This window comes from Phodopus roborovskii, unplaced genomic scaffold (assembly GCF_943737965.1).
Source record: "Phodopus roborovskii unplaced genomic scaffold, PHOROB, whole genome shotgun sequence".
In the NCBI taxonomy this organism is placed as follows: domain Eukaryota; kingdom Metazoa; phylum Chordata; class Mammalia; order Rodentia; family Cricetidae; genus Phodopus; species Phodopus roborovskii.
This window is the reverse complement of record NW_026126480.1, coordinates 15929990-16074168: the sequence shown is the minus strand read 5'-3', so window position 1 is coordinate 16074168 and position 144179 is coordinate 15929990. Positions and strand designations below refer to the sequence as shown.

Here is a 144179-nt window from a genome sequence, read left to right as displayed (position 1 = left end):
TAGGTTGCTTCCAGGTTCATGCTATTGCAAATAATGCTGCTTTGAACATAGTTGAGCATATGTCTTTGTTGCATGGATGTGGATCATTTGGATATATGCCTAAGAGGGGGATTACCAGGTCCTCTAGTAAACTGATTCCCATTTTCCTGAGGAACCGCCATACTGATCTCCAAAATGGTTGTACAACTTTGCACTTCCACCAGCAGTGGAGGAGTGTTCCTCTTTCTCCACATCCTTTCCAGCATAAGGTGTCATTAGTGTTTCTAATTTTAGCCATTCTGGCAGGAGTAAGATGGTATCTCAGAATTATTTTGATTTGCATTTCCCTGACAGCTAAGGATGTGGAGCACTTTCTCAAGTGTCTTTCAGCCTTTTTGAGTTCCTCTATTGAGAATTCTCTCTTCAGTTCTGTACCCAGTTTTTAAATAGGATTCTTTGGTGTTTTTTTGACTAGTTTCTTGAGTTCTTTGTATATTTTGGAGATCAGTCCTTTGTCAGATGTAGGATTGGTGAAAATCTTTTCCCAGTCTGTGGGCTGCTGTTTGGTCTTGTCAACAGTGTCCTTTGCCTTCCAGAAGCTTCTAAGTTTGAGGATGAGCCATTTTTTAATTGTTGATCTCAGTGTCTGTGCTACTAGAGTTATGTTCTGGAAGCAGTCTTCTGTACCAATTTTTTTCAAGGGTACCTCCCACTTTCTCTTCTGGGAGATTCAGTGTGGCTGGATATGTTGAGGTCTTTGATCCATTTGGACTTGAGTTTTGTGCATGGCAATAGACATGGTCTATTTGCAGTATTCTACACACCATCATCCAGTTGTGCCAGCACCATTTGTTGAAGATGCTGTCCTTTCCCCATTGTATTCTTTTAGCTGTTTTGTCAAAAATCAGGTGTACGTAGGTGTGTAGGTTAATATCAGGATTTTCAATTCAGTTCCATTGGTCTACCTGTCTGTTTTTGTGCCAGTACCAACCTGTTTTTAGGACAATAGCCTTATAGTAGAGCTTGAAGTCGGGGATGGTGATACCTCCTGAACAGGGTTGTTTTGGTTATCCTGGGTCTTTTGTTTTTCCATATAAAGTTGAATTTTATTCTTTCAAGGTCAGTGAAGAATTGTGCTGGGATTTTGATGGGGATTGCACTGAATCTGTAGAATGCTTTTAACAAGAATGCCATTTTTACTATGTTTATCCTACCTATCCAAGAGAATGGGAGATCTTTCCATTATCAGGTATCTTCTTTAATTTCTTTATTTAAAGACACAAAGTTCTTGCTATATAGGTCTTTCACTTGTTTGATAAGCATTACCCCAAGGTACTTTATGTTGCTTGTGGCTATTGTAAAGGGAGATATTTTTCTGATTTCTTTCTTAACCCCTTTGTTGTCTGTATATAATAGGGCTACTGATTTTTGTTATTTGTTTATCTTGTATCCTGCTAGTTTGCTGAAGTTGTTTATCAGCTGTAGGAGTTATGTGGTAGAGTTTTTTTGTCGCTTATGTAAACTATCATATCATCTGCAAGTAGTGACAGTTTGACTTCTCCCTTTCCAATTTGGATCCCCTTGATCTCCTTTTGTTGTCTGATTGCTTTAGCTAGAACTTCAAATGCAATATTGAAGAGATATGGAGAGAGTGGGCAGCCTCATCTTGTTCCTGATTTTACAGGAATTGCCTTAAGCTTCTCTCCATTCAGTTTGATGTTGGCTGTTGTTGGTTTACTGGATATTGCTTTTATTATGTTTAGGTATGTTCCTGTTATCCCTGATCTCTCCAAGACCTATATCATGAAAGGGTGTTGAATTTTGTCAAAGGTTTTTTCAGCATTTAGTGAGATAATCATGTGGATTTTCTTTTTCATTTTGTTTATATGGTGGATCATGATGTTAGATTTTTGTATATTAAACCATCCCTGCAACCCTATGATGAAGCCTACTTGGACATGGTGGATGATTTCTCTGATGTATTCTTGGATTCGATTTGCCAGTATATTATTGAGTATTTTTTCATCAATGTTCTTGAGGGATATTGATTGGTAGTTCTCTTTCTTAGTTGTGTTTTTGTGTGGCTTGGGTACCACACAATTACCAAGGTAATTGTGGCCTTGTAAAAAGAGTTTGGTAAAGAATCTTCTGCTTCTATTGTGTGGAACAATTTGAAGAGTATTGGTATTAGCTCTTCTTTAATTTTTCTGGTAGAATTCTACACTGAAACCATCTGGCCCTGGGCTATTTTTGGTTGGGAGATTTTTTATAACTGCTTCTATTTCATTAGGTGTTGTAGGTCTATTTAAGTTACTTATCTGTTCTTGATTTAATTTTGGTAAGTGATAGTTATCCAGAAATTTGTCCATTTCCTTTGAATTTTCGAATTTTGTGGAGTATAGGTTTTCAAAGTATGACCTGAAAATTGTCTGGATTTCCTCAGTGTCTGTTGTTATGTCTCCCTTTTCATTTCTAATTTTGTTAATTTGCATGTTCTCTCTGTGCTTTTTGGTTAGTTCGGATAAAGGTTTGTCTAGTTTGTTAATTTTCTCAAAAAACCAACTTTTTGTTGCATTGATTGTTTTGTATTGTTTTACTCATTTCTACTTTATTGATTTCAGCCCTCAAATTGATTATTTCCTGTTGTCTGCTCCTCTGGGGTGAGTTTGCTCCTTTGTGTTTTAAGGCTTTCAGTTTTATGTTGATTCTTTAATGTGACTATCCTCTGTTTTGTTTATATGGCACTTAGTGCAATGAACTTCCCTCGTAGCATTGCTTTCAAGGTGTCCAAGGTGTCCCATAAGTTCATCTATGTTGTGTCCTCATTCTCGTTGAATTCTAGGAAGTCTTTAATTTCTTTCTTTCTTTATTATTTGACCTAGGTATGGTGCAAGTGCTCATTGTCCAGTTTCCATGAGTTTGTAGGGTGTCTGTGATTTGTGTTGTTGAATTCCAACTTTAAAGCATGGTGGTCGTATAAGATACACGGGACTATTCCTTTTTTATTTTTGTTTTTGTGTCTGTTGAGGTTTGTTATGTTGCCTAGTATGTGGTCGAGTTTAGAGAAGGTTCCATGTGGAGCTGAGTAGAAAGTATATCGTTTTGTGTTTGATGGAATGTTCTATAGATGTCTGTTAAACCCAATTAGGACATATGTTCTGGTAGTTCTATTGTTTCTTTGTGAAGTTTCTGTCTGGTGGTCCTGTCTAGTGGTGAGAATGGGGTGTTGAAGTCTTTTGCTATGAGTGTGTAAAGTTTTATGTGAGCTTTGAGTTTTAGTAGCGTTTCTTTTATGAATGTGAGTACCTTTGTATTTGGGTCATAGATGTTCAGAATTGAGACTTTGTGCTGCTGGATTTCTCCAGTCATGAATATGAAATGACCATATTCATCTCTTTTTATTGATTTTGGTTTGAAGTCTAACTTGTTGGATAGTAGCATAGCTATACCTGCTTGCTTCTTGGGTCCATTTGATTGGAAGATCTTTTCCCATCCCTTTACCCTGAGTTAATGTCTGTCTTTGAAGCTTAGATGTGTTTCTTGTATGCAGCAGAAGGATGGATTCTGTCTTTATATCCATTCTGTTAGCCTGTGTCTTTTTATATGTGAGTTAAGACCATTAATGTTGAGGGAAAGTAAGGGCCATTGATTGTTAATTCTTATTTGTTTTAGACTTGTTGTTGGCAGTGGTATTGTGAATATATTTGCCCTGCTTTAATCTTTGGGTTCTGGTAAAATTGGATTATCTATTGCCTATGTCTTTGTGAGTGTAGTTAACTTCCTTGTGTTGGAGTTTTCCTTCCAGAACTTTCTGTAGGCCTGGATTTGTATGTATGTATTGTGAAAATCTGGCATTGTCTCTGAATATCTTGTTTTTTCAGTCTACAATGATTGAGAGTTTTTCTGGGTATAGTAGCCTGGGCTGGCATCTGTGGACTCTTAGTATTTGTAGAACATCTATTCAGGACTTTCTAGCCTTGAGAATTTCCAAGGAGAAGTCAGGTGAAATTTGGATAGGTCTGCCTTTATATGTTACTTTGCCTTATCCCTTTGCTGCTCTTAATATTCTTTCTTTACTCTGTATGTTAGTGTTTGATTATTATGTGTCAAGGGGTCTTTGTTCTTTGGTCCAGTCTAATTGGTGTTCTGTATGCTTTTTGTACTTTTATTGGCATGTCCTTCTTCAGATTGGAAAAGTTTTCTTTAATGCTTTTGTTGAATATGTTTTCTTTGCCTTCTTCTATGCCTATTCTTCTTAGGTTTGGCCTTTTCACAGTATCTCCCATTTCCAGGAAGTTATGTCTTAAAGATTTGTTGGATTTATGATTTTCTTTGGTCAATCAATCTATTTCCTCTAGTTTATTTTCAGTTCCTGAGATTCTGTCTTCCATTTCTTGTAATCTGTTGGTTATGCTTGCATATGTAGTTCTTGATCATTTGCCCAGTTTTTCTATTTCTAGCATTCCCTCAGTTTGTGTTTTCTTTATTGTCTCTATTTCAGTTTTCAAGTCTTGAACTGTTTCCTTCACCCATTTGATTGTTTTTTCTTGGCTATCCTTACTTTCTTTAAGAAATTTGTTCATTTCTTCCAATTTTTTTGTTTGATTTTTCTTTCCTTTCTTTAAGAGATTTTCTCATATCATCATTGAGGCCCTCTATCATTTTTATGAAGTTATTTTTTAAGTTGTTCTGTTTCATTTGCTTTGGGGTGTTCAGGTCTAGTTGTCATAGCATTCCTAGATTCTGGTGGTGTCATGCTTGTCTTTCTATTGTTAGGTCTTTTCTTGTATTGCCATCTTCCCTTTGCTTTTTCCAGTGGGTCCAGGTGGAGTTTCTTTCTCTCGATGCTACTCTCCCGGTGGGCATAGTTGGGTCAGAAGACTGATGTCTGTAGCTCTGGGTGGTCCAAGCTCTTAAGCTGGCAACGGGGGCAAAAGATCAGGCAGGCAGGTACTCAGGGTGGTCCCACATGGACAGACAGGTTTCCAGCAGAGTCCCTGTGATTGGGGTCAAATATCAGGCAGGCGGAGAGTTAGGGTTGTCCTGTAGGAATAGGCTGGCCTCTGGCAGAGGCCCAGCGATGAGGGCCTTAAATATTTTATTTTTAAAATATTTTTGCTTTACTGTTTGAAGAGCTCCAAGGCAAATTATTTCAAGAATTTGTAAACTGAAAAAGTAACCCCTGTCAAACTATTATTAAAAAGTTGTCTAGAGTGACTTCTTGGAGCAGATTTAAAAATTACTGTATTTTTTGTTAGATAAGAAAATTGCTGCTGACTCCCTGGCTTTCCTCAAGAATCAAAGACCAGAGACCATGGCTACATCCATATCTTCACATTTCTAAAGATTACTCTTTAAGGTTTTGTTCTGTAATGCTATATTTGGCAAAAGACAATATAGAAATTGAACCATTTCATCTTCACAAAGAAAGAGACAAATCAGTTTTCCACAGTAATGTTTTTGTGTCTTAAATGTGAGCAATTATTAAAAAAAAAAACCTTCTGGGCTTTGTTTTTTGCTGAAGGGAAACAGAGGATCCATAGATCTGAGGGAGTGGGGAGGTAGGTGTGGGCTGGAAGGAGTGGAGGGAGGGTAGGATGCAATTGAGATGTTTATATGAGAGAATAAATAAAAATTAAAAAGAACAAACAAACAAACCTCTGGTTTCACTTCACTTTAGACTTGCCTTGAAGAATATGTTATGAGTTTGGTTTTTTGCTTTGTGAGGGTGCATGGACAGTGATAATTTCCTTGAAATTTTATTTTACTGTTTGGCAAGCTTTCTCAGTCCAAGTTTTGTCATGTGATTAGCATGGCTGTTGAACCCTCTTCAAATGCTTCCACAAAAGTATCTACCAGAGTATGTAATTGAACCTCAGTCATATGAACTGAATAGTCACACTCCTGATTGACTGCAGGATACTTGAACTGGATCACCATCTGTTCCACAGTCAAATTATAGCCATGGGAATCTTTCTCTTCTTTTTCTTCCAAAATATTTTAGATTAATTAATTTTATTATGTTTTCTATAGGAGTTTTGTTTTTGTTTGTTTGGTTTTTTTTTTTGTTTTATTTTTTATCTGTATGTATTTCTGGGTACCAAATGCATGGCCGAGGAAACCGGAAGAGAACATCAGATCTCTTGGGACTGGAGTTAAAGACAGTTGTGTGCCACTATGTGGGTGCTGGGAGTCAAGTCTGGTCCCCTACAATGTGACAAATGCTTTTAAATGCTGAATCATCTCTCCAGTTCCCATCTTCCTGTACTTGCTGGTTGTAGAGCTGCATATATACTCTATTGCCACTGTTCATCTGTGATGCTCTAAATTGAATTTTACTAAAAATGAATAGTATATAGTTTTAAATATCTTAGCCTCCTTTTTAAAAATTAGAAATGAGGTGAATGGAGAGAAAGGATTAATATCAGAGACTCTGGAGATTATCTGGGTTCAAATCTCACACTGTAACATTCTATTCTCTTTTGGTATAGTTTCTCTCTTCATTGTCCACATCTGCAGAACTTACAAAGTACTATATTTCTATCACAGGATGTCTCAGGAGGTGAGAATTAACACTACAAAAAGCTTCCAGCAGTATTTTATTTTTGTGTGTGTGTGTGTTCCAATGAGTTTTTTATTTATAGACACTCAAATCTGAATTTCATAGGACTTTCACGTATCATGAAATGTGATTTTTAAAACCACTGAGAAATACAGAGACCATTCTTAGCTCATAGGCCATACAAAACAGATGGTGGGGCTGGATCTCAAGTATAGTCACTCCATAACCTCTGTTCTAAATACTTTTTGACCTTTATTTGCCAGTATGAATATAATGTCTACTTCCTTATTATGTGAGCTCAATAATATACAATTTGCTTAAGGCTTTGTCTAAACTGTACAGCAATACTTTGTACATGCCATGTACTATCCAAAGTAAGTGAGTATGAGTTGATGCCCCTGGAAATTGGGAGAGATGGAAATTTCACAAGGTATTTTGGGCTCAAAGTCTATGCTTTCTTTTTCCTGCAATACTACATTTGGTATTCTGTCATATATAGTCAGTTTACTTCCTAGACATAAGCTCACTCAAGCCTAACACCTTCTGGAAGCCTACCCTCAGCTCTTGTGTCCTAAGAGCATATACCATGGGGTTAAGTGATGTGGGGGGATGACAATATGCAGCACATTGAGGAGAACAGGGTTGAGAGGAACCTTTCTTCCTGCTAAACGAGTGACAGATACTAAAATAATAGCTGTGTAGTAAAACAGAATGAGGATGAGGTGGGAACTGCAGGTACTGATGGCCTTAGCTATTGCTTCAATGGAATTCAGCCTCAGCCCTGTGTGAATAATCAAAGCATAGGAAGCAGAGACCAGAATCATGTCACTTCCAACCACAAGCCATGCTAAAGACAATTGTTAGAACTTGTTAACAGTGATATCATCACAAGCCAGACTAGTGACCCCCAGGTTAGAGCACAGGCGGTGATCAATTTTATTCCTGGAGCAGTATTGTCTCTGGGCAGCTAGCACAGGGATGGTTAACAGGCCATTCCTCAGAAGCATGAATAGTGTGACTTTGATTACAAAAGCTTCAGTGACTAGGGAAGGATATTGAAGGGGAAAACAAATGGCTACATATCTATCCACTGCCATGCACAGGAAAATGCCTGACTCCATGCACATAAAAGAGTGGATAGCATAGTTCTGAGCCAAATACTCAGGGAGACCGATAGTCTTGGAATTAAACCACAGGATTGCCAGGATCTTGGGCATGCTGGTGGTAGCCAACCCAATATCTACTGCAGCTAAGATACCAAGGAACTGATACATTGGCTGATACAGGCCAGCTCGCTGTAGATGGTAATCAAGATGAGATTAGCACTGAGAGCTACAAGGTAAAGCAGAGCCAAGGGCAAGGAGAACCAATGCTGCCATTCATGAATGCCTGGGAACCCCAGAAAGATGAACTCAGACACTGGGGACTCTGAGCTGTTGGTTGCATGCAGGGTGGTACCCATATCATGGGATGTCTTGTTCTTTGCATCTGCCTGTGGATTAAGGGGAGACAGAAAAAGACTGTGGTTATCTAGACTGAAGGAAACTGAATAGTTCTCACCAATAATGTGGTCTTTTGAACATAGTGAATTCTAAATAAGCCCTTTAGAAAAAAATCCAGTAGGTTCAGAAGAACCCAAATTCCCCCCAATTTCTGTTCGGAGGTTTTACATGCTGTGAAATATCCACTTAATTTACTAATATAAACTTTAAAACATTTATATTTATATTCCTTTATCCAAACAAGAAACAATCATTGAATATTATTCTTTCCTCAATTTTTTAAGTAATATTTGTTTCTGAATGGCTATTAATTTTAATGATTAACTTTTTGGTTTATAGCACAACTAATTTACATGGAATTGATTTTGCTATTAATGAGAAGTATGTAAACAAATTGATTATGACTAGTTAAGCATGGGTTCTGCTCTAATAAAGTTCAAGTGATTATTGTACATCTTTTGTTTTTTGTTTTTTTTATATTTTATTTATTTATTTATTTTATATAACCAAGTCCATTTAAATGAAAACAAACATTTATAGACAATATTTGGCAATTTGGGCGTTGTTCTTTCCAAACTACTTCCTGCTGGTAAGGGGCGCTGTCATGGGGAATTCGAAGAAGATTCAGAAATCCTGGCTGTAGTCTGTAAGGCTGTTTTGAATGTAGGATCACCTGGTACTCTGTTTCAGGCGGACTGGCTTGATCAAACCACATTAGTCTGGAAGGAATGCGCAGCTTATCATTTTCTGTGGAAACAAAAATAGAAATCCTTTTCCCAAGTAACTTGTCCTTGAACTTAAATTTTGGAGTCAAAGCATTTTTTTTATTTAATTTATTATTTTACATGTCGATCCCAGTTCCCTCTCCCTCCCTCCCTCCCCTCTAGCCCTCCCTCCCTCCTTCCCTCCCTCCATTTTACCCTCTCTGCCCTCTCACATGCACTCTAAACACCCTCCCATCCCATCCCCCCATCCCAGTTCCATATGTAGGGGAATGCCATCCAGTTGGGGTCATGTAGATCTGACAGGTCCTGTGAAGTAGGGACTAGGGCTTCTCCCCTGTCTCTAGATTAAGGCAGTTATCTCTCCATGGGGGATGTGTTCCAAAGGACCTTTTGTGCACCAGGGATACATCCTGGCTCCACTGTATGAGGTCCCTTAGACTGCTCAGTCCTTCTGGCTGAGACCCATATTCAGGGGGGCCTGAGTCAGTACCATGCTGGCTTCCCAGCTATCAGTCTGGTGGCCCGTTATCTCCTCCTTGTTCAGGTAAGCTGTCTCTATGTGTTTTTGCCGCCTGGTCTTGTCCTCTCCATCTGCATCTGGGTTCTAGTTCGACTCAGTGTTTATGTATGGGTGTTTGCTCCTGTTTCCAACAGACATTAGTTGAGGGCTCCATGGATAAGTTAGTTGTTGATCTCACTGTCCGGGAAGGGCCTTTCCACGGATGCTCAAATTGTTAGTTGGGAGCAGTCTTGTAGTTCTCTAGACCTTTCTTTGTGTCCAATTTTATCTTCAAACCAATATTGGCTCCCTCTTTTATGTTCTCTCTCTGTCTCTGTCTCTGTCTCTCTCTCTCTCTTTCCTGTCTTCTATTCCTAACCAGGCTCAATCTTCCTGGTCGCACATGTTTTCCTTTCCTCCCCCTTGTTTTCTCCTACTTCTCTCTCCATTTGCTGCCCCCCCACACTTCCCCTGTGCCCTGTGGGACTTATCCCTTCCTGGTTCTGTGATGGACTTTATATGACTCTCTTAGAATACACCTTGTATCCTAGTTCCTCTGGTGGTGTGAATTATAGGCTGGTAATCCTTTGCTCTATGTCTAAAATCCATATATGAGTGAGTATATACCATGTTTCTCTTTTTGTGACTGGGTTACCTCATTCAGGATGGCTTCCTCAAGTGCCATCCACTTGCCTGTGAATTTCAAGATACCATTATTTTTTCTGCAGAGTAGTATTCCATTGTGTAGATGTGCCACATCTTCATTAACCATTCTTCAATTGAGGGGCATTTAGGTTGCTTTCAGGTTATTGCTATTACAAATAGTGCTGCTATGAACATAGTTGAACAGATGTCTTTGTTGCATGGATGTGGATCATTTGGGTATATGCCTAAGAGGGGGATTGCCAGGTCCTGTGGTAAACTAATTCCCATTTTCCCGAGGAACCGCCATACTGATCTCCAAAATGGCTGTATGAGTTTGCACTCCCACCAGCAGTGGAGGAGTGTTCCCCTTTCTCCACATCCTCTCCAGCATGAGTCATCACTGGTGTTTTTAATATTAGCCATTCTGGCAGGAGTAAGATGGAATCTCAAAGTTGTTTTGATTTGCATTTCCCTGATAGCTAAGGATGTGGAGCATTTTCTTAAGTGTCTTTCAGTCTTTTTTTAATTTCTTCTATTGAGAATTCTTACTTCAGTTCTGTACCCCATTTTTAATAGGGTTATTTGGTGTTTTGTTGACTAGTTTCTTGAGTTCTTTGTATATTTTGGAGATTAGCCCTTTGTCAGATAAAGGATTGGTGAAAATCTTTTCCCAGTCTGTGGGCTGCCATTTGGTCTTGTCCACTGTGTCCTTTGCCTTACAGAAGCTTCTAAGTTTGAAGAGGTCCCATTTATTAAATATTGCTCTCAGTGTCTGTGCCTCTGTAGTTATGTTTAGGAAGCGTTCTCCTATACCAATTTTTCAAGGGTACCTCCTACTTTCTCTTCTTAGAGGTTCAGTGTGCCTGGATTGATGTTGATGTCTTTAATCCATTTGCACTTGAGTTTTGTACATGGCAACAGACATGGGTCTATCTGCAGTCTTCTACACACCCTCATCCAATTGTGCCAGCACCATTTGTTGAAGATGCTGTCCTTGCCCCATTGTATAATTTTAGCTGTTTTGTCGAAAATCAGGTGTTCATAGGTGTGTGGGTTAATATCAGGATTTTCAATTCGATTCCATTGGTCTACCTGTCTATTTTTTGTGCCAGTACCAGGCTGTTTTCAGAACTATAGCTCTGTAGTAGAGCTTAAAGTCAGGAATGGTGATGCCTCCTGAGGTTCTTTTATTGTACAGGGCTGTTTTGGCTCTCCTGGGTCTTTTGTTTTTCCATATAAAGTTATTATCATTTCAAGGTCGGTGAAGAATTGTGTGGGATTTAATGGGGATTTCATTGAATCTGTAGATTGCTTTTGGCAAGATTGCCATTTTTACTATGTTTATCCTACCTATCCAAGAGCATGGGAGATCTTTCCATTTTCTGGTATCTTCTTTAATTCCTTTCTTTAGAGCCACAAAGGTCTTATTATATAGGTCTTTTACTTGTTTGGTAAGTGTTAACCAAGATACTTTTTGTTGCTTGTGGCTATTGTAAAGGGTGATGTTTTTCTGATTTCTTTCTCTGTCTCTTTGTTGTCTGAACAAAGTAGGGCTACTGATTTTTTTTTTGAGTTTATCTTGTATCCTGCTAGTTTGCTGAAGGTGTTTGTCAGCTGTAGAAGTTCCCTGGTAGAGTTTATTGGGTCGCTTGTACATCTTTTGTTATATGGTGAGTCATCAGCATATGACACTTTACTGTTACATACACAGACACTCGCACGTGCATGCATGTAAACATACAGAGTACAATTCTTTTCTTGAAATCTACTGTTTTTGGTTATTCTCTTCAATTTTATTTCCTACTGATGAATTAATTTTCTTGATTAACTTAAGGATTTCTGTGTTGACTTGTAAAATAACACTGTTATTTTGGGGCTACATGTGGATGGATTTTTGGTAAAAGAGGAACTTTTGCATTACGTCTTATCCTTCACAAACACATATCATTTTCCTTTATTTATATCTTTTAAAATTCTCATTAAAATTTTGTCCTGGGTGGCTAGAGTTCTGTGTAATATTCCTTTACACTGTGTGAATATATGTTGCTGTTACTGGTTTAATAAAGAGTAAGACTAACCTGTAGCCATGCAGGATAGGTGGGAAAGCCAAACTAGAAGAATTCTGGGATGAGGAGGGCAGAATCAGAGAGTTGCCAGCAGATTCAGAGAAACAATATGGGCACACTGGACTGAGGAAAGGGACCAAACCAAGTGGCAAAGCATAGGTAAGAAATATGGGTTAATTTAACTGAAATAGTTAGCTAATAACAAGCCTGAGACATAAACCAAGCCTTTATAATTCACATTCAGCATCTGAGTTGGTTATATGCCAACTGGCAGGCAAGAGAGAAATGTCTGTTTACTCTAGAGAGATAGCTATAACTAAGAGTTCTTGAAGCTCTTCTAAGGACTGGTGTTTAGTTCACAGCACTCATTTATATCAGAGGGCTCACAAAGACCTTTGATTCCAGATCCATGGGATTTGACAACTTTTTGTGGTCTCTGAGAGCACATGCACACACAAAGGTAATAAATGAAACAAAAAATAAAACTTTAGAATGTTGCACTATGATGTTCTTATAATTACTAATATTTTGAGATTTTTGAAATAAAATATGATGACTGTATATTATGTATTTAAATATATACATGTAAATATATAAATGAACATATTATATATTTATATATGTTTTCTCTGGCATATGATCATCTGTGGAGTTGATTTTTATTATCCTTGTTTTTGTTATTTCTTCTTGGATTCATTAACTTTAATAGGTTCATGCCATTTTTATTTTGTTTTGTTTATTCACTTTTTTGAGATAGAGTTTCATATAACCCAAGTTGGCCTCAAACTAGCTCTGTATCTAAAGATGACTTTAAACTTTTGATCTTCCTGCCTCTACCTGGGATTACAGGATTGGGCCATTGTGCCCCTTGTGCCGTTTTGGGCTCCCTTGGAAGTGCCCAACTTATTGTGTGCTCCCTTGGAAAGTTTTAATGATTAAAACAAAATTGTATTGTATCAAGTACACAATTACTGATGATTAAAAATATCTTATAATTATTATTTTACACATTGTAGTTTTATTTTGTCTTCTATATCATCCACTTTGCTAGAGTGTTGTTAATGTCTATGTTTCTCATTGACACTGTTTCTTTAAAACAGGAGGACAAAAATTGCATAAAAAATATTTTTTCTCTTCCTAAATATTTATGTTCCTTAATATTTGTTTCCTGTCTCAATGAAATGGTTAGAAGGTCCTGGATAGATTATCAGTGTAAAACAATGCCATTATGGTCACAAATAAATAAATTTTAAAATTTATGTTAGTGGGAATTCAATTTGGATTTATATTAAATGCTATATTTTAAAATTTTTGTCTTTGACATTTTATATCAAACACACACAAAAACATTCTTTGTAGTTTATTGTTATTATTCTGGGGAAAATATAGAGTATTACTTCAAGTCCCCTGGTCTATCACCACTGATCAGCTTAGATTTCAGCCTCATTTCTCTCTTCCTTCCTGATCACAGATCCCAATTTCTACCTAAGTGAAGAGCTGAAAGAAAGGAAATACTGAAGATGATCAATTTTAAAAAGAAAAGTAAACCAACCTTGGAAGCCTGAGATGAGATTTGGAGTCAGAGAGACTAGGATAGAACTACAGGATAGATACTCTAGCATCTCACCTCTCACTCAGAGATCAGGAATGTACTATAGAGCTGAGACTTGTCCTTTCACTCTGAACTTTCAGGCCCTTTCCAGGATTACTTACCCCTTCAGGAGGGTATGAAGAGGCTCCCTGTTAAAGGGTCCTGCAGCATCTTCTGCTGTCCATGCTACAGTGACCCGTGTAGAGCCTATTGTCCAGAACACATCTTTCCCTTTTCCTCACATATGGAGTCTGGGGATTTAATAGAATGCCCCTCATTGCCTGCTTCTGTTGTGCTGATACTCCACCACCATCTGCAACTCCAGTTCCAGGGGATCTAATGCCCACCATCAGCATGAGACACATACTTAAGTGGTGAACAGACATAAATGTAGGTGAAACATTCATATAAAAAGAAAAATAAATAGATCTTTAGAAATGTGCTCAATGGATTTCTTTATGTTACTAGTGGAATTAAATGACAACAATGTAACAGGTTGGAATTATACCTATGTTTGGGTCAAAGATGATGAAATAGTGATGTTGTTTGAAATGAACTTTGAATGAAAGAATAGTAAAATGAGATTCAGTGGGTCAGACTGTATTACTAGAAATCTGTATGACCTTGGGGAGGGTCATGTTGATGCCTTTGAGAACAAACACTTCTAAATTCAGAGGTGGGCCACAATCAACAAGTTAATGCTCTAACCCATTTCTTGGGGGAGTCTGTTAGGGTTCCTGAGATGAGTAATCATAGGTCTAGTCTAGTGATACTTAGTGGTAAGTAAGTATAGGTAGACAGATCTAATCTATTGACTGCTTCTGTAACGCAAAGTTGTTTTGATGATTAGCGGTGACAGTAAGAGATGTAAAGCTACTGTAGGCTACTATCCAGACTATTGTGTAGCTAGCTAGTGGGTTAAATGTGTCCCAGTGGTTACTAATATTTCCTGGCTGGGAATGGTAGATATTCTGGATTTCAGTTAGCATTTATGCCAAAGAAAAATAAGATATCAGCAGAGACCCAGAACAGAAATGTGTGTGTGTGGTGTGTGTGTGTGTGTGTGTGTGTGTGTGTGTGTGTGTGTGTGTGTGTGTGTGTGTGTGTATTGCTGGATGGTTCTTTTACTGAGATACATCTCCATCCCAGAAATTTTAAAAGTTGGATTCTTTATTTAAAAATTCTCATACCAAAGGACTCATTTTACTGTATTATACCATAGAAGCAACAGAATAAAAGAGTTCTGTTAACTAAGAGAAAGGAGGCTGTGGCTATTCAATGGAGGCAAGTGGACTTTATGGTGTGTATCCATAATAATATGTTATGTATCTCTTAGCGTTTCTGTGTCAAACAGTGAAAGTGAATGGAAGCAAAAATTTTTGTATTGAGAGAATTAAACTTTTAAAGATAAATTCTATTTTGTGAGTTATTAAGAAGGCTCACCTGGACATATAAGATATAGAAGAGGTTTGTTAAAACCCTGTAGATTGAAGACTTTGCTCTGTTAACTTCATTAACTAATATGTACCTCAGGCTTTTGTACAACCCTGGCGTGTGTGCACATAACTTCTTCCAACTTCCCAATCTGTACTCTCATTGACCTATTTATATCATTAGGGCCTTCAGCACAGTGGCCAATAGGAGTGTTAAGATTGTCAAACAATGAAGAAAGAAACAAACCCCCCAATTTTAGATTTTTCAAACTTTTACCATCATGTACCACTTTTACAGTGTTTGACATCTACAGGCTCATCTTCATGCTTGTGAAGAACCCTGCTGCTGTGTGCTGAGTTTACATGTTTGTTTCTGCATTGTTGAATAAGACATATGATTTTTCTCATGTTAATATGTGGAATTATCTTGAGTTATTTTAAATGAAAAATTATCTTGTATTTTTTAATTATTTTTTATTTTACATGTCGATCCCAGTTCCCTCTCCCTCCTTTCCTCCCTCTTACCCTCTCTCCCCATTTACATGCACCCTGACTACCCTTCCCTCCCATCTCCCCACTCCCATTCCACATGTAGGGCTATGCTATCCAGGTGGGGTCATGTAGATCTGTCAAGTCATTTGAAGTAGGGACTAGGACTTCTCTCCTGTCTCTAGGTTAAGGGAGTATCTCTCCATGGAGGATGTGTCTGCAAGGTCCTTTTGTGCACCAGGGATACATCCTGGTTTCACTGTCTGAGGTCCCTTAGACTGCTCAGGCCTTCTAGCTGAGACCCATATTCAGGGGTTCTGAGTCAGTCCCATGCTGGATTCCCAGCTATCAGTCTGGGGGCCCATTAGCTCCTCCTTGTTCAGGTAAGCTGTCTCTATGTGTTTCTGCAATCTGGTCTTGTCCTCTCTCTCTGAAACTGGATTCCAGTTCGGCTCAGTGTTTAGTTGTGAGTGTTTGCTTCTGTTTCCATCGGGTACTAGATGAGGGCTCCATGATGGTGGATAAGTTAGTTGTTGATCTCATTATCAGGGAAGGACATTTGTGGTAGCCTTTCTACTGTTGCTCAAATTGTTAGTTGGGGTTAGTCTTGTAGGTCTTTAGACCTTTCTTTAAGTTCAGTTTTCTCTTCAAACCAATAATTGCTCCCTCTTTTATGTTCTCTCTCTGTCTCTCTGTTTTCTGTCTTCTATTCCTACCCTGACTCAATCTTCCTAGTATTTTTGTTTATTGGCCTCCTTATGTATTCCTAATATATTACTCTTTTTTATCTGCTGCTAAATTTTATTGGCTCATTAATTTGTTGAGAATTTTATGTCCATTTACATGAAGGGTATTAATGAAAGCTTTCTTACTTTGCAATGTATTTATTATTATCAGATTTATAGTGATCTTATAACTTGGTCTGAGACATGTTTCCCTTTAAAACCCCATTTTCTTTTATTTTGTTGTTAGTTAAATACATTAAAAATTTAAATTAGTTGATATTAAGTGTGCAAAATAACATACTTCATTATAACATTTTTATTGATATATACAGTGTATTTCAATTATATTCAGCCCTTTAGACCTTCTCTTGTCACCTTTCTCCAATAGTCCTGTTCTACTTTCATGTATTTTTATTTTTAGATCTAGAGTCCACATATGAAGAGGTACAGTATTTGTGTTCCTGAATTTAGCTTATTTTGCTTAATATAATAATATTCAGATCATCCTCTGCCTTGTATATGATGTAATTTTATTCTATATGGCAGATGGCTGAATAACACTCTCTTGGGTAGAAAATCACATTTTATTTGTTCATGTGTTAGTATTCAGGCCTGTCCTTGTGGTTCTGACAGGATACACCCTTAGCTGTAGCCACTAAGAGCATCACCTGTGCATATTCACTGTGTTCCCTTTTAAAAGGGACCTGCCCATCTCCCATCCTTCCTTATCTCTTTCTTTCTCTCCCTTTCTCTCTCTCTCTCCCCCCCTTTCTTCTCTCCTTTCTCTTGCTGTTCCTGTTTCTGGAGGCCAGTCTTCTCCTCTCTTTCTCCTTTTTTATGATCCCCTTCCCTAATTAAAAACAAAACAAAACAAAATAAAACAAAAAACACCCTCTGCTTGAACGCTGTCTCATGGCATTTTTCTCTTGTACACTGCTTTCCTTAAATTACAACACATTCTTCTACTTATGAGCATGTAGGATGATTCCATATTTTGGCTGTTTTGAATAGTGCCACAGAAAATATGGATGTGCATCCTGCCTTTCCTCCTTCCAGTTATTTACCCATGGGTGGCACAGCAGACACATGCAGTATTAACTTCTATTTTATTTTTAAAAATCACTTTGAACATATGCTTGTGTGGGTATGTGTGTGCATAGTGAGCATAGAGAGGTTAGAGATTAACTACAGGTATTGGTCCTCTCCTTCTGCCTCATATGAGACAGGGTGTCTTTGTTGTTTTTCCTATGTGCCACACAGTCTGGGTAAGCTGGCTGTGAGCTTCAGGAATCACTCTATCTACTTCACATCACCATGTAGGAGCTTGGGAGTTAAAGATGTTCATTGAACTACATCTTCAACTTTCAACGTGGGTTCTGGGGATTTGAACTTGGATCCTCACACTTGTTACTAAGTGTTGGCAATCACCTGTGACCTCCTGCGTTGCTGAAGAGTCTGCCAGACACACTATGGCCTATGGGCTAAAGATGGAAGATTACAAAAGAACTTTGGGTGACCAGGCAGTGAGTTGTCTCTGTCATATCTAGAGTTTATATACTATCCTTCTGTGGTCTTTGAAGGAGTTGAAGACAGATAGTTATGGTTATAGTTTTCCTTAGTCAGGATTAAAGATAAGTTACATATAGAACTTTAGACTCACAAAGATGAAATAGATGATGGAATAGTTTCTTAAATCTTGATAAATGTTAATGGACTAAATAGTGTTAACTGTAATTCTTATTTGATAACTGTTATGTGATATATTTTGCTATGTTAAGGTTAAAACCCTTCTTTTTATTTAGACAGAAAAGAGGAGATGATGGGAGATGTCATTCTGTATATGTTTCTCATACTGGTTAATAATAAAGCACTGTTGGCCAATAGGAACGGAAGATAGGAGGGACTAGGAGACAAGGAGGAAATAGGAAGTAGGAAGGAGGAGTCAAGATGGAGAGTCTGAAGAAAGCAGTATGCCGCCGGCTCCCCGGTAAGAGAAATACATAGATCAGCAGAAATGGGTTAATAATTAAGGCAGAGCTAGCCGATAAGAAACAAGTAACAGGGCCAACAGCATTGTATCAAATACAGAGTCTCTGTGTATTATTTGGGACTGGCTTGGTGGCAGGACAAGACCAGGCGGCAGGCGGAAAAACCTGTACTCGTTACACTCCTCAGCTCTAATTCCTATTTCCTATAATCTTGCACAGAACCATGATGATTTTCTTTTTCATCATTTGACAAACTTTGCCTGTAAAACCTTGATCAAGGCTGATCTTTCTAAAAATCCCATTGTTCTGGATTTTTATCACTCTTCCTGAATCTTCTATGATTTCCTTCTTCCATCCAAGTACTAACGAGGCCCGACCCTGCTTAGCTTCCGAGATCAGACAAGATGTGGCATGTTCAGGGTGGTATGGCCATAGACAATTTCCTTCTTCTTATGTCCAGGATACTATGAAGGAAGTGCTGGTTTGTGTATGAATAAGATTGCTCTCCATAGATCATTTCTGTGTCAATTCAAACTCTCTCTTGAGTCCTTATTTACTGTGAAGTACTCTTTGAGGTAAACCTAAGCCCTCTCATACTGGGCCTAACCTTCCTTTTGAACAGTTACCATCTTTCCTGCTGCTCAAAATTGATGTTTGAGATGTTTATGAAGAATCTCCTAATTTCTGGCTAGGGAGATGGCTCAGTGGTTAAGAACAACAGCTGCTCTTCCAGAAGACATGGCTTTAATTCCAGCACCTACATGGCAGCTCACCATCATCTGTAATTCCAATTTCAAAGGATCTAATGCCCTTCCTCAGGTACCAGGCACACATGTGAGTAGACATGTATGGAGGCAAAAACACCCTCATGCATTAAATAAAAATAAATAACTAAAGCAAAAATAATTCCCTACTTTCTGAGATTTGGTGTCCTCTTTAATGCTAATGAGTCATCCTGTAACATTCTCTAACATTGCCTCATTTGGGAAGCTTTGCTTAATCCCTATCGGCATAATTAGACAGTCATTCTCCAAGGTGTTTTTTGTTCCAAGCTGTGACCAGGGATCTTCACTTTTCACTCCCCCCTTGCCTACAGCAGGGCTTTGCTTTACTTGGATATACACCTTCTATGTGATCCAGTTTAAAATCTCTATATTTGGTTCTATAACCTTTAAAAAAATTATTCCTCTCTCATAGAATACATCCCAACCACGGTCTCTCCTCCCTCCAAACCTCCTATTTCTATTCATATCCCCTCTCCTCAGATCCACTGCTCCTTTGTTTCCCTTCAGAAATTAGCAGGCTTCCCAGTGATATCAACAGAACATGGCATAACAGGATATAGTAAGACTAGTCACATACGCTCAGTTTAAGGCTGGACAAGGCAATCTTGTAGGAGGTAAAGGGTTCCAAGAGCAGGCAAAAGAGTCAGAGAGAACCCCTCTCCCACTGTTAGGAGTCCCACAAACACTCTAAGCTAAACAATCATAGCATATATACAGACTGCCTTACAATCTTAAGAGAAACTCATATATCATTAATCCAAGTCAAAGATCTTAGCAGTGTTTAAGTTATCCTTATTCCAGTCTCTTGATGCTTTGTACAATTTCTGACTTTATATGAAGTTTCCGAGGACTTCAGTCATTCAGTTGACACTCTCACTTTCTAATATCCCTTAACATAAACATTTATTTATTTGCTCACAACTAAATTTTCTGTTATGGTTCTCTGTCTGTCCTGGTTCCTCTTATCTTTGTATTCCTTTTGCTACTTGTCTTGCCTGCATGTTCCTCTGGGTTTCCATGCTGTTTTGGTACCTAGCCTGTTTCCTGATGTCTCAGAGTTATCATAGCATTGTCCATTTTCAAATCACTGTGACCAAGTCTCGCTTCTCAGAAAACAGGACATTTTACATTAGGTTTGTGATCTTACCTTTACCTGAAATGAGACTTGCTATATCTTCCCACTTCTTCAGGAAATGTCTTAGTGTGGGTTTCTATTGTCATGAGAAAACGCCATGGCCAAAAACAACTTGGGGAAGAAGGGTTTATTTCAGATTACAACTCTCAGGTCACTTGTAATCACTAAAGGAAAGCAGGGCGAAAACATGGAAGCAGTAGCTGATACAGAGGCTAAGGAAGAGTGTTGCTTACTAGCTTGCTCCCCATAGTTTGCTTAGCTTGCTTTCATCTAGAATCCAGGAACACCCACTAAGAAGTGGCATCTCCCCCAGTAGATGGGCCCACTCACACCAATCATTATTAAGAAAATGCACCACAGACTTTCCAGTAGGTCAATGTAGTGGGGGCATTTTCTCAATCAAGTTTCCCTCTCCCCCAAATGACTTTAGCCTGTGTCAAGTTAATATAAAACTAGCTAGCAAAATGTGTTTGCTCTCATTTCTCTTTAAGGATTCATGGAGCAAAATCAATTTTTCCTGTCAGAAAATTCTTCCTGCATTTGAAGACTCTGTGGAGACTGATGTATGCCATCATATATATCTTTTTTTCTGAAGGCTGAACACATAGTTCTCCAATTCTCCCCTATCCAATATAACATCCAAATCTTCCATAATCTTAGATAACCCCCATCTACAGTAGGTGGATCTGACATTTTTATCAAGAGTTATTTAATTCCTGAGAGGTTCATAAAGCATAGAAAGGCCAATTAAAGGCCTTGGATTGTTAAAAGACCTGGGAACAATACCTATATAACTTGGCTTAGCCTTGTACCCACCATTGCAATTCTAGGCAGAGGAGCATTGCGATTTCCTGAAACAGTATTCTCTGTCCACACTTTCCCTTCTATCAAGGCTTCTATACATTGATCTACTCTTCTCATGGTTCTTCCCGCATCTTGGGGGTGGTCTTCAGTCTCCTGAACTGCTCCTAAGATTACTTCCTTCTTCCTGCTTCCTTGATTTCTTCCTCAGCCCTCTTGAACTAGCTTCTTCTAGATCATCATCAGTCTAGGTCTCCCCAGTACCCATGACAATAAATCTTTTCTATCCCCCTTAGCAAGGTATCTTGCAGTATACAATTCAAAATATTCCCTACTTGGGTTGCTCCTGTGGGAATCAATAAAAAGAAAAGATATTGTTAGACTTTTGTTTGAAGAGGAGGCAGAAATATTAATTGGTGTCTAGGTGGTTGAAAATTCACTTTGAGTCCCTATAGACAATGTCTCAAAAGCATTCTATTAAATACTCCTTTTTGGGGGGCCTGATGGTAGTTTAACCTCTTACCCTTCTGTATGTCAACCAATGCAGTTCTTTGGTGAGTAATGGTCCAAGGTAGGGAGATAGATATATAAAGGCTATATCCATATTTTAACAGTACTATAGATGAGTTAGTCTGATGATCTCTCTGTAGTGAAATGGCATGCTCTTAATGTCATTAATTAAATTGAAAGAACAACATAGGCAATGTTATATACTATATGTTAGAAGCCTGTGTAGATCTTTGTATGGTGTTAGACAGGACAGACAAGGGAAGGAATGAGTATTTCAAAAGTCCTTGGCAGAGCAGGCAGTTCAGCCCTGGGTTAGGAGGCATTTTGGAGGCTCTGCTCCCCTTTGATGCCTAGAGAACTAGTTATAGACAAACACTTATGAAGTCAATCTGGAGTTAAGATTTCTCTGGCTCCTTACCCCTTGCCTCTTTTTATTTACTTCTTTGATAGAGGCAGAACTACTGAGTTTATTGGGTCAGATACTTACTTAAGGCACACTGATAAAATAGTAATATTTTCTGACCCAGGGTTACCAGGTGTAATAATTTCTAAGTTTTCTGAAGACAGAGGCTTAAGGATGGACTGTTTAGAGGATAGTTTGAAGCAGATGTTCAGATAATCAGAGCCACACTTCACTTCATCCTATCTTCCCCTCACAACACCATACTTTGAGGTGATTAGGGGAACAGTGTGTCACTAGGAAGGGAGAAGGGTCATGATAGGCAGGAGTGGACACAGCACTTTTGATCATGTTACTCCAGTTACTAAAACCCTGTCTCAAAATCCCAAAAATTTCTATTAATCTTAGCCAGATTGTTTCCAGTATATTATTTATTATGTACAGTCCAATTAAAAGGACATTTTCAATATCTGACAGTTATTAATCTTTATATTCTCACTCAACTTTCACTATGCCCCTGAGGAAGAGATTTCAATATAGTTATTTCACATGTTTAGAAGCATAACTGGATGTTTGGAAACGACTAGATGCCTTTCTTAGATCAACATAGGTGACAAGTCAGAAAAGATAACTTGAATCAGGACTTTGACTTTTGGTGTAGTACAATCCATGACCTGGGGACTCTTGGCCACTCTTAATTTCCTATGTTGTAGCCTTCACAACTGTTGTTATCATACTGTCTCTTTGGCAGCTATGATTGAAGGAAAAGGAAATAATTATACAGCTTCATTTAGAAAAAGAAGCAAACTTTTTTGGCCATTTAAAAACTATGCTTTCTTGAACCACTTTCCAAGATGACTTTTGTTTCTTTATCTCATATCAAAGACTCACTTTTGTCATCATTGGGGCTATATGATCAGTGACTATTCCTTTCACATCTAGCATGTGATTCACTTCTCTTACACCCAAAGCTTTTTACAGACATTGAATATAGTCATTAGAGATCGTATATTATTAGCTCATCTTGGCAGCTAAGTAAAATCTGGAAGATGGAGATGCCTTCATGTGAATTATTTTTCCAGATGTCCTTATTTTGGGCAATTTCAGATGTGTAGTAGGTTAAGGTTTTATGACCATCTGAGGTTGGTGCTGGTGAAGTCGTCATGACTTTGTGTCCCTGTGCTTATCTTTCACATGAGAAGATCAAGGGTCCTGAGGTATCAAGATGTCAGAGAGACACAATTCCCAAATCACTGCTCCTTGGTCTTTGTTTTATCATCTATATTGTTACCCTCTTTTAACCATGGTCCAAGGGGCCTGGATATTCTTTCTTGGCCTGTAAGAGCCACTCTAACAGACAGGAGAGTGAATATTTTCTAGCTGAGGGGTCAGTGGATATGACCTGTGGCTTTAGTCACTTATGCAGACCTGTGTGATAACTGGTTTATTTATTTCTTTTTAGATTTATGTTTCTCTTACAACATATGATGATGACATTTAAGAGGGAGCATCTTGGGAACACAGATAATGTTGCAAACTGTTGCTGTGATAACTTTCTGGCCTTAATATTACCTATGTGTTCAAGAGCTTCTGTTTACTCTCATGTCACCAAAATGTTATACACCAACACTCCGGCACCTTGAAGGAGAGGGAGATCCAGTGATTGAGGCAGTCAGTCACTGAGATATTGGGTCAGGAAGCAAGTGAACAGGATGGAAATAATGCAACGATGGGTCTGATCAGTGTTGGGATCTCCAGGGACTGCATATTATTCTCTAATGTTGGCAGTCAAATCAAATCTGGAAGAGCGACTTTCCTCTAATTGGAGGTTTTTCCAGATGTTAGCATTTTAGGCAGCTTCATGAGTAAGGTGGACTTAGGTTTGTTGACACTAAGGCCAATGATGACTACATCAAGTACACACACACACACACACATACACACACACACACACACACACACACACACATATATTCTTATTTTTACATATGGATCCCAGTTCCCTCTCCCTCCCATGCCCCCCCAATCCTCCTCCCATCCCGTTCCTTACCCACTCCATAGGGAGGGTGATGCCTTCTAGGAGAGATCATTAAAATCTGTCAAGTCATTTGGAGTAGGGTCTAGGCCCTCCCTCCTGTCTCTAGGCTAAGGGAGTATCCCTCCATGGGGAGGCGTAACATTTTTAAACTAATACTACTTACCAGGTATTTACTTACTGTTAAATAAATTAGTCTAGAAAATGCACAATGGATCTAAACTTAGTATCTGGTTTCTGAACTTCTCACCAATATATTTCTAACTGTCTTACCTCTTCTGGGTTGAAGATGTACAGAAATATGAATTTATTTTTAGAATTTCTTTAGACCTAACTGTGGGGTAATGGTGATATGGTGCTGGTGTTGACATCAATGAGAGTGTACACACTGATTTCCTATTAATCTTCACTCATTGGCTCTTATATCCCTGCCTTTCTTTGCAGTGACCCTTTGCTCCTTGATGTGGGATAACAACCATGATACTTTCCAATAGTTCTCATCTCCTTCCACATACTTTCTTCTTGGCTGGCATCCCAGGACTGACTGCTGCACACGTTTGGATATCCCTTCCTTTCTGCTTTATGTTTGTCCTGTCACTCACTGGGAATGCAGTCCTACTTACTCTCATCTGTACAGAACACAGGCTTCACCATCCCATGTTTCTGTTTCTTGCTATGCTCTCTTTTGTCGACCTGATCCTCTCCCTCTCCACTCTGCCTAAGATGCTGGCTATTTTCTGGTTTGGTGCTACAGCCATCAGCTCCTACTCCTGTCTGTCCCAAATGTTTGTCATCCATGCATTCTCTGCCATGGAATCAGGAGTGTTGGTGGCCATGGCCTTTGATCGCTTTGTGGCTATCTGCAACCCTATGCATTACGCAACCATCCTTACTCCTGAAGCTGTTGCCAAAATCGGAGGCCTGGTGGCAGTGCGAGGTGTGGGTTTAACCATCTTCTTTCCAAGCCTGGCTCATCGACTGTCTTATTGTGGTTCACACACAATTGCTTATACCTACTGTGAGCACATGGCAGTGGTGAAGTTGGCCTGTGGAGCCACAACACTGGACAGTCTCTATGCCTTTGCTGTGGCAATCTTTCTTGGTGTGGGGGACGTGGCCTTTATTGCCTACTCTTACGGACAGATTGTCAAGACAGTGTTGCATATTCATTCACCTGAGGCACGTGGTAAAGCAGGAAGCACATGCACAGCCCATGTCTGTGTCATCCTCTTCTTCTATGGACCAGGCTTTCTTTCTGTGGTAATGCAGCACTTTGGGCCACCTACAGCCTCTGCTGCCAAGGTCATCCTTGCCAACCTCTACTTGCTCTTTCCCCCTGCTTTGGACCCCATTGTCTATGGGGTTAAGACCAAGCAGATACGAGAGTGTTTGTTCACTATTCTACACACCAAGAAGACTGAACTCACTTGACTATCATTTTTGTCAACTGGGATTCAGGGGTCAAGGTGAAATTTCTCTATAGACTAGAAACTCTACTGCCCAGGTCATTTGCCTAGTGGTGACAGAAGGCATCTGGGATATTGTAAGAAGGGACATCTTTTCTAGGTTCTCTGAAGTTTGCACTTGGAGTCAAGACTTAGAAGTTCTGTAGAATCTCAGGTATTATCTAAGCAGTGCCTTTGGGCATCTTTTTCCTCTAAAAACTGATAGTGTGTGTTGATTATATAGACATAACAGATAGTTAAAGAAACAGGATGTTAGCTGGGCATGGAAATACAGAGGGAAACTGAGTCAGGAGAATCATGAGTTTGAGTTTAGCCTGAGTTACATGGTGAGTTGTAATCTGATGAATGCTGCATAGGAAGCCCATGTCATACAAGTACATACACGAGGATTTTTATGCACCAGGATTCCAGGAATTTAGTGAGAGTTGTAGACTGGGTGCTTATTCTTCACACTTGAGGAAATGAGGCAGCTCCTACTATATAGCATGCACACTCAGCCTCCACATGGGAGCAGATAGATCCTCTCTAGTGGAGAAAGTCTGGCTTTGGAGGAGAGCTAGCAAGTCATAGAGATGTCTTGGAGTTGAGTTTATGAGAAAACACTTGAGACTCTTCATGCCCCACTTGATTGCAGAGTTTCAGGTAAGTGTTTGTGTGTGTATGTGTGTGTGTGTGTGTGTGTGTGTGTGTGTTGGTATACTCTTTCAGTTTAATTTTGTAACACAGTGTCTTTCTAATGCTATGTATTTTTAATCTTTGAGAGTAATGTATTTTTCACTTTCTTCATTTTTAGTCTGAAGAATAGAGCATAAAACTTTACACAGTATTTTTTTCTTGATTCTCATTCTATTTACTTATTTTCTCTTTTCATTTTTAACCCTTTTCCTCATTTCCTCCCATACGCCCCCATTGCCACTCTAATGCATTTGTTGTATGTTTTTATAACTTTGCATGTCCTTGAAATAAATAGTACTGCCCTAATATCATTTATTAGGTGTATGCAAGTACCTTTATTTAAGTTCCTAAAATGTTTATGTTCCCTTCAGTCAGAATTAGCCAAGATGCCTGTTATTAATCTCACCATTTTTGTTCACCTTTATCCATTTGGAGAATTCTTCAACCACATCAAATCACTTGTTTTCCACATGAGAAAACTCGATTTACTCATTTTATCATTTATTAAAATTTACAAATATATATGTGTTTTTGAATGAAGTATTTCTTCATCCACAGCAGACAATAAGTATATACTTGTCATGGTTCCTGGCATTTGATAAGTAGTAAATATTTGCTTAATAAATATTTATTTAATGAAATTCTCTAGCAATAACACATTTCTTATTCAGCCAAATAAGTATAATATGTGTTTTGGAATAAATAAAGAAATCTTTATAACAGTGAGTACTAAGTATATTTTATTGAAATGAAATAAAACATTGTATAGGCCTTACCCTCCCTGGGGAGTGGATGTGGGAGTGGGATAGGGGAGTTGGTGGGGGTCATGGGAAGATAGGAGGGAGAGGGGACTGGGATTGCTATGAAATAATAAGATTGTTTCTAAATTAAAAAAGAAATAAACCATTCTCATCCCTATCACATCACAAATATCAGTGTCTTTACCATAATCATGACTGACATCTCCTTTCATTCTTTCCAACTGTAATTTCAAATGGCTGTGTTTCAGGCACTTTAGAGAACATTGGAAGACATGCTTGCCCTTGCATGGTATACTTACAGCTGTGTGTAATCACCAAACAGAAAACTAGCATTTGTCATCTGGTCTTCACTCATTCCTCCTTCCTTTCCTTCCTTTCTTTCATATTTGGAGTATTTCTCATAAGTTCAGCATGCTAGTAAGATGGAGATCTGGGAGAGAGATGGAATTATGATTCATTAGGTAGATGAAATGTTGAGTAAGAGTTATTTCCAAGGGACTTAGAAGTCTCTGAGGACTTTGGATAAACTACTTAGAACAAACCTCTAAATATCCTGGATTAATGAAAAAAATGTTATTAAAGGCAGATCCTGTATACTCAGCTCTTACACTGTGGTTCATTGAGATAAAAGTAGGCTTATGTTTCAATAAATGTCCTCCAAGTGCAAGCAGTTCATGCCATTAGTATTTTCATCTGGTGAATGATGGCAATGTTATACTCACTATCAAGTGGGGACTGTTTATTTACTCATATCTCTGGTTTGATAATCAGTTTTGGTGTGCTTGGTTCTAATGCATAGTCGACTAATTTCCTGCGAAAACAGCAAGCACAGGATAGTGTGTCCCTGGTGTTCATGCCATGAGGCATATCTTCCCCTGCCACTTTGAGTTGGCGGTTTCTTTTTTCATTACTCTCACTAAGTAATGACATGCTCAGCCTCTATATGCCTGATCCTGGTTATTAGTATGAATGCAGATGATGCACTGAACTCTGGCTTCTTATGTTCTTTAGAAGATGCCTGTATCTTCCAAAGGTCCCCATCTGTTCCCATATCATATCCTTGAGTATCTCTAGGGTTCCTTGCATTTGTTTTCCAACAGGTCTACCACTATCATTGTTAAACTCTTTCTATCTATTCTCCCAGGATGATAGTTTATTGATAAGGTTCTGGTAATATGCTTGTTTTTATTTAAAATTTTTTTAACATGACACAAGACTCTATACTCTTAGGTCTTTGTTTATATTACAGTATTATATTTCAAAATTCTAGGAACTCAAGTTAAAAAATAGTAATTTTTCATGTCTTTAAAAATACCAGATTTTCCTGGGCAGTCTAAGGGACCTCTGACAGGGGAATCAGGATGTATCCCTGGTGCACAAAAGGACTTTGGGAGCACATTCCCCATGGAGGGATACTCCCTTACCTAGAGGCAGGAGGAAGGGTCAAGTCCCTACTCCACATGACTTGACAGATTTTGTTGACCCCTCCTGGAAGGCACCACTCTCCCTGTGGAGTGGGGAGGGTGAGATGGGAGGGTGGTCCGGGGGCATGGGAGGGAGAGAGAGAGGGAAGAAGGGAGGAAGGGAGGAAGGGAGTGAGTGAGAGAGAACTGGGATCGATATGTAAAATAAGAAAGTAAAAATAAAAAATAAATAAAAGATTAAAAAAAAATAGCACACACACATGCAATACCAGATTTTCTTTCTTCCTGTTGATATCAGCCTGGCTACATTTAACTTTAACCAATACTTCTGATTACTGATTTGCATTAGGGAGGTATTTCTTGAGTTGCCGTACATGAGAACTATCTCCCCATTATATAACATTAAATACTTTGGTTTAAATCTGTAACATTTATGCTGGGTGTTAGTGGCACATGCCTTTAATCCCAGCACTCAGGAGGTAGAAGCAGACTGTGAGTTCAAAGACAGCCTGGTCTAGAGCTAGCTCCAGGGCAGGATCTAAAGCAACACAGAGAAACCCTGTGTTGAAAAACAACAACAAAAACTACATCTGTGACATTTATGATTATTATCAATATTTATGTTACATTACCTGTTATATATTTAACCCACAGCTCATAATGGCTGCTGTGTCACATTTAGCACACTACATGGAATTGGTAGATTAAATGGAAGTTCCTCAATCATGATTGGGTATGACACCCAATAAATACATCATAAAATGAAGATGTTGTAAATCACAAACATACATACATGTAACCTATTGAACACATGATATCAGCAGCACAGTATACCATAGATACCAGGATTTTCTGTTGTTGTTGTTGTTTTGTTTTTTTGCCTTCATGATTGCATGGCCACCTGAAAACTAGAGCTCAATGACACTGTGCAGCATTGAAAGAGAACACTACCACATATAACAAGCTTGGAAAAGATCAAAATTTAGAATTGTTTGGCTTGGACGTTTACATCATTGTAAAGCTGGACACTAGGATGTTGAGAACTATGTGCAGTTATATGATAAATGAACAGTTGCATCTTCCTACATGTGTGAATGAAATAGCTGTTGAGTAGAGGAGGGAAAGGATAATGAGCTGAAGCATTGGTGTCATAGAAACTGTAAACCCTGGGCATGGTGATGGTGATGGGATTGATGTCCTTGAGAGTCACAGTCTGAGGCAGCTGGCATTTGTTTCAGTCTGAGCACTTCAGAAACAGACTCTAAAGCACAGATTCAAATGAAAGGAATATTAAAGAGTGAGGGAAACATGATGGGCTGATGAACTTACACTGTAATCTGGATTTCTCAGCTACATTGGCAACCCAATAAGATCTCTTGAGCTGTGGCGACTCTTCAGTATTTTTGAACAAATTTGGTTTTACCCTTATATTCGTACATCATCAGTAGAGTGACTGATGGATGGAGAAGGGAAAATAGCCTGGGGCAAGAAAGCCTCTTGAACTTTTTTCCTCTATAGGAGAGTGACTCAGCTATGTGCTTCCAGCAGCTAATGCTTCTAGATCTGGGATCATAGCACCCATTCAAGATAAAGCATTTACAGGAGCCTAAGACAGGTTTATGAGAATAAGAAGTGTAAGTGCTACATCATTTACACAGTTTGAGGTTCATGACTAACACAGCATCCATTTCCTAGTACAGCTCCCAGGGTGTTCAGGCTAAGGAGTCAGGGTCAGCACTGCACAGAGCCTAGCCATAGAGTTCTGAGTTGGTGCTACCATTAACCTTGCCTCCCTGCCCACCCATTTATCCCTCTGGGAAATTCACTTACCCCATGACTCTCCTACCAGTCTGAAGGCTAACTTAGGCTTTGAACAGATGTGTCTACAAGTCCTCTGAGACCTGCCAGTGGTATTAACACCCTCTGCCAGGCATTGTTCACAGTCATTGTCCCTCCTTTGAGAGAACATCAAGAAGGGACTTCCACAACTTTCCCAAACAGTGGCAAGATGAAGCACAGGACTTGGGCTGTGGAAAATGAGGTCAGATTGGGAACTTGGTGTTCAGGGAAGCCTTCTGACAGTTGACTTTTTTATTTTTTTCCATCCCTGTGGCAAATTCTTTCTCAGCTTGCTTAACAGGGCTACAAATATGCAAATACACATGTTTAAAACATCTGGGTAATTTGTGTATGTGTGTGTATGCATGAATGCATTTGTGTGTGTGTGTGCACGCACATGGTTTTATGAGTGTGTGTACCTTTGTCAGTGGATAAACATACTCGAGGAAGCCAGAGGAAGATCAGAGGTGCCTTTCTCAGTCTCTCTCTACTTCATGTTTTCAGAGAATGGATTTCACACTGACTCTGAGATCACAGACTCAGGCTGGCCAGGGAGATGGAGCATCTGCCCCACAATACTTAGGGTTTTAACTGACAGAGCCCAGCACCTCTGAGTGGTTTTGGATTTGTTTCTTCTGAGTCAGAATGGTTGTCCTTTTCAGGCCTGGCCTAGGCACTGTCAGGGAGAATTAGGCACATAGACACAGATCACAGAGGACATGTTGCTGCAAACTCACTGTTAACCTCTTCAAGGTCAGCTGGAGACACTCAAGCCATTTTACAGGGTCTCATTTTCTCCTCCTCACAGCACACTAGCCCAGGAGGATGCAGGCACTTTCTCTGAGTCTCCCCAGAGCTACTAATTGCTATTTTGGAAATATTAGCTCCACAGGTCCTGAGTGGTGTGTTTAATTTTCTCTTCAGCATTGAGAAATTGCTATGCAGCCCTTCTGAGCACAAAGTCTCCCTCATCATCACTCCAAAGTCTGAACAGCACTGGTGCCTGGAAGCTCTGGGGATGGGATGGGGGTGGAAGCTCTGTGACTGGGTGGGTGGTAACTCTGGGGTCGGGGTGGAAACTCTGTGGTAGGGGGTGGAAGCTCGGGGGCTAGGCAGGGTCAAGCTCCTGCTGAGGGGAAAGGCTTAATAGAACCTTCCTGAGTCTGGCAACTTTCACCTTTCCTAAGTTCTCTGTTGCTGAGTATCTCTCAGCTGACACTAAGCTTCAACATACATGTCCTTGAGGACAGTCCAGAGACAAGGAAGACAGTCTCTTGCCTGTCACATTAGGTTCTCTCAGATGTCTTAGTGGGAGCTGTGCCTCTGAGTGTTTGGCTCTGCTCTCTTCCTCCTCTATCAGGGCACTAGAATTCTACATCTCTGGCTGTGTTCTTGTCTTTCTCTTTCCCTGCTTTCACACAGTCCAGGTAACTGTTACAGAGATTAAGGAAAGAGAGTCATGTCATAGCCCAGTGAGGAGACTTTCTGCTCACTAGAAGCAGTCGAGAAAGCATTGACTTCTAGTCATCTTTATTTTCTAGATGCATGTATAACTTGTCCTTGTATCTTACAGCGAGATTCAGCAGAGCCCATATTCCCATGAAGCAGCCAGAGTATGGTAGAGAACATTAAGACTCAATGATCATGTTTCAGTAGACATTTTTTATTTATTATGAACTTATCCCTGAAGTCCAGCTTCTGCTTCATCAAGTACCCACAATTCCAGGTCTTTTAAGAACTCTGCATACTTATTTATTATATAATTTCAACATTTGTATGTGTGTTTCCTTAGTCAAATGCAGGATAAATTGTATCCTATGTATGTTGTGTCTTGCTCTGAGAAGTCTCATGTAACTAAGACATCATCCTCACTCTTCAAGGACTGTGTGATCTTATGGTACAAGGAAATCAGTGCAATGACACAGCAGTTAGAGAATTATAATTGAGAAAAAAGAGAGACATGTCAGGCTGCCCTACAGCATTCAAGCACAACCTGACAAATGACAGATGGCTTGAGTTGGATTTGCATGGGTATAAGGGAAGTACAGCCCTGGTCCTTTTCTATCTTCCACTTCCTGGTCAGAGAGCTAACTACACCTTTCTATTTAGATTCCTGGGGATGAAGGCTTCTCTTCTCTATAGCAAGGCTCACAGAGGACCACTTTCTTACACAAGCAGCTCTAGGCTTTTACTCTGGACACACAAGCCACAGAGTGCAAAGAGGCAGCTGATACTGAGGAATAGCATCATTACCCCTCTTCTCTGCTAGTCTTGGTCCTATAAAAGCTACAGACATGCTTCTCAAATGCATAGTAGTACATTTGCTTCTGTACTGAATAATGCAAAGCAGGCTGAGGCTGGCATAGGAAGGGATAGCTAAGAAAGAGAATAAATTTTCTCATTGTGTGGAACACCAAGCAGCAATGGGAATTTTGTATATGGTTAGATTACCTTGGATCTCTCAACAGAACTATCACTATTTTTTAAGCTCAGAGGGGAAGAAAAGCAAAGGATGGGAGATATGTGTTTGCTAGGCATTTTGGGTTTTGTAGTTATTATAGACAAGAGTTTGGGGTCAATAGTGTAGTCATTACTGGTTTATTTTAAATAACTCAGAATGATCTATAGATGTGGGATCCCTAAGAATCAAATCAAGTCTGACTCTTATGTGTATGTGTACAAGTCTCAGAAGAGATTAATATGGTAGTGTCAGAGTGTACAATTTTCTCAAGGCAAATAGAGACACAAATATAAAATCTAATCTTTTGTTGCAGTGCTTCAGGAGTGAATCACCTGGACCAGATTAAACAGGGCACCTGTTTCATTTACTTGTACCTGTTGTTCACATTTATGGAGGCAACAACAATGTGTACTTGCAATACAGCAAGATACAGACATTTGAAGCACAGAAGGAGATTTGTGAATGCAAGGAAAAAAGGAAAGACATTTGGGATTTCATTCTTCAATAATTTATAGCAACAATATTAGTAGAAATGAAAGCCATATCTATCTAGATTTGAAATGCATACTTTGATTAATATTTATAGTAAGTCGTGTGGCTGCTCTTTATTTTACTGTCAGATAAGAAGCAAAGGCTTAGGAATTTTAAGTAGACTGCCAAAGTTTTATTACCCGAATATGAAATAGACATAGCTTAAGTTTAATTTAATTTGATGTTATGCACCATGAAAGGTCCACCGGGCTGGCTAGCGATTACTAACTTTAATGAGGTCTGATTCTGTCTTTTGAAATAAAACACTATGGCAGTGAAAAGGTTTTTATGATGCTGACAAATCAGAACATCATAGATAAACAAAGGCACATCATAAAATATAGATAATATTATCAGGGTTGGCAATGTGAACCCTTCTGGAGGAGAAGAGGACACAGGATTCTGAATACTAATGAACGACCAATTTAGATAAGGGAAGGAGAAAGGCATAGATGTTTTGTACAATACACCTGTATGATCATAAATTACAACAGCAGAGTAAGGTGACAGCAAATCACATGTGTAACAGGGAACACAACTTCTAGGAAAGTAATGCAGTAAGATAATCCTGCAAACTTGCATGCCATGCTGTGATGCATTCTATGCATGACTTCACCAAAGCATTTTACATATATATTAGAGTTAATTTTTAGAGAGATTTTGTGATTTTGGAATTGATAGTAAATTAAAAAGAAGCTCATAACAAAGTTACAGGGTCACTGACTGAGTTCACACTAGATGTTTCTCCAACATGAATTTTTCCATTATGTCTGAAAGAATTTGGGTAAGAGAATGTTGGATTATAAATTCAGAAAGTAACACTAGATGCTGAGAAAGAAGAATGGCTATGAGATGCTAAAGGTAAAGCTAATGGGGACTTTTGAAAGGATAAAAGGAACCATTTATAAGAATTAGTAAAGACAGTTTTCAATTTGAATACATAGATAAGGGTTTATTCACAGGAATGTTGGCATAGAGTAGGTAGAGGATATTTGGGAAGACTGGGCAAGCCACCGAACTTTAAATATCGAGCTTTGGGAAGAAAGCAGAGAAATAGATTTATGCATCACAGAGATATTTTTTACACCCAAGATAATCTTGGAATGAACTGAAGCATATAAACTAGGTAAACCCAGGCAGTGGATTAGTCAACATAGGCAAGAGGAAGGGAGGAGATCCTGCAATCCTGGAGCCAACCCGCAATGAGGTGGAGAACATTGTGGGATGCAGCCTATCTCAGAAACGACTACTGAGTATCTCTGTCCTGAGGCTGCAGGAGACGAGTGTCAAAGTGACAGGTGACAACCTTCAGCACTACCTACATGGTTAGTAAAGACAATGCTTTCCAGTTGACAGGTTCAGAATACAAGTCATTGAATGACAGAGTTAACATGTCTCTCAAGGCAGCTGTGTTCAGTGTTTGCTCTTTCTCACATTACAGCTACATGAAACCTAGGTCAGATGCATGGAAGGTTCATCAGAAAACAGTTGTACCCAGAAAAGGTTTTCTTCCTTGTGTCTAACTTTATTCTCTTTTGCTGCAGATTAAATCTTCTGTTGTTCTGATGAACATGGTAGCAGGATCTGCATAATGTCTTAGCATATCAAAAATGCAGAAGTCATGACTTGGGTGTCTTTTCACTCTTCTTTCTCTATGCTGTTGAACATGGCCCTTAGCAATTCCAGCTGGAGGCAACCCCAGCCCTCTTTCTTCCTAGTAGGTATTCCAGGCTTGGAGGAAAGTCAGCACTGGATAGCATTGCCCCTGGGTGTCCTTTACTTCCTAGCTCTAGTGGGCAATGTGACTATTATTTTCATCATCTGGACTGACTCATCCTTGCACCAACCCATGTACCTCTTCCTGGCCATGCTCGCTGTCATTGACCTGGTCCTGGCCTCCTCCACTGCACCCAAAGCCCTCACAGTGCTCCTGGCTTATGCTCGTGAGATTGGCTATATCGTCTGCTTGATTCAGATGTTCTTCATTCATGCCTTCTCCTCCATGGAGTCAGGCATACTTGTGGCCATGGCTCTGGACCGCTATGTTGCCATCTGCCACCCTCTGCGCCATTCCACCATCCTGCATCCAGGGATTATAGGGCGCATTGGGATGGTGGTGCTGGTGCGAGGATTGGTCCTCCTCATCCCCTTCCCCATCCTATTGCAGAACCTTATCTTCTGCAGAGCCACTGTCATAAGCCATGCCTACTGTGAGCATATGGCTGTGGTAAAACTTGCTTGTTCTGAAACCACAGTGAATCGAGCCTACGGGCTGTCAGTGGCACTGCTGGTGGTTGGGCTAGATGTCTTGGCCATTGGCATTTCCTATGCCCTCATCCTCCAGGCAGTGCTGAAGGTCCCAGGAGGTGAAGCCAGACTCAAGGCCTTCAGTACCTGTGGGTCTCATGTTTGTGTCATTCTCATCTTCTATGTCCCTGGAATGTTCTCTTTCCTCACTCACCGCTTTGGGCACCATGTTCCTCATCATGTCCATGTTCTGTTGGCCACACTCTACCTCCTTGTTCCACCTGCCCTCAATCCTCTTGTTTATGGGGTGAAGACTCGACAGATCCGCCAGCGAGTGCTCAGGGTGTTCTACATAAAAGCATCAAGTTGAGCACATCCTAATCACTGGCTGCAGAGGCCCCTACTAAGGACTCAGCCAAGAGTTTATGGTCAGCCTGGAGTGTATGGACAGAAGCCATTCTACAGTGAATACTCCTGCTCCTAGCTGTCTGTGTAAAGAATACCCTCAGGCATGTGGCTCAATTGTGTATTGAGATGTATCTGGATAAGTATGTTTATAGATATTTCTTTATCTCATTATTCTTTCCCACCCCATTAATTTTCTACTGTTTTCAGGGAACTGAGGGGTTGCGGGATAGATTTTTTTAGCCTTAATCTTATAAGGAATCATGTAACATTGTCTGGAAGGAGAGTGGCAAATCCCAATCTTTGCCTGGTTTAGGGCCCACAGTGACTTCTCAATTTCCAAGGCAATGCAATGGATGCATATCACTGTCTACAGAGTCTTTTAAAGGAGACACAATAGCTACATGATGAAATACCAGTTTTCATTGTGATGTAGACGTTATTTATTCATTTAAAACAAGCATAAGTGAAGTAGGAACTATAAGTAACTTATCCTCAGAGACACAAGATTTTCTACGGAGAATTATATTTCTACATAATGATTTTCTTTCTAAAAAGCTCGTTTTTAACATTTTATTCATATTTTTTTGTTCAGTATAAATGCAGGCAAGGTGAAGTATTGACTTCAGCTGTTTTTTAGTATTTATTTAAAGAAAGCAATTATATATTATTTGAATCTAACAAAGCTAGCACATTTCACTAAGCTCTTTCATGCATAGTTTCAGTAAATTAGGAAGTGGTTTTGTTACTCTCAGTAAGTTTCTGTTTTGGAGATGGTACATATATTGTGATGTCAATCTTCTCACCCATTTCTGAGGACAGGAACCAGGGAAAAAACTCATTGGAGGACTGCCACACTTGGTATTAGACATCCATCCAAGGTCCTTTGTATTTTAACATTTTAAGAGATTTGGCCAGCCTCAGAGAAGACACCGTCTTGCTCCATTGAGTTATGGTGTTCATGAGGGGAAGGTAATCTGTTTTGGGAATTCATTTCAGGAGTGGTGAAGAGGATGGTTACTGTTTCTGCTCTTATCATTCTTTGTAGATTTTACCATTGATGAGTGCTTTTCTTTCAGAGACACAGAACTTGTTTAGTTAGGCTCGCATCTTTTCATGAGGAAGTGAGGATGGATATTAGGTGTACTTACTCCAGGGTGAATTATATGTTTTTGTTAGGTGTCTAGAACTTAAACTCTGTAAGTTGTCCTATGGAAACCCAGACAATGTCATACTATATCCATTAGGACAAAAAAAATATTTTTGACCTTAGAGACATTTGTGTGGTCACCCTATAATGGAACAGTGTTCCCTTACTCATTACTAATATCACTTGGTGGTTCTTGTTCTCCTTCTCATTACTAATATCACTTGGTGGTTCTTAGAATGTGATTGTGGTGGGAAAGTTTTTTTTTTTCCAACCGCAAGATGGTGATGTAATGCTGGCTGAAGATGACAGAATAACAGTATGGGAGAACTTGTGTCTCTGATGCTGTCTAGGTAACAAACTGTGGCTTGAATCTGAAACAAAAATAAACTGGATTTTGGATTAAGTCACTATGTATTTGGGAAATCTTCATTGAAACAAACACACTAACCTTAGCTTAAAAAGTGTGTGTTAGAGCTGGTGAGATGGTTATTCAGTGAGTAAACTGGTTGCCACACAAAAGTGAGATCTAGACTTAATGTAAAGTTATGCATGGTGGCATGTCTAGTTCCAGTGCTATTCTATGAGACAGGAGGCAGAGGCATGTGTGCCAGACAACTTGGTATACTCCATAGTGAGTAGGAGAACCTGTCTCCAGCAGGATGAAAGGCAAGGACTTATGTCCTTGAGTGGATACGGAGTCAAACATTGATGTCAGGTGTCTTCTTCCATCACTCTCAGTTTAATTATCTTATTTTTATTTTTGAGACAGGATCTCTCTGGTTGGGTAGACGGACTGGCCAGTGAGTTCCTGGGTTCCTCCTGTCTCTACCTCCAGTGCTGGGATTACAGGAACATACTGGATTTTTTAAAAATGTGGGTGCTTGCAAGCTGACCCCGTGTCCTCAGACTGTGCAGGAAGCACTCACTGTGCTATCTTCTCTCTTATTTGAAAACTACCCTAAGGCAGAAGCCAGGGCCATGATGTTAAGCAGTCCTTAATGACTGAATCTGGTGATTAGATTTCAAAACTATTAAATTAAAGCCATTTGAAGTAGATAGAGCACTGATTTTTTTTAAACAAATACCATCATCTTTGTTCTGTGAAACATCTCTTTAAAGGAAAATTGAAAATGTCAATTAAGTATGTATTATATGGCATTATAGTCTAAAAAAGACTCAGTGAATGGTGGGGCTCAGGCACTACTGGGTTAAAGAAAAGTGATTGTAATACCTTGTAAAATAATTTCCTTGAATATTGGGAGCTTGATTATCAGTTGAATGTGTATTGAAAGGGAGAGAGAGAGAGAGAGAGAGAGAGAGAGAGAGCAATGGAGCAGGAGAATGTTACATTTCAAACTTGCATGACTAAACTTCTGTGGGTTTCATCAGTCCAGCTCTTGCTGTCCAGGGATGGATGCTTTTCTTTCTATGGCTGATATAAAAGATCCCTGGAGCTGAATGTGATTGACTTGGAGTCTAATAGCCATTCAGTTGCTCTTGCTTAACTACTTTCTCTATTCTCTGTTTTTTTTGTTTGTTTGTTTGTTTTCCTGTAATCTGGTTGCTTGCTCCATCTCTTGACCTATGGTTGATTTTATATACTCCTATTTAAAATATTTAAGCAGAAAGCTCTTGGATTAAAAGTATGTGCTAAGGCTGAACAACACTACAGCTAGAAACAGGTTTTCCAGTAATTAACTGTAGCAGGCTTTCTTTTTTTCCTTTTTAAAAAATTTTAATATTTTTCTTTTTTAATATTAATCTATGTTTTTATTTTTATTTTACATATCAATCCCAGTTTCCTCTTTCTCCCTCCCTCCCTACTTCCCTCCCTCCCTTCCTCCCTTCCTCTTTCCCTCTCTCCCACCCTCACATGCACCCCGACCACTCTCTCCTTCCATTCCCCCCCCCCACACACACACACTTCACATATAGGGCGATGCCCTTCAGGAGGGGTCATCTAAATCTGTCAAGTCATTTGAAGCAGGGACTAGGAATTCTCTCCTGTTTCTAGGTTAAGGGAGTAGCCCTCCATGGGGGATGTGCCTGCAAAGTCCTTTTGTGCACCAGGAATACATCCTGGTTCCACTGTATGAGATCCCTTAGACTGCTCAGGCCTTCTAGCTGAGACCCATATTCAGGGGGTCTGAGTCAGTCCCATGCTGGATTCCCAGCTATCAGTCTGGGGGCTCATTAGCTCCTCCTTGTTCAGGTAAGCTGTCTCTATGTGTTTCTGCAATCTGGTCTTGTCCTCTCTCTCTGCATCTGGATTCCAGTTCGGCTCAGTGTTTAGTTGTGGGTGTTTGCTTCTGTTACCATCGAGTACTAGATGAGGACTCCATGATGGTGGATAAGTTAGTTGTTGATCTCATTATCAGGGAAGGACATTTATGGTAGCCTTTCCACTGTTGCTCAAATTGTTAGTTGGGGTTAGTCTTGTAGGTCTTTGGACATTTAAGTTCAGCTTTCTCTTCAAACCTATAATGGCTCCCTCTTTTATGTTCTCTCTCTCTCTCTCTTTCTCCTCCCTCTCTCTTCTCTCTATTCCTCCCCTGACTCAATATTTTTTTCTTATTTTTACATATTGATCTCAGTTCCCTCTACCTCCCATCCTCCCATGTCCCTCACACCCCATATCCCATCCCCCATCCACTACCCAGAGAGGGTGAGGCCTTCAATGAGGGATCATCAAAGTCAGTCAAATCATTTGGGGTAGGTTCTAGGCTCTCCCCGGCATCTCTAGGCTAAGGGAGTATCCCTCTATGGGGAATAGGCTCCTGAAGTCCATTCCTGCACTAGGGATACATCCTGGTTCCACTGTCAGAGGTTCCTTAGATTGCCCAGGCCTTCTAACTGAGACTCATGTTAGGAGGTCTGAGTCGGTCCAATGCTGGTTTCCCAGCTATCAGTCTGAGGGTCCATGAGCTCCCCCTTGTTCAGGTCAGCTGTCCCTGTGGGTTTCTGTAGCCTGGTCTTGCCCCCATTTTCTTATCACTCCTCTCTCTCTGCATCTGGATTCATGATAGAATCTTATATTAAGCTGTCCTGAGATTTCCTTTGCCAACGTAATTAATCTAAAACTCTTCTCGTCAGCCTTAGGCAGACCCTTTGGGCAAGGACAAAAACCAGACACTTTCTTCCCCAAAATATCTTAAGAACTATCTCTAGACAACATACTAAAATTCTTCTCCTCTTAAACCTCTTGAGTAAGCACCCACAGTTCAAATAACTTTTAGCACTGTTTTCTGTGTGCCTACTAGTATGGCCCATTAAGCCATGCTTAAAGAATTCCACTGCTTTCCAAATCCAAAGTACTGAAGTCCAAATCCCTTCAAACAAAAGCATGGTCAGGCTTATCACAGCAATATTCCAGTCTCTGGTACCAATATCTGTCTCAGTTAGGATTTCTATTTCTGTGAAGAGACATCATGGTAACTCTTGTAAACAAAAATATTTAATTGAGGTGGCAGCTTACAGTTCAGGGCTCAGTTCATTGTCATCATGGTGGGGAGCATGGCAGCATGCAGGTAGACCTGGTTCTGGCTACATTTTGATTAGACGGCAGCATGAAGTGAACCTAAGGTCAGAGTGTTTTGAGAACTGCAAAACGTATCCAAGGAATTTAAAGGAGATATACAGGAGGTATCAGTTAGCAAAATACAAGCTAACTATATGCAAGTATCTTTTGGAAAAAGTATACCTATTTCTGTAAATATGCTTTGGTAAGTTTTGAATTCTTGAGAATGTGTGCTTATGTCTATCACCTTTTAGCTTTGTAAGGACAAGGTGTGCCTAGCTCAATATTTGGCCAAGTTAACAAAATACTGAGCATTGCTTTTGATTTAAAAGTTGGGGGAAAAACATACTTGTTTTTGCCTGAGGTTAATGCTGGCAGGTGGGAAAAACATGTGTGATTTTGAAGTATAAATGAAGACAGTTCAAGGTATTCAGGGCCAATAAAAAAAGGGAAGGACAGTGGGAGCTAGAAACTGAAACTAGAGTGAGATATGACTGAATAGGATCTTCAAGATTAAATGAAATTTTAAAGTAAAGGATCTAGCAAAACTTTGTTCTATGTTTTCAAATAAGCAGTTATGTGACCATATTTAATGTGTATTTCATGAACAAGGCCATGTAACTGTGAACATTTGTCATAGAGTTAAGTGAGAGCAACTGAATGGCTATAGGACTCCAGGTCAATCACATTCAGCTCCTGGAATCTTTCATATCAGCCATGGGAAGAGAAGCATCCTTCCCTGAGATTTCAGTTGAAACTTCAGCAACCACACAGTGCCCTGTGTGGGGTTATGCACCACAATGCCCAAGTAATAAAATAAGATTTTTTTCTATAGTCTCTTTTCTTCCCTTCCATTTCTGTTTAGGTGTCAGCCTTTTCTACCAGGTGCCTATAGCTTCTATTTTACTTTAAAACTGCTCCCTGTTGCACATTCCAATTTTCCAGGAGTTCCATAAACAGACTTCCTAAAGCCTCTGCTCTTTATCCTCTGAGACTTTGCTTTCTAAGTCTAGGTCTAGGAAAACGTAAGAATAAAAATTTCCTATGACCTTCATGGTTTATTAACCAAAAGCTGGGCTGGGTTACTATGACAGCAGACTCATCTGTGAGCTCCAGTGCCAAAGAAGGAGGGTAAGGCATACAGGATTAAGTAGGGAGTGCAGTCAGCAGATACAGCAAGCAGGGATTCTACAGGGATTTACAGGCCTCTTCTAAACAACAAATCAAGGAAGGGTGTGGAAGCTATAGGGACTGGATGAATTGGTACCTCAGGTCTAAGCTCACATGAAGACACCTGGGTGGCTTTTCAGTCATCTGCTTTTGTACAAGGATTCCATATCCTTGTGTGAATGGAAGATATCAGGTGAGTTATACTTCCTCTTGCCTACTGGGAAGCAGAAGAAACCTGCATTGGGTTAGGGTGTAGGGATGGGTTAAACCCAGATATGCCTGGTTTAGCTTGTCACAGGTCAATGGGTGCAGGATGTCAGAGAAAGCTATGACAATATGGTCCATAACTCAGTTATCCTTGGTTTCAGAAGAGAAGTTTCAGGTAGGAGAAGATACTTTGCTTAGAAAAGTCCCTGTGGGAAAGCTTTTCCACATGAACTTAATATTATTTTTTCTGTAATTTCTTTCTGGTAGTTCAAATTCTGATTTTTTTACCCAATGTAGCCAATCACATTTTTTTAGAGTTAACAGTGATATTGTTATCTTCTGCAGAATGTACACTTATAATTAGTAAAATGATCCCCTTAGCTGGGTATGGTGGTATATGACTATAATCCCAACATTTGGGAGGCTGAGGAAGGAAGAGCAAGAGTTCAAAGTCAGCCTGGCATCTATATTGAAACTCTCCAATGCTGTTCTTCAGAAAGAACAACAGCAAAAAACCAGCCAGATAGACCACCCACAAAAAACAAAAAACAAAACAAAACGAAACAAAACAAAAACAAAAAACAAAACAAAAAAAAAAAAAAACAAACAGACAAAAACCAAACAAAAAACAAAACCCAAAAACCAAAAAAACAAAAAAGACCCTACAACAAACAAGTAAACACCCAGCCAAACATAAAAACAGCTCTCCATCCCACCCTGGAGACCATACCCTGCAAGTAACTATGGCTATGTCTCAGCTTGACAAGGATACATTCATGCATAGTGTTCTGTGTTGGACAGGATACTCTGGATAGAAGAGAGCTGAGAAAAATCCAACTATGTGGTTCTTCAATGAATACTTGCCTGACACATCTTAGATGCTAGGCACACGATAGTTAGTAGACCATGTACCTATATAGTTTTAGAATTTTGCAATTAATTTTTATATTGTAAACCACAAAATCAACTTCAGAATATTTCTCCTTCTTTCTAATTTTTCCTGACTTCCACTTTCCAATGTTAAATACCACAGGAATTGGCTTTAACATAGCTAGAGCCCAAGTGATGTCACTGAGTATAATACAGTTTTTTCCATAAGTTACCAGGCAGAGTGAAGCTGCTTGAAGAGCCAGACACAGGCTCAGAAGCAAACTCACATATAAAAGATGACAAGGATAGAAAATGAAGATGTTCCTACAGTATGGTAATGATGTTCTCCTCATAGAAGCCCTTGAATACTCTGTTAGGGCTTCTAGTTGGTGAGGTATACATATTTTGTAAGTTTCTTTTTGAAATATTCATCTTATTTTTTAACTGCATGTACGTGTGTGTGTGTGTGTGTGTGTGTGTGTGTGTGTGTGTGTGTGTGTGTGTGTGTGTCACAGGTATTGGATGTCAGTGGAAGCCAGAAGAGGTTAAGGGATCCCATGGAGCTGCAGTTACAGGTGGTTTTGGGTTCTGGGACGTGAATTCTGGTCTTCTGGAAGAACAGGAAATGCTCTTAACCTCTGGTCCAGGTTCCCACATCCCATATGTTGTCTGTTAACAGGAAATCTATGAGGGACTGCTTTGCTATTACAGGCTGGCGGTGACCTCCTAGTTTGGGATGTCAAAGTTTGCACAGCCATAGAAGCTGAACAATATTAGCATTATTGCCGGGAGGGAGACTCTACATTATTGGCAAGGCAACAGTGCCTTCATGTGGCTATGAGCTGGAATAACAGCACAGGAGGCATTCCAGTTCTCCACTGTTGTTTCACGTTTGAAAGAGGGCTGTTCTCAGAAATCGCCAATTTCTAAAACTTAGTGGGTGGACCAGGGGCTTCATGAAGAGCCTGTACTTCCTGCTTATATAGCATACAGGTATCTTAGTGATTAACTTAATAAATAAAAGACACTAAAACTTCTTTTCCCTGATGACACTTAAAGTCATTATCAAGCCGTTGTTGTAAGTCAAGTGTTTATCAGGACAGGCCATATCCTTAGTATTTCACAATCTGTAACTTTATCAGTATATGTCTGGGGACTATATTTGATATACAAATTAAATATATAACAAGTTTATTTATCATTTAATTATTGCAGAAAGGTCTTCCTGTGATGCCTGGAACTCACTATGTAGCTCAGGTTGGTCTCAAATTGATATCCTCATGCTTCATCCTCCCAAGTTTTAGACCTAGATATATAGGCCACCATATGTAGCTATAATAACATTCACTTAGTTCTTCATTAGCTAAGTATTAGTTATTGGTTTTAAAGAACATGGTTAGTACAGGTCCATTCACCACCTCCCAGCATGGGTTCACCACTAATGATGAACAAATAGATGGTGGAGAGAGAAAGAGAAGAGGGACACATCTGGGTCTGTGGCCCCACTGCAGCTGGGGATCTGGGTTGATGTCCATGATCTGTGTTACCACTAAAGGCCATGAAGATGTCCATAGTATGGGCTGATGCTGTGTTGATGTCCTAGGGCTGCACTGAGCTGGTCTTACACCTTTCTGGATGCCACACAAGGCTTTTCCTTGCCTGGATAACTCACAAGAGCTGATCTCAATGGTGAAAAGATATGGGAGAGCTTTTCCTGCCCCTCCCTGGGGCTGTGTGGGAGAGCTGGTCCTTTATGAATATAGATGCAAAAATACTCAATAAAATACTTGAAAACTGAATCCAAGAACATATAAAAAAGATTAGCCACAAGGATCAGGAAGGCTTTATCCCAAAGATGTAGGGATTGTTCAATAAATGAAAATCAAAAAATGTAGTCTAGTACATAAACAAACTGAAAAGTAGGAAACGTGTTAATCTCATTAGATTCAGAAAAGGCCTTTGACAAAATCCAACACCTTTTTACAACAAAAGTCCTGGAAAGACTAGGGATATAAAGGATATAGCTCAACAAAGTCAGTGTACAGTAAGCCAATAGCCAACATAAAATTAAATGGAAACTCAAATAATTTCACTAAAATCAGGAACAAGACAAAGTTGTCCACTCTCTCCATACCTATTCAATATAGCACTTGAAGTCTTAGCCAGAACAATACGATAACTAAAGGAGATCAAGGCGGATACAAACTTGAAGGAAGAAGTCAAAGTATCACTATTTGAAGAAGATATGATAGTATACATAAATGACACTAAAAATCCCACTGAGGAACTCCTACTTTCATCAAAGTAGCTGGATAAAAATATTAACTCACAAAAATCAATGGACTGAGAAAGAAATTAGTATATTGAGACCTTTCACAATAGCCTCAAATAATATAAAATAGCTTGGGGCATAACTCTAACCAAGCAAGTGAAAAAAAAATTGTATCATTAAACTTCAAGTAACAAAGCATGGCATATCAAGTTTTTGCAGAACCGAGCTTCTCCCCCTGCATAGAGGCTGGGCTAGGCAACCCAGCATGGGGAATAGGTTCCCAAATGCCAGCTCATGCACTGGGGATAGATTCTGGTTCCAATACCAGGAGCCTCACAAGCAGACCAAACAACACAATTGTCACATATATACAGAGGACCTAAGTTGGTCCCATACAGACTCTCTAGCTGTTGGTTCAGAGTCTGTGAGCTCCCACAACCAAGGTCAGCTGCCTCTGTGTGTTCTCTATCACAACCTTGCCCCCTGACTACAACCTCTCCTTCCTCTTTTCAACAGAACTCCTGGAGCTCTCAGCCAAGTGCTTGGCTATGGATCTTTGTATCTGCTTCCTGCAGATTACTGAATGAAGTCTCTTTGATAACAATTAGAGTAGTCAGTTTGATTACAGGAGAAGGAGGGGAAAGTGCAGTCAGGATGTAAAATAAATGAAAAAAATAATTAATAAAAATTCTTCAAGTCATTGAAGAATATATCAGAAAATGGAAAGATCTCCCATGATCATGGATTAATAGGATTAACATAATAAAAAAGGCCCTTCTTCCAAAAGCAATCTACAGATTCAATGCAATCTCCATCAAAATTTTTAACACAAGTTATCACAGATTTTGAAAGGACAGTTCTTGGCTATGCAATGGAAACACACACACATACACACACACACACACACACACACACACACACACACACAATATTTAAGTTGCTTATCTGTTCTTGATCTATCCAGAAAACTGTCCATTTCCATTAAATTTCTGAATTTTGTGGAGTACAGGTTTTCAAAGTATTACCTGAAGATTTTCTGGATTTCCTCAGTGTCCATTGTTATGTTTCCATTTTCATTTCTAATTTTGTTAATTTGCATGTTCTCTCTCTGACTTTTGGTTAGTTGGGATAAAGGTCCATCTATCATGTTGATTTTCTTAAGGAACCAACTTTTTGTTACATTGATTCTTTGCATTGTTTTCCTAGTTTCTACCTTATTTAATTCAGCCCTCAATTTGATTATTTCCTGCAGAGTGAGTTTGCTTCTTTTTGTTCTAGAGCTTTTAGTTGTGCCGTTAATTCTCTACTGTTCTTCATGTGGGCACCTAGTGCTATGAACATTCCTCTTAGTTCTGTAGAGCTCGATTAGTTGATATGTATTGTTTAAATCTGGTTTTGTCATGGAATATCTTGGTTTCTCCATCTATAGTGATTGAAAGCTTTGCTGGATGTAGTAGTCTTGGCTGGCATCTGTGGTCTTTAGTGTTGGTGAAATATCTATCCAGGACCTTCCGGCCTTCAGAGTTTCCATGGAGAAGTCAGGTGTAATTCTGATAGGTTTGCCTTTATATGTTACTTGGCACTTTTCCTTTGTTACTCTTAATATTATGTTTTTTAAACTATATATATTCTGTATGTTTGGTGTTTTGATTATTATGTGGCAAGGGGACATTTTTGTTTTTGTTTTTTTGTAGTCCACTCTATTTGGTGTTCTGTAAGCTTCTTGTACATTTTTCTTTTTTTTTGGCATGTTGTTCCTTAGGTTGGGGAAGTTTTCTTCTATGATTTTGTTGAAAATATTTTCTGCACATTTAAGGTGGGTTTTTTCACCTTATTCTATGTCTATTATTCTTAGGTTTGGCCTTTACACTGTGTCCCATATTTTCTGGATATTTTTCATCAGGAATTTGTTGGACTTACGATTTTCTTTGTTCAATGAATCTATTTCTCCTAGTGTATCTTCAATGCCTGATATTCTTTCTTCCATCTCTTGTATTCTGTTTGTTATGCTTGCATCTGTAGTTCCTGATCATTTACCCAGCTTTTCTATTTCCATCATTCCCTTAGACTGTGTGTGTGTGTGTGTGTGTGTGTGTGTTTAATTGTCTCTATTTCGGGTTTCAAACCTTGTACTGTTTGACTTGTTTCTTGCAATTTTTGGTTTGTCTTTTCTTCCATTTCTTTAATGGATTTTCTTATTTCCTCTTTTAGGGTATCTATCACCTTCATGAATTTGTTTTTATGTTTGTTCTCTTCTGCTTCATCTGTGTTTGGATATTCAGGTCTTGCTGGGATGGAGTACCTAGACTCTGGGGGTGTCATATTGATCTCTATGTTGTTAACTGTGTTCTTATACTGTTGTCTACCCATCCCTTCTTCTAGTGCATACCAGTGTGGTCTTTCCCTCTCCTGGTGGGTACAGGACCAAGGTTCTCTTCTGGTAGGTGCACGTAGGTCTAATACTCCGATGGCTCTCTTCTTCCAGTGGGTGGAGGTGGGACTAGTGTGCTGGCAGACTTTGGATGGGCTGGTCCCCTGGGATGGGTTACTCCTTGCTCAGTCCCCAGTCCTCAGGAAGGCATGCTGGAAACAGGCCCAAGCTTATCTCCTACCATGATTTGAGGTAGAACCAGGATGCTGGCAGACTCTGGATAGGCCAGTCCTTGGAAATGGGTTCCCCAAATGCAGTCCCCAGTCCTCAGGAGGCTCCAAGCAGGGCACTGAAAGGCAGGTTCCTTCCATGGGTGGAGGCAAGACTAGGATGCTGGAAGACTCTTGATAGGCTGGTTTGCCTGGGTGGCCTCCCCCTATCGTGCATAGGCCCCAGGCCTCAAGAGGTTCTGAGCAGCTCCCCAAAATGCAGGCTGGGGACAGGCCTACTCTTATCTCCTTCCGTGAGTAGAGGTGGGACTAGGACACAGGCAGACTCTGGACAGGTCAGTCAGCCTGGATGGGCTCCCCCTGAGCATGCATAGGTCCCAGGCATCAGGAGGCTCTGAGCAGGGACCCAGAAGGCCCATGGCAACTCTTATAGAGGAAAAAAAAATCACTAGGGTAGCTTACAGTTTCATGGTGGGATGTGGAGGCATGCAGGTAAATGTGGTGCTGGAGATGGAGCTGAGTGTTCTTATTTTTTAATTATAAACTGTTTGGCCAATGGATTAGGCTTCTTATTGGCTAGCTCTCTCTTAATTGTTAACCCATTTCTATTAAACTATGTTTTGCCCCAAAGCTGTGGAGGAACCAAGTGTTTTATATCTTGATCCGCAGGCAACAGGGAATGAACTGTCTCACTAGGCATAGCTTGAGCATATGAGACCTCAAAACCTATCCCCACAGTGACACCCTTCCTCCAACAATATTATACCTAATCCAATAAAGCCATATTTCCTAATAGTACCACTCCCTGTAGCGGCCATTTTCTTTCAAACTACCATAATAATCAAGCCACAGTCTGTAGACCCAAAGAGGTTAGAGGGGACTAAGGGATAGGGACCATAGATCTCCCTTCAAGAGGTAAATAAAATAGATTTTATAGGTGGTCTGTGAGTAGGAATGAGAATGAGTAGGATTAGGTGGGAAAGGTAGAAGGTGGGCTTGAGGGATGGAATGCAGGGAGATACAGCTAGAACTGAACTACATTTGAGGTGTGGTAGGGAAATCTAGTGCAGTGGAAACTTCCTAAAATATATAAAGGCCACCCTAATGAAGTCTCCAAATATTGAGGGAGATAGAGCCCCAACTGGCCATCTCTTGTCATCAAATGAAGCTTACAGAATCATGACTGGGTTATATCCAATTAAGTTGTTCGTCAAAGTGGTCCCATGGAAATTTCCAAACAATCCAGGCTCTTGCCAAAACAATGGGTTAGTCTCCTCAAACTGACACCAAGGCTTCATTGCTGAGGACAGCATCAACACAACTCATTTAACATTGAGAAGTCGAGTTGGTTCCTTTATAAAACCTTCATCCCTATGTTCTATTAACTTTGATATGGGAAGGGACTCTGTATGCTGTCAAAAGAGAAACATAAACACAAACCCAAGCACAAACCCTTTGATCTACTGTTTTTTCTGCCTGCACAATATGCTAGGGAAATGGTGACACAAAACTTTGGGTATAACCAACCAATGTCTAATTTGACTTAAGGCCCATCCCATGAGATGAGTCCATATGTGATATTGCTTGGGTGAACAAGAACTGGAGACTAGATAACCCAGAGATGTAGGGTAAACCAAATACTACTGCTCAAAAAAAAAAAAAAAAAAAAAAAAAAACAAGAAAAATTTAGTGGAAAAAAATGACTCAATGTTAGTCTGCTATACTCCTAGATCTGCCCTCTATTCAGCCATCACCCATGGAGCTTCCTGAATAAAACACAAATTGGCCAATGGCCAGGCAGGAAGCATAGGCTGAACTACCAGACTGGGAGAATTCTGGGAAGAGGATGCAGGAGAAGCTGCCAGAGATGCACTGTAGCTATTGGGAAGATAGGATGCTTAGGAATCATTTTCCTCCCATAAGCCAAGGCCACATGGAAATACACAGATTAATTGAAATGGGTAAATAATTAAGAGAGAGCTAGTCAAGTAGAAGCCTGAGCCATCGGCCAAACAGTTTATAGTTAATATAAGTCTTTGTGTATTTATTTGGGTCTAAAAGGATGTGGAACCAGGGTGGAAAGAAAGCTCCAATCTACAATTTCCCCCTGCAGCAGATGGTAACACATACAGAGACCCACACATGGGATGTGGGGGAGAGGGGAGAGGAGGGAAACCTTCCAAGAACACATTGCTCTAAAGTGTGTCTTCAACAAATCCCTCTCCTCAGAGCTCAGGGAACCCTGCGGAAGAGGAGGTGAAAGAGTATAAGGGTCAGAGGTTTAGAGCCTGCAGAAGGACAAAGCCCTGTAAATCAATTGGGCAATGTTTATATGAACTCACAGAGACTGAAGCAGCACACACAGGGCCTGCAGGGATCTACACTGGGCCTTCAACATACATATTATAGATTTCAGTTTAGTATTTTTATGGGACTCCTGAGTATATCTCTGATTCTTTTGCCTTCTCTTAAAGCTCCCCCCCCCCCGTTGGATTGCTTTGTCTAACATCAATGTGGTTTTGTTTGTTTGTTTGTTTTATCTTACTATATTTTATATTGTTATGTTTTGCTGTTATCCCTTAGAAACCTGTTCTTTTCTAATGATAGACAGAAAGGGAGTGAACCCTGGTGGGAGGGGAGGTAAGAGGTGGGAGGATGGAATAGAAGGAATTGGGATTTATATATAAAATAAAATTGTTTCTAATTTAAATAAAAACCAGGATATATTCTATGAGAAAACAATCTATTTTCAGTAGAAGGGGAAAATGCCCTGTGAATTGTTATTTTCATTTTTTAGATGAAACAAACTTAGCCAAAAAAAAAAATTACTAATTCAACTAAGGAGGAGAGATGAATGAATGATAAATTAGTCTTGTTTGCCTTCTTATCTTCTTTTATTTTCCTACCAACTTTTCATGTGGCTGTGAAAGAAGAAAGGACCAATTTGTAAGCTATGTCTCAAGACAGAAGATCAGTGGGAAGGTACAGGATCTTCAGCCCTCTCCTAACTAATTTCTGTCACCTTACTAGGCCTATCTGACATATTCCTCAAATCTGCTTTGACTCTCTTTTCTAATGATAACAGGAGCCTTGTATTTGATGAAAACACACACACACACACACACACACACACACACACACACAATCCATTTTTTCTGTTCAACTTTTGCGTCTATAAATAATTCTTATGGCTGGTCACAGGATTCTGTTTTTAGGACACAGTCAGATAAGGGAACAAGTCACATCAGTATACCAGACTTCTTCATCAAAACCATTGTGTTCATTGAGGGCTCTCTGTATCCATGGGTTCTGTCCCAAATCATTGCTATCTGATAGATCAGTAATGTTTGTACTTATATTGAATGCACATGATTCTTAAAACAATATAATTGCTTATATAAAATTTATATTTTGTTAGTTATTATACATATTCTAGAGACAACATAAAATATAAAAGATGATGTATATAGTCTATATACAAATACTATAAAGGACTTGAACATCTATAGCATTGATGGGATACTGGAACCAGAGCCATTCCATTATGGATACTAGAGGCTGACTTTACTTGGATGCTGTCATGACTAATTTTAATTGGTTGTTTAACACAATCTAGAATTATCTGGAAAGGAAGTCTCAGTAAGGAACTCTCTGGATTAGGTTGGCCTTTATGCATGTCTGTGGGAGAGTTTATCTTGATTGTGTACATTAAGTAAAGTGGGAAGACCTATCCACTGTAGATGACACTATTCCCTAGGAAGGGATTGGGAACTGTATAAAAGTGGAAAGAGCAAGCTGAGCACTCATGTGTAAGGGTGAATTAATTATTCTCTGATTTTCACTATGGATATGAAAAGACCAATTCTTCAAGTTTCTATCTTGACTTCCTCACATTGGTGGACAATAAACCAAATAAACCTTTCCTTTCTTAATTTGCTTCTGTCACAGTCACAGGAAAGGAAGCCAAAATGCTTAGAATAGAATAAGAACTATATACTAATTCAGGAGCTGAGTGTCTCCCTAAATCTAAACTTATTTTTTATATTTATTTTTTTATTTAATTATTATTTCTTGAGGCAGGGTTTCCTTATGTAACTCTGGCTGTCCTGGAACTCGCTTTATAGACCAGGCTGGCCTTGAACTTATAGATATCTATCTGCCTCTGCCTCCCAAGGGCTGGGAAAAAAGTCTTGAGTCACTACACTGGGCTTACTCCTACTTTTATAAAACAAATGCTAAGTGTCTGAACATTAGACAAGAGAGGGATACTCTTTGGTCTATGAGTCTTCTTTCCTCATAGTCACTGAGGGAATGTTCTCCATGGTTGACCTTGTCATATACTGCTGGCTTAAGAGGCCCAAGGAACACTGTAGTTCTGTGACTAACTATTGTCAACTACATCTCTGAGATTATTAAACCAACTGTCTCTTAATTTCTTCCACATCTCTAACAGGTAGGCTAAATACTTTCTTATGTAATGCTGTTAAGTTTAAGTTCTTTGCTACAAGGCTTGTATAGATTGCTGGGTCAATAAACCTGCTATGATGAATACCAGATTTCATTATTCCTCTTCTTTTTTTTCAATTTTTTAAAATTTATTTTATATAACATAGTCCATTTAAATGAAAGCAAACGTTTATAGACAATATTTGGGAAATTGGGCATTGTTCTTTCCAAACTACTTCCTGCTGGTAAGGGGAGCTGTCATGGGGGATTCGAAGAAGATTCAGAAATCCTGGCTGTAGTCTGTAAGGCTGCTTTGTCCAGCTGTTTTGAATGTAGGATCACCTTGTACTCTATTTCAGGCGGTCTGGCTTGATCAAACCACATTAGTCTGGAAGGAATCCACAGCTTTTCATTTTCTGTGGAAACAAAAATAGAAATCCTTTTCCCAAGTAACTTGTCCTTGAACTTAAATTTTGGAGTCAAAGCATTTTTTTAAATTTAATTTATTATTTTACATGTCGATCCCAGTTCCCTGTCCCTCCTTCCCTCCCTCTCTCCCTCCCTCCCTTCCTTCTTCCCTCCCTTTTACCCTCTCTGCCCTCTCACATGCACTCTAACCACCCTCCCCTCCCATCCCCCCACCCCAATTCCCATATGTAGGGGAATGCCATCCAGTTAGGGTCATGTAGATCTGACAGGTCATGTGAAGTAGGGACTAGGTCTTCTCTCCTGTCTCTAGATTAAGGCAGTTGTCCCTCCATGGGGGATGTGTTCGCAAAGTCCTTTTGTGCTCCAGGGATACATCCTGGCTCCACTGTCTGAGGTCCCTTGATTGCTCAGATCTTCTGGCTGAGACCCATATTCAGGGGGGCCTGAGTCAGTCCCATGCTGGCTTCCCAGCTATCAGTCTAGTGGCCGTTAGCTCCTCCTTGTTCAGGTAAGCTGTCTGTATGTCTTTCTGCCGCCTGGTCTTTTCCTTTCCATCTGCATCTGGGTTCTAGTTCGACTCAGTGTTCATGTATGGGTTTTTGATCCTGTTTCCAACAGGCATTAGTTGAGGGCTCCATGGATAAGTTAGTTGTTGATCTCACTCTCCGGAAAGGGCATTTATGATAGCCTTTCCATGGAAGCTCAAATTGTTAGTTGGGAGCAGTCTTGTAGTTCTCTAGACCTTTCTTTGTGTTCAATTTTATCTTCAAACCAATATTGGCTCCCTCTTTTATGTTCTCTCTGTCTCTCTGTCTCTCTGTCTCTCTGTCTCTCTCTCTCTCTCTCTCTCTCTCTCTCTCTCTTTCCTGTCTTCTATTCCTAACCAGGCTCAATCTTCCTGGTCATACATGTTTTCCTTTCCTCCCCCTCATTTTGTCCCACTTCTCTCTCCATTCGCTGCCCCCCCCACTTCCCCTGAGCTCTGGGGGGCTTGTCCCTTCCCAGTTCTGTGAGGGACTTTATACGAATCTCTTAGAATATACCTTGTATCCTAGTTCCTCTGGTGGTGTGAATTATAGGCTGGTGATCCTTTGATCTAGGTCTAAAATCCATATATGAGTGAGTACATACTGTGTTCCTCTTTTTGTGACTGGGTTACCTCATTCAGGATGGTTTCTTCAAGTGCCATCCACTTGCCTGCGAATGTCAAGATACCATTATTTCTTTTGGCAGAGTAGTATTCCATTGTGTAGATGTGCCACACCATGACCAAGTAGGCTTCATCCCTGGAATGCAGGGATGGTTTAATGTATGAAAATCTATCAACATGATCCACCATATAAACAAACAGAAAAAGAAAAACCATATGATTATCTCCCTAGATAAGGAAAAAGCCTTCGACAAAATTCAGCACCCTTTCATGATAAAGGTCTTGGAGAGGTCAGGGATAACAGGAACATACCTGAACATAATAAGAGCAATATACAGCAAACCAACTGCCAACATCAAACTGAATGGAGAGAAACTTAAGCCAATTCCTCTAAAATCAGGAACAAGACAAGGCTGTCCTCTCTCTCCATATCTCTTCAATATCGTACTAGAAGTTCTAGCTAATGCTATAAGACAACAAAAGGAGATCAAGTGGATCCAAATTGGAAAGGAAGACATCAAACTGTCTCTATTTGCAGATGATATGATAGTTTACATAAGCGACCCAATAAACTCTACCAGGGAACTCCTACAGCTGACAAACACCTTCAGCAAACTAGCAGGATACATGATAAACTCAAAAAAATCAGTAGCCCTACTTTTTTCAGACAACAAAGAGACAGAGAAAGAAATCATAAAAACATCACCCTTTACAATAGCCACAAGCAACATAAAGTATCTTGGTGTAATGCTTACCAAAGAAGTAAAAGACCTATATAATAAGAACTTTGTGGCTCTAAAGAAAGAAATTAAAGGAGATACCAGAAAATGGAAACTCTCCCATGCTCTTGGATAGGTAGGATAAACATAGTAAAAATGGCAATCTTGCCAAAAGCAATCTACAGATTCAATGCAATCCCCATTAAAACCCCACCACAATTCTTCACTGATCTTGAAAGGATAATAATCAACTTTATATGGAAAAACAAAAGGCCCAGGATAGTCAAAACAACCCTATACAATAAAAGAACTTCAGGAGGCATCACCATTCCTGACTTTAAGCTCTACTACAGAGCTATAGTTCTGAAAACAGCCTGGTATTGGCACAAAAAATAGACAGGTAGACCAATGGAATCGAATTGAAAATCCTGATATTAACCCACGCACCTATGAACACCTGATTTTCGACAAAACAGCTAAAATTATACAATGGGGCAAAGACAGCATCTTCAACAAATGGTGCTGGCACAATTGGATGAGGGTGTGTAGAAGACTGCAGATAGACCCATGTCTGTCACCATGCACAAAACTCAAGTCCAAATGGATCAAAGACCTCAACATCAATCCAGCCACATTGAACCTCTTAGAAGAGAAAGTAGGAGGTACCCTTGAACAAATTGGTATAGGAGACCGCTTCCTGAACATAACTCCAGGGGCACAGACACTGAGAGAAACAATTAATAAATGGGACTTCTTCAGACTTAGAAGCTTCTGTAAGGCAAAGGACACAGTGGACAAGACCAAATGGCAGCCTACAGACTGGGAAAAGATTTTCACCAATCCTATATCTGACAAAGGGCTGATCTCCTAAATATACAAAGAACTCAAGAAATTAGTCAACAAAACACCAAATAACCCTATTAAAAATGGGGTACACAACTGAAGAAAGAATTCTCAATAGAAGAAATCAAAAAGGCTGAAAGACACTTAAGAAAATGCTCCATATCCTTAGCTATCAGGGAAATGCAAATCAAAACAACTTTGAGATACCACCTTACTCCTGCCAGAATGGCTAAAATTAGAATCTCCAATGATGACTCATGTTGGAGAGGATGTGGAGAAATGGGAACACTCCTCCACTGCTGGTGGGAGTGCAAACCCATACAGCCATTTTGGAGATCAGTATGGCGGTTCCTCAGGAAAATGGGAATTAGTTTACCACAGGACCCAGCAATCCCTCTCTTAGGCATATACCCAAAGGATTCATATCCATGCAACAAAGACATCTGTTCAACTATGTTCATAGCAGCACTATTTGTAATAGCAAGAACCTGGAAGCAACCTAGATGCCCCTCAATTGAAGAATGGTTAATGAAGATGTGGCACATCTACACAATGGAATATTCCTCTTCTTTACAGAATGATTGACTGAATTCTGCTTAAGTGCTCTCATGAAAATACCACCCTAAATTCACTGTTGCCATAGTGAATCTTGGAGTTGAGGTTCCATACCTTGGCTATGTCTCTTGTATGGTTTTTTAAAGAAATGAAGTTATTTATTTCTTTTATACTTTCCCTTCCCTCTTCCCAGTTTCTCAATCCCTTACCCCCTACTATTCTCATTCCTTCCCAATCCACTCCTCCTTTGTTTCTGTTTAGGAGAAGGCAGATCTCCTGTGAGTATCAACAACATAAGGCATATCAAGTTGCAGTAAGACTAAGCACCTCCCCATGTTTTAAGGCTGTGCAAGGTGACCTAGTATGAGGAATAGAGTCCCAAAAGCCAGTAAAGAGTAAGATACAGCCCATGTTCTGATTTTTAGGAGTCTCCCAAGAGGACCAAGATACACTCCTGAAACATATATGCAAAGTACCTAGGTCATTCCCATGCAGACTCCAGGTTGTTTCAGTCTCTGTAAGCCCCTATGAGCCCAGCTTAGTTGATTCTGTGAATTTTCTTGTGGTGTCCTTGATACCTTTGGCTTCTACAATCCTTTTTCCCCTCTTCTGCAGGAACTCTCCCTAATGTTTGGCTGTGGGTCTCCACCTGATTTTTTAATTGGAAAGGCCATTTAAATTATCCATGTTTCAATTTGCTTCACACATATAAATGAATGCTTTTATTTTTATTCAGTTATATGTATGAAAATATCAACTATCTTCAACTACAATCACTTAATATCTTTGTTCTTCCCTTTCCTTCATTGTTATCCTCCCTCAGTTTATCCCTTCTCTGTCTTTTGTAAGCCTTAAGTGTAAATTATACATATTTAGGATTGAGGGTGTAGCTCAGTGCCTACTATCCATGTGGTTCTGACTTTAACCTCGAGCATAGCCAAAAGAGTAGCATATAATTTACATGGGTGTATAATGTGATTTTTTTGATAGTTATGCCCACTAAACTGAGTACTAACTTTGAGATAACCTATATACACATCTTTCCACAGTTTCCAGGGAATTTGCATGTATGAGCATATGTGTATGTACGTGTGTGTGTGTGTGTGTGTGTGTGTGTGTGTGTGTAGAATACTTAGTTTGTGGAAATGATTTACATCTGTAATTCTCAGGAGACTGAGCCAGGAGTGTGACTGTGGTATGAGGCACTGAAAAAAAACAAAACAAAACAAAAAAACAGGAAAGGAAAGGAAGGAAGAAATAAAGGAAGGAAGAAAGGAAAGGAGGAAGGAAGAAACCAAGCAAGCATTGGCATAGAAAATGTGAAGAATTCTAAGTCTAAGTGCTATGTGTTGAACTCTGGGGCTTTCTCATCCTTCCTTACTGAGCCCTTGGACCCTTCAAACTCCATCTCCCTATTTCCCCCATTTTCCACCCTCTCGTAACTACTGCTTTATTGTCTGCTTCCATGAATTCAATGCTTTTAGATTCTACCCATGAAGTGGACCTGCACAATATGTTTATATCTGTTTCTGGCACATTTTACCTTCTTTAACATCTTTATTTATTTAGACTCTGCAGGTGCTACTGCTCTTTGTGACCTTTTATAAAAATTGCAGTGCATTTTGTAATCTTTTCCCTTGGGAAATGGACCACAGGGCCACTTTATGTTAGCTAATAAGTGCACTCACTCCATGACCAACAGGGAGAAAAGATACACAGAGGAGCCTCTACTATGTTGCAGCCAGTTGCCAGGAGCAGTGACAGTGGTTTCTCTGAAGTTGGCAAGTCTCAGGTGTGGCAGGGAATCCACACAAAGGAGACACTGAGGAGTGAATGGGAGTCTAAGAGGTTGGTATGAAAGGAAGTAGAATTCTTTCAATAGGTCTTGGAGTGTAGGTGCCAACCTGGCCAAGGCCCCTACATGATGGTGCAAGGCACACTGATGTGACAGTGATTTCCTTAAGATAAAGCTGAGTCTTCTGTGACTGGTGAATTCAACATTCATGTAAGCTCAGCCCTACCATGTGAGGACACTGAGAGAGGCATCTTCTGTGCTTTAGGGAATGGGACCTCACTCACTTCAGAGGCTGAATTTTCTGGTACCTTAATCTTAAATATACTAATTTCCATACTGTTAGTAATTATCATTTGTGGTTTATACACCATTCAGTGTATAGGAGTCTTATATTTTTGGTCGGGAGCCTAGCCTTTAACGGCTGAGCCATCTCTCCAGCCCAGGTGTATAGGATTCTGAATGGGCTGAAGTAAAACCCATAGCTTATCAATTCCCTTTTCAAACATCCCATGATTCTCTATAGTATCTATGAGCAACTTTAGAATGACTTCTGGGCATCCCCCAAAGCTGCCACTACTAGAGAGTCTACTTAGTCATTTCCCCCACAGAATTTAGCACAACCAGATCCCAGTGCCTTCATCATTACTCAGCATCCACTAGGTAGGTGTTTCTGTTCTTGCCATTCTTAAAAGCACAGCCCTCACTTCCCTTCTTTTTGCATTCTACTCTGATGGTCCTAACTTGCATCTCCTGACTGAATAAGATCTCAGTAAATCACTCCCCCTTTCCCTCCTTATGGGGAAGCATTTTTTGCTCTACTTTGCAAATAAGATAGCTGAATACCAAGACTTTATCCTTTAGGAATCATATATTGTGTGTGAGTCAGAATAGGAATGTATATCTGTTTGAAACCAGTTTTTAAAGCACATCACATTGGTTCAGTGATCTTTCTCTGCCATGGTTTAATAGTTCCCATTCTAGCATCTCTACTGCATCTCTACTGCAATATGAATGCTTACAGGTCCAGTTTCTTCATTAAGTAAGCTCCCTGAAGACAGCAGCTTTTGCTGTATTTTAGGATGCTTACACTGTTTAGACTCAGGACCTGGAACACACTGTTTTTTTTCACTTACTCAAACTAATCAAGTTTCTCTAAGCAATCATACTTGAGGTCAGTGGAAGGGAAAAACCTTAGAAAATATAGGCATATTTCCCATCCATCTTATCTCTTAGATTCACTCTTACAGTCATTTTAATGCTTGCATGTGCAAATATAGGTTAAAAAAAAGGAAGTCTCCACTTTTAACCCTTCAGTCTTTGCTTTGTCATAAAGCCCTACAATGTATATATTTCCTTAAGATATGTAATTTAATCTAATCTGAGTTTTGAAAGCCAGGGATACTTTGCCTCTTGTCATCACTATTATCCTCCTCAGAGCTTGGTTAATTGGTTATCATTTACTCACAGGTAAACAAAAATAGTGGTCCACAAAAACAAAACAAAACAAAAACAAACAACAACAACAAAAAACTATCAAAGCCCACGTTTTCAACAATAGTGAACCACAGGAACATTCTTATGATAGAAGAATAAGTAAATTGAATTTCTGTTTTAACTGCATTGTAATAAATACCAAAAATAAAGATCTCACTTCATAATAAGATCACTGCAGACTAAGAGTAGCAAAGGTGAGCAGCTTATTTTACAAATTTGCCATGCTGTACGTTAGCCTCAGAGGGCAAGAGTGTGAGGACAATATAACCCTGGTCCTCATGACTCTGCCTCCCTTTCCTCATTAGTGAACAACGAGAAGGATACAGTTTTATACTCCATATAGGTCATATGCTTTCCTTGTTCTAACAAAAAACGCAGATGGTTTTGGTTTTATATTTCATTCCAATTTTAAAGTCTATCAGGCACATACCCTCAAGTCTGCAGGTTGTTGGACAAGTTTGGCTGTCGATAAAATTTTTTACTCTAAACTTTTTGTTTTAGGGTGGGGGCTGTAACAAGCTAGCAGAGTTTGGGTGGGGGAAGAGCTTAACTAGAAGGTATAAGCTAGTTAGCTTAGCTAGTTAGCTAGGGTCTAGTGTTTGCTGTTCATTTGTAGTTAGACCAAAACTAGATTGAAGCCCCTTTGAACAATCAGATTTCATTTCTTACACTTATTACTGTAAATAAATGAAATCTGGGAATATCTTATCTTTTTGGCAATTAATTAATTTTTAATTGCAAAAGGATAAACTCACAGTTTTTGCCTAATAATCATTACTTAGCATTTACAGGACTTATCTCTTATCTATTAGGCATTTGTATATTTAATTTTTAAAGACAATTTCCTTGTATTTTGGGGAGTAAAAATTAGGTTCTGAAAATTTAACCCATCAAATTTAAACAAAGAAAAAAGGGAAATTAGAAAAAAACTGTCTTCTTTTATGTGCATATCGTGCATATTGCTAATCTTTTTTTTTAAGGTGGACAAATAATTTTATTTTGTGCATGCAAATACATGTCAAGTACTGCAAACTTTTTCCATCAGTTTTCTCTCAAACACTGAAAATCATGATGCTCTATTTTGTGAACAGCCAAAGCTAATATCTCTTCACTTCGGTGCTACAGCAAAAACACAACAGAATTCACTCTTTGCTATTCACTATCATCACAACCCTCATTGCTCCATCTCTGCCCTCCCCCCCATATACAGGTCTTATAAGTTCTAGCCTTCCCCCCCCCATTTAATCCTATTCCTATAGCACAAAGGGAAACATTACAATTTGGAAATTCAACTTGAAATAAATGGAAAAGAATTTATTCCCATATATATTCCCCATTTCATTGTACAGAATTACTTTATAGTTTTAAATAGAAGCTGAGTATATGCCTTAAAAATGAGCATTAAATCCATCTTAGAGATGGTGCCTGCTTTTTACATGATGGGTGTACACCATCTTTAATTTCATTTACATTTCAATCGAACAATAGATTTGCAAAGAAAATGTCTAATACAGATGTAAAAATATTCGCACTAAGCTTCACAATCGGTTGTACAATTGACAAACAGGCCTCTTTTCCCAAACTTTCCAGCTAAGCAAATTTATAAAATGTAATCAATGCAACAAGAAAAACGTTTCTCTTTCATTTCCAGGGAAAAGAATGTGCAATAAATAGTAATAAATGCAGATGGCAGTAGCTGCAAGCTAACCACGATACTCTCGAGTGGCTGTACAGTGGGTATGTGCAGTTCAAACAAAAGCCACATGTGTTGTATCACAACTACAGTATAACTGTTTGCCCAGCTAAGAGAATGCATGCACTTCCATACCATGGGTTATAAAGTGAGACCTAATTCTTGACGGGATGATGGAATATGTTCAAAATGACCTTGGCTTTTGGCAGTACTAAGTGCAGCCAGTGTCTTTTTTCCAATGGTTTAGGGGTACTGGATAGTTTCTGTCCATACTAGCAAAGCTTTACTGTGGAGTGAGAAGAGAGTGTCAGGATGGCTTTGGTCAAAGAACCGCATTTCTCCACTTGGATGAAAAGTCATTATGAGACCCATAACTAGATACAGAGAGTGCATTCCTGAAAGATTTAAGATAAAAGATGTTTTGAAGGGTGGAATAAAAAAGAGAAACTAATATGGGGTCGTTTCTATCCAGTTGACACTGTCTTTTATCCGACTACATGAAAATGGTACTGTTGCTGGTGTCCCACATAGCCACATTTCTTCTCTGGGAGATCTAAGTTCTTGCTATTTTATTCTGTATTGTCACATTACCCACATGCCTAACAGAAGGCCACAGCATTGTCATGTGAATAGTTCTCACACTCTGTACCTGTCACTGTTGATGGTTCTACAGAAGGGTCTTTTCCAGTGTTCTCCAGTGCTATGTCCTGCGACATATCCTTCTCCTCTGACATCACAGTTATCAACCCCACTTGAAAATTCTTAGTCTAGAATTAAGACTTTAAAAGTGTTTTGTTTTCCTGCCACCATAGTGCATGCTAATACTTCTTTGTTTAATTTCTTCCAGTACAATAAGAAGCACATTTTCATTTGACAGCTTGAATTTTCTCATTTCCACATATATTACAGTTTGAAGGACTGTTGGAAAATGGATGCTATGTATATTTCTTAGGATTTTGTGTTTTTTATTTATAAATTTTTATTTAAATTAGAAACAACTTTGTTTTACATATCAGTCCCAGTTCCCTCTCCCTCCTATCCTCCCATGATCCCACCGACCCCCATCACACTCCCCTTCCACTTCCCAGAGAGGGTAAGACCTTCCATGCAGGATCATCAAAGTCTGTCACAGCAATTTCTTTTTTTAATTTTAATTTTCATTTATTTTTAAAATTTATTTTACATATTGATCCCTGTTCCCTCTCCCTTCCTTCCTCCCATGGCCCTCACAGACCCCACAGAACCCCCTCCCCATCCCATTCCCCCTCTACTCTCCAGGGAGGGTAAGGCCATCCACGAGGGATCATCAAAATCTGTCAAGTCATTTGGGGTAGAGCCTAGGCCCTTCTCTGTGTCTCTAGGCTAAGGGAGTATCCCTCAATGGGAAATGGGCTCCCGAAGTCCTTTTGTGTACTAGGGATACATCCTAGTTCCCATTTGGAAGGTTCCATAGACTGCCAGGCCTCCTAACTGAAACCCACGTTCAGGAGGTCTGGGTCAGTCCTTTGCTGGTTTCCCAGCTATCAGTCTGGGGTCCATGAGCTCCCCCTTGTTCAAGTCAGCTTTTTCTCTGGGTTTCTCCAGTTTGTTCTTGACCCCTTTGCTCATCAATTCTTCCTTTCTGCAACTGGATTCCAATAGTTCAGCTCAGTGTTCAGCTATAAGTGTCTGCCTCTGCTTCTGTTAGCTACTGGATGAAGGGTCTAGGATAAGGTATCTCAGTGTCACAGAAGGGCATTTAAGATAGTCTCTCCACTATTGTGTAGATTGTTAGCTGTGGTCATCCTTGTAGATCTCTGTACAATACCCTACAGATTTCTCTTTAAACCTATAATGACTCCATCTATTAAGGTATCCCTTTTCTTGCTCTCTTCTTTCCATCCCCCAACTCAATCTTCTTGCTCCCTCATGTTCCCCTCTCCCTTCTTCTTTTCCCCTTCTCCAAAACACCAAATAATCCAATTAAAAAGTGGGGTGCTAAACTGAATAGACAATTCTCAATAGAGGAATCTAAAATGGCTGAGAGACACTTAAGAATGTGCTCAATATCCTTAGACATCAGAGAAATGCAAATCAAAACAACTCTGAGATACCATCTTACCTCTGTCAGAAAGGCTAAAATAAAAACACCAATGACAGTCTATGCTGGAGAGGATGTGGAGAAAAAAGAATACTCCTCCATTGCTAGTGAGAGTGCAAACTTGCACAGCTACTTTGGAAATCAGTATGGTTGTTCCTCAGGAAAATGATAATCAATCTACCACAAGATCCAGCAATTTCACTCTTAGGTATATATCCAAAAGATACACATTCATGCAACAAAGACATCTATTTCAGCTATGTTCATAGCAGCACTATTTGTAATAGCAAGAACATGGAAGCCACCTAGATGCCCTTCAACTGAAGAATGGATGAAGAAAATGTGGTACATTTACACAATGGAGTACTACTCAGCAGAAGCAAACAAACAAGCAAACAAAAAACAATCGATTCTTGAAATTCGAAGGCAAATGGATGGACCTTGAAGAAACCATCCTGAGTGAGGTAACTCAGTGAAAAAGACAAACATGGTATGTACTCACTCATATATGGATTTTATATATAAAGCAAAGGATCTCCAGCCTACAATCCACACTGCCAAACAAGGATGACCATAAGAGAGACATACATGGTCCCCCACAAAAGGGGAAAGGGACAAGATCTCCTGAGCAAATTGGGAACAGGGGAGTCAGGGAGAGAAAGATAGGAGAAGGATTTTGTGTTTTTATGGGATTTCTCTGTGGGCAAATGTGTGTGTCTCTACATCAGTATGTGTATCTTGTGCTTTTGAATTGGCTCTTTTTTTTTTTTTTTTTCCTGTTTGTTGATTTTTGTCCTACTCTCTTGTTTTTTTGTTATTTTAGTTGACTGTTTTCTAACAAGAGATACAAATAGAAAAAGAAAGGGTGTGGATTGGGGTGGGTAGGAATGTGGGCTAGGATCTAGGAGGAGTTGGGGGATGTGAAACCATGATCAGAATATATATCAAAAATATCGTCAATAAAAAGACAAAAAAATTCTCCCTCTGCCCATAACAAGTTAATTTTTTTGTCTTAAAAACTCCTTATTTCCCCCTATCACCATTTCTAATGAAAATTGCATTCTTTCTGCCATTGAGGACTTTGCTTTCTATTTCTTCAGTTTGGCTCACATTACCTTGGCCAATGATATTGATCAATAGGGATGGGCAGAATAATGAATGCTTGAAGCCTTTCTTTTAAAAAAAACTTTTTTTTTAATGCATGCATGTGTGTATGTGTGCACCAATGTGCTTGCCCATGTGTATGCTTGTGGAAGCCCAGGTTGATTTTGGATACCTTTCACTGACAGCCATCACCCCATCCCCCTCAGTAATTTTTAAAAGAAGGAAATTATTGTAATTAATATAAAATATTCAGCACAGTGCTTTTTGACAGATGATAGTGATAATGATGGTGATTTCAAAACTTCACTGGTACAGGTTCAAGTATAATGGAAACTTGAGCTCTACACCCTCTAGAACATATCTTTTCTGTGTTCATTCGCTTCCTTCAGTATACAAGTCTCTGGACTTCTAGCTTGATTGGCATTTCTTCCATGGCATCATCCAGCAACAACTCTGAAGCTGTGATCTCTGAATTCCTTCTCATCTGCTTCCCTAACTACCAGACCTGGCAGCATTGGCTCTCCCTGCCCCTCAGCCTCCTGTTCCTCCTGGCCATGGGGGCCAATGCCACCCTTCTCATCACCATCTGGATGGAGGCCTCTCTGCATGAGCCCATGTACTACCTGCTCAGCCTCCTCTCCATGCTGGACATTGTGCTCTGCCTCACTGTCATACCTAAAGTCCTGGCCATCTTCTGGTTTGACAGCAAATCCATCAGCTTCTCTGGCTGCTTCCTCCAGATGTTTGTCATGAACAGTTTCCTGACGATGGAGTCCTGTACCTTCATGGTCATGGCCTATGATCGCTATGTGGCTATCTGCAAGCCTCTGCAGTACCCATCCATCATCACTGACCAGTTTGTGGCTCGGGCTGCCATCTTCATTATAAGCCGGAATGCCCTCTTTTCTCTCCCTGTACCCATCCTTTCTGCCAGACTGAAGTACTGTGCTCAGAGCATCATCAAGAACTGCATTTGCACCAACCTATCTGTGTCCAAACTCTCTTGTGATGACATCACCTTCAATAAACTCTACCAGCTTGTTGCAGGTTGGACCCTGCTGGGCTCTGATCTCATCCTCATTGTTCTCTCTTACTCTTTTATCTTCAATGTCGTGCTCCGGATTAAAGCTGAGGGAGCTATAGCCAAGGCCCTGAGCACATGCGGCTCCCACTTCATCCTCATCCTCTTCTTCAGCACAGTCCTGCTAGTGCTGGTCATCACTAACCTGGCCAGGGAGAGGATTCCCCCAGATGTCCCCATCCTGCTCAACATCCTGCATCACCTCATCCCCCCAGCTCTGAACCCCATTGTATATGGAGTAAGAACCAAAGAGATCAAGCAGGGAATCCAGAACTTGCTGAAGAGGTTGTAAGGTACTCAGAGCCTTTAAAACTGTTAATAAGTACTGGGGATATAGAAAATAATTTTTTGTATTGGAAGTAAATTAAAATTTTAAATTCTAAGTGAAGGTGAGGGTGTAAAGATTTCACTAGACCCAAGGTAAATGATAAATGGGTGTTTATTGGGAAACACTTACACAGATAATAATAAAGAACCAGGAGAGCCCTTCTCTGCCTTTCCTATCAGATTGGCTGACTCAAGAGACTTTGCGTTTACAAACATCTTAGGCAGCATGAAAAGCATTCACTTACAAATCCCTTTCTTTATTGCTGCTTTAAAGGGAAAATTGTGATGCACAAGATGTAAACAAGTTTTCATGATGCACAGGAAAACATCTGCAGAATTTGTAAAGGTCAGAGTCCTTTTCTGTCTAACTCACATGGCAGAGCCCTGCCTGGCTTTTGTGCCATCAAGGAAGAATTTGGATAAAACACAGAATTGGTCTGAGATGTGTGGTTCTTTGTGTGGCGTGCTTTATCCTGAACATCTCAACTCAATTCTTGGCAAAAATGCCTTTCACTACTGGCTCCCTGGTACTCCCCCCACTTCTTTTAAAATTTCTTATATGCCATCCTTTCATAGCCCAGGGTGGTCTCATTTTATACCATACATGATCAGAAGAGACTCTGAATTTTTAAATTAAAATTGCTTATTTTGTGTGTTTAATGGTTTTGCCTACCAGATTGCCTAGTGTCTGTGGAGGCCAGAAAAGGGCATTGGATCCTGCATATAGAATTAGAGACCTCTGTTAAATCCCACATGGATGCTGGGAGTTAAACATGGGTCTTGTGAAAGAGCAGAAACCACTACTGAGCTATGTCTCCAGTCTCAGATTTGAAAAATTTCATTCAGTTTCTAACACCAGCCTTGTCTATTCATTACCCACCCCGGTACAAATGAAGTCATTTGTCTATCTGTCCTATTGCCTGTGGCTTCAGCTTTTGTCGTGAACAGTGCTTGGATGAAGTGTACCCAGTTTTTCTGCCACAAAAAAACTCTGCGATTTGATTTCATAGTAAAATATCTTCAACTATTTAGACGTTTTCGGCTAATGACACTAATGAACATGCCAAAGTGGATGGGTAAAAACCAACAAGGCCTCATAAAGCACTAAGGCGACTGAGAAAACTTGGGAGCAGGAGAGGTCTTTTTCAGGGAAGAGCACATCAGTTGGTTGTCCAATGCCAAACTGTCAGCTCTGAAAATGTACATACAACATTTTACAGACTGGGAAGATTATAATTAGGAATATATATGCAATCACATTAATGAAAAATAGACTGTGAGTTTGAAGGAGAGCAGGCACAGGTTATATAGGGGTGTTTGGAGGGAAGCAAGAAAAGGGAGAAATGTGGCAATTATATAAGTATCTCAAAAAAGACAAAAAGAAAAAATGTGATTATTGCCTAGTGTGTTGGATTATGCTAACTTCTCTGAGTTGATCACTGTTCAATAAACACATAAAGTAAAACATCCCATTATTCTTTACAAATATGTACAAATATTGTGTGTCAACTAAAATATAAAGTTAGTTAATTGAAATATATGTAAATACTAGAGAAAGAGAAGAGAATAAAACTTGACTTTGTGGCAGTATGAGTATATATGTATGTTTTAGAAACTGTATTTCATATTTTGAATTATGATCTTTCCTGGGAAAGTAGTGGCATGATATTCTCTTGTGATATTGGGTGTTGGTAGCACTAGACACTGCACTGGCCCTCTGGTGACCCAGCAAACAATGGACACTACAGAGTATTGAGTGATTAGGTAGTGCTCTTCAGTGGACTAGGAGTATGGTGAATATAAATGTGTGTGTGTGTGTGTGTGTGTGTGTGTGTGTGTGTGTGTGTGTGTGTGTGTGTTTATGACTGAGAGGAGGTTCACAGTCTCTTCGCATCTGGAAAGCCAGAGGTCAATGTCAGGTGTCTGTATCTCACTCTCCCTGTTTACCTTAATTTTTGAAACAATACCTCTCACTGAATCTGAAGCTTACCATTTTGGCTACAACAGATGACCAACAAACCCCTAGGATTCACCAGTCTCATCCCATTAGCACTAGAGTTACAGATGCACGATGCAACCCATGGGTTTTACATGGGTTCTAGGGACCTGAACTCATATCTTCAGGCTTGGCATGTGTAGCAAGCTGTCTTAGTTACTTTTCTATGGCTGTGAAGAGCAACTTGTAGAAGAAAGTATTTATTATGATTTCAATTTTAGAGGAAGAGTCTAGGGTTATCATGTTGGGGACCATGGCAGACACAGTCAGGAATGTCATTAGAGTAGAAGCTGAAAGCTTACATATGATCCACAAGAAGGAGGAAGATAGACAGATATCCCTATATCTATGTATCTATCTATCTATAAATTGCTAACTGGGAAAGGCTTGGGCTTTTGAAGACTTTTGAAACCCCAGAGCTCACTTTCTGTGGCATCCATCCTTCAACAAGCTCACACCCAATCCTTTCCAAACAGTTCCACCAACTAGGGACCAAATATTCAAATCTATAAGTCTATGGGGCCTTTTCATTTGAACCACCACACAAACACTTCACCTACTAGCCATCTTCCTAGCTTCCATAGAATATATTTCAAATATTGAATGGCATTTGGTTTAAAATGTGTTCATTGCCATGTAAACCTTTTGGAAGTCAGTCTGCCTTATATCCTTATTAAAACAGACTTTTCTGAGGGAATAATTCACCTTGAAATAGTTATATTCTTAAGATTAGAAATATTTGCTTTCAAGTGTGTATGTTTTCTGTTTAGAATGTCCTATCTCTTTTGACTTTCTTTAATTCTTTCTCCTTCCCTAGTACTATTCCCATACTGCACTTTGTTTTCTGTGTTTTTCCACTTAAGTACACAAAGGGTATGCTGTATGCTCCCAGTTTAGATAACTCAAATGGCCTTACCCTATGTGGGAGTAAAGAAAAAGTTGATTAAATGGAACTTGGGGCATGAAATTTCCTTCAGTGACTCCTAGAGGCTGATTTAATTGGTACAATCAACTATCATAAGTAGAAATTGTGATGCAGCCTCTAGTTAGTATTTCTCAATCTGTGGGTCACAACCCCTTTGGGGGTGTCAAACAATCCTCTCAGGGGTCAAATACTCTTTCATAGGGGTCACCCAAGACCATAAAACCCCCACATATTTATACTACATTTCATAACTAGCAAAATTACAGTTATAAAGTACCTATAGAAATAATTTTATGGTTGGGGGGGTCACTACAACATGAGGAACTGTATTAAAGGTTCACAGCATAAGGAAGGTGGTTGAGAACCACTGCTCCAGGAGCCTCTAGTACTAGATTAGAACCAAGTGGAAGAGATGGTGAGATGTGTGGTGACTTAGTGTCAAAAACAGGCAGGAGGAAGAATCATTCAAGCAGGCTTATTGCAAGCCTAGCATTTTGACCTTAGAAGCTGGGAGCTTCCTGAATCAGGAACATCTGTAATTTATTAGGACTCTAAGGTTTGTTTTTTAAATAAACTTACAATTTTAATCAAATAAATACTTTATTTTTAATTTAAATAATTTAAATAAAAATGTAATTATGCCGTTTCCCTTGTTCCTCTCAAATTCATGGTCCTTATTTACTTTTCTGGTTACTCCAGAATATATTCTGTCTGAAGATCTGGAGCTAGGAGCTACAGAAGAAAGAGGACATGTAGTGTCTTTTTTACTTATAAAACAGATATGTCCGTGGGAATCTTCCCTTGCTAGGTTTCTCCCTAACTCCATAATGGCTCCCTCTATCAAGGTATCTCTTTCCTTGCTCTCCTTATCTGTCCTTCTCCCAACTTGACCCAGTGCATGAACTGTCTTTTTGGAGCCCATTCCTTATGGAGGGGAGGGATACCTTGCTCAGCCTAGATACAGGAGGAAGGGGCTTGGTTTTGTCTCAAATGAAGTAACAGACTTTGATGATTCCCTATGGGAGGCCTCATCATCTCTGAGTGAATGGGGGTGGGGTGGGGTAGGAAGAAAGTGGGGAGAGTGGGAGGATGGGAGGGAGAAGGAACTGGTGTTGATATGTAAAATAAGATTGTTTTAAAATTTAAAACAAAACCCCCTCAAAACAAGAAAACAGATGCAAACATTTTAAAGCACAAAACAACATTAAAAAGAAATTTACATATAAAAACCTAATCTTACTTAAAATATTTTGCTATTCCAAGGATAACTTCTGTACAGTATTTTACAAATATTTTAAATAAATGAATAACAACTATGTTACAATAAGTGGTAGTTCACCAGAAAAGCTAGGAAACAAGGAGGACACTAAGAGAGACATACATGTTCCCCTGGAGAAGGGGAAAGGGACAAGATCTCTCAACAAACTGGGAGCATGGGGAGAGAGGAGAAGGAGTTAGGAGGAAGAGGAGGGGAGAGATGAGCATGAGGGAGCAGGAAAATTGAGTAAGGGAAAGAATAGAGGAGAGCAAGAAAAGAGATACCATAATACAGGGAGCTATTATAGGATTTAAGAGAAATCTGGTACTAGGGAAATGTCCAGAGATCTACAAGGATGACCCCAACTAACAATCTAAGCAATACTGGAGAGGCTACCTTAAATGTGCTTCCCCAATAATGAGATTGATGACTACCTTATATGCTATCCCTAGAGTGTTATTTAGTAGCTGATGGAAACAGAAGCAGACACCCACAGCTAAACACTGAGCCAAACTCCTGGATCCAGTTGCAGAGAGGGAGGAGTGATGAGCAAAGGGATCAAGACAGAAACTGCTGACCTGAACAAGGGGGAGGTCATGGTCTCCAGTCTGATAGCTGGAAAATCAGCATAGGACCACCCTGAATGTGGGTGTTAGCTAGGAGGACTGGGCAGTCTATGGGGCATTTGGTAGTGGATCAATATTTATCCCTATTGTACGAATGAACTTTGGAAGCCCATTCCATATAGAGGGATACTATGGGGCCTAGACACATGGGAGAGGGCCAAGGCCTTGCTCCAAATGAAATGACAGACTTTGAAGACTCCTCCCTGGGGAGCAGAAAATGGGGTGGGATGCAGTTTATGGGGGGCACAAAGGAAGGAAGGGAGGGTTTTGGAACTGGGATTGACATGTAAAACAAGCTTGTTTCAAATTTAAATAAAAGAAAAAAACAATTAAAAAATAAATTCACACATTTTTTTAAACGTAAAATGTATATAACATGTGTTACTATATATGTTACACTAATGTATATAATAAAAAAGTGGTAGTATTTCACATTGTGAATATTTTGACTGCTTTAAAGTTCTATTTGTCACACAGGAACCATTGATCTGAATTTTATTGCATTAGCCTAGAGATTTTGAAGATGCTCTGAGAGTAAGCCAGGTACAGACTCACCTTTCTCATTCTAGCTGTGTTGTATAATCAGTTATTGGGTGAAAGCAGGAAAGATGGCATACCCAGAGCAGTTATGTACTTCTCTTATTCCCCAGTTCCTCTGACAGGAGTGGACAATTATTGGGGTTGGAAAGAATATTAAGACGAAAGGAGAAATATCTATAAACATAGTTATCCAGATAAATCTCAACAGACTGTTGAGCCACGTGCCTGACTCTTTACACAGACAACTAGGAGCAGGAGTAATCACTGTAGAATGGCTTCTGTTTATACACTCCAAGCTGGCCATAAACTCTTGGCCGAGTCCTTAGCAGCCAGTGATTAGGATGTGCTCAACTTGATGCTTTTTATGTAGAACACCCTGAGCACTCACTGGCAGATCTGTTGAGTCTTCACCCCATAAACAAGAGGACATGATGGGGGAACATGGTGCCCAAATAGGTGAGTGAGGAAAGAGAACATTCCAGGGACATGGAAGATGAGAATGACACAAACATGAGACCCACAGGTACTGAAGGCCTTGAGTCTGGCTTCACCTCCTGGGACCTTCAGCACTGCCTGGAGGATGAGGGCATAGGAAATGCCAATGGCCAAGACATCTAGCCCAACCACCAGCAGTGCCACTGACAGCCCGTAGGCTCGATTCACTGTGGTTTCAGAACAAGCAAGTTTTACCACAGCCATATGCTCACAGTAGGCATGGCTTATGACAGTGGCTCTGCAGAAGATAAGGTTCTGCAATAGGATGGGGAAGGGGATGAGGAGGACCAATCCTCACACCAGCACCACCATCCCAATGCGCCCTATAATCCCTGGATGCAGGATGGTGGAATGGCGCAGAAGGTGGCAGATGGCAACATAGCAGTCCAGAGCCATGGCCACAAGTATGCCTGACTCCATGGAGGAGAAGGCATGAATGAAGAACATCTGAATCAAGCAGACGATATAGCCAATCTCACGAGCATAAGCCAGGAGCACTGTGAGGGCTTTGGGTGCAGTGGAGGAGGCCAGGACCAGGTCAATGACAGCGAGCATGGCCAGGAAGAGGTACATGGGTTGGTGCAAGGATGAGTCAGTCCAGATGATGAAAATAATAGTCACATTGCCCACTAGAGCTAGGAAGTAAAGGACACCCAGGGGCAATGCTATCCAGTGCTGACTTTCCTCCAAGCCTGGAATACCTACTAGGAAGAAAGAGGGCTGGGGTTGCCTCCAGCTGGAATTGCTAAGGGCCATGTTCAACAGCATAGAGAAAGAAGAGTGAAAAGACACCCAAGTCATGACTTCTGCATTTTTGATATGCTAAGACATTATGCAGATCCTGCTACCATGTTCATCAGAACAACAGAAGATTTAATCTGCAGCAAAAGAGAATAAAGTTAGACACAAGGAAGAAAACCTTTTCTGGGTACAACTGTTTTCTGATGAACCTTCCATGCATCTGACCTAGGTTTCATGTAGCTGTAATGTGAGAAAGAGCAAACACTGAACACAGCTGCCTTGAGAGACATGTTAACTCTGTCATTCAATGACTTGTATTCTGAACCTGTCAACTGGAAAGCATTGTCTTTACTAACCATGTAGGTAGTGCTGAAGGTTGTCACCTGTCACTTTGACACTCGTCTCCTGCAGCCTCAGGACAGAGATACTCAGTAGTCGTTTCTGAGATAGGCTGCATCCCACAATGTTCTCCACCTCATTGCGGGTTGGCTCCAGGATTGCAGGATCTCCTCCCTTTCCTCTTGCTATGTTGACTAATCCACTGCCTGGGTTTACCTAGTTTATATGCTTCAGTTCATTCCAAGATTATCTTGGGTGTAAAAAATATCTCTGTGATGCATAAATCTATTTCTCTGTTTTCTTCCCAAAGCCCACACACTTTATATTCAAAGTTGGGTGGCAATGAGGAATATTGCCATCAGAAATTCATATGTCAGCCTTATTTGCAAGACAATAAGGGAAATTGCCTTCTAAATTTGTCAGCTATCCCCATTGTGGATTCTTGTGTGAAGATTCCTTTTCCTCACATTACAGCTTGAGGATTCTTCCCACAGCAGTACAGTGTATTAACCATTTACTGGACACATATATCTGTAGATGGCATGGAAGATGATTTTTCATTTAGTTATATCGTTTTGAAATATAGAATATATACTGGGACTTGCTTCATAACTGGATCTATTTGCCCCACAAAGACTGTGGACTCTTAACAGCTCACTTTGTTTTCTTGCTTAGACTACTACACTCAAGTAGCTCACTTTCACCTCAGATCAACTTCAAACTAGACTAAAGGCTTTTTGTAAAAAGAAAACTTTATAGCTTGTACAAGGTCATAGTCACAGATGTCTACCAAGGTTACTAAAAAAAAAAAAAAGCATGCCAATTCTTTACTTGCCAGTCTACCAACAATAGATCTGTGCCTAAAAGTTATTATTGAGCACTGTGCCCTCCCTGTCTGGTCCCAATTTCACTCCTATGGCCTTGGACCCTTGTGTTGCCATGGTAAACTGCTCACATCTGTATTGTTTCCCATAAGAATGTGCTTCTGACCAATGAGAGAAATTTATCACTTCAAGACTCCTAAAGGAAAAGAGGTTTTAGAATAGAAGGAGAAGCTAGAGGAAGAAACATGGAGAAGTTAGAGGTATGACAGGATTATTAGAGTAGAAATAGAACAATGAAGAGCACAGTAAGTAAAGAGCATGGCCCTCTTATGGTGTGTGAAATTACTATAGAAATCTTTTACTTGTATGGGTGTTTGCTCCTATTTTCAACAGGCATTAGTTGAGGGCTCCATGGAGAAGTTAGTTGTTGATCTCACTCTCCGGAAAGGGCATTTATGATAGCCTTTCCACAGAAGCTGAGATTGTTAGTTGGGAGCAGTCTTATAGTTCTCTAGACCTTTCTTTGTGTTCAATTTTATCTTCAAACCAATATTGGCTCCCTCTTTTATGTTCTCTCTCTCTCTGTCTCTCTCTCTCTTTCCTATCTTCTATTCCTAACCAGGCTCAATCTTCCTGGTCGCACATGTTTTCCTTTCCTCCCCCTCATTTTCTCCTACTTCTCTCTCCATTTGCTATCCTCCCCCACTTCACCTGAGCTCTGGGGGACTTGTCCCTTCCCAGTTCTGTGAGGGACTTTATATGAATCTCTTAGAATACACCTTGTATCCTAGTTCGTCTGGTGATGTGAATTATAGGCTGGTGATCCTTTGCTCTAGGTCTAAAATCCATATATGAGTGAGTACATACTGTGTTCCTCTTTTTGTCACTGGGTTACCTCATTCAGGATGGTTTCTTCAAGTGCCATCCATTTGCCTGCGAATTTCAAGATACCATTATTTTTTTCTGCAGAGTAGTATTCCATTGTGTAGATGTGCCACATCTTCATTAACCATTCTTCAATTGAGGGGCATCTAGGTTGCTTCCAGGTTCTTGCTATTACAAATAGTGCTGCTATGAACATGGTTGAACAGATGTCTTTGTTGCATGGATGTGAATCCTTTGGGTATATGAGTCGAACTACAACCCAGAAGCAGATGGAGAGGACAAGACCATGCGGCAGAAGCACATAGAGACAGCTTACCTGAACAAGGAGGAGCTAACGGCCACTAGACTGATAGCTGGAAAGCCAGCATGGGACTGATTCAGCCCCCCCCCCCTGATTATGGGTCAGCCAGAAGGACTGAGCAGTCTAAGAGACCTCAGACAGTGGAGCCAGGATGTATCCCTGGTGCACAAAAGGACTTTGCGAACATATCCCCCATGGAGGGATAACTGCCTTAATCTAGAGACAGGAGAGAAGCCCTAGTCCCTACTTCACAGGACCTGTCAGATCTACATGACCCCAACTGGATGGCATTCCCCTACATATGGAATTGGGGTGGGGGGATGGGAGGGGAGGGTGTTTAGAGTGCATGTGAGAGGGCAGAGAGGGTAAAAGGGAGGGAAGGAGGGAGGGAGGGAGGGCTGGGGGAGGGAGGGAGGGAGAGGGAACTGGAATCGACATGTAAAATAATATATTAAACTAAAAAAATTGCTTTGACTCCAAAATTTAAGTTGAAGGACAAGTTACTGGGGAAAAGGATTTCTATTTTTGTTTCCACAGAAAATGAAAAGATGTGGATTCCTTCCAGACTAATGTGGTTTGATCAAGCCAGTACAAGCTGATCCTACATTCAAAACAGCTGGACAAAACAGCCCTACAGACTACAGCCAGGATATCTGAATCTTCTTCGAATCCCCCAAGATAGCGCCCCTTACCAGCAGGAAGTAGTTTGGAAAGAACGACGCCCAAATTCCCAAATATTGTGTAAATGTTTGTTTTCATTTAAATGGACTATGTTATATAAAATTAAATAAAATAAAATAAAAAAAAAGAAATCTTTTACTTGTTTCTTCATTCCTGAGAAGCATTTCCCCTTTGGATCCTGGGTAGTGGCTGGAGCAGATTTTTTAGCCCTTACACGGGAGACTTATCAGAGCAAGATGCAGCATGTCTTGAATCCAATTTGTCCTGCATATGTCTGGCTAAGGAAACACATACCCAAATGTTGATATTACAAGTAAGTAATTATGCAATGTCTTAAAGACCTGAAATTGGGGTACTTGATGAAGCAGAGGCTGGACTTCAGGGATAAGTTCATAATAAATAAAAATGTCTACTGAAAGATGATCATTGAGCCTTGATGTTCTCTACCCTACAAGACACTCTGGCTGCTTCATGGAAATGTGGGCTCTGCTGAATCTCACCTGTGAGAGACAAGGACAGAGTTCTACATGCATCTAGAAAATAAAGGTGATTAGAAGTCAATGCTGTCTTGACTACTTCTAGTGAGCAGGAAGTCTCCTCTCTGGGCTATGACATAATCCTCTTTCTTTAATCTTTAATACAGTGACCTGGACTGTGTGCAAGAGAAAGACAAGAACAGAGCCAGAGACGTAGAAATAGTGGGTAGATTCTAGTGCCCTGATAGAGGAAGAGGAGAACAGAACCAAGCACTCAGAGGCACAGCTCCCACTAAGGTATCTGAGAGAACCTAATGTGACAGGCAAGAGACTGTCTTCCTTGTCTCTGGATTGTCCTCAAGGACATGTATGTTGAAACTTAGTGTCAGCTGAGGGAGACTCAGCAACAGAGAACTTGGGAAAGAGGAAAGTTGCCAGACTTGGGAAGGTTCTACTAAGCTTTTCCCCTCAGCAGGAGGAACTTCACCCATCCATGCCCAGAGCTTCCACATTCCACCTTAGACTTTTCACCTCCTCACCCCAGAGTTTCCACCCCACCCCAGAGATACTACCCACCCAGCCGCCAGCTCGAGTCCAGGTCTTCCAGGCACCAGTGCAGCCTCTATGGTGACGCTGCTCAGACTTTGGAGTGATGATGAGGGAGACTTTGTGCTCAGAAGGGCTGCATAGCAATTTCTCAATGCCGAAGAGAAAATTAAACACACCACTCAGGGCCTGTGGAGCTAATGTTTCCAAAGTAGCAATTAGTAGCTCTGGGAAGACTCAGAGAAAGTTCCTGCATCCTCCTGGGCTAGTGTGCTATAAGGAGGAGAAAATGAGACCCTGTGGAATGCCTTGAGTGTCTCCAGCTGACCCTGAAGGGGTCAGTAGTTGTCTGTGCAGTAACAGTGAGTTTGCAGCAACATGTCCTCTGTGATCTCTGTGTCTATGTGCCTAATTCTCCCTGACAGTGCCTAGGCCAGGCCTGAAAAATATAACCATTCTGACTCAGGAGAAACAAATCCAAAACCACTCAGAGGTGCTGGGCTGGAGACAAAGCTCTGTCCGTTAAAAGCCAAAGTATTGTGGGGCAGATGCTCCATCTCCCTGGACAGACTGAGTCTGTGAGCTCAGGGTCATTGTGAAATCCATTCTCCAAAACCATGAGGTAGAGAGAGACTGAGAAAGGCACCTCCCATCTTCCTCTGGCTTCCTCGAGTATATTCATCCATTGACAAGGGTGCACACACCAATAAAACCATGTGTACACACACACACACACACACACACACATACACACACACACATACACACATGCATAGAAGCTCATACACAAATTACCCATATGTGGAAAATTTGCACATTTGTAGCCCCATTAAGCAAGCTGAGAAAGAATTTGCCATAAGGCTGTAAAAAAAATATAGTCAATAGGTTTCCCTGAACACCAATTTCCCAATCTGACCTCATTTTCTACAGCTCATGTTCTGTGCTTCATCTTGCCACTGTTTGGGAAAGTTGTGGAAGTCCCTTCTTGATGTTCCCTCAAAGGAGGGACAATGACTGTGAACAGTGCCTGGAAGAGGGTGTTAATATCATTGACAGGTCTCAGAGGACTCACAGACACATCTGGTCAAAGCCTAAGTTAGCCTTCAGACTGGCAGGAGAGTCCTGGGGTGAGTGAACTTCCCAGAGTGATGAGTAGGTGGGCAGCGAGGCAAGGTTAATGGCTGCACCCACTCAACTGTGCGACTAGGCTCTGTGCTGTGCTGACCCTGACTCCTTAGCCTGAACACCCTGGGGACTGCATTGAGAAATGAATGCTCAATCATACAAACTGGTCTTAGGCCCTAGTTAAACGCTCTTTGCATTTAATTGAACTCTTATCACAGCCATTCTCCTGTGGTTTAAACAACAACAACAACAACAACAAAGATCAGTCATCCTAGCTCAAGCAGTCCTACTGGGTTAGCCAAGGCACCTGAGAAAATTGGGACACAGTATAACTTCCTCTGTCCCCCATGCCTCCCTTATGCCTGACATTTGTTGCTCTCCTATCTACTTAACAATGAACTCTGAGTTTGCACTACAGAGCCTGTTTCTGAAGAAGTCACACTTAAATAAATGTTGAAAGCCTCAGACTGTCGATCTTCATGGACATCAATTCCATCATCATGCCCAGCGTTAGCAGTTCTCCGAGAACAATGCTTCTGCTCATTAACCTTTCCTTCCTCTGGTCAACAGCTATTTTATTCATGCTTGCTGGGAGACCACCTCTATTCAGTCATCTCATAAATACACATAGTTTTAAGCATTCTTGTCAAATCACATAGTTTTGAATTTTGATTTTCTCAAAGTTAATGCATGTGACAGCATCTCTTGTAAGTGCTGGACAGTGTCACTGAACTGTGGTTTCCAGGTAGCTGAACACTCATGGAAACAAAAAAACTGATATCCACAGTACACTCTACTAGTATGCTAGTATGTTCAATAGAGTAGGTGTATGAAGTACATTTGTGACTTACAATGTCTTTAATTTACTATGGGTTTGTTGGCTGTCTACATCATCATAAACTGATGGACATCTGTTTTATCTACCATTCCAGGTATTCTTCTAAGTGTTATAAAAGGAATTCATATGGTTCAACATCCCTGGGGATATGTATATGTATATGTATATGTATATGTATATGTATATGTATATGTATATGTATATGTATATGTATATGTATATGTATATGTATGTGTGTGTATAAGGTAAAGTGTAACATTAACAATTAAAGTGGTATAGTTTAAAGTTAAGGTGTGTTAGGTACATAATGGGAAGACCTTCCAGGTGTAGGTGATACAGGAATACCTTCGTGATACAAGTGAGTAATCAGAAGACTTGACTGAAAGTGGAAATACCTGGGGGGTAGGCTGATGGTGCCAGCATGAAGAAAGGGCTTCTACTACTTCTTTTAAATACAAGAAAAAATTGTCTTCCTCTGTTGTTCTTTACCTTAAGTTTTGGGACATGGTCTCTAACTACACCCAGAGCCCACCAATTTGGCTCTACCAACTGAGCAGAAAGCCTCTAGTATGTGTCTGTCTATGTCCTGCTAGAGCTGGGATTACAGATGTACACCTCCACACTTGGCTTTTACATGGATGTTGGAGATTTGAACTCAGGCTCTGGTTCTTTTATAGCAAACAGTCAACTTGCCCACTGAACCTCCTCTTCAGTTTCAGTTGTATATATTTTAAAATCACTCACTGTTATGCAACCCCATAAAATGTCAAGAAATGCCTGCTTTACACCACTGCTAAAGCATGTCTTGAGTTCTTAGTAAAAAATATTTGCTTTCAATTGTATGTATATAATCTCTTTCTACAATGCCCTATGTCATTTTTATTTTACTTAATTTCCTTTTTTCCCTCAGTGTTGCTTCTATATTGTGTTTGTCTTCTGTGTATTTTCATCCAACTCCATAAGGAATAAGCCACATGCTCCCAGTTCAGATACCTAAAGTGGCTTTAGCCCCAGTGGGCAGGGAGGAGAGAAGGGATGGGGTTGAGCTTAGGACATGAAAATTCCCTTTCAGAATCTCTGAGAGACTGGTCTAAATAGTGCAATCAACTCATAAATAACAATTGTGGTGTAGCTTCTGGAAGCTGCTGATCTTGGCTTAGAACCAGGAATATTTGAGAAGGAGATGGTGATGTATGTGTTCACATGTATGTCTAATACAGGCAGGATGAATTCCTTCAGGAAGAATTCCTTCAAGAAGTGTTGCTGCAAGCAATTTAGAATGTGTCAAATTCTTAAAGCCAGGAACACCCAAGCTGGGTCGTCCATTTTTCAGTGTGAGTTGTACACTGCACATTTAGAAGACAGATATTTTCATGCTAAAGATTCTTGAATTATATCTATACTTTTATCATTACCTATATGAGCCAGAAACCAGGAGAGTCTCAGTAAATTTATGTTAGCAACTACAATTCAGCCTCCACACAAAAGTTTGCTGTATAGGTGTTAGATGACTGAGGGTCAGTTATCCTGGTTCCTGTGGTTACCATTCTGGGTCCCCATCCCACCTTACATGTTAGAGCTTCTTTGCCTCTTGACCTGTATCAGATTATCTCTTCCATTGCTCAAGACACCATATTCCTTTGAACATCCTAGACAGGATATGAATATAATTTTTTATTCTTGTTTTAATGTTCTAGGACAGAGTTCCACAGCCAATTGGAAATGATGAAGATGACTTTACATGAGGACTTTTATTAAGCTGACTGACATCTAGTCCAGGTAAGTTTGTGTAGTCTAATTTCTAGGAGAGGATAAATATGGTTTTATTTGGACTTCTATGTGAAGTTGCATTTTTTCCTAACTCAATTTTTGCATTTTTATCTTTTTTGTTTTACCTTTCTTTATTAACATTAATTGATACCAGTTTTCAAATATTTCTTATACAAAAATGATGTGCCTAGTGCTGTATTTAATGATATCTAAAAGGGTTTTTCTGTGTAGACCTGGCTGTCCTGAAACTCATTCTGTAGACCAACCTGGCCTAGAACTCACAGAGATCTGCCTTCCTTTGCCTCCCAATGATTAAAGGTGTGTACCACCACCTCTAAGCTGATATCTGAAAATATTTGGCATTTCACAGTAAATAGTAGCTGTGTTTCTTAATAAAAAGTAGATATAGACTCCCTGCTTGAAGGGATGTGTGAAGGATGTGAGATGGATGGAGGTAACTGAGTAACTGTTTGATAGAGAGATAATCTTTGGAAGACACCTGTGCTGGGACAGTGCATGTGCTGATTAACCTGTCATTCATGGGTTTCCATTCTGAAGCAAAGAAGACCAATTCATAAATAAATTCCTAAAGAGTAGCTATTTATAAAAGAAAGTAAAACTGCAATTTTGAATGGACCCAGAAATGAAACCAAATAAAATAAATTCCCATATACCACCTAAAAGTAAGAGATGCCAATAAATTAACATGAAGATTACCTTCACATAGTAGTCAAAGTGAAAGGGGGAAGTGCCAAGCAGTTCTGTCTCATACTGTACTCAATATCCATTGGATGCAGACATGGTTTGCATTATGTCTTCAGCCTAGACTTTTTGTGCTAGGAAGACCGTGTAGGGTGATAAGGCAGTGGGCAAACAGACAAATTAATTAGTTTCTTTCTACTTCTAAAATGCCTTTGGCTACTCACACTTACTTCATGCCTTCTAGAAAGCCACTCCTGTTCTCTCAGGCAAGGGAGAAGCTGGTCATAAGCGACCTCAGTCTTCAGTAGGACCATTATCATGACTGAGTTACTGTGGGCTTTCTCAGAGCATTCAAAACAGTGTCACTGGGGCATTTCAACCAAAGCTCAGAGAACAGCCCTGGTGTGGTGTTGAAACCAAGTGTAACTTTGGCTCAGTAAGTGTTTCATAACTTAGTCATTACTTACCAAGCCAGTAACGGGAGCTACTTAATGACTCATGGAGATATCATAAGAGTCAGTGGATAGTATCTAAAAATTTGTCAGCTCCTCAAATCTCTTGTTCCCAATTCACCCACTGTCTAGGATATCAGGGGATGTTTTCATTATATCTTAACACAGGGTCTGTATTTTATGTCATCGAGGTCATTTCCCTGTCTAAATGAAGGCTATATCTCCAGTGAACTCACCAGATACAGTATAGTGATTCACTTGAGTCTGGCTTCTGGTTTGCCTATGATATCTTCTCTTGGAAGAAGGAAAAGACAGTCTAGTGAAGACTTCATGGCTGATTAGCTTTGAGGCCTGAGTGTTTTATTTCAATGACAGGAAAACATAATAGTAAGAGTTATAGGAATTATGTTTTCAATACTGTGATTAAGAAAAGTAATTTTAATTACCTACACATTTGATTTTTCCTCTGTGAAATTAAACAACAATGATATTCCATTTTAAGAAGGATGGTAATATAATTTATTAATCAACTTGGGTATAAATAGATGAAAGGCAGGATAAACAGGAATTATCCAAATAAAAGTAGGAAATACACCTTTTCTGTCAATTCTTAGAGGATATTTAGGACAATGCCAGGTTAATTCTTATGATTTTAAAATTATTTACTTATTAAATGTATGGCAATGAGAGGTGTCCATGAATGTATGACACATATGTGGAAGACAAAGGATAACCTGTGGGAGTCAGTTCTCTTTTCCTTCCACGTAGGTCTAGGGATTGAACTCATGTTATTAGGATTATTAGCAAGTGCCTTTAACTCATGAACCAACTAATTGATCCTCACGCTACTTTTTAATGATTATTTGGGAAACAAACCAAATGCTTGTGGGTATTCATATTGTGTGATTGATTTACTTGTGTTCTAGCCCCAAGATTTTCTGGTGTCCGTCATGATCAGAAGGCAACATATGGAAGCACAAAAAAATACTTCCTCTATTCCAGTCTCTGAATTCCTTCTCATTTGCTTCCCTAACTACCAGACCTGGCAGCATTGGCTCTCCCTGCCCCTCAGCCTCCTGTTTCTCCTGGCCATGGGGGCCAATGCCACCCTTCTCATCACTATCTGGATGGAGGCCTCTCTGCATGAGCCCATGTACTACCTGCTCAGCCTCCTCTCCATGCTGGATATTGTGCTCTGCCTCACTGTCATACCTAAGGTCCTGGCCATTTTCTGGTTTGACAGCAAATCCATCAGCTTCTCTGGCTGCTTCCTCCAGATGTTTGTCATGAACAGTTTCCTGACGATGGAGTCCTGTACCTTCATGGTCATGGCCTATGATCGTTATGTGGCCATCTGCAAGCCTCTGCAGTACCCATCCATCATCACTGACCAGTTTGTGGCTCGGGCTGCCATCTTTGTGGCAACCCGAAATGGTATTATTACTATGCCTATCCCCATACTTTCTTCCCAACTGAGATACTGCGCAAGAATTATCAAGAACTGCATCTGCACTAATATGTCTGTATCCAAACTCTCTTGTGATGACATCACCTTTAATCAACTCTACCAGTTTGTCATAGGTTGGACCCTGCTGGGTTCTGATCTCATCCTCATTATTCTTTCTTATTCTTTCATTCTGAAAGCTGTGCTCAGTATCAAAGCCGAGAAAGCTGTGGCCAAAGCTTTAGGAACATGCGGCTCCCACTTCATTCTCATCCTCTTCTTCAGCACAGTCTTGCTGGTGCTGGTCATCACTAACCTGGTCAGGGAGAGGATTCCCCCAGATGTCCCCATCCTGCTCAACATCCTGCATCACCTCATCCCCCCAGCTCTGAACCCCATTGTATATGGAGTAAGAACCAGGGAGATCAAGCAGGGAATATGGAACCTGCTTAGGAGGTTGAAATAAGTAAGATAAGAATTAATCTGAAATATTTGCTTTGCATAAAACATTTAAATGCTGTAGAGTAAGTATGGATTTTTATCCTTGAAGTTCATCATGCTATATGGAGTCTTACCTCTCCCAAATCTTTACTGACACAATGTGAATATAAGAAAACGAGATGCATAAATGACATTTAAATGTTTATCAACAGACATACCTGGTGATCTTCAGCAGTCACATATGGGTAAAAACATGTACATAATACATAGCTTATTTAATTTGACTGCCTCTTTGATTTCATCCAAATTTTTACATGCATGGGATGTGTTTTAATTATATCACCCTATTCCTTCTGACTCAGGACTCTCCTCCCTGTCATCCTGCTCCCAACTTCATATCTTTCTTTCATAGCTCATGGAATCCAATCAGAAAGAAAAAATTGGGAGTGGACTATCTTAAGAAAATGTTTAGTTGACAAAATTGGTGTGGGGCTGGGGATTGAACCCCGGATTTTGTACATTGAGGCAAGTGCTCTATCAGTGAGCTGCACCCACATCCTAGGCATTACATTCTAAAATGTCATCTCATGTGTTTCCAAGTCCCTTAAAACCTTCAGTAGCTTTCAATTGTTAAGTAATTATATTGAAATGAGACTTGTCAGGCTCCTTCCTGAATAGGGAAGCTCAGTTCTAGGTGACAGTATAAGTTAGTCACAATATAAAATGAATAAACTGTGGGAGATGAGCTGACTGGATTCAGTTTGGTTCCTGTTTTCTCTTGCACCCAAGCCCTGAAGGTTTTGCATTCTGAAATTACTTATAAGTCTCTTTGGCCTCATCTATATTAGAGGGACTTCTTAAATCAATGTTACATATATTATATAATGCACACACATAATTCCAATAGTTTAAGCACTTTCTAGTTTCTTGAATTGCTTCTGTGTGTTTACATGTCAAATTTGTTGATTCTCCTAATGCTGCTCATTTCTGTTTCCTGCTGTGAACGATTCCCTGACAGATCTTACTAATAGTTTTAATTTCAGTAGTTGGATGCAAGTGGGTCCATAAATGATGTGGATATACAAACACTCCTTAAGTACACTCAAATTTGATCTTTGAGTGTTTGGAAGTCTTCACATTTCCTCTTTCAGTTGTCATTGAGGAAATACCATAGGAAATGCCCACACCTGTGCTTAAAGGGAAAAGTAGAGGAGACTCTTTTGTGTGAATGATGCCTGCTTCATGAAGGTCAATCATTTTGTAGACTCTTGGGACTGCAAATAAATTCATTCATTCATTTGTTTTATTATTATTTTTTGACACAGGGTTACTCCCTGTAGCCCTGGTTGTCCTTGAACTAGTTCTGCAGATCATACTAGCCTTGAACGCTTAGAGATTCACCTGCCTATTCCTCCAAAGTGCTGAGATTAAAGGCATTTACCACTGCCACCTGGATTACAAATGCATTTTGGAATATCCAACTTACTGCCTCTTTCATCAAACAAAGATCGTGAAGCTGACACTCATTATTACTTCCAAGCCACACATGTCATTAATAGTTGGGCAAAGCCTAGAATGAAGAGCTTAAAGCTCAGTCATCTTAGACATTTTTCCTTTTTCAAGTTATTACTTGTATGTGTGAGTAACTCACTTCTTCTAATTTTTTGTATGTAGGAGGAAAGAAAAGCAACCTCTTAAGATCCCTTGGATCCAGGTAAATAATCCTCCAATATAACTGGAATCTTGATTGGTTTTATATTTGCCTGTCATCTTGGTGTCTCAATAATTGAGAATTTCCATACATCTTTGTACTCCTAATCTCTAATAAGACTTCCAAATAAAAATAAAAGCTGGTTGGAAAATTTCTGTCCAACTAGTAATGGACTGTAGTATATATAAGAGTCATTATAGTGTGTCTTTCAATATAGTTATACACATAAACAGAACCCTGCCCACAGAACTCAGGTACCTGTGAATCTAAGAGATGAAGTTCCAAAGACAGCAACAGTGTTGAGAAACTAAGAAGAAACTGGATTTGATGGCTCCTTGTCCTAAACCCGATAAGACAGAGTGCTCTATATGCAGGTTCTTCAAGGAGCTCTAACTTTTGAGAGCATTGGCTAATAACAAAGAAGCTTGGCATGCAAGCATAGAGGAAGATGGGAGAAAGATGGCAGCTGTATGGACACAATCTTGCTTCTGGGCTCCAGTCACATTCCATCATTAAGAGCTGGCCCTTAAAATGTTGTGCTTTGTTCTTAACTCATTGTATAATTGGGTTAATATTATCTATGCTAATGAGGTTCTATTGATGCCACAAATATCTACAGTCACAATAAAATACATGTGCAGAGAAACCAGTGTAGAAGTAGCTGGAATTTATTTTTCTGGTACAGCATTCACCCTTTTGGACTCTCCTATTTTAGACAAAATAGAATAATAAATATTGGAAAAATTAAAAAGTCACGAGATATGGGGTATTTTGTTTGTTTGATTTTAATTTTTTTGAGAAAGGGTTTCACTGTGTACCTTTGTCTGTCTTGGAACTCACTATGTAGATTAGGCTGACCTAACATTCAAAAAGACCCCCCCCCCACCTTCTTCTGCCTCTGAAGTGCTGGGGTTAAATGCAGACACCACTATACCTGGTTGAGATATGGACTTTTTGTGGAAGGAGCATTGAGTTTTCCAAAGGAATAGTATAGACAAGAACATTGTTTAGACTTAGTTTCTGTAACGTGATTAATTAAAGACCCAGTGACTGATATTGGAGTTCAAACTTCAAGCTGAAGGTCAGAAAAGCAAAGCAGCCAGCCACTAGCTCTCACTCTACCACAGGCTGAAAGGGATCACCCACGTGTTCTTATCAGAGAGGCTGTAGACTGAATGCTTCCATCTTCAGTGAGGAATGTTTCAGTGAGGCATGGCTGGAGAATGAATGCCTCCTACTGAAAACTGAAGTCCCTGCTTCTATGTTTTATACCACTCTGCTGCTGGGATTAAAGGCATGTGATCTGTTACTCTTTTAAACTGATTCAATCTCATATATCCCTGAGTGGCCTTGAATTTATAGATACCTGTCTACCTCCTAATCCTGAGTCCTAGCATTAAAGGTGTGTACTACCACCTCCCTATTTATGGTTGCTGGGATTAAAGGTGTGTGCCTAGCTTCTATGACCCCTGGCTGACTTTGCTTTTCTGAATCCTCAGGCAGCTTTAATAGATCATATATAATATGTTAGCACAGCTTTCCTCATTGTAATTTCCCTAGTTAGTGTTTCAGCCAGTTTTCTGTCAACATAGTAAATCATCCTGCGCTAGGAAAGCAGAATTGCAGTTGGCCTGTTTACCACCCCTTCTTCAAGAGTCTCTTGATTCCTTGCTTGATCTCCTGGGTTCTCACCCCATAAACAATGGGATTAAGGGCTGCAGGGATGACATGGTGGAGGACATTGAGCAAAACTGGCACATCGGGAGACACTTTCCTCTTAGCTACATGTGTGAGGATAAAGACCAAAAGAATGGTGCTAAAGAATAGGATAAGGATGAAGTGGGAACCACATGTGCTTAGGGCTTTGGCTATGGCACCTTCTGCATTGAGTCTCAGCACAGCTCTTAGTATGAAGGTATAGGAGAGGAAGATGAGGATGAGGTCAGAGCCCAGCAGTGTCCAACCTCCAGCAAACTGGTAAAGGCGATTGAGAGTGACATCATCACAAGAGAGTCTAGAGACAGACATGTTGGCACAGATACAGTTCTCAATGACGTTTTTCCAACAGTAATGGAGTCGTGCTGAGAGAATGGGGATGGGCAAAGGAATAAGGGCATTCCTGACCAAAATAAATATGGCGGCCTTGACCACAAATTGGTCAGTGATGATAGATGGATATCTCAGTGGATGACAGATGGCTATATAGCGATCAAAGGCCATGATCATAAATGTGCAAGATTCCATAGCAAGAAAGCTGTTCATAATATACATCTGGAGGAAACAGGCAGGAAAGCTAATGGACTTGAGGTCAAACCAGAAGATGGCTAGTACCTTGGGGATGACTGTGAGGCAGAGTAGGATGTCCAGCATGGACAGGAGGCTCAGTAAGTAGTACACGGGCTCATGCAGAGAGGCCTCCATCCGTATGGTAACCAGAAGAATAGTATTAGCCCCCATAGCTAGGAGGAAGAGAAGGCTGAGTGGCAGGGAGAGCCAGAGCTGCCAGCTGGGAGACCTGATGAAACAATTTAGGAGGAAGTCTGAAACTCCAGTAGAGATGGTGTCGTTGTTGTATGCTGTCATATTTTGTTGTACAGTCCTATTGCTTTGTTCTAGTGAGCTGCAAAATTAGGATTTAAATAATTAGGTTCTAATTATAGGTAGATGAATGTATAGCAAGTTGCTTTAGTTAGACACAATTGTAGCATGTTACCCAGACCAACTGAATTTATCTGCTTATGTCCGCTGCCTTGTCACTTGGATACTACTGTCAATTTACCTATGCAGAGGACTAAGGTAAGAGGATTTATCTATACATTTGATTTTATTTTCAAAAATGTTGTTATATCTTTATAGAAACTAAAATGAGAAAAATACATAGGATATTATTTACACATACAGGTAAAACTGTGTGTTTTAAACAATATATTTTCTCCTCAATTTCTTTTTAATACTCATATAAACTATCTTTCAAATTTAATACTATATTGAAACTAAAGCTTGCACATAAAAGGACTCAGATAAATATCTCTAGTTTCCATAGCACTCTAGCCTTTCAATTGTATTTATTTTGCTTTAATTATATACTTTTATCTACTCTACAATGAAAATAGTCTATTTTTTGTCTCAAAAATATTTTTTTATTTTGCTGATAATGTACCTTATAAAATAGTTGGTCCCTGCTCTATTTCTTAAAGCACCATGGTTTTAGGAGTCCTACCTTCCAGACTAAAGAACAGTTGATTACAGTGGTGTGACAATGGTGGAGTCTACTTGTTAACCCTTCCATGGCTGTTCATACTCATTTCTACCTTGATTGATCCAATGACATATTTTCACCCTCCATATATACTGCTGTAAGTATGTTGTAATTTAGGTTTTCCCCTTAGAATTCTTTTAGGCTCTAAGGTCACAAAATGGAAAACAAGAGTTTACTTGTGAAGGTTTTTTGTTTTTGTTGTTTTGTTTTTTTAATCTTTACTTGTAAGAGAGTAAAAGTTTATTTACCCTGTGGGATTATGGTGATAACAAAAGTGTAAACCATGGTAAGGATGGGCATATAGAGTGAGGTGGTGGCATAGTGGTGACTTCCGAGAATTATGTGGCACAGATATTGAGGTTAAAGCTGAAGATCAGGGAAGCAAAATGCCTGGCCAATGGAGAGTTCTCCCCAAAATGCAGACTGCTCCCAACTATATTCCTCCTCACATGGTGTTGAGCTCCTGTCTCCTCCCACCTTGTATTCACCTTTAGTGCTGGGATTAAAGACATGGGATCCTAAGGCTCAGATCACCTTTGTGTGTGCTCTGTTTCTTTTTTTTAGACTGGGTCAATTTTGTGAAGCTCACTCAGGATGGCCTTGACCTAACTGAGATCCATCTACCTCTGTCTCCCCAGGGCTGGGATTAAAGGTGTGTAACACCACTACATGGTCTCTAAGTCTAACTAGTGTGGCCGCTAGGATTAAAGGTGTGTGCCACTACTGCCTGTCCTCTCTGGCTAGCTAGTGTGGCTAGCTTTGAACTCTGACCTTCAGGCAAGCTTTATTTGTTAGATCATAAACACAATATCATCATAGAATGAGCAAAGATTATTTGGAGAGAGCTAAATCTCACACTGGGGAGAAGTGGGAGAAAATAATGTAAATAATGTCATAGAAATCAAAGATTCTTATGTTCACCCCATTTCCCCAAACTGTGAGTGACCTCAAGGAGCACTGTAGCTTGGCAAGTTGTGATATTTCAGGATCTTTCAAATCAGCCAGTTGCACCTAAGTCTGTGTAGGAGCTATCAGTCACTGATAAGGTGAATGTGTTTGTATGATAATGTATGTACCTGGTTTGCTGACCTTAGAGACTTACGAAGTGCCAGGTACAATGGCACACAAATACAGTCCCTGATCTCAGGAGGCTGAGGTAGCAAGGATCCCCAGTTTAACATCAGCCTGGGCTACAGATGCAGACACCCTTGTGAGCAAACCAGCAGGTTTAAAGGACCATATAATTAACAGTCTTTAAAGTAGAATATGCTAGAGAATAAGTTCTGTGTTTGGGTTACAGTAGTAATGCAGACCATGGAAGACCAGCTTCCCAAATCTGTTCCAGGGTAATAAAAATATATCCTGTGTCCAGACCTCTGAATTTCTGTATTTGTAACTGAAAACCACAATCATTCTACTTGGGCTATATGGGATGTCTGTACTGTCTAGGTTTTTCATTTTTGTACTCCACTAAGAATCTTGATGAAAAAAAGGACGGGTGGGTGAGGGAGGCTGAGAAAGATCAGAAGCCAGTTCCTCACATTTGCTCCCTAACTACACACAGATGGTCTCTACTCTTCCAGGTGTACTGACCCAGGAAAAGAGAACACAAGTTCAGGTTTAAGAGTTAGGTCTCTGATGTTCTGCCTGCAGTGGTTACCCTTTGGCACCCTCTACTCAGAGTCACTTACCAAGAACTGGAAGCATGGTTTCTTGATCCATGGATGCTAGAGTTCTGACTAGTTCCAAAAGAGGCCAGGGTAGTTGTATATTTGGAACCTCAGTGATCTTAACCATGGTGATCTCAATTTATTGTTTTTCTATTGCAAAAGATCCCTCTGGGAGAAACAGGCAGAATAAAATTGTTTTCTTTCTTCCTGAAAGGTTTCGTCCCTGGTAATCTAGCCCTATATTGGCAGTCTATCCTTCAAGGACTAAGTATTCTCCTGGGTACAGGGTTTACACACACACACACACACACACACACACACGACTGTGATCAGGCTTAGCTGCACATGTTCCCTTAGTTCCTTCCATGGAGTCCACAAACTTAGTTTGTGTCAGCTTCCTGACCACACCTATCCAATAGATACAGTTTCTAAAATTTAATATAAAAGTTACCCTATCTCAATTGTTGTCATGAATTTATAATCATAAAAGTGCAAGTAGAAATAGTAAAAACAAATAGCTGAGAAGATTTTAATGCTGTCTGCTTATTACTCAATGGAATGATTTCCATTTAATGAAGTAAAAGGTATATGTTTAATATACCCCAAATTGCATTTTCTCATTTCAGACCATACTTTTCATTTATGGAAGGTAAGCTTAAATCTTCAAGATATTGTCTATACCTTAATTCTTTGGAATATATGGAATGAAGTTCTAGTAATTATCTTAAACTTCTTATCATCTATTCTAACATCATTTTTAATTTGAACTAACCAGTTACTTTCCACATTCTATTTTGGGTTCTATTTTATAATTATTTCTATATCTGCAATTTTTATTAGCTATCACATCAGACAGTTTTGAGACTTTGCTTTTTTGGTACCAGATCTTATAAATGTTAACTTTTAGAAGTTTTCTTAAGATTCATTATGTATTATGAATAGGTTATTTGAGGTTAAATTTGGAGGACCTGGTTTTGTTCCTAAGATTAGTTAGGAAACACCTAGGACTATTCTTTATGACTAATTTTGATTTATTACTAAGAGAAACCTATTTTGAATATCTCCAAGTGCACTGGGTAATGTTTTCCTTTCAGTCTTCAATCTATGGCTATGAGAACTGGGTACTTCTTTCCATAATCCTTAGGCACCACCCTCTCTTCCCTTAGCACATGCAGTTTCCTATCTACATACATCCACTGGAGGTATGGTCTCTGCAGAGCTTCACAACTCTTTCACCTTGACCTCCTTTCTCTTCCAAAGCTCTGGTCTATCAAATGCAGCAATTTTCATTTTTTTCTAAACTTTTAAGTACCCTCTTCTACTCAGAGAATCCACTGAGGAGCTCCTCCTGGAAACCATTATTACTCTCTGCTGATCAGACTAGAAACCTTCAAGGCATCCCGAATATCTCTAGGGCTTCTTTCATTTGTCATCCATATTACATATTGCCTTTACTTGCCTGATGTCTGCTGTCTTCAAACTCATCAGTTGACAAAATCCATATAAATAGATTGTCATGTTTGAACAGCAGACTTTAGTCTCTTCTTTCTTCTTGACTTGACCCTGAAACCTGGGGGCAAATTAGGCTTTGATTTCATTGTTCTTTAGAATTTGATGTAGTTGTTCTGGAAGAATGACCATCAAACTAGCATGGTATTTAGGATTCAGTATCGTCTATTATTTCCTTATCTCATCTGAGATGTCTGTTGGTTTTATTCAATGAGCATATTATATTGTTCATCAAAAATAAAACTTTAACCCATGGCCATTAACTAGTCATAAATGCTGTGTAGAACAATTTAATAAGGACTATGATAGGAATGATTTTATATATGGGAGTAAAGCAGTTGTATATCATCCTAAATATTGTGACCAAGAAGACCCAGTGGAAAAGGAAAGAATTGTGAATGAGAGGAAACAATCAATGGTAAGTTCTTGAAGAAAAAGAAATGAATTTGTTTTTTAAATGGCGAACAAGGTGGTTTAGACAGTGGTGCGAAGAGGGGCTCAGATGGGTCACTGAAGTTAGAATGTATTTGGTCCTGTCAGCCATTGCTAGCATTTTCTTTCTATTATGAGTGAATTGTGAAGCTATGCATAGTAGAGATGTAACTGGCCTGAAATGGGTTGAAATGACTATTCTGCAGACTACCTTGGACTACACTACAGATAAAAAGGAGCTAAAGCAAAAAGCTTCCTCCCTCTCCCACTAGGTCATTGCAGCATTCAAACAGAGATGATGATGTGGCTTGGGCTTGTACAGAGGTAACAGAGAAAGCAAAATGGAAGACAACAGTGGAGTTCCAAGGTTGAGTGGATATGCAGAAGGGTCAGGTGTCATTATGAGAGAAAGCAGGAGTCACAGTACCTTCAAAGTTTGTACTTGTGGGATTGCAAATGTAGAGTTTCATTAGCTAAGTCAACGGAGCCTTTGGGGATTATACTTCCTGTTCCACAAATGAGCAAAATACTCTCATGCTTCTATTCTCTGGTCCATGGTCATATATTTTTCTGATATACTCACTTGCACTTTCTAATCTATCCATCATCTCACTCTCTGTAGTCAGTTTTCTGGTACTTTCTAGAGAAACAATATCCCTTTGCCTTTAGGGCCTCAAACATGTCTTATTTGTGTGTTTTAATCTAATTTTTATTGCACTGTAATATACTTGATTTCTCAACTTTATGCTTTAGCTGCTAGACTGTGCTCTTGAGCAAGGGGATGAAAATTGGTTTATCTTAGAGTTTCATTTTCTAGTAATATGCCAGTCACAAAATGATGTTCAATACATGTTTGAATGTTTGAAAGAAAGTGTTTTTAAAACATGAGATAAATTTCAAAGTTCTTTTAATAGTATGTTCATTCTTACAAGGCCTGTAAACTATTTCCATCATCCACCCTTCCTTCCTTCTTTCCTCTGTCCCTCCCTTCCTCCTTCCCTCCCTTGTCTTCATCTTTCCTTCCTTCCATCCACTTTTCCTTTATTTTTCTCCCTTCTTCCCTCTCTCCCTTTCTCCCCTCCTCCCTCCCTTTCTCCCTCCCTCCCTTCTCTTCATCTTTTCTTCCTTCCATCTACCTTCCCTACCTTCCTTCCTTCCTCCCACCCTCCCTCTATCACTCCCTCCCTCCCTCTCTCCTTCTTTCCATTCTTTCTTTTTTGGAAAACTGGATGTAAGCTCCATTATTGCACATGATTTTGTGGGGTATAGGAAGGCACAGTGGATGTCTTTAGGAATGCAGGGCTTGTTATTTGGCCACGAGACCACGATTAGGTATTTATTTGATCTCATAGCATCTGGGATAAGCTGTATCTCACCTACCATGTTTTCAAATTCATCCACATTAACCATAGTGAAGCCTCATGTCTTTGAGATGTATATCTTCTGGCAACCAGGGAACTTGAATTTGTTTCTACACAGGATTTCAATCATGTTTCGTATTCTGTAGTTTGGTCCAAGATAGACATGATAACCTGGCCCGTGTGAAGACTGAATGTTAGGCCCAGAGATTTGCAATGGCAACATACATACTTGTCTGGAGCAAGTCATTCCCAGCAAAATACAATATCCCATTGGTGGAGATGAGGTAGAGCCTCACCCAAGTATGAAAGCTGTCCTCACCATGACTTTTTATTATGTATTTTTGGGTACAAATACAGTCAGCTTCTAGGACTTTGGAGGAGAGTTGCTCATATTCATCTGACATTATGTGGCCATAAAGTAGGAATTCATCAAGTTTTGCAATATTTCATCCCAAGTCAAAGATGCAAATCTTGGCCCCAGGGATGCCTTGAAAGAAAGACTTTGGGTATGACTTGTAAATCTGTTAACACCAGGTTGGATAACCAACGATAACAAGAGGATAAAAAGAAAGGAACTCATCCACATTTCTTAGGATGAATATTTGTTTATTTTCTATTGAAACTAGTTTTCCTTGTGGCTTAATGAGGTATTATTTGGTTTTGATATTTGACTTTGAAAAATTCATAGTCCTTATTTTCAGGAGAAGATTGAAATATTATACATTAATTTCTTTAGTATTTTCTGAGGAAGTGTGCATTAGAAACCATTGGAAGGAAAGTATGTAGCTCACATTGTAAGCCATCTTAAGAGGGGAAACCAGGACAGTATTTGTGTCTTTTTAGTCTCTGCTTTCCTCAACCCCCTTCTGCCCCCAGTGAACATCTTTATTAATAGAGCACCAACATCTCCAAACCTACAGCTGGAATTTCATCTTATTTCTATGCTGCATCATAAACAGTGACAAAGCTAACCAGAGGCTATAGTCTCTGCCTTCTAATTGTGATTTTTGAACACTCTGTATGGGAAAGTCAGTAAGGAGCCTGATCCCTGGTAGAGGCTAATTTTCTCCCCTAAGCCATTAGTTTCCTACTGTTCCTTTTTAGGGGTTGAACCCTGTGAAATTTTACCCATTCCACATTAACATGTCCATTGATATTGATGTTGAGGTGTTCTTATTTGTGCACACCAAGACATTTGAACTGGTATTTCAAGTTAAGAGCTGTGTGTTGGTCACATGAGATACTTGGACTCCATTATGATGAGTATGAAAAAAAAATCCCCTTATGTTTTTTTTCTCCCAATACCTGTATTCATGTTGCTTTTCATTCTTTCCTCCAATTGCCATCTTTCTTTCTTTCCCTGTGTCAATAAGCTTTCTCTGCCTATCTGCTTCCCATGAACATGCAGACAACCTTCTCAGTGCATCACTGGCATCTTTAAAGAACCTTCACACAGATGACCATTCAGGGTGATCCGAAGGTCATTGCTCTTGGTGTGTAGAATAGATACCACAGACGCAGAGGCTTGATCACAATCATTCTGGTGTAGAATTAGACTATAAAGACGGTGATAGGTATTTCTCTTAATTTAATGTATTCATTCTAACATCAAATGCGTTTGGCAAGAACTAGATAAAAGAGAGGGATTTAAGATGATACGTGATGGGTGATTCAGAGAAAAGAAAGTCATCCAGTGGAAAATGGTGCTATAATTTTCCTCCCTGCTGGGAGCTTGCTTATTAGGATCAAGCATTATAGGAATGGCTCTGGGCTGAATGGCATGGAGTAGAGACAACATAACTGATGAGGAGAACACAAGCATATGTATTCTCAAGACAGAAGACAATGAGAACATGGAAAGAGTAATGACTGAAATTAGAGGAAAAATAAACTGTAATGAGAGTAGAAAGGAGAAACGGCATGTGTGTGTGTGAGATCTGAAGAACAGAAAGAGGAGTTGAGGAGTTGATACTTTTAGAAAATGAGTAAGAAAGTAAGATGTAGACTAGTAACATTGCTTTTTAAAAATTTATTGTTATTTTTTATTTTACATATCAATCCCAGTTCCCTCTCCTTCCCTCTCTCTCATGCCCCCCCAACTTCCCTCCTGTCCCATTCCCCACCCACTGCACAGGAAGGGTGATACCTTCCAGGAGGGATCATCAAAATCTGTCAGGTAATTTGGAGTAGGGACTAGGCCCTCCCCCTGCCTCTAGGCTAAGGGAGTATCCCTCCATGGAAAATATGCTCCCAAAGTCCTTTCGTGCACCAGGGATACATCCTGGTTCCACTGTAAGAGGTCCCTTAGACTGCCCAGGCTTTCTGAGACCCATGTTCATGGGGTATGATTCGGTCCAATGCTGGTTTCCCAGTTATCAGTCTAGGGGTCCATGAGCTCCCCCTTGTTCAGGTCAGCTGCCTCTTTGAGTCTCTGTAGCCTGGTATTGACCCCTTTACTTGTCACTTCTCCCTCTCTACAACTGGATTCCAGGAGTTTGGCTCAGTGTTTAGCCTCTGTTTCCAACAGCTATTGCATAAAGTTTCTAGGATGGGATATAAGTTAGTCATGAATCTCACTATCATGGAAGGGCATTTAAGGTAGCCTCTCCACTGTTGTTCAGATTGTTAGTTGGGGTCATCCTTGTAGGTCTCTGGACATTTCTCTAGAGTAAGTTTTTTCTTCAAACCTATAATGGCCACCTCTATTATGGTATCTCTTTTTTTATGATGACCACCTGAACAAAAGTGGGGCAGAGGCAATTCTTCTCCAAATTTACATTTGGCTTCATCTTCTTATGTGCACTGAATGAAGATATGCTATGTCAAGTTTGTCCAGATCCTTGAAAACTTCACAAATTGTATATGACTCTAGCTTAGGGTTGGTACCATTTCTACCTTGCCTTGTAGAAATTCTCAATCCTGTGATTCTCTGTAATTTCCCTTCACGATCTACTCTCATATGCCATCGTCACAACATTTCTAGGTGTAAGCCTAGCTTTAATACCACTAGTACCATGGAGATGGCTTGATGCCTTTATTTTTTTTATGGCATAGTGCCTTTTGGATGGACATAATGCTTTCTAACAAGTTCTATACTGTTTCTTAGAAAGGAAATTTTATATCAGAATTCAGATCTCCTTTCTTCCCTGGAGAATGCAACCTTACTAGACCTGAAGAATTTAGCAAATAAGCAACACAGGAAAGTTTTAAATTCTTGAATGTTCATCTTTGGTCTTTATATCCTATGATTACCAAATTGGAATCACTATTGCCCCTGAAGTTAGTGCTCAGTTTTGGTTTTGACAAATGTATTAATTACACTCTCTTATTCTCCATCCATTCCCTTTTCTATCCCTCCCATCTTATAGCCAGCTACAATACTTTAGTGTCATATATGTTTACTTGTACATTAATCTAGGTTGTACATGTAATAAAAGCAGGTAATATTTATTTTTCTTCGTCTGGTTTATTTCACATAAACCAATAATCACCAGGGCTGATGGTGTTGTTAAATTGCTCTTTATTACAGTGGGAAATGATTAATTTCACAGGCACCCATGACTATTCAAAGTGCTGAAAATAAGTTAGTATGAATACTAAGGATGGGTTGGTTGTTTAGGTCAACCTGAAGCTCTCCCTTGCCCCCAAATATCACAGAGAATCACAGAATAAGGAGCAGAAAGAGTGTAAGATCTGGAGGACAGGGGAGACTGCTGTGAAATTTCTTCTGGGTGTGATAATGCAATTGCAAATATGAACTCAAAGCAGCTATTGTGTAAAATTTACCCAAGATTAAGGCATTTAAAAATTTCATCAAGGATGTGGGAAAGGATACTGAAGTGCTACCTCTAGCAGAAGTGTTATTGTCAACTCATGATTGCTGGGGAGGGAGAATCCCTTTTCTTTTTGGTGAAATCACTGACAAATTGCTCATGTCCTGGAAGATGACTCCTCATCCATGTGTGCAGTTGAACAGCATTAACTGGACTCAGTGGATTAATAATATTTTGAAAAAGAGAACATGAAGTTAGAAAGGAGATATGTTGGGGGGAAGGGTAAAGTATGGGTATGTTCAAGGTACATTGTACATATGCATAAAATTCTCAAAGAATAAATGAGACTATAATTAAAAGAATAATTCTACATACACTAAGGAAAACAGACATACTGTGTTAAGTATGCAAGACGCTCCATCTTTTAATGTTCTACAGTTTGCAAAAAAATTCATCTTTTTTTCAGTTCACAGTATCAAGTTAATTTTTTAAACATTGTGTGAACAGAATATTGAAGTTCTAAAGATCTTTCTATACTAATGCTTGTGTTTTTAGTTTTCTTCCTTCCTTTCCTCCTTCCTTCCTTCCTTCTTTCCTTCCTTCCATTCCTCTTTCCTTCCTTTCTTGTCTTTCTTTCCCTTCCTCAGATTTTGTGAGTCAGAATTTCATTATGTACTACAGACTGGCCTGGAACAAACTCACCTTGTACAGTTTAAGATTGCTACATGTGTCCCTATTCTTTTGCCTCAGATTCACAGGAACAAGGATTTCAAGTAGACACACATACCTTTGAAGATTTTATTGTAGTTTTCAGATCAAACTTCCAGAAAAGGCTTAAACCTGAGATTAAGTATGCATTTGATGACATTTAGTTCATTTACTACCACTATTCTTTGTTTTGATAATACTCAATGCCATTTTAATCAGTATAATTTTAGCTCTGACATATGACTGGATAGATAGAATCTCTATGCGGGAATATGTCATTCAAGATAGTTATAGGGCACCAACTTTTTCCAACCCTCTATCCTCCTTCTAGAAATTTTATGCTGTAATGGGCTTAAATAAAATGGTTTTGTTGTACATCCCATAGGTTAGAGCAGAGATAACATTTTGGAATCTTTATGATGGTATGTACTTACTTATGAACCACAAAGGGTCATGTAATGCAATTGACTTTTGAGGCACAGTAAGGGGAGGCGAGCAAATATTTTTTCCAGAATTTATTGTTGCTATGATCACTTACTGTCCTGCAGAAATTTTATAAAATGTTTCAGCTGTTTACTTCTGACTAGATTTCATTGTTTTCTTATTGAACTGTTATGGAAGACTGTGAAGGCAAATTTTAGGGTTAAGCATTCTTAATACTCTCTCCCTTATCTGTTTTGTCCTGACTCCATAGATAACAGGGTTCAGAGCAGGGGGAACAACTACATAAAGGTTAGCTAGAAGTATGTGTATGTAATGAGGGATATTGTGGCCAAAGCGGTGTGTCATGAAAGAGAAGAGAGCTGGCAAGTAAAAAGCCAACATGACACACACGTGGGAGCCACATGTGTTAAGGGCCTTGAGCCGAGCATACCAGGACTGAAGGTGGAAAACTGCTTGGAGAATACGGATGTAGGAAAATCCAATCACAGATAGGTCAATATATCCCACTGAGAAAGCAACTAATCCATAAATGACATTGACCCTGTTACTGGCACATGCTAGCTTTGCCAAACCCATGTGTTCACAGTAGGTATGGGGGACAATCCGAACACCACAGAAAGGCAGCCTCAAGATGAGAAATATAAATGGAGTCACAAACACCAAAGTCCTGACTATGATGACTACACCCAAAACAGCTATCACCTTGTTGGTGAGGATCATGCTATACCTCAGTGGGTTACATATGGCAACATAGCGATCTATGGCCATAACTGTCAGCACCACAGATTCCAGGCCAGTGCATATGTGGATGGTATACATTTGTGCGATGCAGGCCCCAAACACAATCTCCCTGAGATTAAACCAGAAAATGCCCAGCATCTTGGGGATGGTGGCTGTGGATAAACCCAAATCAGTACAAGCCAAGATAGCCAGGAAGTAGAACATGGGCTGGTGGAGGCTGCGTTCAGTTTGGATCACAAATAAGATGATGATGTTCCCCAGGACAGCTATTAGATATGCTACAAAGAAGGGCAAGCCAATCCAGAGGTGCATATTTTCCATCCCTGGGATTCCTATCAAGAGGAAGGAGGAAGGGTGGAACTCTGTCTTGTTGGAATGAGGCATGTTAGTGTGAACTGATCACAGATGCATTTCTTGTAGTTTTCTGGCTTCCCCTGAGAGACCCTAGTTTCTTTCATAGTATGTTGTATGATTCTTGCAGAAGGGGAAAACCCAATCTTCAATTCCATAAAATAGCACATGAGACCTACAAAGGGAACAGAAAAAATTTGCTTTGCATTTATAGAAAAAACATGCAGAAGACTTTCAAACTTAGAGCAAACACATACTTTGTTCATTATTCCTTCAGTCTTTAAGGAAGAACTTATATACTGTAATTTAGCAACTATTTATTGATGGTCACTCTAGCTAATTAGGACAGTATATAATCAATATACTCTCTTTCTCTGCCACCTATCCCGTGTGTGTGTGTGTGTGTGTGTGTGTGTGTGTGTGTGTGTGTGCGTGCAGTATGCAATATATCACTGAACTTGGTTTAGGAGATGATTCACCAGGTTTTTGTGTAATGATACATTTCTTATGTAATGCATTTTGATCTTTATTAATATGTAGTACATTTCCAATTTCTAAACTGTGAAAATATTGAATTAATTTTCTTTCATTTATATTAGTTTTGTTTAACTACCATTGCATGTTGAATCTGTTTTTTAAATGTTCTGTATATTAATTTTTATCTATATCTCAATTGATGTATTTCCCTACTTTTATACATGTCTGTTTTACATTTTATTGTTAATAGAATTTTCTGAGCAATATTGTTAATCTGAGCTATTATAAAATTGTCCTACTTGGATTTTAATTTTCATGTCTCCATCAGTCTAAGGCTCCTAGAAAGACCAACACAAAACCATTGTACTAATAGCTTCCTAATTGCAGAGTGCACTTATTAGTATCTTAAAGTGTCTAACATCTGGTATTTTCAAGGCTTAAAAAATAGAGGTTATTTATCATGACAATATTAGTTGTGTTAATGAGAGAGCTACAGAAAGAATTTTGTAAAGTTAAAGAACAGAGATAACTCATTTACTATTTCAGAAAAAAATGAAACTAGGCAATGTCCAAAGTCAGATAAAAACTGCAGAGGGATTAGGGATCTGGTAGTATACAAACCTCAACACTTGGGAGATTTATATAGAAGGATCATAAGTTTGAGACTGTCTTGTACTATACAGTAAGATACTGTTCAGTTAACAAAGTCAGCTTAGAATCTCACATCAGATGTACAACTAAAGAAGGTCACATGTACATGTCATATCACAAAACACAAAAAATATGAAAGAGTATGATATTATTTCTCCTTCTAAATCTGTCAGTCCTTTAGAAATCGTCTCCAACAAGTATTACCTGTATGGATACCAGTACATAGAGTTTAAAACAGCAATGATAAACATCATCAAAAATTCAAATCATTTAAAGAAGACACAAACATCTCAATGAACATAGAAAAAAGCAGTGAATATCTGATTTATGTATAAGAAAACAAAAATAAACATTGAATGGAATAATGATTTGAAAACTAAATTCATTCAGTAAATGGAAATACTGAAGAGAACTCACAGTGAAATGAAGATGGAATTGAAAAACCTCAATAAATAAGTTAGAAAACTCAGAGGAAAGTCTTTGACATAGAGTGGATCAAGTAGAAGCCAGAATATCAGGACTCAAAAATAACACAGAGGAATTGAACTGCCTCAGGAAAGATATGAAGAGTTTGAAAAAGCACACAAAAGTGTAAATGGAGTTCTAAATTGGTCTTATTAAAAAAAAGATGGAGTCATATTTGGAGGAAAGTGCTGAGAGATCAGGGAAGATGTTTAGAAGAGATCTTTATAGAACTTGGAGCAGGGTACTTCAATTTCTAAAAAAAACAACTGGTGTCAAAACTTTCTATGTTATAAGGAACCTACAAAAATAATAAAAGCAACATGGACAAACCCAACACCCAGCAACAACTAAATAAAGAATGAAATAAACAAAAAAATGCATTTGGGAAAAGCAAGCAAAGAAATTAAAGTTCATGTTCAAGTTTGTCTTTGTATTGTTGTGGTTTCTTGTGACTTTAAATCCCAAATTTCCTTGCAATGCTATTTTCAAGTCAATGATTATTTTTAAACTTTAGACCGTATTTCCTATTATATGATTTTTATTTTCTAAACCATTAGCTCCAGAGAGTTTTACACTTTAGTTAAAGTTGTAAAATGATTTGATGTAGTTAAAATAACTGTTAATTTGTCACTAACATCACTTAACCCTCTATTTTGGCCATGAAATTACTTTATTCTGCTGCCATGACTAACTGGCCATATGGCCTCATCTAAAAAGACAAGTGGAAATGTATGTGAAGAAAAAGACACTACTTATGCCAGCTGACCTGCATCCATAGATATTTCCCCATGTATGCAATATACCATTCTCTTTTCATGTACTCCTGACTGCACACATGAGCCTGCATTGTTGAAACTGCTTTGTTTTCTTATCACTGTGGATGCTGGTGTCTGATTTTTATTGAAGAATATGAGTTATTTTCAAGTTGACCCTCCACTATGTACTGGGGTTTCTGTCTATTGAGTCGCTAGTTGACTTGCTGGAGTTCAATTACTCTTTGGAGGCCCTTCTATCAGCATTATCAGAACTTACTCACCCACCTCTGTCCAACATCTGACACATTATTTGTGTAGAATTGGATACCGCAGACTTCAATCTGTGTGGGACCAAGTTCTCACTAGCCAGAGCTGTGGTTTTAACAAGACCTCCAGTCTTCTGGGTACAGCCTTCTCCTAATGAGCTATATCTGACGACCTGGATACAAAACAGAAAATCCCCACATCTCTCAGGATAGAACTCTGTTTTTCTGCTTGTGGTTAGCAATGACCAGTTATCTGTACAGCACCTAGAGAATACTCTTCCCTGTACATGTCCCAGGAGGCTAGCTACTCAGAGGCATAATGGCTTCACACTAACACATCTTGTCTTACTGTGGTGATAGTTGAAGTCATTTTTGGCAGAGAAGCGGTAAAGGCAGGAAAAGAGCAGCATTGTAGGAAACCCCAGTATTTCCTCAAAGTCATCTCTGAAACAAATGTAAATTAATACATAGTAGAGAAAGAATAATATGCTAATATTTATTTCAAAACCTTGATACACACACACTCTCTCTCACACACACACACACACACACACACACACACTGGCGCGTGTGTGCACTTTTTGTAATCATTTGGTGTCCCTAATTCTACATATTATCTAATAAAACAAAATAAGTAACTATATAAAGGAAGGAGTACAGCTTAAGGACATGGTTTTATTAAATTTTAATCAAATTCATTCTTTGAAAATTTCGAGAATGTGTGTAGTGCATTCTCTTGACCCTCATCCCTACCCTCTCGTATCTCCCTCACCACCACTGTCAAGATCCTCCTGTTCCCCACAAGTCTTCTTCTCACATTCATGTCTTTTTTATTTGTTTTGTGGTCCACTGAGTCTCTTTATGCTATTTGTGTAACTTTGGGTTTGGAACTATAATTTGGAGCCTAGTGGGTACATTAGTGAACATACAACTGAAGACAATGTGTGTCCCTTCCCAGAATCCATCAGTAGTTAATAATTCATTAAGGAGTGGTAAGGACCCATGAGCTTCTTCCTCATCCCTTATTGACCAATGACAAGCCCGATGTGGGCAACTTTAATTGCTATGGTATCCTAACTGCCATGGCTGTGTTGTGACCCTTCTGTGATGCTCACTGAACCCTCCCACCCTCGGCACGCAATGTCACCCTCATCAAGTGGTGCCACCATCAGTGAATAGTGCCAAACTCATGGAGAGAGGCGGACCTCAGAGGTAAATGCTGGCCTCATGTTAACTTCAATGTGAATTTGCAGCAAGGGAAAGAAAACAAACTCTTAAGCACAATAACTAATAAACACCTTCCAAGACACTTCTTTTTTCACCCTAAAAGTACTTTAAAAGGAAAATTTTATTCTTATTTTTAATTTTATTAAAATATTATTTTTCATTTTACATACCAACCCCAATTCCCCCTACCTCCCCTTCTCCCAGCCTCCCTATTCCTTCCTCACCACACCCATCCACTCCTCAGTGGAGATAAGGCCTTCCTTTCAGAGTTTAAAGTCTGGCATAGTAAGCTAAGGCAGGACCAAAGCCTGTTCTCCCCTCCCCCATATCCCAGCATAGGGAATAGGCTCCAAAAAGCCATTTCATGACCCTGGGTTAGGTCCTGGTGCCATTGACAGCCCCCCCCCAGGTCAAGTCACATAACTATTACCCACAATCAGATGGACTAGTTCAGTCCCATGCAGGTTCCCCAGCTGTCAGTCCGTAGTTTATGAGCTCCCACTAGCTCAGGTAAGCTCTTTCTGTAGTTTTCCCCATCATGGTCTTTAACCCCCCCCCCCACTCCCTTGTTCATGTGGCCTTTCCTCCCTCTCTTCAACTGAACTCAGTAGCTCAGCCTAGTGCTTGCCTGTGGGGTCACTGCATTTGCATCCATCAGTTAATGGATGTAGGTTCTATGACAATTAGGGTAGTCATTAATCTGATTAAGGGGGAAGGTCCATTCAGAATCCTCCCCACTATTGTTAAGAGTCTTAGCTTGAGTCATCCTTGTGGATTTCTGATAATTTCTCTAGTCTCAGATTTCTCTGTAACACCCTAATGGCTCCCTCTATCAAGATATCTCTTTCATTGGCCTCTTCTTCCACAACTCCTCAACTAGGTTTTCTTGATACCTCATGTCCCCCTCCTCCATCCTCTCCCTTCTACTCCCCCTCCCAGTTTACCCAGGAGATCTCAACTACTTTCACTTTCTGGGGCCCTCCATGCATGCCCCATTAGAGTCCTCCTTTTTACCTAGCTCCTCTGGGGTTCTGAATAGGAAAATTTATAAGAAATGGACAATTTTATGGATAGGTCCCACATAGCAAAAATCAAGACAAGCTATAAATTTAAATAGACCTATATCACCCAAGGAAATATTAGCAGTTATCAAAACTCTCCCAACCAAAAAGAACACAGGACCAGATGGTTTCAGTGCAGAATTCTACCAGAATTTCAAAGATGAGCTAATTCTAATACTCTTCAAGTTGTTCACACAACAGAAACTGAAGGAACACTGTCAAACTGTTTTTACAAGGCTATAGTTACTCCCTACCCAAACCACACAAAGATACAACTAAGAAAGAGAGTTATAAACTAATCTCCTTCATGAACATTGATGTAAAAATACTCAATAAAAAACTGGCAGACAGGATCCAAGAACAAATAAAAATACCATGTCTCATTATTTAAATTCTGTATTTTGTACATATTGTGAGGGGTCAGCCATATTAGTGGCAACAGTGATTTCTGTCCTTTTTATGACTTAATGTGTAGTGTGACCGTGTTCACTGTAATCTCAAAAGAGAAAAATTTATTGTTTAAAATAAAAAGACAACAAACTGAAAGGTGGCAGCCCAAATTCTTTAATCCCAGCACTTGGGGGATTGAGACAAGCAGAATTCTGTGTTCAAGGCCAGCATAGTCTACAATTCAAATTCCAGGACATCCAGGGCTACAGGGAGAAACTTTGTCTTGCAAAATCAAAACCCAACAAAAGCAAACAAACAAGCAAACAACCCCCAAAAATAAAAAATAAAAAAATGAAAGGAAAACAACAAAATCTTAGTCAATGAAGTTCAGTAATATTTGTGTATGTGTGTGTGTATCTAGCTGTACTATAATTATTTTGTTTGTTTGAGATGATTAAAAGCCTTCTTTTTCCTTATAGATGGAGGTACTATTATTTACTTATTTTTGTATTGTTAGATGAACATATGAAACAAAGCCCCTCAAAAATCTGAAGTTTTGTTTTACTTATCTGTGTTCTAATAAAAAAGTTAATTGGTAAATAAATAATAGTTATAATTATTAATATTTAAATACATTCTAATGTGTTGGATGCCATTTTTAAAATTTTTATTTTACATAATCAAAGCCAGTCCCTCTCCCTCTCTCCCACCCTCTCATGCCCCCCACCACCACCGCCTTCCCCTCCCACCCACCCCCATTCCACATGTAGGGTAATGCCTTCCAGGAGGGGGGGTCATCTAAATATGTCAAGTCTTTTGGAGTAGGGACTAGGCCTTCTCTCCTGTCTCTAGGTTAAGGGAGTATCCCCTCCATGGGGAATGTGCTCCAAAATCCTTTTGTGCACCAGGGATACATCCTGGTTCCACTATCCGAGGTCCCTTAGAATGCCCAGGCCTTCTAGCTGAGACCCATGTTCAGGGGGTCTGAGTCAGTCCATGCTGGATTCCCAGCTATTAGTCTGGGGGCCCATTAGCTTCTCCTTGTTCAGGTCAGCTGTCTCTGTGTGTTTCTGTAGCCTGGTCTTGTCCTCCCTCTCTGCATCTAGATTCCAAACAAAAGACCCAGGATAGTCAAAACAGCCCTGTACAATAAAGGAACTTCAGGAGGCATCATCATCCCTTACTTTAAGCTCTATTACAGAGCTATAGTCTTGAAAACAGCCTGGTATTGGCACAAAAATAGATAAGTAGACCAATGGAATCTAATAGAAAATCCTGATATTAACCCACATACCTACCAACACCTGATTTTTGACAAAACAGCTAAAAGTATACAATGGGGGGAGGAAAGCATCTTCAACAAATGGTGCTGGCACAACTGGATGATGGTGTGTAGAATACTACAGATAGACCCATGTCTATCACTATGCAGGAAACTCAAGTCCAAATGGATCAAAGACCTCAACATCAATCCAGCCACACTGAACCTCTTAGAAGAGAAAGTGGGAAGTGCCCGTGAACAAATTGGTACAGGAGACCGCTTCCTGAACATAACTTCAGTAGCACAGACATTGAGATCAACAATTAGTAAATGGGACTTCTTCAAACTTAGAAGCTTCTGTAAGACAAAGGACACAGTGGACAAGACCAAACTGCAGCCCACAGACTCGGAAAAGATCTTCACCAATCCTACATCTGACAGAGGGCTGATCTCCAAAATATACATAGAACTCAAGTAACTGGTTAAAAAAAAAAACACCAAATAATCCTATTAAAAAATGGGGTACAGAACTGAAGAAAGAATTCTCAGTAGAGGAAATCAAAAAGGCTGAAAGACACTTAAGAAAGTGTTCAGCATCTTTAGCTATCAGGGAAATGCAAATCAAAACAACTTTGAGATACTATCTTACCAGATTTTGCCAGAATGGCTAAAATTAGAAACACCAATGACAACTTATGCTGGAGAGGATGTGGAGAAAGGGGAACACTCCTCCACTGCTGGTGAGAGTGCAAACTTGTTCAGCCATTTTGTAGATCAGTATGGCGGTTCCTCAGGAAAATGGGAATCAGTCTACCACAGGACCTGGCAATCCCCCTCTTAGGCACATACCCAAATGATCCACATCCATGCAACAAAGACATGTGCTCAACTATGTTCATAGCAGCACTATTTGTAATAGCAAGTATCTGAAAGCAAACTAGATGCCCCTCAACAGAAGAATGAATAAGGAATATGTGGCACATTTACACAATGAAATACTACACTGTGGGAAAAAAATGGAATCTTGAAATTCGCTGGCAAATGGATGGAAGTTGAAGAAACCATCCTGCATGAGGTAACCCAGTCAGAAAAAGAGGAACATGGTATATACTCACTCATATATGGATTTTAGACCTAGAGCAAAGGATCACCAGCCTATAATTCACGCTACCAGAGAAACTAGGATATAAGGAGGATTCTAAGAGATTCATATAAGGTCCCTCACAGAAGTGGAAAGGGACAAGATCTCCTGAGCATATTGGAAGTGGGGGCATTGAGTGGAGAGGGAACTAGGAAAAAAAGAATTGGAGGAGAAGAAAGCATGTGGGACTAGAAAGATTGAGTAAGGAATAGATGATTGAGAAGAGAGAGAGACAGACAGACATACAGAGACAGACAGAGAGAGAGACCATAAAAGAAGGAGCCATTAAAATCACCAACCTCCCAAACTGCAGGTTCAGGGATCCTCTCTAAAATGGGGAGAAATGAGATAGGAAAATTTCTGGCTTGAATGGTTTGGGATCTTATTCTGGCTCTGATTATGGATGAAGAGCAAATCACATTACTTTTCTGTATTTTGGCTTCCCTTGTATAAATAATAAACTACCAGATATATTTTGAAAAAAAAAGGGAGCCATTTTAGGTTTGAAGAGAAAACTGAACCTAGAGAGATGTCCAGAGACCTACAAGACTGACCCCAATTAACAATTTGAACAACAGTGGAAAGGCTACCAGAAATGCCCTTCCCTGATAATGAGAATGATGACTAACTTATCTACCATCATAGAGCCCTCATCTAGTAGCTGATGGAAACAGAAGTAGACACCCACAACTAAACACTGGATCCCATTCTTAATGGTGGGATGCCATGCTCAGACTTAATGCATGAGAGAGGGGCTGGGCCCTGCTCCAACCTATTGTGCCAGACTATGTTGACTCCTAATGGGATAATTGACCATAGTGGTAGGTCTCGTTTTGTATTTGCATATAACTCATTGCTAACATTTACCCCTCTACCTCTATTACCCTAATATAGTTCCTCTTGTCCTATCCAACTTTTCCCCATATAATACTCCTCTATCTTCATAATTACCATCTTTCATATTTCACGTGTGAGAAAAAACACTTAATACTTGTCTTTCTGAGCCTCACAATTTGCAAGTTAGTTATTTCTGAGAGAGATGATCTTTCTGAGTGATCTTGCTCTAGCTGTATGAAAATCATGCTAAAGATGTGTCTATTAGATACACTCTGTGAAAACAAGTGTCTGTTTATTTAGACTCCAGTCATTTTATTTGTAGACAAAGGTGGATAGACTACATTTTTCCACAGAAAATTTATAGTAAACAGCCTAGAGGTGTACATGACATTAGCTGTAAAACTCATGCCTGATTCATGAACACAAAGCAGAAAATTCTGCAGGTTGCAGACACCTAAAACTGTTATTTTGCTTTCAGGAGGGTACCAAGATCTGTCATTAGCTTTTTAATCAAGAATCTTTTCTTTGTTCATACTAGTTCTGTGTATATGAGTCAAAAATCAAACCAAACCAAAAGAAACGAACAAACAAAAAACCACAAAAGCCTAATAAGTCAGTCATAGTTTATCATCTTTTAAAATTTCCCTAGGTTTTTCTTCATAAATAATTTGGTCCATATCCTGTATCTCATGCTCATTAGTACCACTTAAGTAATAATTTCTTATATTTTTGGTTGTGAGCCTAGCCTTTAACTTCTGAGCCATCTTTACAGCCCATGTAATAATTTCTTATGCAACTAATTCTCCCAGGGAATCACCATAAGTTTTATTCCTAACATCAGCTTTCACAAGAATTGTTATATTGTCCCAATATTAGCCTTCAGTAAAGGGCCCTAAATAGCAAAGATTTCAAACATCAAACATGTCAAAGACATACTCAAGAGTTGTGCATCAAAATTCAGAAAGTGAAGTGAAGGACCAGTCCAAGTTGTCAGAGCACTGTAATCTTTGTCAAGCCATAGCTTCAGGCAGCTTGGCATCACCAACCCATATTTGGACTTTGTCAATATGAACAAATATTTAAAATCCATGACATTAAGAATTTTTTCTGAGATTATTTTTTTGGCTTATGCCATACAATTAACCTTATTTCCTCTTCTAAATTTTATGAAGTCCTATATATATGAAGGCAAATGATGTATAGAATCACATTGGATTAAGACAAAAGACACAATTACTCACATCTACAAGGAATTTTGTCAGGCTTTTTACAGATCCTTTTGTTTTTTTATTAAAGCAGGCTATGTATTTGATAGTTAAGAATTATTGCCTAGGACTATGTTAAGCATTTAGCAATAAACATGGATGAGAGAGAAAAAAATCTAAAAAAAATTACTAATGTTTCCTAGTTTTTATTTTAACCCAAAATGATAAGGAAAAACTATTATTTAAAATGAGGTCATTGTAGTCTGGAAGATGAGTGGGTTTTACAGGAGAATGAAGGGCTGCTACCAGACCAGACATTTACACATCTCTAGATATCCACTTGTACTAATATATCTAGTACTACTCAGTTTGAAGAGAACCAGGCTCTCTTTGTATTCTTACTCTTCCAGCTTCAGCTTTCCTCAGCATGGTTGGATGAAAAAAAAATTGAATGGCATGGGAAAGAAGGTTTATTCAGGCTGTTTCAAGACTGAGGCATGATTGAGGCCAGAATAACAGGCTGAGGCTTGCAGCTCTAGCAGGGCATTACCTCAAAAGTTTAGATACAGTTACCAAAGAGAGTGGGACTAAGTGATCAAAATGGATGGTATGACTCTTAAATGAGGAGAGATATGAGACACACAGGAGCAGATGATAGCAAAGATGGAACTACCAATGAAATTCTATCTGGATATTGAAATCAGTCACATCTCTATCCCCAAGACACATGCAAAGATGATCTGCAAGTTTTCTTCTGTCATAGAAGATGCAGAACAAACCTCAGTTCTGGCTTTGCTACTGTGTGTCAGCTTTCTAGTCTTTGTAATTTCCGTTATTATTGAAGTATTGTGTGTCCATGGTTTCATTCACAATAAAGAAATATGATTGTATCAGGGGGAGGTTGATACAAGAAAGAAGGGAAGAGTAAGGAGAGAGAGAGAGAGACAGACAGACAGAGAGAGAGAGAGAGAGAGAGACAGAGAGAGAGAGAGAGAGAGAGAGAGAGAATGAAAGGAATGAAGAGAAAAGGAAGGCACAGAAGCGAAAGTGTACAAAGCCTTCATGTATATCACAGGCCCCTGAGCCGTGTTTTTCTTTGTAGGGAATACTTGTCATGACAATTGTTAAGAAAAGGGAGGCTTCTGCATATTTGAGCCCTCTTCCTCCTTTTGGCTGTCTCTTCTGTACCCTGCCTGAATTCTGATGTCTCAATATTTTATTTCCCAGTCCTTACATAGAGTTGGATAGACTTATGGTCTAGGTTCTTAAGGGAAGCCCTTTTACACCTCTGGGATTCTGATTTCACTCACCCCATGGAGAGATGCTTTAGTACTCTAGACATATCCCAGGATCCCTGAACATAATTTTCAGGAACCTCTGTGTGTAAACTTGCATCCCAGGGTCTTACACTGTAATCTTTCCTATGGCATAGCAGAGAAACACTGCACTGGATAGAATCCTTTAGATCAGAGGAGGAGCTGTAAAATATAAGGAAGGAAAATATGACGATGAAGGAAGATGAGCTTGAGGAGCACATCTGGTGAACTCTGCAAAAATTTACTTTCCCAAGCAAGTCTTCTGTTTTTTTTTATTGAAAAGTATAAATGCTGGCTTAGGCTGGGCATGAAAACAGATAAGTTTTTTTTTAAGATGAGGAAAGAGTAAGCTCTTGAAATATATACATCTCTGTGTTAGTGTAGAGAGTACAAATAAGCCTATCAGTGCCTTCAATACAGAAAGAGTCCCCATTCCAGCCTGTTTCTGGTGTCCAAAAGATGGAGTCTGTAAAAAGACAAATGGTCAGCTCTTTAGTTATATTGGGATAAAAATTCCATTTTCCCTAAGAAAACTAATCCTAATGTTTCCCATGCATGGAACAAGTAGTGTTTCCTAAGTGACCCTTCCTGTGTGGTGCAGCAGGCTTGATAGTCCTTCCAAGACATGATTAGGCTCTCATTTCCTGACTGTAGATACAAAAGGGACACTGGAATATGTGAATCGGTTTTTGTCTTACAGGTTCAGATTCATTTTAGTTGTTATCACAGAGAGAGTTATTTTCCTGATTTAAAGACAGTTTTGTTTGGCCTGCTCTCATGTACATTCTTCTTTTTCGATAGACAAGGTCATTATTTCCTAGTCTGTCGTTCCCTCACAGTCCATGTTTGCTATTTTATCTACACCTATTTTTCACATATTAAGCCTAACTCTACCCAATCTCTCCTTAATATCTCTTCCTATAATTCTCCCTTTCTCTATTGTACACCATAAACTTCTGAAGGTAAATTATAAAAAGAACTGTGACCAATTGCCTTCATCCAATAACCAATTTTCCTTTAGACATTTAGTTGGGACTTGTGAATTGAATTTACTCCCATCTCTGTCTTTTGGGACAAAAGATCTTTCACATAAAATCATCATCACTCGTTTCTACTTTCCTTTATATCTTCCCCAGTGGCATTCTTCCATGACAGTAATCTGTATGACCTCTGTGCTTTGTGTATTTTCATGCTACTATTACAGTATGCAGACTTTGCTTTGGTCTCATTTAAGGTTGTCTGACATTCTCACTCTCTTTGTGTGGGGATATTAAAGTAATATTTCATTCAACTCTACCCCAGTTCATCTAGCACAGTGTCTTGGATGGAGAAAATGCTTAGATATTGCTGGGTTATATAAGCTCCAGAATTTAAAAAAAAATGGCAGTTCTAAATTCTAATCTTACTATAAAAGGAGTGAGTGTTTTCTTCCAGGTGATCATGAACAGCATTATTATCTTCACTTTAAATCATTATATTTGTTTATTTTCCTTTTGAGATAGGAACCTGTACTAAAAGACATATTTCCTATAAAGATTTTAGTGATGAGATGTATTTTTACAATGTAAATCCTCTAACCAAAAAAGCCTAAGAGAAAATATTCTCACTCATATATATATATATATATATATATATATATATATATATATATATATGTCTTGAACAGTATTTAACCTCTTACTTTAAAGTCTAACATATACCTTGATACTTGTGACATAATATGGTCACTGACTCTAATATCTAGAAGATTTTGGAGTTTTCATCAAATTTCTTTTTGTATGGATTTTTGAGGCAGTATTTCTCTGTGTAGCCTTGATTCTCTTAGAACTAGCTCTGTATATCAAGCTGGAATTGAATTTACAGAGATTGGCTTGTCTCTGCCTCCTAAATACTGAGATTAAAGACATGTGCTACCACTGCCTGACCAATTTTCCTTTTTAAATATTTACCAATATTTCTTCTCTTAAAAATATGCTGAATATCTTTCATCTTATGTCTTCTATTCCATGTGAAAAATTATCCACAACAGCCAGACTTTCATTTTGAAAAAGTGAGGTTGTTACATATACAGCAAGATTGAACAAAAGAGTAAGAGAGAAAGCTAGAGAATAAAATAGATCATCAATCACATTAGGTACTCGCACCATCCAGTAGAAATGAGCTGGGGAAGGTGTGTTAACCCAAATACTTGTGCTTCTGACAAAGACGGTCCTGGAGAGATGGTCTTTCTCTGGGTGAGTCTTCAAATTAGTCATTTCCACCACAGAAACCCTAAGATAAACATGAATTGGGGCTGCAATCCTAGAGCCATCTTCTTAGTAAATGGAAGCAGCATGCATAATTTAACACTATAGTATTTAATATAATTTCTTATATTCTTAGGTAAGATTTATCATATGTTTACGGATACACATTACAAATCAAATCTTACATTTATTGCATTAATTAGCTTTTGTGACATAGCCAACTTCTCTGCAGTTTGTGGCTTAAAACAATGATTTTATCTTAGTTCAATGTTCTTTCATTGAATGCAATATTATTTCAGTCTGGGTTACATTGTTTTAATTTCATGAGCCTTTCTTTTATCATAAATCATTGTTAGCTGGATTGTTGAAGACAGTCTCACTTACAGTGACTTTTGATGGAAAACTGAGAGCTAGCATCCATTCTCTTCCCTGTAGCCATTAATCCTTCAGACTTGCTTATCATACTCCCAGGTTTTCAAGTGCTACAGTAAAAGTCTTAATTTACAATATCTCTTTAAGCCTCAGCTTATATCACATTTATTATTCCAAAGAAACTTACATCCTCACCTAAACTCAGAAGGTGAGAAAATAACATTTCTCTTTTTTATTAATTCTTTGAGAATTTCATATAATGAATTTTTATAATGTTCACCTTCCCTACTAGATCTAGGAACTCCTTCTCGATCTTTCTCTGTTTCTCTCCCCATTCAACTTTGTGTCCTCATTATTTTAAACTCAAGTCCAATTTGTGTTGTCCAATTACCTTGAGTGTATTGGAATCCAAAGGATTCCAGCAGGGGTCACACCCTTAAATAGAACTGACCCTCTCTGTCCCAAAAGCTAACAGTTGCCAACAGCTCCTCAGTTAAATATGGAAATTCATACCCACTTCCCCTCTCTATGCTGAAATATTGTCTGACTTCATCATGCTATGGTCTTGTGCATACTATTACAATCTTTCTGATTTTGTATGTGCAACCTCTCTATTATGTCTCAAAAACACTATCCCTGAAAGTCACATTGAAAAGTAATGTTTCAGGGGTAAATCTCATTTGTTTTTCTGCACACAAATGATGTAACTTGTTATTCATCTCATTCCGTGTCACTTATCAAAAAGTAAACACATTCTCAAATTGTTTGCATATACTTTTGGCAAATATTTTTCTTTCAGTGCTTGTTTTTCTAGCAAGGTGCTCATTTGTGTACAAATTTTGCACACATTAGTTAATGAAATTGTTTGTGTATAACAGCATAAATTCTAAAATGTTTTCTTCAAGATTATCTTGCCTCTTAGTTTTGTGGTTTGAATATGACATGTATCTGAATCATTTACCCTTAACTGGTGACACTGTTCAGAAATGTTGTAGAACATTCAGAAGGTAGAGCCTTCAATGAGGAAGTATGTTATAGGGGGAAGACCTTGACTTTTATAGTCTACTCTTTGCTCTCTGACTTCTTACTACTGTGGCAATGTGACCATCTAGCCCACAACTCCTGTCTCCCATGCCTTCTCTTCTAAGGTCGATCTTTATTTCTCGATATACAAACCCAAATAAACTCTTCCTTTTTAAACTTGATTATTCATGTATTTTGTTTGTAGCAATGTATAAACTAATTAAAATTACCCTTTAAGCATTTATATTTCAATCTGAAAGAACAAATGGACAAATGATGACAAAGGAATATGCACAATGAGTCAAGGAGAAATAATTTAATGGGAAATATAAAAATAACACATACTTAGGAAGTTATTTTCCATAAATGCTCATGTGGGCATCTTAATTAAATTTAATGAGTCACAAGTGCATACATACAAACATAAATGGGTACACAGATGCTTCCCCACACAGAGACTTGAAAATTGGAGGGAAACTTCTTGGGATGAATAAAGATTTTTGTAGAAGAGTGAGGGGTATGAGAAAGAGTAATGGAAATGAACATGAGTAGAATTTATGATAAACATATATGTAACTCATTTTTGTATTGTGAGTTTCCTTCTGATAATGTATATTTAATACTTTATTTCTAACTTATCCTTTATTTTAGTGTATATTTAAAGGAGGTCAGAAGAGAATCCTGGTTCTCAAATATAATTTTAAAAGTGAATTTTAGAGGGATTTTTGTCTCAGTTATTCAGTCATCAAGTGAATGCAGTGATAGTTTCAGGGTTGAAGAATGCTAAAGCAGATAGTATATGTACAAACACATTGTTGCTTATACCAACTTTGGGGAAGGCTAATGATCACTTTCCACCATTTCTTTACTATTTCTACTTAACTCTGAAGTTTAAGCATCATTAATAACAGATTTTGAAAATGTTTGTATATTAAATTAGAGAAAATCACTAGGAGTGTTATACATCTGGCTAAGGCGATGTCTACAACTTCAAAAATCATAGTTGACTTCATCTTTGCTTGACAATATATTACTTACGATTTTTATAGCCAGTTGTAATTCTATATTTTTGACTTCTAGTTTTGAAAACCAGGAATATACAGCTTATCTACTTTGCTGTTTTTTGTGTTTACCTTTTCATAGTGAAAAAAAGTTGATTTTTTCCCCCACAAACTATATTATGCTACTTTCTCCTTTTATTTTTTGAAGTTCATTAACACTTTTTTTTTAGTTTTACACATTTGTTTTTGTATAAAGTCATGTAGTTTAAATCCCATTACACAAACGTGCATTCTCTCTCTCGTGTGGCTAAAAATCTGACTTTCTAGTTCACAGTGCTTCCTTTTAATTTATATGACCATTACCAAAATCTACTTCTGTCATGACCATATGACTTGTTTATAAACATATTTATGAAAAAATATTATGACCTGTAGGAGTTCTAGTACTTGACAGTTCTCACAGTCAGTTTTTCCTTCAGCAAATTGAAGCATGATTCCTTGGAACTTGCTGTAGAAAGACAATATAGTTTATAACATGTCTTCAATAGGCACCACCAACATATACATATATATAATTGTGTGTGTGTGTGTTTTATACATGTTACATGGATATATTCTGCCAGGTTTCAGTAGAGGATAGAGCATACCTTCAACAGCTAATACCAACATATATGTATGTATGTATACACATATACATATGTATATATGTATATGTATATTTATATCTACATAAATATATTAAAATATATACATTGTATATATTATAAATATATTTCTGAAGCATACCAGTCACTAGGGAAGCTGGGGCCTAAAGATTTCATGCTAGCAGTTACCCTGGACTACACAGTAAAACTCTGATGTTCCATTTTAATAAAATTATTACTTTTTATTATTAATTAAAGTACATTTAGACCTTATTATCCCATTACTTGGAGAAATTACCTCTCACTCAATCTGTTTTTAGTCAAAAGATGTTTTACCCGCTGCTGAATCTGTTTGGTCCTGATTCCATAAATGACTGGGTTGAGGGCAGGAGGGACGACTACATAGAGATTAGCCAGGAGTATATGAATATATTGAGGGATGTTATGACCAAAACGATGAGTGAGGAAGGAGAAAAGAGCAGGGCCAAAGAAGGCTAAGATGACACAGATATGGGAGCTACAAGTATTAAGAGCCTTCAGGCGAGCATCTTGAGAAGGAAGGTGGAAGACAGCATATAAGATCCTAGAATAGGAAACTATAATAAGAAGCACATCCAGAAACAAAATGAAAATATTCCCAAGACCATAGTAGACATTGACTCTGATGCTGGCACAGGCCAGTCGTGCAACACCCATGTGCTCACAGTAGGTATGTGGGATGATTCTATGACCACAGTAAGGCAGCCTCAGAAGGAGAAAAATGATGGAAATGATCATGCATAGGCTTCTTATAACCACCACCACAGCAATCACAGCAATGATTCTGTTGGTTAGGATCATAGTGTATCTGAGAGGGTTGCAAATAGCCACATAACGATCAAAGCCCATGGCAAGGAGTACGATGCTCTCCATGACTGTGAAGAAATGGATAAAAAAGACTTGAGCAATACAACAACCAAAGCACAGCTCCTGGAGGCTGAACCAGAAGATGCCCAACATCTTAGGGATGGTAGCAGTAGAGAGACTTAGGTCAATCATAGACAGCATCGCCAGAAAGTAGAACATTGGTTGGTGAAGACTCCTGTCAGTCCATATGACAAAAAGAATGATAAGGTTTCCAACAAGGGCGATCAGATACACAACACAGAAGGGAAAGCCTAGCCAGAACTGTGCAGCTTCCAGTCCTGGAATCCCCAGCAACAGGAAGGAAAGAGGGTGGGCCTCAGTGACATTGGGAATTGGCATTCTTCTGCAGACTGATGCTGGGCATGGTCTAAAGGCTGTTGTCAGTTTCCATGGGACAGTTCATGCAGGCTTAATCGAGATCTACAAAAATTTAAAGAGTCTTCAAATACTGTGTTGATATTAAAAATATATTTATTTCAATGCCTTTTCCCCAATACCTCAGCTCTGTATGAATAATCCTAGTAACACTGCTCACCTTCACCAAAAGTGTATGAAGGTGAGATGCTAGATATGCCCTGCACTATGTTCTTAAAGTTGGTGTTTAGCATAAAGAAGGATGTGAACTCCCTCTTTTCAAGAGCTAGATATTAGGAGGGACCAATTAAAACTGATAAGTACCACAATAGGCATCATTAGTTTGATATCAACTTGAAAAACGTTGGATCTATCATTATTACTTACGCTGTTTCACAGTTATAATTTGATTACATAAATTTTACTGCATCTGGTTGTATGGAGAAGAGATGTTTTAGTAAGTTAAACCACTTCTCAGCACTTCTGTTTATGTTAATAAACAGAAGGGTCAAGCTTTCAAAACAAGTGGAAACTAATGTGACAAAGTGACATAATCTATATCCGTCTTTGTAAATTTGTTATTAGAAGCAGTACAAAGAGAGAGGGGCAAGTATGGGTATGAGAAAGAATAGTTTTATACAAAATTTCCCCAAAGAAAAAAACCTGCATGATTTAGATTACAATATTTTAAAGCTTTTATAAAGCTATGATAATTTTAACAGTGAATAAATTTTAAAAGTTAATTATAACTGAATAAATTAAAACTCAGAAAAAGACAGTGGAACTGAATTCAGAGTCTACAAGCAGACACACATATCTTATATGATCTGACTGTTTAAAGATAGTTTCAGTTTAAGAATTTAACATGGGTTAGCAAAAGAAAATGGTGACCGATGAAACATCATCCCCATCTGAAATTGCTTTATGAAAGCCTGTTGACTTCTAGTTGAATATATGTAGAATCAATTTGATCATCAGCCTGGAGCTAAAGTGCAGAGTTTTAGAGCACAAATATCATGTCTACCTTAACGTCTGATATCTTTATTCTTAGGTTTCCCAAACTATCCTCCTCTCAAGAACTTACTAGAGGGACTCATAAAAATCATTCAAAGCTATTATGTTCAGTCATGCAGTTTCTTACTGGAAAAGGAATATAATTAGATCCAGAAAGATAGGCTTAGGAAAGTCTCTGAGCTTTACAAATGTGAGGTAACCAATATCTTTTCATGGAGTTGGAATGAACTAACCACTTGACATTGTGTGACAATATGCATGGAGTATATTACTATCTAGAGAAAGATACTGAGGCATTTTTATTGAGGTTTCATTATATAAGCATGACTGCTTTATTAGACTGATATAGCATCGTATTTGATCCTTTTCATGTTGACTAATGCCACTTGATCAAAATAATCTCCAAACAAGTTCATGTTCTTGGTCAGTTTCCTCTAAGTGTTTTTTTTTTTTTTTTTTTTTTTTTTTTTTTAAATTTCTTTGAGAAATTCATTCAGTGTATTTTTGATTCTATGACCTGGCTGCATCCTACAGTTACGCATGTCATTTCCAATTTCACTTTGAACAAATTCATGGAGATTAGCCCCTGGAAGCACAAACTAATAAAGAGTTGCACTCTTTGTGCAAATAGAAGTTCTTTAAGTTTGCTACCTTACTTCCCAAAGAACTTGTTGCTGCTGCCGTATCTGAGCTTTGTATCTCATGCCTCATCTTCTCATCTTGTACTTAACTCTAAACTTTAATAACCATACTTGATTTTAAATTAATGCCCTCAAAATATGAAAATCAAGAGAAGCAAAACTGCTAATTTTATGTTGTGTTCTTTCTTTGTCAAAGTATTATGAACTCAATATAAAGACTCAAAATATATTGCTGTGTATTTTACTTATTATGACCTTTTTCTTTGTATATCACTTATGTCACTAAAAAGACAGCAAATGTAGGAAAACTAATACGATTAAAGAACATTTAGTGCTGTTAGACTATGACACAGAATTAAATACTGATTCTGCTCTCAGTTTACTGAGTGTAGACATATTATATCAGGCCCCGAGTTTCTGTTTCATGTAAATAAATGCACAGTAGTGTTTAATCCTGAGTTGAATAAGTCAAATTATGTACGTTTGAAATATCATAGATATAAAATAATTTTTCCAAATGTTTTCCAATGTTTTTCCTATTAACATCTGTCTATAGCATTAATATGTAACATCAGGTTCACTGATTTCATGTATTTTCACCCATGAATAGTTGTGTACTCTTTTTTAATTATATTTTTATTCTTCAAAAGTTCCAATAATTTTCTAAATCTTGACTCAATTTTTGAGAACCTAAATTCTAAGCATATTGCAAAGACTTACCAAGATTCCTTTCTTTCTTTGAGAGCCATGACAGTTGTGTATTCAGTTTAAAAATACAGATATGTGGCTTAAAATGAGCCTTTAATATATCTTTAGAGATATCAATGAAGCGTGTGTGTGTGTGTGTGTGTGTGTGTGTGTTCTCAAGCTCTGGAGCCTATGGTTAGCAATAACATCTCCAGATGCCAGAGTTCTTTTAATAACCTGAACAGTAATTCCCTTTAGTCATTGCATCAGGTGAATAGTCACTCTTGCTAATCTCAGTAAACAATTTCCCTGTATTTGATTTTAATCCTGGCTTTTTGTTGTTTCATATATTGTGATTTTTTTTGACAAGTCCCACCCATTTTATCTTTATTTTCTTTCTCCTTTCCCAGCCCCCATTCATCCAGCTTATGTGTTGCTTACTCTACTCACTTTGGGCTCTATTGGGAATTTATGCAAGTGGTAGCATTTCCATTCTTAGAAAATATGTATTTCATAAAGGGAGGGAGGAAGAGGCAACTGGGATCGACATGTAAAATAATAAATTTAAAAAAAAAATGCTTTGACTCCAAAATTTAAGTTGAAGGTCAAGTTACAGGGGAAAAGGATTTCTATTTCTGTTTCCACAGAAAATGAAAAGATGTGGATTCCTTCCAGACTAATGTGGTTTGATCACACCAGACCACCTGGAACAGAGTACAAGGTGATCCTACATTCAAAACAGCTGGGCAAAGCAGCCTTACAGACTACAGCCAGGATTTCTGAATCTTCTTCGAATCCCCTGTGACAGCGCCCCTTACCAGCAGGAAGTAGTTTGGAAAGAACAACTCCCAAATTCCCAAATATTGTGTATAAATGTTTGTTTTCATTTAATTGGACTTTGTTATATAAAATAAAATAAATTAATAAATATATATATATAATTTTTTCTTATTTTACATATTGATCCCAGTTTCTACTCCCTCCCTTCCATGTTTCCCTCCCTCCCTCCCGAACCCCCCCCCCCTGCACTCTACAGGGAGAGTGATGCCTTCCAGGAGAGATCATCAAAATCTTTCAAGAAAAATATAATAATTAAAAATTTATAGCCAAAAATTAAAAGAGATAAGATATTGCTAAGATATCAGATAGTCTTCTGAAAACTATTCAAGCAACATTGGGATATTTTGTCAAGGTAGATAGTTATTATACCAATGGATACATAAATTTCCCTTTTCTCATTTTCTACTAATTCTTTGAGACTCTCATAAAATGCTTTTTGTCACATTCACCCTTCTTCCCAGTTCTCCAAATCCACCCAGTTCCCTACCCGAAAGTCATCAATAACATTTGGTGATGCCCATATATTCCTGGATCTGTAGCCTTTTCCTAGAGCATTGCCAACTACCAGTAGCATATTCTGTCACATGTGGGAAAATAGACTGAAAGAAACCATCTTCAGTAAAATGAGCCATGCACAGAAAAACACTATAAGGTCTCAGCTAAGTAATTCCTATAATGAGAAAATATAATGCTAGTGAGAAGAGGCCATGGTATGAGTGAGGTTAGGAAATAAAGATAAAGGGGGTGGGTATGTTTTGGAGATCATTTTGAATAGAGCTGTATCTGTCATAAAAATGACATGGTTGACCTGAAAAAAAATACATCTTATTGCTCTCTTGACAAATCTCAGGTAAGTGACTTGTTAATTACTTCAATTTCATCATTTTATAATATATACTATCATTGAAGCATTGTTCATTACTCTAAATATGTAGACTCCTCAGTTGTCATTATACTTCATTGAGCCTGGCAAAAATAAAACAAAGTTTGTCCCCTTAAAAAGTTAGAGCTACCAATCTTTATTATTGTTTATAATATTTGACACTGATAAGTTCTTCCATCATTTTTCAAGGAATTCTCTTGACAAGAGTTCAATTTGGGTACCTTTCAGAGCCTCTTCTTTGTTTTCTATGTTTGGAACCATATGTTTGTGTCATACTTCACTAAATTCTGCTTTTCTTTACTATGACTCCCTTCTTACTTTTGTTATGCTTATTTTTGCTGTTTCTCTGATTAATTTCAATGGCTACTTAACCCACTGTCAGTGTTTCTGTTAATGTACAGGCAGTCCTTTTGACACAGCTGTTGGTGCATCAGAGCATTTTTTCACAGAAGAAACTCTTCTTTAATATCTAGTGTGCAGATGTCTGTCATCAGTGAGATGCACAAGATAAAACAGGCTCTATCACAGAAACACAGTTTTGGAAAATGTATTTATCTATCCATAAGCAAAAAAAAAAAAAACCCAAAAACAAAAAACAAGATAAAACAAAAACCCCACAGGAGTAAAAGTTCTCTGTGAAAGGGGGAATAGGGGAACAGAGAATGAATAGGGAAGATAACAGCAAGAATCCCAGAAATGTACAAGGAGGTTAAAGTTTAACTTAAAATCATAAGTCAAACACATTCTATTGGTGCAAATAAAGGAATAGGTCTTTAGGAAGAAGCAAAGGAGCAGCACTACATGAGGCCCTTGCCCTCACATCCTGTATATACAAAAAGTGAACGAGAGGAAGAATTCTCCAGAGTCTGCACACTGCTCTCAGTGAAGGTTCCCATGATACTGTGGTTGTATTCTTAGGAGAATCAGGCCTATGAAAAGAATGAAAATTAATTCTGCTCAACAAACAAATAGTGTGGCCCAGGATTAGCCTAGCTGATGTTTCATAGAGATTTAGAAACCAAGGTAAGTCATGTCATTCTTAGACTGTGAAAAAAATATCAAGGGGAACAGAGAAAGGGTGTCTGCGTGGCTAGATTGAAGTGATGGAGTAAAGGTGAATGTGTAGTCACCAAATGCAGAAAAATTACACATCCATGCAGACTCCAAGGCTGTACCTTCCCTACATATACTTTTTGTGTGACCATACAGATTCTTATACTTAAAACTAAGGAGGAAAAATCAGAAGATGACATTGCACCAGTATATCCATTTTTTAAATTTTTATTTGTGATGCCATGTAAGTTTACACATGTCTGAACTTCAAGAAGAGACAGTGTTTCTCTGTTTTCAAGATGCATCAAGGGGTTCTAAAAACATGTTTTTGAATTAGTGAATTTATGAATAAGTGAATCATGAAGAATGACTCTTTATAGTAGACATTTATGAAATAGGACCGAGAAAATGGAGGGGAAACTGAGAAAGAACATGGATTTTATGCTAGACAGTTGGCCATGGGGTTTCAGAATTAGAGAAAGGGAAGTCCATGTGCTTATTTTTCCTATGCTTCTGAGCAGATGTGTGGGGTGTGAGACCATGATGCTTTCCTGAGAGCCCATGGACATAAGGTTCTTTCTATGGTAGGTAACCTCAATGCTGTTCTTATTTTCTGCTCTCCAGAGCCACTGCTGATGACCTGGGCACTGGCTGGTCAGCCTATGAGTCTCACTGAGATAAATAAAAGGACCACACATTCCTTTTTTACATATTAATTAGTCAGTGTGATTCCACTTTCCCCACTTTGATCTTAATCTTTATCTAGAACAAAATGCCTTTTCTTCTTTACCTGGGGTGTTTTGAAATGGGCAGTACTTCAGAAGAGATAGCTCAGTTGGCAAAGCACTTGCCTTCTAATCATGAGGAACAGAATTTGATCATCCACAACCAACATAAACAGCTGGGCATGTTTGGCACATAGCTGTAGTCCTAGGCTGAGGAGGTGGAGACAGGTGGATCCCCGAGGCCTGTTGGCCAACCACCTTAGCCTGGTAGATGAGCTCTAAGTCAATGAGAGAATTGTTATTAAAATAAAATAAAGATAAAATGAAATGAAATGAGTAATATATGTTACTTGAGGAAAAACATGTGAGGTTTATATATGCGTATGCATAAACAATCATGCCCACCCTCACATATATTCGTGTGTATGTTCACAGGCATGCAATTCCACTCCCAAAGTTCCAGTCTTCTTGTTGGATTTCTTCTTAATCCCTTATATTCCTTATAGTACTCTGTGTATACATCTACCATAATGTTTTCAGGATAAGTTAAAAATGTCCTGTTTGTAGTTTTACATTTCTTGCCACAAACTGTTATGTCTGAAGGGAGTGTATGACAACTTTTACCTAAATTTGTGTTGCTTTATCTAATTGACACAAGTATTTGTAGAATCCCTATAAATACATGATGGAATGAATTGTGAAAATGCTTCTGAAACTGTAATACCGTGTATGCACTCAGCAAATGAAGAATAGAGCTATAATCTTATGTCAGATACCTTCATGTACCAATTTTAAGAGCTTAAGTTTGATTTGCCCTAGTATTATCATCCTAGAAGACACATGTGCATACACATAAATAGTCTTCCTCAAACCATTTCTAAAATTGTCAAATTATTTTTCATCTCATCTATGTTTTATAGGCTTAAAATGGGTACCACTATGAAGGCATGTGGATCATCATAAGTTTAATCTAAGAGACACTAGTATCCTTAAGTATTTTTACAAGTCCGATGTAGAACTCTATATTTTTATTTACTTTAATTTTTTTCATACAATGTATTTTGGTCACATTCTTTCTCTTCTCCCACTCCTTCCAAAATTCCCCTTATCCTCCCACATCAACTGCACCCCAAGACTGGTTACATTCATAAACATCTCTAATAGATACCTTATATTTTTGTAACAGTTGAGTGTTGTTAAATCTGAATATATTTTATGTATCATTATACATAACACAATTACTTTTACATTATTAGTGCAAAATGTTTTGTAAATAAGTGTGCAGCAATGAGCTTCATACTTGTTTTCTTCAGATGTTTAATTTATTACTTGTTCAAAATTTACTATCATGGCACTGGAATAGAATCAAAGAAAGAACTAAATGGGAAATATCTTGAGTACTTTAGTCTCTCTCTTTCTCTCTCTCTCTCTCTCTCTACACACACACACACACACACACACACACACACACATTAGAAATGTATTGAGAAATTGGGTAGTCTCTCTTTCAATAGGTGGTCCGTATTTGGACAGTTTCTTTACTGGATACATTTGTTTATCCACTGACTAAATGTAAGCTTTGCCTATATTAATAAATCTTTCAGTTCATATTTTCATTATAGCTACAAAAGACCAAAATGATCTTTGTAAAGTATTATTTTTCCCTTTGTTTTTATCTATTTTCCAAAGCTGGTGAGGCTTGTAATAGAGTTATAATATATATGAATGATACATTTCCAATAATATAAACTAAAATACCTATAGTTTCATCTCTTCATCTACCTATGAAAATATTGAGATCTACATGACACGACTTTTTCATGCAACAAAACAAAAGAAGGTAAGTTGTTTATGCCACTCTTAGAGCCAGACCACCTTATTACATAACACCACATGCAGATAACATTATACACATCACATTTCCCAGATAGGGAAAGGTCAATATAACAAATGCATGAGCAATTCTTATGGTTATTAAGCAAATGGATATGTAACACTACCTTGTACACCCACTTTGGACCGTCATCCTCCCCACATATTTCTGGTCACACCGAAGTTTACATTACATGAGTTCAGTGTAGTAATGATGGCTCTATACCTGATGCTTTGTGAAATTCAGGAGACTTACACATGAAACAAAAAGCATTTTTATCTATTTCTACAAATATTAATAGAAGATTAAAACATTATTTTTATATTTAACCAGGAATGAAGATAAAGGACTAAGTTGGCAAGAATCATATTAGTCACACACCAAAATTCAGCTGTATCAAGCATAGCATCTATCCATGACTGAAAGAATGTCTATGTCTAATGACTCACAAGTCCATCCTTCCTCATTCCTCCTCCTGGGCATCCCAGAGTTAGAAGATGCACACATCTGGATTGGATTGCCCTTTTGTTTTCTCTATCTCATTGCAATACTGGGGAATGCTGGTGTTTTATTTGTCGTCCAAACTGAACATAGTCTTCATGAGCCCATGTACTACTTCCTAGCCATGTTGGATTCCATTGACCTGGGTCTGACCACTACCACCATACCCAAAATGCTGGGCATCTTCTGGTTCAGTCTCAGGGAAATATCTTTTGTAGGCTGCCTTTCCCAGATGTTCTTCATTCACTTCTTCACTGTCATGGAAAGCATTATGTTGTTGGCCATGGGTTTTGACCGCTACATTGCCATTTGCAAGCCCCTTCAATATACTGCCATCCTCACCAACAAAGTCATTGGTGTCATCGCAGGTATTGCTGTCCTGCGAAGTCTATACATGGTTGTTCCACTGGTGTTTCTCCTCCTGAGGCTGCCCTATTGTGGGCACCACATAATCCCTCATACCTACTGTGAGCATATGGGCATTGCTCGCCTAGCTTGTGCTAGCATCAAAGCCAACATCATGTTTGGTCTTAGCAACATTGTTCTCTTGTTACTGGATGTGGTTCTTATTATTCTTTCCTATGTCAGGATCCTCTATGCAGTGTTCTGCCTGCCCTCTCGAGAGGCCAGGCTCAAAGCTCTCAATACCTGTGGCTCTCACATAGGTGTTATCTTAACCTTTTTTATACCAGCATTTTTCTCTTTCTTGACACATCGTTTTGGCCATAATGTGCCCCAGTATATCCACATTTTCTTGGCTAATCTCTATGTGGTTGTCCCACCAGCCCTTAATCCTGTGATCTATGGGGTAAGGACCAAAGAGATTCGGGAACGAGTGTTGAGGATTTTCTTCCAGAAAGATCACTAACCAATTGCAGTTAGGAGAGTTTGTTCCAGAATTTCATCTCGTGTTGTTGAAAGTAGTTATTTTTGTTTTTAGTCCATTGAAAATTGGAAAAGAGACATAAATATTGTGACCAAAATTTCACTTGAGTGTGAATCAAATATCTTGTACTTATGAAACTATTTTTGTAAGTATTTCATTAATATTGCTGGATAATGCAAATGGTTCTGTATATAGGACAGTTTCCTCTTTTGCAGTGGATATATTTATTTTCAGTAAAGCTAAGTGATCTATTTAAATTTCATCTTTAGCAGGAAGTACTAATTAAGGCCAAATGAGATTCCTTCAGCTATGATTTTCTTTCATCTAAGATTTTGCAGAATTTAATACAATGAAGAATAAGCTTGATTACTGCAGAGCCATTATGGATAAATTAAGTGGCTTCCAGGATGGTGATATAATATTGATAACAATGATAACAACTTGATCAAATATAGCATGGAATCAGCATACTACAAATATATCATATGCTCAAAGACATTGATCAGAATGTGCATTCATCCATTATATTTACTGTAATCTTACTTAGTTGTTAATGTAATTTTCTCATGCAGATAGAGAAGCAAGCAGAGATATTAGAAGTTAATACAGTGGAAAATGGTGACAATGTAACTTTGATATAGCATGAAATATAAACTCATAAATAAGTAGTTTTATTTGTTGAATGAGTAGTATTTATGATGCATTTAATACAAATTATATGATGCATGTTAATAATACATATATATAGTGTACAATATTTATATTACACACAGATTATACATATGCATGTAAGTAAACAGTTTTCAAGTACCACATGTGATTTTTCTTTGAGCAGTAGAATGATGAAGACAGTATATTATGCAATTACTTTCATAGGAAAATAAGAAATGCTAAGTTTAAAAGTAGTGTATATGAAGGTTTATTTCTGAAGATTTAGAAGGTCTCAGAATGGATAGGACAAAGGCACATGAAGTTCCACCCCCAAAGCTAGTGATACAAATGATTGCCTCTAGAGGTGGGAGAATAAGTTTTCTTCAGGGATGTGGGTCCTGAAATACTACTCATGGAACTGAAGATGACTCTACACCTGTGCACATGTAAGCAATGCTTAGTGGACTCAATGTGCTGAGAGAGATAGACAGAGAGAACAAAAACATGAAGTTCTTGGGAGTGATGTGGTGGGGGATAGAGAAAGAATTGGATGGGATGAAATGGGTCATGGTTTGACCAAAACATGTTATATGCATGTATGAAATTCTCAAACAATAAAAATAAAATTGCAGAAAAATGCCAGGAAGAAAAAAATTTAAGTTACTTATGTATTTCCATACTTCATTTAACATAAATGTTTAGAAAGTACAATTTAGAAATACAAATGAGAATTTAAAATTAACTTGGAGAAACATGTTTTTAGGAAAAAGGCCTTTAAAAATATGCATTGCTATAATCAGGACAGAATTACTCAGCAGACACATTCTTGATCTCAGAATAGCTTGGTTAATGTACACAAAATCTGCACAAGAGTGGGCCTGTCAATATCCTGCCATGAGGAAGTGGCATGAAATCCCACCTTTCTCTGAGAACTTACAGACAGATAATGGTAGCCAGGAGGAACTAGGTATCTAAGACTCGTGAGACTTGACTCTTCCTTGAGCATCAACAAGCAGTCACAGGTCACTAGGGGAGGGAGACATGTAACTACTGGTAAGGAGTCTAGGCTTTTGCAAGTTATCTCCCACCCTGGATCCTGTGACAAATGTTACTGAAATGTTATGAACTACAAAAAAATGGAAAGAAAAGGATGAAAGTCCTAAGAAAAAAGCCAAGAAGGGAATCAGTGAGAGTGGATAGAGGGGAAAAGGCAATGGGCAGTGGATATGATATAAATTCATTACACACATAAATGAAAGTGTCATGATGAAATCTATTATTATTTATAATTAATATTTGATGATAAAAGAAGACTGCTGAAAAAAATAACTGAAAAAGGCCAAAAGATTATGCTGCAGAATCCACAGTGGCACATCAAGGAAAGAATAAAGCAATACGAATGGATACCACATTGAACTTCATTGTCCTCCTATTTATTTTCTTTACATACTTCTTTATTATTTTTATTTTAAAATGTTTAGTATGTAAACAAAGACTGCATACAGTAAAGGTATACAGAATGATCATTTGGCATATGTATACTTTATTGAGTTGATCTGTGTATCTTGCAAAATTTATACTGTTCATTGATTCCTAGAATATGTTCATCTCATAAGTGAAGGTTTTGTCCTCTGATCAGTATCTTCATGGTGGCTCTCTTCTCAGCTGGGGTAAACACTGTTCTGCTTTTTGCTTAATGAGGTCAGTGGTCTTACAGTCTACAGGCAAAGGAGATCATATAATATGATTCAACACACTAACAGCAGTAGCAATGTTTGTTACTCAGCATAATCTAGCCAGTTCTGACTGATCCCATTTGTATAGACTGATACTATACCCATAGACTCATAGCTGCCTGAATCCCCTTCTTTTGTTCTCTCTCCTCTTTCTCCTCTCTCTTTCTGTATGTATATTCATATGTATGTATATATTAATGCATATATATATGTATATATATGCGTGTTATACATACTCAACATCTATAAAGATGACACCAGTTTTGGAAATAATTATTGTTTTTGTCTCTGCTCAGATGTGATTATAGAAGCAGCTACTGTTTTTATTTTACTTAATCACTGTTGATATGTCAGTGTAGCTGACAACCACTGAAATTGCTTTTGTGCGCATAAGCAAATAAGGCCCAGGGGAAATGGTTTGTTTGTGGAGTGCTTACCTTGAAAGCTTGAAGATTTGAATTAGAGGTCCAGAACCCAGGTAAAAAGCAGGGAGAGTGGTACATGCTTGCAATCTCTGTGTTGTGGAATTTCAGTGTTGTGGAAGCATCAACAGGCAGGTTCCTAGCCTACTTGGTGAGCTTTATTCCAGTGAGAAACTCTGTTTAAAAAAAATGTTTACACACAACTTCTCACACATACAAACACACACTAAATAAAGCCAGACTTCATGACTCCATACATCTCCAGTTAAGCACAGTATTATATTATTCTGGTGACAGTTCGAATAGTGAATTTTTATCTGAATTTGTAGTTTTATTGTGAATTTTCTTCTAAAGGAGGTGGAATTCTTAGAAAATGTACTGGTTCTTTTTTATTTAAATTTTCTTGCATTTTATATACCAACCACAGTTCCCCCTCCCCTCCAGTTTCCTCCCTACCCCCAACCCCCGCCCCATCTACTCCTCAGAAAGGGTAAGGCATCCCATGGGGAGTTAACAAGGTCTGGTGTATCAAGTTGAGGCAGGACCAAGTTTTTCCACTGTATTGAGACTGAACAAGGTATCCCTCCATAGGGAATGGGCTCCCAAAAGCCAGTTCATGCACTAGGGTTAAATCCTGGTCCCATTGCCAGTGGCTCCACAGACTGCTCAAGCCACAGTACTGTCAGTAACATATTCAGAGGGCCTAGTTCAGTCCTATGCAGGTTCTCCAGCTGTCAGCCCAGGGTCAGTGAGCTCCCTCTAGCTCAGGTCAGCTGTCCCTCTGTGTTTCTCCATCTTGATTTTAATGCCTTTGGTCATATAATCCCTCCTCCCTCTCTTCAACTGGACTCCAGGAGGTCAGCCAGTGCTAAGCTGTGGATCTCTACATCTGCTTCTATAAGTTACTGGATGAAGGTTCTATGATGACAATTAGATGTCCTGCAACTGAAGAATACATAAAGAAAATGTGGCATATTTACACAAAGGAGTACTACTACTCAGCAGGAAAAAGCAAAACAAACAAACAAACAGAAACAAAAAAACAATGACATCTTGAAACTTGCAGGCAAATGGATAGAACAAAAAAGAAAGAAAGAAAAACACAATACACCCTGAGTGAGGTAACCCAGACAGACAAACATGGTATATACTCACTCATAAGTGGATATAGGACACATTTAAAGAAATAGAAAAAAGGATAGCCAGGCTACAATCCATACACAACCAATGAGAAGCTAAGAAATAAGGAGAACCCTAAGAGATACATGCATGAATATTCCTTGGAAGCAGAAATAGATAAGATCTGAATAAATTGAGAGTAGGGGAAAGGGAGAAGTGAGGATCAATCAAGGGGAGGAGAACATGAGTTTATGGTATTGGTTGAATTGGGGGGAGGAACAGTGATGGAGAACAAGGAAAGAGATATCTTGATAGAGGGAGATATTATGGTGTTAGAGAGAAATGTGGTGCTGTGGAAATCCCCAGAAATCCACAAGGATGACCCCAGCTAAGACTCCTAGCAATAGAAGAAAGAGTGCCCTAACATGCCTTTCTCTGTAACAGATTGAGGACCACACTAATTGTCATCATAAATTTACTGGTTGTAATCAACTTGAGAGTAGAAGAGGTATGGGGGATTTGAGAGAGGGTAATTGGAAGGGGCTGGTGGAAGGAAAAGGATTGAGTGATATAATTCTATTTTTTAAAAAAAAGAAAAGAAAATGTACTGGTATTCTGAAATTCTGCAGCTTGGAAGTTAATTATTTGCATATTTATAAGTGATTAGTATAATCTTAATAAATAACAGTTATTGGGAAATGAAATAAAGATATGAAACATATCTGAGCACACAATCTGAAAAAAAATGAAATGGCTTTCCAGTTCCTACATAATCCAAAGTCTCCAATGGTTGAATCTATCATGAAGCAAGAAAATGATGTTTCCTTTAAAAATGGCCTAGTCATGAGAGATCGTAACAGCTCTAGATAACAAGATAGGGAATTAACCTTGTCTCAGATATTCTTGTGGGATGAATTGCTGCAGAGCAATTAAAAATTAAGACGTTAAAAATGATAGAATTATTCAAGCTCCAGAGTTCAAGGGAGAAATTCTGAAGTCCCAAAGGGTACCTTGCAGGTGTACATTTTGTGTCCATATGCCTGTGTTGAGAATTACACAATGCCTTTGTTATCTGATCCCAACAAGCATCAGGGGAGCAACTGTTCTTGGTCAAGAAAGAAGATTACAGTATAAACTTGAACCTCAGTTCCATAATCTTGGAGCAACCATTACAGCTTCAGAAGTGTCAACGGCACTACTATCTGAAGTTTGTGGGTTTGGTACCAACTTTGGTGCAATATGATTTGGGTCATAAAATTTATAAGGGTTGGAGTAAGATCTATTGGTTTACTCTTATTTGTATATAATTCGAGTATTAACTTGGAGGAGAAAAAATATTTTACATGCTTATTTCTACCTGGTAGAATTTCTATAGATTATGCTGTTTTATGTTTTGTTTGCTTGGTTTTTCTACAATAAATATAGCTATTTTGAAATATGAAAGTCTTTTTAAAAAATCCTAGCTAAGCATATTGTTGAATTTGCCATGGTACTGTTGAATTGCACTTTCTACCTCCCTCTGTTTCTGTTTTTTTTCCTCTTTACTCTCTCTCTCCCTCTGTCACTGCTTCTCCCTCCTAGTTCTCATTTAGACAAGTTTAACTGAAATTTACTGTTATTTGGAAATATTTTTATTTAATATTGAACTGGTATTCTTATTTTTTCCAAATAATTCCTTTTCCCTCTTTAAGTCTTTGTAACTCATGTTGAAGAAGAGAAGTATTCAATTCTGCCCAATCCCAAATGTTTGTAGGTAATATCTGAAAAGCATTCAGTGAATTTTTCATTCTGATGTGTATCTATGTGGCTTCATGTTTGTGTGTGGGGTTTTGCTCTTGTATTATATTCTTCCAAATGAAATCCTGCTATTCCAGCATTTAATTATAACAAGTAGACAAAACATGTAACAATTAAAAATATGAATTTTTTAATCATAACTCCTTTTTCCCCTTAAATATAGCAATTGGCATGGCATTAACTCCTTTCCTGTTCTAAAGTCTAATCTCCCTTTCCCAGATAATGACAAATGTTCTCTTGTTATTGCTGTTGTTGCAGTGTTGAGAACTGAACCTAGGTCCTTGTACATACAGAGTAAAAACTATACCACCAAGCCATAACCTCTACCTCTCAAAAAATGTATTTATAGCTATGTTCATATCCATTTATTTTTCATGGGTTGGATGTGCAAATCTTAGTTGAGTTGACATAAATAACCTTGAATATCAAGATATCAGATTTCCCTCAGACACTGGCAGTCTATGAGCTCAGTGTCTGCTCTAACTTTGCTCTGCTCATTTTTGGATGGAGGAAAAACTCTACTCTTAGAGAAAACTTTTCCTGTCAACTTCAGAGAAGACTTGATTAAATATGTCTCGGAGTATTTTTGTTTTTGTCTCTGTTCATTTATTTCTCATATTGCCTCCTGTATTTTCTAGCAAGTACGCTTCTGTGATGGTAGATTTTGCAAGCTTCTGGCATCATCTCTTTTTTCTTTGTGCAATCCTGTTGGGTTTTGACACCATAATGTGAAGAAGAGTCATGTATGTTAAAAATAAGTTAACATTGTAAAGAATGAATTGTCTCAAATTTCAGAAAAGGTACCACTAAGAAACCTTTTCATTGGTGTCACATTGATACAGTTTGCACAATAGTACAACACACATAGCTTTTTATGAAGATAAGCTATACATAAATTAGTCCAATTATGTTTGACTTTCTAGTTATGGTTAATTGCCATTTTCAGGTGGTTCCTATACTCTACCTAGTATACTTTCAACAATCTCTCTGTGTTATATCAGGCTTGCTGATGGCCCCACCATCATAAAATCTTCTGATAAAACCCATCTCTTCATATATGTACAGAGTCCTCTTAGAAGAATTTGTTTACTTTCTTGTTTCTCCATCATCAGATACCAGATATATTGTGTGATTATGTTCTTACAACATGTGAAAACTTTTAACCAAGAATTAAAATTTGTAATTTACTATATATTCACTCTTTTATCAACAAATTTATCTTGGGTAACAGCTATATTCCAGAAGTAATAATGGAGATAGTGATGAATAGAACCACTTTTTCCATTTCTGCATGTCATAATTAGTTAGGAATTCTGGGATGATTAAATAGTTGAAGAAAATATTCTGCAGCATACAGTTACAGAAAATGTTCTGGGAGAATATCACAAGCAAATGCTCCAAGATCCATAAAGGCCTTTCTGAGAATGAGTCCTACAGTACAGCCTGGAGGATTGACAGGAGGGTCACACTGGTTCCTCACTCCTCATACCTGTGTTCGATCCCTCCAGCAGTCACATTTCCATGTTTAGAAATTGAATTTTTTCTCTTTCCTCTAACAAGGCAATTCCTCTCTTGTTCTTATGAATTTTGACTTTGATATTCCATGTTATCAAGTTTGTGTGTATGATACAACATCCTGATTCCCTTGGCTCACAGAAACGTGTCCTGTTTTCTATTATTAATACTATTTTAGCCCATTCAAGAATCTACTCCTAATAGATGATTACCAGGAAGCTACTCAGCATTGGTCCTCTCTTATTTAAAATGTGCTTTCATGTTAAAAGTTATGAAGAATAGGATTGGAGAGAATGTACCTCAGGTGAATTTAAAACCACTACAAAACAGCTTTATGTTAGGGTGGAGGTATTCCTCTCTGCTCCTGATGTAAGGGAATTTCATTTTATTTTATTTAGTTATTTTTTTTTTTTGTTGTTTACTTATTTTTTGAACTGCTTTATGTGGGTGGTGGGAAACTAACTGGGTTTCTCTGGAAGATAAATATGCACTTTTTATTACTGAGCCATCTCTTCGGCTTCTGGAGCAGGCTTTAAATCTAAGGAGAGAATGGTTTGTTACTTCCATAATATCTATGATACTACTACACCAGTAGGCATTTCTTGCCAAACCCATTGTTACTGTAGCTCAAAGACTGTCAATTATATTTCTGTGTGTGTGTGTGTGTGCGTGTGTGTGTGTGTGTGTGTGTGTGTGTGTGTTACATAGCACCTCCCAGTATTATGAAAACTATCCAGAAGGGATGAACTTTCCAGGTCAGTACCAGTACCATGATTTCTTCATGTCATATGACATAAATGCGTAATGCCTTCAGCACTAGGATCTTATCATGTTCTAGAGGGCAAACAGAGACAATGGTGAAACTTGTAAATAACAGCTCAAAAGAAGGTAACCCATAAAAACAAGCATTGGGCTTTTTTAAATTTTATAACCCATGTAGTTTGGGTTAGCATTGTCCCCTGATTATAGTTATTTACAGGTAAGTTAAAGAGTAGGAAAGAGGTCCATTGATCACAAGTGGAAGAGGGCCATACCATATTCTTACTCATATTTCTAGTTAAAGAAATGACATTTGAAGGATATTTTGATAGCTGCACTCTTAACCTGTAGCCTGAGCTTGTAGTCATTTATCATTCAGATATACTTATCTACAGTTTATAAATGTATATTTCAAAACATTTTAGCCTAAATAGAAGCCCATGTGATGTAGCTAGGTTCATCTCCCCACTAGATTTGATTTATATGAAGACAAAACTTGATTTAAATTATCTAGAGCAGAATGTAAATATTCATTCATTTATTAAGAAATAGTCACCTTCATTCATCATTTACATCAATGAAAAGAAAAAGAGGAAATATGAAGGAAAACATTTCTGTGTTCCATGGGAAGGTACACTAATCACATACTTTTTTGTTCTTACTCATTATTATTAATGCTGATGAAGGGTTGTCAGGTCCTGTATAGATTCCTTCAAATGAGTCTGTGTATCAGGCTCCTGACAGCATGTCACTAGGCAACAGCTCATGGATTTACCCTTCATCTTTCCTGCTCTTGGGAATCCCAGGACTGGAACAGTTGGATTTCTGGCTTGGTTTGCCATTTGGTACAGTCTATCTTATTGCTGTTCTAGGAAATGTCATCATTCTCTTTGTGATCCAGCTTGAACACAGCCTTCACCAGCCTATGTTCTATTTGTTAGCCATCTGACTGACTTGGGCTTATCTATAGCAACCATCCCAAAAGCACTCAACATTTTCTGGCTTGCTTTCATGAGATTGCCTTTAGGGATTGTTTAGCTCAAATATTCTTTATACATCTATTTACAGGCATAGAAACATTCATGCTTGTTGCCAATGCCTTTGACCATTGTGTTGCCATTTGTAATGCTCTCAGATATAACACAGTCCTCACCAACAGAACAATCTGTATTATTGCTGGAGTTGGACTGTTCAAAAATTTCATTTTGGTTTTTCCACTTATATTTCTCCTTCTAAGGCTTTCATTCTGTGGACACAACATCATACCCCACACGTACTGTGAGCACATGGGCATTGCCCAGCTGGCATGTATCAGAATAAAGGTTAATGTATTATTTGGGTTAATACTCATCTCTATGATAGTTTTGGATGTTATTTTGATTGCTATTTCCTACGTGAAAATTCTCCATGCTGTATTCAAACTCCCATGCTAGGAAGCCAGGCTCAAAGCTCATCATACCTTTGGTTCCCATGTGTTTGTTATCCTGGATTTTTTTACTCCAGCCTTTTTCTCATGGATTTGAACACAATATTCCACAGTATATCTACATCCTCCTTGCTAATTTATATGCAATCACCCCCCTGCTCTTAATCCTCTTATTTATGGGGTGAGAACTAAGCATATTCGAGATCCTGTCGTGATTTTTTTTTTTTTTTTTTTTTTTTTTTTTTGGGTAAGGAAGTTTAACCGTGAGCCATGTAGTCTTCTGATTTTTTTTCTTCATATTCTTAAAAGAGGAGAGTTTATGTGTGAGATTAGATGGAGCAACTGCTTTACAGAATATTATGTTAAATGTTTTTTATACTCATGGGCAGTAAATAAGATAAATTTTATAGTAAATATTTGTTCCAAGACTGAAAAAAAATATTTGTTTCACAAACAGGGTTTATTTCTAAAATGGATAGTAGGATGATCTTTCAAGGATAATGCAGCTCCAGTACTATTTCATAGTACTCTTATCAGAATCCATTGATTACAGTGCAGGGGTTTGATGATGCTAGCATCTATCATAGATGCACAAGGGTTGAAAACACTGTTCAAGATGTGAGTTCCAGGAGTCCTGATAAAAGAAATCAATCACAATTCCAAGTTTTTTTCATTACAGGATTGGCTCCCATCATTGTGCTACAATGAGAAAGAAAATATTGATCAAAATATTACACCATCTCTTTATAATCTATTCTCATGACTTTGACAAAACAAAAAGCAATTGCATCAATTACTTCAGCTCAAATGTGCAGACTTCTTCATTTTAAGTACAAGCAAGGAGGAACTCTCCCAGATGACAAAAATCCAAACAAATGAAAAAACAAAACAAAATATAAATAATGGAGAAATAAGGACACAGCACTAAAGTAAAGAGAAATAAAAAAGAAAAAGAAGAAGAAAAGAAGCCCCTCTAGTTGTAATACTCCCAAAGTTGTAATACTCCCAAAGCCTCCCATGTACAGAGTGAACTTCACCTTTGTCTCAGCTAAGCCAGGGAAAAAAGTTTACCAAAATCTTTTAATTTCACTTGCTACATAACAAACATTACATCTTTTGAAGATCCTATAGATAGACAAGAGTTGCAAGCCCCTTGCAAGCTTGAAGGACTTCTTCCACATGCTGTGTATGTCTCTAGAAATGCACAATAATCAGATGATGGGTCAGGGATGCACTAAGCTTCAGTGAAAGATAACTGAACAAATTCTTCACTAACCCTATGACCTTCATAATCCCTATTCTGATACCTATTAATTAAAATATTTAAATTTTGCTTTTTTACAATATGATACTAAGAAAATGAAAACAATAATCCAATACTGGAATAAAATACTTGTAACTCTTATCAGACAATATCTTTGAATCTCAACTGTGCAAAAATTTTTTATTTAATTTATTATTTTACATGTCGTTCCCAGTTCCCTCTCCCTCCCTCCCTTTTACCCTCTCTGCCCTCTTACATGCACCCCGACCACCCTCCCCTCCCATCTCCCCACCCCAATTCCACTTGTAGGGCAATGCCATCCAGGTGGGGTCATGTAGATGTCAAGGTCATTTGAAGTAGGGACTAGGTCTTCTCTCCTGTCTCTAGGTTAAGGCAGTATCCCTCCATGGGGAATGTGTTGGCAAGGTCCTTTTGTGCACTAGTGATACATCCTGGCTCCACTGTCTGAGGTCCCTTAGACTGCTCAGTCCTTCTGGCTGAGACCCATATTCAGGGGGGCCTGAGTGAGTCCCATGCTGGCTTCCAAGCTATCAGTCTAGGGGCCTGTTAGCTCCTCCTTGTTCAGTTCAGCTGTCTCTATGTGTTTTTGCAGCCTGGTCTTGTCCTCTCCGTCTGCATCTGGGTTCTAGTTCGACTCAGTGTTTAATGTATGGGTGTTTGCTTCTGTTTCCAACAGGTATTAGATGAGGGCTCAATGGGTAAGTTAGTTGTTGATCTCACTAACAGGGAAGGGCATTTATGGTAGCCTTTCCACGGTTGCTCAAATTGTTAGTTGGTGGCAGTCTTGTAGGTCTCTAGACCTTTCTTTAAGTTCAGTTTTCTCTTCAAACCAATATTGGCTCGCTCTTTTATGTTCTCTCTCTCTCTCTCTCTCTCTTTCTCTCTCTCTCTCTCTCTCTCTCTCTTCTGTCTACGATTCCTACCCTGACTCAATCTTCCTAGTCGCACGTGTTTTCCTCTCCTCCCCCTCGCTTTCTCCTACTTCTCTCTCCATTCACTGCCCCCCCACTTCCCCTGTGCTCTGGGGGATTTGTCCCTTCCCCTTTCTGTGAGGAACTTTATATGAATCTCTTAGAATACACCTTGTATCCTAGTTCCTCTGGTGGTATGAATTATAGGCTGGTGATCCTTTGCTCTAGGTCTAAAATCCATATATGAGTGAGTACATACCATGTTCTTCTTTTTGTGCCTGAAATTCGCAAAATTTTTTTATAAGTGAAATAAAAACCAAAGATCCCAAATTTGAAAATTTTGAAAAATTTCAAATAGATTTTTCATAAAGAGATGAGTGACAAATAAACACATGAAAAGTCACCAAGGATCACACAAATTGAAATTATAATTAAATGACATTGCATATCTATTAAAATGGCTAAAATTAAAAATGTTAGTCATACCAAATATAAGAATATATAGAGAGAAATTGGAATCTTATTATATTACAGGAAGGAATGAAAAATAGGACAAAGATGTTGTAAAGAATGTATCATATTTTCAGTTTCCCCCAATGACATGAGATATGACTAAACAAAACCATTCCCAGTTATTTATAACAAAACAAAAAACAAAAAAGCTATCATCCAAAAATCCATATATAGATATTCATTGATCCTATACTTATAATTGTTCCAAGTTAAAAAAGCATTTGTCAATAAGCAAATGATTAAGCAAAAGTATTATATTCAGAAGACTGCCTGGTGTCCATCAATGTATATGACAGGCGTGATTTACAAAATTATAATGTGTAAAAGAAGCCAGAAAGTCCCCTGGAACTGGAGACCAAAGTGGCCCTATGATCTCCAAAGATGATACCACCCATCACCCATTAAACCCCTTTAAGCCTCTCCAATAACCCCAGACTGCACCTCCAGCCATGGACCCCATATCCTGTCCTACTACTCTGGAAGAAGTTTATGGCTTTACTAGAAGCCAGACAGTACCAAGGAACCCTAGGTAAAAACTTGCCTAATAAGTACAGGCTGTACTTTCTCCTCTAGATTCCATACTAGGTCCCATAACCCTGGCATCCTTACAAGAGGCTAGGCTTGTTCTAGGCACCTAAGGTAGAACATTTTCCACTGCTCACAAAGTCCCTTTAAGCCTGCCTAATAACTCCAGACTGTGAATCCCCTCTCCACACCCACATCCCTGGCTCCAAACTCGGGACTACAACTCCAGAAAAAACTTCTGCTTTACCAGAGGCCAAACCATATCTATGGACACCTGGTCTATAACTTCAAAAGAATTCAGCTTTCCTAGAGCATAGGCCAGATCCAGTAACTCCAGTGCTGGTATGTGTACTGGAGGATAAGCTGGCCCTAGGAACCCTAGAGGCCATACAAGAGCTAGGAAACCCAGTCTGCACACCATCCCTGGGCTGCATATCCTGGTCTACAGCTTCAGAAAAGGATTTATGGATCTAGTGCCCTATAGCCACCCCCCCCCCGAAAACCAGAGGGGACACCCAATTGAGCCTAAAGACGTACTAGTCACCACAACTCTTGTTCATTTAGGCAAAAAACCAGAAAGAAATAAAAACTAAGGAGAAAAACACCCACCTAACAAAAACGAATATAGAAATCTACACCTGTATCTAAAATCATCACAAATTTGGATGGCAAAATGCCAGTTTAAGAACACAGTCAATAACAGAAAAAGCAAATTGGCATCACCAGAGCCCAGCTAACCTATAACAGCAAGACCTAACTAACCCAACACACCTGAAGCACAAGAAAATTGCCTTAAACATTACTTTATGAAGAGAACTGGGACTAAAGGTGTGAATCATTACCACCTGGCTCTGTTTCTCTTTTAGACTGGATAAATCTTGGGTAGCCCATGGTGACCTTGAACTCAGAGAGATCCACCTGCCTCTGCCTCCCAGGAGCTGGGATTAAAGGTGTGTGCCACCACTGCCTGGCCTCTATGCTTAACAAATGTAGCTGCTGGGATTAAAGGAATGTGCTACCACTGCCTGGTGTTTATGGCTAACTAGTTTGGCTAGTTCCTAACTCTGATATTCAGGGGAGTTTTATTTGTTAGACTGCAAACAAAATTTCACCACAGGTGGCAATCTGTCAAACTATCCTGCAGACATAAAAGCTCTCTCAATGATCTGACACTTGCTTCAAAGTAGACTCTAGTCTTCTATGTCTTCTGAAATTCTATGTGAATAAATTATTCATGTCTTATGACTGCTATTATTAATAAAATACAATCTGGACATAATGTGTTCACAATTTTGTGATTTAGCATAGTGAATTATTATAGTAATATCTATGTTTCTGTAAATGAATAACCCAGATATTCAGGGGTATGTTAAAGTAGATGGAAAGGAATTTGTGTCCTGGGTACATCTTGCATTGAATGACATTCTAGAAAACTTAAAGAAATACTGACCAAAATGAGAATAGAAAGTGATTGTGGGTACATGACAGAGGTAAAGGACTTAGTCAGAATGTGAAAAGCCTAAGACTACATCGCTGACACACACAAACTCACTTAAAGTCACAAAATCTGTATGAAGGTACTGAATAAACAACTAAAACAGTGAATTGATCCACCAGATAGCAAGAATAATACAGTGAAACAATAAGTAAGATGGTATTGTGAATGTTGTTTACTCTGCTTAGAAATTGAAAAACAGAAATTGGTTTGATTGTTCCTAAAGGGGATGAAATCCAATGGACTGTATCGACATGATGGGATTAAATAGGTGACTTAATCAACTGCAAAGTGGTTACACAGCTAAGGGCTAATGACACTTTTAAAATGTTATTGTAAGTTACTAGATCTTTATTGAGGATAACAGACCATTAATATAGTTCTTTTTTTTTTCCAATCCTGCCTATCTCCTAGTCTCTCTGAATCTGCTCCTCACTCCTGTAGCATCCTCCCCTGCTAAGGAAAGCCAAAAAAGAATAAAATAAGATTGAAGGAACAATAATAAAAGAAGGAAAAACACTTCCTTCCTCTGTTTCTCCCACCTCTCCATCTCTTCCCCATTCATCCTAGGGGCATTGGGAGCTGCTATCTATCATGAAGTATATCCATCTGTCCAAAAAGCACTACTTGCAAGTGTTACCATAGAATGTCAAAGTACACTTAAAAATTCTCCATTAATATAGTTCTTAAGAGTTGGGCAAATCCTTACTGATATTCACTAAAGAAACAGACTGGTAGGTTCAAGGTCATTCTTTTCCAGTGAGAATATCCTAACTACAGACAATAGGGATTAGATGACATCATTGATCATGTGACCTATACTTGACCACACAAAAAACGCCATGAAGCAATGTGGTACCTATACCCATCATAGAGAATCTCCCTGATACATCAAAGTGAGACAATTAGATCTCCGGTGTGATTTCTACATCAGATTTTGCTTAAAAAGCTTGATTAGAAAGGATATGGTGCAAATGTTTAATTTCAGTGCTCAAGAGGTAAAGACAGTCAGTGATATCCATGGATCTCTGTGAGTTTGAGAACAGAATGATTTACAGATTGAGTTCTAGTAGGACAGTTGAAGGCTACAAAGAGCAACCCAGTCTCAAAAAACAAAACAAAGAAAAACAAAAACAAGATAAATAAAGAGATTAAGAAAAGAGTGCTTTAGGACAATACTGGTTCTGATAAAACAGACGGATTTTGTATTAGAGTAAAAGCCATTTAGTTATAAAGTCAGAATAAGTTGTTTCTATTTGTTACAACATTCAAGCTTAACTCACACATTCTGTACCCAGATCAGATAACATGTTAGTTAAGAAAGTTTAAACCTTTGGCCAAGATGATTTGTCAAATAATCAAATCTGTTACCTGCTTCTGTAAAATTACCCTGCAAATTCTTATGTTACAAAATCTCTACTTATATTTTTATTATAAAAAAAGACCTGAGAAGTTTATAAAATCCTCCTCTGTAGGATAGTAAATATATATGATTAGTAAATAAAGCTTGCTTATTTGGCTTATTTAGTTTAGTTTTTGTTCTAGAACTACAGGGTCAACAGTTCACTGATAAAAATATTGCTGTGAGGGTGATGACATTTCTCTAAAATGGTATTTTCTTTCTTTTTATTTATTCTTCTCTCATATGATACATCCCAAAAGCAGTTTCTTCTACTTCCTTTCCTCTCAGTGCACTCTCTCAATGCTCCTGAACTTCTCTCACCCAGATTCAGTCCTCCACCATTTCCCTTCAGAAAAAGGAACTGGTTCAATTCCCAAGGTTATCAGCCTAACAGGGTATTACAAAACACAAGACCACACATAAACCCTCATATCAAGGCTGGACAAAGAGGCTAAACATCCTAGCTGGTCTTCAACATATGCTGGAATCTCTAAGAAGTAGGCTCTAATGCCAGCAAATAAATGGATTTTCTATAAGCAAAAGCTGCCTTTTCCCCTGGCCCCAAATAGTGTTAAATAGGGTTAGTTACTGAATCATCAAACCTAGTGGAATAACTGAAGGTTCTAAATGTACAGCCAAGAGAAGGTCAAAGTATGAAACACTTTAGAAACGAAGATAGGAACTGTCTCATAGGTCTGGGCCAACAACAAGGAAATAGATCCCAACCATGGAACAAATGATTCCAGATAACCAGCCCTGTCTGGATCATACCTGGCCAACGGACAGCCTGGGGTCTTTCCAAGTCATTTTGTGTTTTTTTTTTCTTTGAAGAGGAACAGGTCAAACCTGGACTATCTCTCAATAATGAGATCATACTGTGTAATCAATCTCCTTGTGCCCCATGGTTGTATGCTGATTTGCAGTCTATCTCTATAAAAAAGAGATCCTGAACACTTTGAAGGATGTACAGCTTTCCCCTAGATTGCTGACACCTAAGTGCACTTGTTCAAAAACATGTCTTATTTCTTGCATCTCCTGGTTTTGGTGTTTGTGTCTTGAGGCTCTCCCACCAGCCCATCAAGACCCCGAAACTAGTGTCTTACAATAGGCTTCCAGCAGAAGCTGTTGCCCAGATTAGCTCTGGATTAAAGATGAGTCTTCCTACCTCCAAGATCCAGCTCACAGGTTGATTCTCCAACTTCAAATTATACAAACCCCTCACAGCTGTGCCCCACCCTTTTCCCCTCTTCCGGAAATGCAGATGTAGTGTAATTGAGAAGCAAGTGTAGCTCCCAGAGGCCCCTGATCTTAGAAACAAAGAGATAATGCTCCTGAAAGGACACTTGGTGTAAAAGGACAGCTACATGACCCAGAGACCGATATTAGGGTCCCACCCGATGATCGAAAAAGTGAGCAACTGGCCACTAACTCTCATTTCGAGCTCAGAGTGTGGAAGTGGCTGATCCACACACTAATTCTTTACCCATCCTCAGACTGCTGCCTTTCCTCCTGGCTGGAGAATCATGAGACTTCAATATCTTCCTATCCTCCCTGATACCGAGGCTTGCTATCTTCAGTGTGGATGGAGAATCAATGCCTCCTATCCTCAGTGTGGCAGAAGGAACGCCTGATCCTGAATTTGCTCCTGTCCTGTATACCTCCCTCATCCTGGGATTAAAGGTGTAAGCTCTGTTACCCTTTTAGACTGGTTCAGTGTTGCCAGAGTACCCTGGGTGACCTTGAACTCAGGGAGCTCTGTCTCCCTGTTAATCCCGAGTCCTGGGATTAAAGGTGTGTACACGCACTCCTAGCTTCGTGCTGATGGGAATAGAGGTGTGTGCCTGGTTTATAGGGCTCCCGGTGGACTTTGCCGTCTGATTCTAAGGCAAGCTTTAATAAATCATCGATGATGTAACACTACCCCTTGCCTCAGGGTAAATTTCCTCCTCCACTGCGAAAGGTGCTTCAAGATGAGGCTGTGTCCCACGGTCCCACATGTGAAGTCCCTCTGAGGCATGGGTGGAGAGTTCAGACTCCATCTTGAGATCACAAGCTTTCTTACAAGGTGAAAATAAGTTCATTTCTGTTTGTTGTACAACCTACTTTTTTTTTTTTCTTGGAACTGGACCTGACTATAGCTGGAACATCCCTGCAATTCAACCTGGACCCCAGTCTGACTGGACCTTGGAATACACCGCCCCCACACCAGGAGATCATCAGGGAAATAGTCTCAACCCTGCTGTCTCTTTTGTAGTCTACTTGGCGAGTTCCTCTGTTGACCAAATCCATTCCAAACACCCCAGAATTTGTCCTCTGAAAGGAGCCCGGAATGGGAAATGCCAGCTGATCTACTGAGGCTCCCACACCCACCCCCCTTTGTGGGGGTTGGGTATGGGGGTGGTGGATGGATGGCTGGCACAGCCCCTGGAGCTGATCTGCTGTGCACAGAAGGGAATGAATGGAAACCTACTTGCTTGGACCAAGAGCAGTTCAGGTCGGGTAGCCTTTCTTTCCTCGGATGGGAATAACAACAGGAAGGAGACCCTTGGATGGGCAATTCTACTCATGCTTTCTTTATCTGATGTGGTTTCACAATTTTTATTTTTTTATTGTTTGCTTGATTGATTGATTGACTGATTGGATTTGATTGATTGTTTACTTTTTAACAAGGAAACACCAGGAGACAAATTTCAGTGCTGCTTTGCATAAGCCACACCCTCGACTACCTAGGAAATGAGAGGCTGGGCTACCTCATTCAGGATGTTTTCTTCAAGTGCCATCCACTTGCCTGCGAACTTCAAGATTCCATTATTTTTTTTTTTCTGCAGAGTAGTATTCCATTGTGTAGATGAGCCACATCTTCTTTATCCATTCTTCAGTTGAAGGGCATCTAGGTAGCTTCCAGATTCTTGCTATTACAAATAATGCTGCTATGAATATAGTTGAGCACATGTCTTTGTTGCATGGATGTGGATCATTTGGGTATATGACTAGGAGGGGGATTGCTGGGACCTATGGTATACTAATTCCCATTTTCCTGAGGAACCACCATACTGATCTCCAAAATGGCTGTACGAATTTGCACTCCCACCAGCAGTGGAGGAGTGTTCCCCTCTTTCCACATCTTCTCCAGCATAATTTGTCATTGGTGTTTCTAATTTTAGCCATTCTGGCAGGAGTGAGATAGTATATCAAAGTTTGATTTGCATTTTCCTGATGGCTAAGTGTGTTGAGCACGTTCTTAAGTGTCTTTCAGCCTTTTTGATTTCCTTTATTGAGAGTTCTCTATTCAGTTTTATACCCCATTTTTAGTAGGATTATTTGGTATTTTCTTAACTAGTTTCTTGAGTTCTTTGTATACTTTGGAGATCAGCCC

General features: G+C 38.9%; 9 protein-coding genes and 3 pseudogenes across 9 annotated transcripts; 6 read left to right on the top strand and 6 right to left on the bottom strand.

Annotated features, from left to right (window-relative positions):
• Window positions 1-7045: 7045 nt before the first annotated feature.
• LOC127227683 (olfactory receptor 688) lies at window positions 7046-8003 on the bottom strand. Its single transcript, XM_051192038.1, is given in 3 exon segments — window positions 7046-7141; window positions 7144-7832; window positions 7835-8003. Coding segments are annotated over 3 exon segments (954 nt in total).
• A 16344-nt stretch (window positions 8004-24347) lies between these two features.
• On the top strand, window positions 24348-25301 carry LOC127227682 (olfactory receptor 52K1). The gene has a single exon (XM_051192037.1). The coding sequence runs from the start codon at window positions 24348-24350 to the stop codon at window positions 25299-25301; it is 954 nt and encodes a 317-aa protein (XP_051047994.1).
• Window positions 25302-34648: 9347 nt separating this feature from the next.
• Window positions 34649-35644, top strand: LOC127227681 (olfactory receptor 52L1). Its single transcript, XM_051192036.1, has one exon. The coding sequence runs from the start codon at window positions 34649-34651 to the stop codon at window positions 35642-35644; it is 996 nt and encodes a 331-aa protein (XP_051047993.1).
• Window positions 35645-64205: 28561 nt separating this feature from the next.
• On the top strand, window positions 64206-65147 carry LOC127227680 (olfactory receptor 56A4). The gene has a single exon (XM_051192035.1). It carries the CDS (start codon window positions 64206-64208, stop codon window positions 65145-65147), a length of 942 nt encoding a protein of 313 aa, XP_051047992.1.
• A 5716-nt stretch (window positions 65148-70863) lies between these two features.
• LOC127227612 (olfactory receptor 52L1-like) lies at window positions 70864-71823 on the bottom strand (annotated as a pseudogene).
• A 9829-nt stretch (window positions 71824-81652) lies between these two features.
• Window positions 81653-82612, top strand: LOC127227679 (olfactory receptor 56A4). Its single transcript, XM_051192034.1, has one exon. It carries the CDS (start codon window positions 81653-81655, stop codon window positions 82610-82612), a length of 960 nt encoding a protein of 319 aa, XP_051047991.1.
• A 3321-nt stretch (window positions 82613-85933) lies between these two features.
• On the bottom strand, window positions 85934-86881 carry LOC127227678 (olfactory receptor 56A3). Its single transcript, XM_051192033.1, has one exon. It carries the CDS (start codon window positions 86879-86881, stop codon window positions 85934-85936), a length of 948 nt encoding a protein of 315 aa, XP_051047990.1.
• Window positions 86882-89128: 2247 nt separating this feature from the next.
• Window positions 89129-97170, bottom strand: LOC127227611 (60S ribosomal protein L10-like; annotated as a pseudogene).
• A 452-nt stretch (window positions 97171-97622) lies between these two features.
• On the bottom strand, window positions 97623-98706 carry LOC127227676 (olfactory receptor 52E5). The gene has a single exon (XM_051192032.1). The coding sequence runs from the start codon at window positions 98577-98579 to the stop codon at window positions 97623-97625; it is 957 nt and encodes a 318-aa protein (XP_051047989.1). The 5' UTR covers window positions 98580-98706.
• Window positions 98707-115178: 16472 nt separating this feature from the next.
• LOC127227609 (olfactory receptor 52E8-like) lies at window positions 115179-116154 on the bottom strand. The gene is given in 2 exon segments (XM_051191987.1): window positions 115179-116117; window positions 116119-116154. Coding segments are annotated over 2 exon segments (975 nt in total).
• An 8121-nt stretch (window positions 116155-124275) lies between these two features.
• On the top strand, window positions 124276-125229 carry LOC127227675 (olfactory receptor 52E8). Its single transcript, XM_051192031.1, has one exon. The coding sequence runs from the start codon at window positions 124276-124278 to the stop codon at window positions 125227-125229; it is 954 nt and encodes a 317-aa protein (XP_051047988.1).
• Window positions 125230-133991: 8762 nt separating this feature from the next.
• On the top strand, window positions 133992-138781 carry LOC127227608 (olfactory receptor 52E8-like; annotated as a pseudogene).
• The last annotated feature ends 5398 nt before the right edge of the window (window positions 138782-144179 follow it).

Coding starts and splice junctions, on each gene's coding strand:
- LOC127227682 (XM_051192037.1), top strand. CDS start 24,348: ATGATACTTTCCAATAGTTCTCATCTCCTTCCACATACTTTCTTCTTG.
- LOC127227681 (XM_051192036.1), top strand. CDS start 34,649: ATGACTTGGGTGTCTTTTCACTCTTCTTTCTCTATGCTGTTGAACATG.
- LOC127227680 (XM_051192035.1), top strand. CDS start 64,206: ATGGCATCATCCAGCAACAACTCTGAAGCTGTGATCTCTGAATTCCTT.
- LOC127227679 (XM_051192034.1), top strand. CDS start 81,653: ATGATCAGAAGGCAACATATGGAAGCACAAAAAAATACTTCCTCTATT.
- LOC127227678 (XM_051192033.1), bottom strand. CDS start 86,881: ATGACAGCATACAACAACGACACCATCTCTACTGGAGTTTCAGACTTC.
- LOC127227676 (XM_051192032.1), bottom strand. CDS start 98,579: ATGCCTCATTCCAACAAGACAGAGTTCCACCCTTCCTCCTTCCTCTTG.
- LOC127227675 (XM_051192031.1), top strand. CDS start 124,276: ATGACTGAAAGAATGTCTATGTCTAATGACTCACAAGTCCATCCTTCC.